This window comes from Cololabis saira, chromosome 7, assembly GCF_033807715.1.
Source record: "Cololabis saira isolate AMF1-May2022 chromosome 7, fColSai1.1, whole genome shotgun sequence".
NCBI lineage: Eukaryota > Metazoa > Chordata > Actinopteri > Beloniformes > Belonidae > Cololabis > Cololabis saira.
Window position 1 is genome coordinate 15,275,028 of NC_084593.1, and position 144,179 is coordinate 15,419,206.

General features: G+C 38.5%; 3 protein-coding genes across 10 annotated transcripts; 1 reads left to right on the forward strand and 2 right to left on the reverse strand.

Moving 5' to 3' along the window:
• Positions 1-8,614: 8,614 nt before the first annotated feature.
• On the forward strand, positions 8,615-36,713 carry klhl3 (kelch-like family member 3). Of its 3 annotated transcripts, XR_009782881.1 has the most exons (16): positions 8,672-8,723; positions 15,904-16,062; positions 17,561-17,667; positions 17,761-17,882; positions 20,626-20,788; positions 22,384-22,493; positions 25,311-25,427; positions 26,831-26,980; positions 27,071-27,188; positions 30,735-30,932; positions 31,689-31,790; positions 31,889-32,017; positions 32,793-32,933; positions 33,875-34,018; positions 34,094-35,017; positions 35,191-36,713. XR_009782881.1 is itself a non-coding variant. In XM_061724862.1 (15 exons), the coding sequence occupies exons 1-15, from the start codon at positions 8,677-8,679 to the stop codon at positions 34,120-34,122; spliced, it is 1,812 nt and encodes a 603-aa protein (XP_061580846.1). In that variant the 5' UTR covers positions 8,615-8,676; the 3' UTR covers positions 34,123-36,713. The 3 variants fall into 3 exon arrangements, 2 of the variants coding, with proteins under 2 accessions (XP_061580846.1, XP_061580845.1); XM_061724862.1 differs by having other exon boundaries at positions 8,615-8,723; positions 15,928-16,062; positions 34,094-36,713; XM_061724861.1 differs by having other exon boundaries at positions 34,094-36,713.
• A 2,366-nt stretch (positions 36,714-39,079) lies between these two features.
• Positions 39,080-115,082, reverse strand: fam13b (family with sequence similarity 13 member B). 6 transcript variants are annotated; one of them, XM_061724864.1, is made up of 24 exons: positions 114,811-115,082; positions 95,525-95,677; positions 92,151-92,369; positions 86,333-86,545; positions 84,932-85,109; positions 84,687-84,831; positions 76,410-76,537; positions 59,131-59,175; positions 57,341-57,436; positions 56,754-56,901; positions 55,276-55,373; positions 54,685-54,736; positions 54,307-54,436; positions 53,083-53,154; positions 52,215-52,488; positions 51,991-52,129; positions 50,583-50,664; positions 49,718-49,906; positions 47,543-47,751; positions 46,419-46,502; positions 46,215-46,310; positions 44,864-45,213; positions 43,860-43,961; positions 39,080-42,141 (listed from the first exon to the last, which is right to left on the reverse strand). In XM_061724864.1, exons 3-24 carry the CDS (start codon positions 92,314-92,316, stop codon positions 42,018-42,020), a joined length of 3,120 nt encoding a protein of 1,039 aa, XP_061580848.1. In that variant the 5' UTR covers positions 92,317-92,369; positions 95,525-95,677; positions 114,811-115,082; the 3' UTR covers positions 39,080-42,017. The 6 variants fall into 6 exon arrangements, with proteins under 6 accessions (XP_061580848.1, XP_061580847.1, XP_061580850.1 ...); XM_061724863.1 differs by having other exon boundaries at positions 54,286-54,436; XM_061724866.1 differs by lacking the exon at positions 53,083-53,154.
• Positions 115,083-119,905: 4,823 nt separating this feature from the next.
• On the reverse strand, positions 119,906-127,152 carry cxcl14 (chemokine (C-X-C motif) ligand 14). Its single transcript, XM_061724871.1, has 4 exons — positions 126,836-127,152; positions 125,206-125,311; positions 121,807-121,920; positions 119,906-121,085 (listed from the first exon to the last, which is right to left on the reverse strand). Exons 1-4 carry the CDS (start codon positions 126,897-126,899, stop codon positions 121,070-121,072), a joined length of 300 nt encoding a protein of 99 aa, XP_061580855.1. The 5' UTR covers positions 126,900-127,152; the 3' UTR covers positions 119,906-121,069.
• Positions 127,153-144,179: the final 17,027 nt, after the last annotated feature.

Below are 144,179 nucleotides of genomic sequence, written 5' to 3' on the forward strand. Positions count from 1 at the left end.
CAGCAGCACTGATATTCAATCTGGGTTTTATTTAAATTAAAATTTAAAATTCTGAAAAAATACGACTTGCTATGCACTTTTTTTTTTTCTTCCAAATTGTGCAACTTTAGAGCCAGTTGACTTTTGTGGTTCAATAAATCAGAAATCTTTACAGCCACACTGCAATTTCAGCAAGGGGTTTTGATCTTGTCAGGACAAAGATCCCTCACCCTGTAGTTCTGAGAACCGGAAGCCTGGAAAAAGTCTTTGCATATGTTCCAGTTCAAGAATAGGCATGTGTTCTCCACTATATCTTCATCCTGTCTGAGGTACAGGGCAAGATTAGCATGCACATGCATACATTTAGTCTTTTCAAGAACGGGAAAGCCTTTCTTTAGATTAAATACAGTTAATGCATACTAGTTTAGTTATACATACAGGCTGCACAGTATGAAAAGTGGTTTAAAAAAAAACTACAGAAGACAAGGTTGATGACACAATGTGATGAAATAGTATCATTCTATGTACCTTTCTTTTTTTTCCCAACTGTGCATACAGGACTGTCTCAGAATTAGAATTTATTTTCTGTAATGCAAAAATGTCATACATTCTGGATTCATTACAAATCAACTGAAATATTGCAAGCCTTTTATTTTAATATTGCTGATCATGGCTTACAGCTTAAGAAAACTCAAATATCCTATCTCAAAAAATTAGAATATTCTGAGAATCTTAATCTTAAAATGTAATCCATAATCAGCAATATTAAAATAATAAAAGGCTTGCAATATTTCAGTTGATTTGTAATGAATCCAGAATGTATGACATTTTTGTTTTTTTAATTGCATTGCAGAAAATAAGGACTATCACAATATTCAAATTTTCTGAGACAGTCCTGTGTATATATATTAATGGTTAGTACTGTCATTTGGTAATAATGAATGATATAGTTTTCTTAAAAAGCAGGAATGTGTGTGTGTCCTCCAGTCCTCTTTGACAGTCTGATCTGACATTTTACCAACATATGAATTCCTAATTCTGACAAAGACAACTAAAATCACTGATGTGAAACATGTCGAGACAGTGATGGATGCAGTGTTTGTGTGATACGTCTTAATGAATTGTGTTGCAGTAAAAAGGACCAGAGAGAGGGAGAGAGAGTGTGTGTGTGTGTGTGTGTGTGTGTGTGTGTGTGTGTGTGTGTGTGTGTGTGTGTGTGTGTGTGTGTGTGTGTGTGTGTGTGTGTGTGTGTGTGTGTGTGATGCATGCAGGCCTGTAATATCTATGTATTTTTGAAAGTCTGTGTTACATGCATACATCTATGAAGATACATCCAAATATAAAGATGTAACATCCTCCATATTCATCTACATGTACCCATAAACTTGTACATGCACATGGAGAGGTACACATACCTTTAAATACACTCATAATATTAGTGACAGTAAAGACATCTACAGCATCAACAACAATAAGGCCAAACATATTAACAATCTTAGTATCATAATTGCTTTTATAATAATTAGTAGTAGTCCTACAAACAATAACAAATCAATTCAATGTTATTTATGTAGTATCTATTACATCACAAGTTGTCTAGGTTTTTCCTAGAGACCCAGAACATGACCCCAGAGCAATTATTACATAAACATAACATAAACACTGGCAGGTAAAAACTCCCCTAGTGGGAGAAAAACGTTAAGCCAAACAGTGGCAAGGAAAACTCCCCTTTAGGAGAGAAGAAACCTGGACCAGGACCTGGATCATAAAGGGGGTAGAAACCTGGACCAGGACCTGGATCAATCATAAGGGGGGGGCTGGATCCTGCTGAAGACCAGCTGGGCAGAGCAGGAAAAGAGAGATCAGACTGCAGGGCAGCGTGCAGCTCCTGAGGGTCTGGCCTGCACACATATAGAAGAGAAAAGGAGGAGCAGGCCAGCACAACAAACTACAAGAACAATGGAGATCAATTAATTTGATGAAATACTTTTAATTATTAATTACTTATGAAAATGCTTTAAGATCAAAATACTCAAGCAACCGAGTCCGCGCTGCCAGACACTTGCCACCAACTTAATTTAAAACCCTGAGGACACCGTAGCAGAACCCCAACTGTTCTGAAGAAAACTCATGAACAAACTGGAATCTGTCAGATAGATTTGATTTCAACCAACCTAGAGCTGCTTTAATCCCAACAACATGCTCTAACCTGCAGAGGTGGGTAGTAACGAGTTACATTTACTCCGTTACATTTACCTGAGTAAGTTTTGGGAAATTCTGTACTTTTAGGAGTAGTTTTGAATCACCATACTTTTTACTTTTACTTGAGTAGATTTGTGAAGAAGAAACTGTTACTCTTACTCCGCTACATTAGGCTACGTTGAGCTGTTACTTTTCTTTTATCCCTTTTATCCGCATACGCGTCAATCTCATGACATCACTGAGTGATTCTTTGGGGAAAATGTTTGTTTTTGCATGTTTTGTCACATACACACAGACTCAAAAACACACACAGAGTTTCTATGAGTTCATGGGCTTGTTTTAGTTCTGCCTGGTTAAAAAAGAAAAGTACAAAGGCTTGGAATTTTGTGCTACTTGTGCTTAATTTATTTTTTTATTATAATATATTTTATTTATTTTATTATTTATTAAAGTACTTTAATTTACTTTAAGATTATTTTAATTTAAGCTATTTTTTATTTTTTATTAATTTTAATATTTTTTTTCATTTTTATTTAATTTGCCTGAAGATGATTATTTTGTACTTTTGTCTGTTTGAATGGTTGTGTTAAAAAAATTAATCAGACGTTACTCAACAGTTACTTCTACTTGAGTCATATTATTCTGAAGTAACAGTACTTTTACTTGAGTACAATTTTTGGCTACTCTACCCACCTCTGCTAACCTGTGCAGTAAAACGCTGTGATCTGCAGTGTCAAAAGCAGCACTGAGGTCCAGTAGAACCAGTATGGAAACTAATCCCTTATCTGAGGCCATAAGAAGGTCATTCGTGACTGGAACCAGTGCTGTCTCTGTGCTATGATGCATTCTGAACCCTGACTGAAAGACTTCAAACAGATCATTTCTATACAAATGGTCACATAACTGGTTTGCAACTACTTTTTCCAGAATTTTGGATACAAATGGAAGTTTGGAAATTGGTCTATAATTAGCTTAAATATCTGGGTCAAGAGAGGGTTTTTTTAAGTAAAGGTTTAATTACTGCAACTTTAAAAACCTGTGGTCCATATCCTAAGTTTAGGGATAAGTTGATATGGTCCAGTATTGTTGTACCAATAACACAAAAACATTTTTGAATAGTCGAGCTGGGATGGGGTCTAACAGACACATGGATTATTTAGCTCTATTGACGTCTGAGGTCAGTTTAGGGAGGTCTATAGGAACTAAACAGTCTACAGTCAAGTCAGAGCTTAACCCTCCTATATCTGTAATTACATTCAGGCCGCCTGGATTTATTTTGATTTTATGGCTGTAGAATTGTCAAATGTGCAAAGAATCAGTGCTCCTGTCCATTTTTTTTTCCCAAGTTAGCTTCAACTTTCAATATCTGGAAGTTATTCAATATTACTGTGTGTTCTGACTGTGTAATAACTGTTTAAGGAAGTTGCTAAATCTGAGGAAACACCCACAGCTGCTGCCGGGTGGGCCTGGTTGATTTCCTCCCTAATTCTGATGATTTTGCTACTAAAGAAGCTCATAAAGTTTTCACTACTGAGATCTGCAGGAATTCACAGAGTTATGACTCTTTGTCCGCTTGGCTACAGCGCTGAACAGGAAACGTGGGTTATTTTTATTATCCTCTATCAAAGATGAACAATAAGCTGTTCTAGCTTTGCAAAGGGCTTTTAAAAAATATACTATTGGACTATTTTTCCATGCACGATAAGAATCTACAGGCTTACAAGCGTATCACTTCCTTTACATTTTACGCACTTTTTGTCTCAGCAGGTAGATATGTGAATTATACCAGGGAGTTAAGCTTTATGGTTAGAGACCCTGTTTCTCAAAGGAGCAACTGCATCTAAAGCTGAGTGCAGCAAATCTGCAGTGTTACTGATGAGGAAATCACAACCACAAGGGTAGTTATTATCATCATCCTCGCCAACACCACCACCATCCTCCCTGGCTGCCCCAGAATGTACAAAAATATAAATTATCAGATATATTTTTCAAGAAACATTAACTGTGTGTGAAAATGAAAGCCAAAACTGTCCATAATTACATGTTTCTTGGCAGAACTCTACAGCTACCATCTCTCATATTCAGACCCTCTGGTGTAGTTAAAGGGTTCTAGGATGAGCTCATGGGCTTAGACTTGTAGTCAAGACCACCTAAACCGAGACCAAGACACTACAAGACCAGAGAGTTTCAAGACCAAGACTAGTTCAGCTCAAGACCGACACCGAGACCAAAAAAAAAACCCTAGTTATTTCCTGATCCTGCGTGATTGTAGAACATCATCCTGGTTCAGCTAGTTGCCATATGTATTCGACTGCAGCACAATAACACAGAGAAGTGGATGATGATGTTGAACTCACTATAAATGTTTTCATCCATCAGCTGAGATCAGATATGTGTGGCGACTGCACTACCGCTATTTCTACACTATTGGAGGATTGACTCCAGTGCTTTTAAGGATTGACACGACTACTAACTAGTCCCAAAGTCCTCTAACAGAATAACCAGCCTCCATCACCCCCCTCCACCTCAGAAAAGTCATCAATAGTAAATGTTACTGATTTAAATTAGACTGAATTAGGAGATGAAATGTAAATTTTAGATATTAAAGATACACACAATTATTGACTTGAACTTGCATTATTTATAATTATAGTAGCCAAATTACACTGTATATCAGCATACCTAAAATAGACCTAATGCTTAATCAATCATGATATGCAAATATTATTCAAAGGCCAATGATGCCATATATTTATTCAAACAATGTCATTATAAACACAAAACTGTAATTAAATACAGACACACATGCAGATGCACCAAAACATTAAATCAAATGCAAAATACAAATACTTTACAAAAGTGTACATTAACAAGAGGAAGAACTGGTGATCACCAGATTCTGTCACCTTGGTGAGAGCAATGGCATCTCAATTATCTGAGTCCGAGACCTGGCGAGACCAGGACAAGACCAACACCACAAAAAAGTGGTCTTGAGACCCGAGAACTACAAGTCTAGGCTTCTCCAATCATGTGTTGCAGCAAAATAAAAGTCATTAAATACGTTACAGGATGAAAAGTGACTCAAAGTTTCTTCAGTCGGCAAGTTGGAGAACGTGGCAATCTTATTATTACCTCTACGGTCCACATACTAACACTTGTTTCCCCACTTCCCTCTATTTTTTTTCTTTTTGCACCATGCAGAATTTTCAGCTGCATAATCAACTGCAATAGTAACAGACACAGGACGACCGAGTTTAATGCCATCTTCCAGAAGAGTCCAGAGACCATCAAGATGAAGATCCAGATGTAATAAATTATGTGATGCCGTTTGTTAATGTGATGCAGAGAATCGGACGCGTTTCAGCTTACAGCCGTCCTCATCGCTGAGGACGGCTGTAAGCTGAAACGCGTCCGATTCTCTGCTGCTGTGCAGTGATTTAACCATGCATTAAAAGTTTTGTACTTACAGTGAGTGCTGTTGGATTTTGATTTTTTGACATGTTTTTTGGACTGGCACCCGGAGACACACCTTTGGTCTTTTGGAGTGAGCACGCCAAGTCTGCCGATTACAAGATCCTAGAGACAACTTCTGTTGTTATAGACGCTATAGAAATAAAATTGAATTGAATGGAAGCCACTCTCACATCAGTGTGTAATAGCTATGTCGGGGCAACCTCCAGTTTGCCTTATTTGAAGCTAATGTGGAATTGCAGTTTGCTAAATGACCACTAGAAGCTCTTAAAAATTATTTTAAACCACAAATTCATATTTGACCTACATTGCAGTGTATGATGCTTAGCATATTTGTTAAAGGTATAGTCTGTGATCGTATTCAAAAACATTTATTGTTATACTGGGTGAAATGGTCCTTCAATCCTGAGAGTAGCCAGTGAATAATGTGTTCAGAAAAAGGAAAGGAAAAAATCCGACCTCTCTGACAGCTTTAATCCTGTAAAAACTCCGACCAATCTATTTTTTGCGCACCAAATGGCACGGATTGGTCGGAGGACCAGAGGATTGGCAGGGGGGAAAGAACCAAACAGATGCCTTCATTTTAAGTCCCGCCCACGCCCCCCTCCGTCCCATGCGCGCACTCTGCTTCCAGCCCCCGTGTCCACTTCCCACGGGTCCTCCTCGGCTCAGAGTGTCCCAGTGTAACCCCCCCCTGCTCCTCCAGACCGACGGCTCACCCTGCTAAAAAGGCTAAAAAAAGAAAGCCAAAGTGCGATTCTGCGGCACAGTTTGTCCGCTACTTATATAATATTAATATTATAATATTCGTATATAATAATATTATATAATGTCATCTTGTTTGAGCCAGGATAAACGGGAAAGAGCGGAGCGGCGCTGCTACTGCTGCTGTGACAGGAGTTGTTACCATGGTAACAACTCCCCCTCCCAACGGCAGGAAGTGCCGTGTGGCTCTGAGTAGTATGACCGAATTAATGCATACTACTGATATTTACTCGAAAGTGTGCCGAACTTAAGTATACTTTTTAGTATATACTGTTTAGTATGGCATTTCGGACGCACCGATACTGTTTTTGCTACTCATTAGGGTGGAAGTATGGAATTTCGGACGCAGCCCTGGCTTTAATGAAGTTTTCATAGCTACAAAGACCACCCTTTTAAGACCGCCCATAGGGCCTGATTTACTAAAGGTTTGCGTGCGTAAAAACGTGTGCAAACTTGACATCACCCGCAAACCAATGTGCAAGCTGATCTACTAACAGCGTGCAAAGAGGACTGCGCCTCTAAAATGAGCAAAATAGCATACGCTGTTCATTTAGTACTTTTGCCCTGATGAATAATCAATATGGGGCGTACCCGCCAGAAAGCGCTAAATACTGGGAGGGGAAAATGCAAATAGGTTCATTTACCACATGCAATGAGATTTACCAAGCCTGAAAGTTATTGCGGGGATTGTGATTGCGTCTGTATTTAATTCGTTCGAAAGGAAGGTGCTAATCTGCCCAGCATTACGCACCGATGGCTGCTGTTATTGTGGCAAGGAGGCGACATCGCCAAAATCAAAGAATACGCAGAGAGAGAGTCTTTATTCTGCTGCATGCTATTTTAAAAATGGTTGCACAAGTTTTATTAAAGGCCACTTTTTCTTTAGTTCTTCGCCTTATATCTTGTCACCTTCTTTTAACCTCATCTGCCGTTCTTTTTATCTTACCAACTGCATTTATTCTATCGCAGATTTTCTCCCATATTGCGTTTCTTTTGGTAATGTTTAAATTTCTTTGCTGTAGTTCATGAATGTGTTTATTTGCCTCTTCCACTAATATCTCTAACTCCAACTCGTCGAATTTAATTTTGCGCTTGCGACTATCCTGCTTCTCCTGCTTTCCATCCAGACTCTCCTTGGCGCAAACCGTAAGACACGCAACACCTCATTTAAATACTGCGGTTTGCACCTGTTATCAATTGCGCAAGCATTCTTAGTCGATCACCTGCAAAACACACAACAACAGCACGTGCAAACTTTTTCAGTGCACACGCAATTTAGTACTCTTTATTTAGGATCTTAGTAAATCAGGCCCATAGTTGTGTCAGATTGTTTTCTGCAGCAGAGTGCAGCATCTCTCTGGTCTGGTTTTCTGCAGCAGAGTGCAGCATCTCTCTGGTCTGGTTTTCTGCAGCAGAGTGCAGCATCTCTCTGGTCCGGTTTAACTCGTAGCCACGAGTTAATATCTTGTGGCCACGAGATAATCAATGCGTGGCCACGAGATATTTAATGCGTGGCCACGAGTTATTAATGCGTGGCCATGCATTATTTTATTTTTTTCAAATGTCACATGTTATTACTACACTCGCCATGACAATACTCTTGCTCTTTAATATAAATAGACTATAATTACCGTTATTAATGATGAATAACCATCCCACCAAGGAAGTTGCATCCACGAAGTCCAGACAGTAGGTTATAATGCCATCCACGAGTAAAATAATGCGTGGGCACGATATACATAATGCGTGGCCACGCATTATTTTACTTTTTTCAAATGTCACCTTTTTTCAAATCTCTCTGGTCTGGTTTTCTGCAGCAGAGTGCAGCATCTCTCTGGTCCTGTTTCCTGCAGCAGAGTGCAGCATCTCTCTCTGATCTGGTCCTGTTTTCTGCAGCAGAGTGCAGCATCTCTCTCTGATCTGGTCCTGTTTTCTGCAGCAGAGTGCAGCATCTCTCTCTGATCTGGTCCTGTTTTCTGCAGCAGAGTGCAGCATCTCTCTCTGATCTGGTCCTGTTTTCTGCAGCAGAGTGCAGCATCTCTCTGGTCCTGTTTTCTGCAGCAGAGTGCAGCATCTCTCTCTGGTCCTGTTTTCTGCAGCAGAGTGCAGTATCTCTCTGGTCTGGGTTTCTGCAGCAGAGTGCAGCATCTCTCTCTGGTCCAGTTTTCTGCAGCAGAGTGCAGCATCTCTCTGGTCCTGTTTTCTGCAGCAGAGTGCAGCATCCCTCTCCCAGATCCAGGCTCCCTGAGCTGCAGCCTCATGCCTGCTGAGCTGAGCGACTCCGGGATGGACGAAGTCTCGTTGGGGTGAGTTTTCCCAGCTCTGGGGATCATTCTCCACGGCTGTGATCCACTCTGCTTCTCCATCTGCTGGATTTAAACATTTGATCCCGCACGAACCTCAACCACATAAATCCCAAGAGCTCTTTTTGGAGCATAGAAAAAAATAAACACTAGAGTTAGCCGCGTTAGCTTCGGGAAAATTTAGCTCAGGTGATGCAGGTTTTGGTGCTAACCAAAGTTAACGTGCTGATGTGCGACAAATGTCAGCTGGGCGATGTAAATAAGACGGTGAAGGGATCCTGAGACAGGTGGGCTTTTGTCCCGGGAGCTTGTGAAGCAGCAATAGCCTTCAAAGCTGCAGTTAGCAGGGAAGTTGAATGATTAAGGAGGCTGAGAGCTCGCCATTATCTCAAAACACACTGGAAACAAACTGGAAACACTGCGAATATGTGTCAGCAAACTTGATTAAACCAGCTCTTCTGTCTATAGTTATTAATACAGCCGCCGTGAGTTAAAGGAAAGGTGCTTTTGTTTTGAATGAACGCCCTTCTTGTGGGGGAAAGTAAGTCTAAGACTAAATACCAAGATTAAACTGTAAAACAAGACACTAACAAAACCACATGTTATCTGCCCTGTTCTCAGGTAGGTCAGTCAGGACTTTACCAGCCTGCCAGTGGTTCACATTTTTTAGTTAGTTAGTTAGTTTGTTAATATTTATTTCGGTTAATCACAAACAAAAATCAACAAACAAGATAACACAGGTTTTTCCCTGGTCAACATTGTGATTATTTGACCGAAAAGGTCTGGGCTTGAAGCATAAAGCTTATCTTGCCCACCTTTTAACTGAATATAGTATACAAAAAAACAAATGAAGTATCATAAGTCTACACAAAATAATAATAATAATAACAATAATGATGATGATGATGATAATAATAATAGCAATAATATGATAATAATAATAAAGATAGCTCTGAAAACAGAAAGTGAAAAGATGCTAAGGAAACCGGCAAAACCAATTTAAGTTGTCATTTTATCTCATGCATGTGTGCATTCTTCTTTGTAGGTCAGTCAGGACTGTCTGCCAGTGTTTCACATTCCTGAGTTTTTTGGTTAGTTAGTTAATATTTATTTCTGTCAATCACAAGCATAAAAATCAACAAACAAGATAACAAAAATCCACAGGTTTTTCCCTGGTCAACATTGTGATTATTTTGACCGAAAAGGTCTGAGCTTGAAGCATAAAGCTTATCTTGCCCACCTTTTAACAGAATAGAATATACAAAAAGAACAAATTAAGTATTATGAGGTTACACAAAATAATAATAATAATAATAATAATAATAATAATAATACTTTTCTTTTATGCTTTTCTTTTAGAAGTTCTGTAAAATGAAGTAATGGTAAAAACAGAACATTAGAAGGGGTAGGACTAGAAAAGTTTTTTGAAACTTCATCCTACACCCTTTCAAACAGGAAATATTTATCTACATATAGATTTCTCTTTAATTTGCTTTGTTTTGCTTGTGTTTTTTTTTTCGGTATATACATTTTATGTATTCTGATTATTTTTTTGTTTTTGTTTCAACCTGTTTGAATAAATAATTAAACGAAACAAATAATAATAATAATAATAATAATAATGATAGCTCTGAAAACAGAAAGTGAAAAGATGCTAAATAAACCGACAAAACCAATTTGCAATTTCATCCCATGCATGTGTACATTCTTCTTTGTTTGCTAATTCTGCTTCTATATATGTGTCCATTACCTTTGCTTTGAATAATATCTTGTATGCTTTCATTGAGTTTGCTAGTTTAAGGTCGTTGTCTAATGAGTTCCACAGTTTTACTCCTAAAACGGATATACATCTGCCCTTTGTATTTGTTCTTACTGCTGTTGTCTCAAACATTGCTGTTCCCCTGAGGTCATGTTTGCCCTCTCTTGGCTTGAACAGTTCCTGCATGCAGCCCGGAAGTAAATTATTATAAGCCTTATATATTATTACAGTCAGTGTAGTACAGAGTACTCCAGTTACCTCTGGTCCTACTCTCATCTTCCCTTTACACATCTTTGCAAACTACTTCTTGATGCTGCTTTGATTTGGGATTTCTAGTCTGTCACTAATTACTAAGATTTGCGTTTGGGTGAGTGTGTTCCCTACCTTCACATCAGCTCATTCAGTAGGCCTGTTTGATGGTTTAGTCATATGCAGTAATAGTTTTGCATGTCGTCGTCAGACAGGCCATATATGATGGAAATGATGATAGTGAACATGTGGTGTTACATTGGCATTTCATTCTGATTGGAGCATCAGTGTAGTGGCGTTTGTGGACTCATGTCTATCTGTGGTGTTACTCTTAGTTGCTTGTCTTACATTTATTTGTAGTATGAGTGTTGACTACGGTATGTACTTCAGCAATACGTTCATCTAAATCTATGGTCTTTATAACCATAGTAAATTTCCCTTTTTTTTTTTTACCATAAATTGTGGGAGGAGGGGGGACCTTCAAGTGTGGTCACCCTTCCCCCAAGCTGTTGCTCTGATGAACTCTCATCACTCATAGAGTCTCAGAGTAATCAATCACTGTGCAATAATAGTAATAATTAAATCTGCAAGCAGCGATGAACGGGCCCTCGCACCCTTGTGCACGTTCAGGCGTGCTGCCGTGGAAGCGCTTGTATGACTTGCATGTAGATTCTTCAGACCTGGACATTTAGCGGATGACACCACCCACGAGTCTATATCAAACCATTCAAAAGTTATGGCAGAAAGTAGGAACGATCGGATATCGACCAATCAGATGAAGGGGGGGGACGCGCTTTTTGGCGTCTTATCGTCGCCACGGTAACTCTTTTGACTGAAAAAAGTAATGTGCGTCGTCGCCGGATGGAGACGCACATTTTGATGTATAACACACCTGGGTGCACGTTACGGTTCGGGCTGTATTAACTGCCGAAGAAATGGCATAAATTGCGCCAAAATGACACGATTAATTCAAAATGGCCGACTTCCTGTTCGGTTCCAGCCATGGCGCCAAGAGACTTTTCTTTAAGTTGTGACATGATACAGGTGTGTACTGATTTTCGTGCATGTACGTCAAACCATATTGTGGGGCTTGAGGCACAAAGTTTTCTAGGGGGCGCTGTTGAGCCATTAGGCCACGCCCATTAATGCAAACCATTAAATATCAAATCTATTGCCAGGCCTGGTGTGCGTGCAAAATTTGGTGACTTTTGGGGCACGTTTAGGGGGGCAAAAAGGCCCTCATTTTGTTGGAAGAAGGAAAAAAACAAAAACGAGAAAAAAAAAAACGAGAAAAACTCCTACAGATACAATAGGGCCTTCGCACTGTAAGTGCTCGGGCCCTAATAACCACAATCATATGTTGTAACAATGCACTTTTCAATAACCATGTCTTCCTCGTGAGCGAAACAACCAGAGTCAAATTCCCTGTCTTGTTTGACCTGACTTGGCCAAATAAACCTGATTCTGAAATACGGTAGTTGGGATGTACTTTAACTTTTCAATGCCTAATGTATCATACTTGATACATCTGCACCAACCCCTAGATAAAAAACTAAACAAAAAACATAATCAATGAAAACTAAATGAAATTACCACACATAACCACAGGCATTAACACATGTTATCTGCCCTGTTCTCAGGTAGGTCAGTCAGGACTGTACCAGTCTGGCAGTGTTTCACATTCCTGAGGACTCCAGTTACCTCTCATCTTCCCTTTCCACATCTTTGCAAACTACTTCTTGATGCTGCTTTGCTTTGGGATTTCTAGTCTTTCAGTCCTGTCTTCAATGGTTAGTTAACCCCACCTCTGGTTTTTAGTCATCACTTGCTTTTGGATTTGTCCAGAACGCTGTGGCCAGAGTCCTTACAAACACCAGGAAACTGGACCACATTACACCAGTCATGAAATCGCTACACTGGCTTCCAGTGAGTCAAAGGATAGAGTTTAAAATCTTACTGCTGGTCTACAAAGACCTGAATGGTCTTGGACCAAAATACATGCTTGATCTGTTAGTTCCTATGAAGCTCCCAGACCCCTGAGGTTCATCTGGATCTGGTTTGTTATGATTCCCAAGAACCAGAACCAAACAAGGTGAGGCAGCGTTCAGTAGGGCTGGGGATCGATTCAAATGTCAAGAATCGATTCGATTCCGATTCTTAAGATTCAGAATCGATTATCAGGATTTGATTCAATCCGGTTCGATTCGATCCGATAATGAATAATTTCACAATAATTATTGTGGCATTACCAAGAAATAAATAGCTCAAATAGGCCTTTCAATATCAATTTAAAGTGCAAAAAAGAAAGAAATTGCAACAGCTCATGCAGTAAACAAATCATTTTAGCTTGTCTAACTTATTCCGTCACCACAACACACATATTGCCATGAAGCACCTGGCATTTTGAAAATGTAATGATGAAAAAATCGATCTTTAGACATAAGAATCGAATTTTAGGAATTAATATGAGAATCGATTTAGAATTGGAAAATCGATTATTTTTTTTCAACACAGGCCTTGTGTTCAGTTATTCTGCTCCTCACCGGTAGAACAAACTTCCTGTAGACTTTGAATTACCTTTACATAAACTTGCCTTTTCCTGCCTTGTAAAATGGCTACACCTGCTTTTCACACCTTGCTCTTTTACACTGGATTGTCTTGGTGTCACAACCCGTTTTTGCTCTAGCACATCTTTACAGTTTTTCAAGTCAGACTTTTCCATTCAGGTAGGAAAAAAACTGTTTTCAGACACTACTTGAGTCCCTCAGGGATATCTGGCATGCAGGGGGGTTTACTTCCAGGATGGTTCCTCCTTTTCTGTAATCCTACCTGAGGCATTCACTTAAATGTTTCTTTACAGACAAGAAAAGTGGTTCTGACAATCACCTGTCAGGCCTCTTTCCTTCTCTTTCCACTCAGGATGTTGCACTTGGGGTGAAACCTGTCACATGTTGTGAAGAGCTTTCTTGTTGCAACATCAGTGGCATCCATCCAGAGCGAACATACTGTAGGCAAAATACAGCCCAAGATGTGGATGTTTTCCCCAGGACATGTCAGTCCTGCCCTCCATAAAATAAATTGATGCAACACAAAAATGTATTGAACTTTCTGGTAGTTGAAAACAAAGCCTGCTCTAGTAGGGAGATGAAATTCACGGTATTTTGTTGCAAGAGAACACTAAGATATTTTTCAACCAGGCTTGTTTACTATGACAAAAACCTGTCATTGATTTTCACATTAATATACATGTAGGAAATATTTACTGAAAAGTATCTTACAAGATTGTTAAATCAAGCAAGCGTTGATCTGACGAACTTTAAAAAAAAATTAAATGGATGATAAAATCAGCTGGTAAATTGGGTTTCAATTAAACTATTCCAACATGTATGGAGCCAAATCAAGGCCAAAAGTTTTGCTAATTTGAAAATAAAATTTGAACCTGAAAATTCTTTTTTACAGTTTCAATTTTATTTTTTTCAGTTTCAAATCTTTTTATTTCAGTTTCAAATCTTTTTTTCAGTTTCAAATTTTTTTTTCATAAACATGTAGCTTTTTATCTATTTTAACTGCAGGAATAAGCCCCTGTGGGATAATGTTGACCACCAACGTCCTATACCTGCCAGATGGAGATGATTTTTTTTTTTCATTTACTATGTCCTTATAATATTGATTTTACCCTTCAAGTGTAATTGCACAAGTGTTACATTTATTTTGATACCAAATATATTGAAGTACATGTAATTTTTGAGCACGGATCTTTAAAGTAGCCCTAGTTAAGAAGGAGTTAATGGTGTTTCTGTTGTGACGCCATTCACAAATCACTGTTTAGTTACTTGGGTTTTCTGTAGCAGAAATATTTCCAAACAACTGAAGCTGTTTTTCTTTTTGCAACTAAATGTAATTGTTTTGCTTTCCTCCTATTTCCACTTGCACACAGAACCTTTTATGTCACCCACAATTATCTAACTGTATTGTACAATGCTGCATTTATGCTACGTCATCCAGCTGTGATGAGAGAACAAAACACAATGTCTCTGCTGAAACAAGATATTATACGAAACAGCTGTAGATCCAAATCCTAAATGTTGTGAACTCACCAAACCGTACAATTTAAACTACCCGTGATTTAAAAAGTGATGTCACAATAACTCCATTGTACATCTCTTATAGTCTTAAGTATTGATTGAAGTAGGAACAAATGAGTTAATTGAGCAGTCTACACTTATTCTATTTTCTGTTAAAAGGTTGAGAGCTTCTAGCTGGTGTGGAGGATAGTCGGGGTATTTTTCTGTGTTCCCCAAAAATAAACGGTTCATATGTTGTGTGGAGCGGCTGCTGCTTAGTTGCCCCGTATAACGTTTGAGTTTGTAAGAGGCAGCAAATCTTCAATTCTAACCGAACAATGAAGTTCCTGTAATGTGCTGACGCCTCATATCTGATTTGCAAAAATGTGCAGAAGGCCTCTGTTGAAATTATGCTCATTAAAAAACAGTCTTTCAGTGTTATTTTTGTTAAAATGGTCAACTTAAATAAAAAATAAAAAATGCTCGATCTAAATTTTTGTCAGATACAAACCAAATATACAGGATTTAGAGACTTTTTAAGAGACACAGTAGTTTAATCAGGATAGTGGGTTAGATTAATAAACAATGGTTTTAAAGGTGGACAGTATGGACTGATTTAGACTTCATGCATGATGTTTTATCATTATCTAGTCTGAATATTGATCTTGTACTTGTGATTATATATTCATTCCTCAAATACAACATAGTTGTAGTCTTTTATGTAACATGGCAGGATGCAAAATAAATGGTTGTCTGCTTTGAATGAATGCAAACAATCATGTATTTTTTGTGGAGACCTTTGTGCAGCAGCACCGACGTGAGTTCCAAAGCAGATTACGTGGAAGAAAGATTAGTAAAATAGGATGGAGCAGTGTTGTCACACATGCATTCAAAAATAACCACCACTGGCTCTGGGCGAAGCAGACCCACAGAGAAACTGAATACAATGTGGATGAACAATGCTGTGAGCAAAGAAGATGTTTTGCCTCCCATGTCTTTTATTCAAATGTAGTTTTGAGCCTCTTTTGCTGTGTTTTGTCATTGTCCCATCATTCTTTAAAAAGTCTTAGGTGACTAACTGGTTGGTCCCCATCTATTTCCATTGATCCAGACACTGCCTCTCATGTCTCACCAGTCTGGTGGCCGCGCCGGCTTCACCGCGTCCAACCTGCACCACGGATTCAGAGGAGGACACGGCGAACGAGGGGATGCACACCTTCAACCAGACGCACATGAGGAAAGCTTTCCAGCTCATGAACGACCTCAGAAGGTTTATTGCTGACTGTAATTTGAGTTTACAGGAGGATTCAAATCTGTATACGCATGGTTGCTTTATGTTTTATAAGACTTTAAAGACACCTCTCTATGCAAATTCTCTTTTGCATGTGTCAGAAACATTTAAAGGGGACCTATTATGGCATCTAATCCCTATTTTAAACAGGCTTTGAATTTCTTAAAAACAAGCTTTTGATTGTTTTTGCTAAATAAATTAGAAATTCAGCCTCTAAACCATGTCTTTATCTTCCCATTCTCTAACCTCATTATCTATGCGGGATTCTGAGTGGGCGGGGCTATGATAATGAGGCTATGTGCTGATTGGCTGCCTGAATGACGCGATACACCGCAATGGCGGAAGCTCTGGCTGGCGGAGTTACACTGTGTCATAACTGCATGCGATGCGAGCGAGCATCAGCGACAAAATCAATTCCATTGCTTTATTTTCTATTGGACTGTCCAAACTGTCGGCAGCGACACAACGCAGCGTGACGCGCCGTTTTGAGCTGAACATTTGTCGGACGCCCTGCTTCTATTTTCTTCCTGTCGCTCGCGTTGAAAGCCGGTTGAAAGCGCTGTAGGAAATACAGAAATATCTCCGCTGTTTCTCATCATCAGTTGCTGCATCGGCAGGACTAAGAGCTCTCCCGACGGCTCTGGTTGAACAGCCCGACAAACCATCTCCGATCGCGCTGTTTTCTTTACCGGGATCACAAGAAAAGCAGAACAGTGATCTCCTCTCCATCCTGTTTATTTATCTTGTATCTCCTGTTGCTGTTTATTTCTCTTTACTCCACCAACTCGAAATATTAATCACTTTTCTAAGTGAACAGCGCTAACACAGCTCAAACAGCAGGTTTTAATCTGATTGGTTTAGAGTAAATCGTCCCCCACGTGGGGTGCGCTCTTATGATTGGCTGGAACAAAGAAAGACATCTGATTGGTTGCAGATCCTTCCGTGTTAAAAAAAACGTATTTGTGGATCGAGTCACGTCAGGGGAGTCTAGAAAGTCACATGCAAATCCAGCGCAGCTCACAGACAAAAAAACTTTTGTAAATCAGGTTATATTTGTGTGTGCATCAAAAATAAATGTGTATATCTTGGCCTACGCACGTGTGAATTGTTCTGTGCATGTGTGAAACAGTGTTTGTATATGCAAATCGGTCTGTGCATTTGTAAAACTTGTCCTGTACATTTGTCAATTATGAAACTGTTCTAGCTCCATACTCATCCGGGCGGCTGTACAGACGCTGCAGAATTTGGTTGCTTTCCTCCTCCTCTGAGTTGGCAGGCTGAGGGGAGACCACTTTATATATGTTAAAGCAAGAAAAAACCTGTTTTTCATAATAGGTCCCCTTTAAGTAAATGAAGGGCATGAAAGAGATGAAAGACTGTTTGTTGGGGAATCTCTCCAGTTTGTAGTATTTTCAGTTCCACACAAGGAATCTTGTAAATAAACACATGTATGTCTCTCTCACTCTCCGTCCTTTAGTAAAAGGGTGCTGTGTGACGTCCAGCTGGTGGCGGGGAGCGTGGAAGTGCCAGCTCACCGGGTGGTCTTGGCCTCCTGCAGCCCCTACTTCTGTGCCATGTTCACAGGTACCAACACAGGCTTTCCTGCTTGTACCTGAGGTGTGTGTGAATTTATTTCTGCTCAGTTGAACGTCTCCATCTTTGTCTGTCTGTGTGCAGGTGACATGAGCGAGAGCAAAGCCCATCAGGTGGAGATCAGAGAAGTAGATGGTCAGACTCTGAGAAAACTGGTCGATTACATTTACACAGCTGAGATAGAGGTCACAGAAGACAACGTCCAGGTAAGACTGTTTTTTTTTCTTTTATGGTTGATTTGGACATATTTTCCTGCTTGCTTTTACTTTACAATGACAATCAGTAACAGATTTATTATGAGTCTTTTAAGCTTTTTCTTGGGGTGAGGAAATAAACATGTTGCTGGCTGGGGAAGAACGTTTCAAAACATTTTGTTCTGTCAGTTTTTCACACATTCCTCCATATTTACAGTTTTGGACAGATATAAGTCAAAGCTCCTTCTCCAGCAAAAATAACACGGCATTCGTCTGAAATTCCTGGTTGTTGAGAAGGAAATTTGAAACAACTGGCTCGACCTTTGTCTTTTGTGTGAGCCTTTTGTTTGTGTTCAACAGTTAAACATGCCAGAGTAACAAAATAACAAGCTGGTTTTCAAATGCTTTCACATTTGTACGAGTAAATCAGCTGAAACACAAAATAACACAGCGTTTCTGTGTGCTTGGGGAAAAACCCACTTTGGATAAATTATTAGTCTCACAGCACAGATTTGTTAAATGTTTGCGGTAATTTACGTCATGGACTGAACCCGTAAAGGCAAAAGTTATAATAACAATAAGATTTAAAATTCTGTGACTGTCTACGGTGCCTTAAAAACTGGTTTTCTGCTCAGATGAATACTACAAAACATCTAATATTTACAAAACTAAGCAAGCAGAAAAGTAAAGTAAGCACAACAGTGGGAAGGTAGTTGCTAAAAAACAGATTTTTGTTGACTTTCACTATATTTAAAGACTTAATTTTCCTTGTTTTAGCCTGGAAATGTTTCATGGTGGTTCACGAACCTGTTGGATCTTAAGAGCCTGATCACTGGACTTCCAAGACTTAGTCCTAAATTCAGAGTGGGGCCCAGTTATCATGCTTCTGGAGCAGATGTTTACTACGGAGGGTGTAAGAGCAGGCTGTGGATGCGAGCAGTGCTCGGCTCTGAACACGCAGGCCTCGTATATCTGGGTGGCATTAACTCTGGAGCTGCACGGCTCTGCTACGGCTCAGCCTGATCCAGCTGCAGGCACCAAACTTCCTCTGATTATTAGGACAGGAAGTGTGCATGGAGAGACAGGAAATCCTCCCACTGTTTGCAGTGTGCCTGCTTGATTGCCTCCCCCGTGTTTTTTGTGAGCATTTTGACAAGTGACTAATAGTCAGTGGAAGACTGCCTTTACTTTGCCCCATCTAACCTGAACCTTCTCTGTTTTAAAACTGGGAAATGTTTATCCTGCCGTCGGTCCTTGTGTGTGCATGTGCTGCTCTACAAGAGTTTCAGCAGGTGTGATGAAACATAGGATTCACGAGTGTGCAGTTAGAGAGGTGTAGAGTCTGAAATATCGCTACAGATCAGGTTATCTAGGTTAAGGAAACTATCAAAGGAAAGCATTGTCTGTTAGCCTTATGTTGTTAAGAGTCACGAGCAAATGATTTTAAAAATATGAGAGGGGGTAGGGGGTGGTATGACATGGCAAAACATCTTAGAAGTTGCAGCGTTTTGTTAAAGATGTCCTAAAGGGTCAAGATATGACTCAGGTTAAATCAAAGAGGGAGTTTTTGACATTTGGATAAAATCAGATGTTCACCAGAAGTAGAAAGTGGATATTTTCCACTTCTTCCATCTGCTGCTGTCCTCTACTATATTGAAAAATATAAACTTTCACTGTTTGGTTGAAACTGTTAAATGACTTGTAGTATACAGGACTGTCTCAGAAAATTAGAATATTGTGATAAAGTTCTTTATTTTCTGTAATGCAATTAAAAAAACAAAAATGTCATACATTCTGGATTCATTACAAATCAACTGAAATATTGCAAGCCTTTTATTATTTTAATATTGCTGATTATGGCTTATAGTTTAAGATTAAAATTCCCAGAATATTCAAATTTTTTTAGATAGTATATTTGAGTTTTCTTAAGCTGTAAACCATGATCAGCAATATTAAAATAATAAAGGGCTTGCAATATTTCAGTTCATTTGTAATGAATCCTGAATGTATGACATTTTTGCATTACAGAAAATAAAGGACTTTATCACAATATTCTAATTTTCTGAGACAGTCCTGTATGTGACCCCCTTTGAAAATATCCAATGTCCATTTGAGTGTTTGACAAGTTTCTCCATCATTTGTATTGGCATGTCTGGGTGAAGCTGTAAGGAACGAGAGCGACTGTTGTCTGAATGTCACTTTAACCAAATGGTGAAGCCATCCATCCATGCAGTCATATTGTGTCTTTATGACTAAAAATGTATTTGGTTTTATCCAGCTGTTCAAAGGTGTACAGACAATGATGATGGAAGATGATTAGTCAGGTAAAGTAATAACAGTCAGATGATTATGCAATAACTGTGTGACATAATCATCTTGATGAGATGACCCAGTCACACAAATTAAAACATTGAAGTGGTTATTAGTAATGTTTGCTGGTGCAGTGATACTTGGCAGAGTTTGATTAAAACATCACCTGAGTACCTGAACGGTTCCATTTTGGTTGGTTGAGCATTTTAATGGAAAAAGATGGTGCCAGCAAAGCTGATGTAGTTTTCATGTTGAAGTTGTCGGCAGAGTGGCTGTGTGGATAAAATAGTGAAATTACTTCCTGCTGTCAGATTATTCCTAAATCTTTTGGGGTTAAAAGCTGTGTTTAATGTTGATTTTTAAATGGCCTTTGACACATTTTCATTTCTAAGGATGCTGATGTCATTTCCTTCAGTTTGCAATTATTATATTTTATTTCTTTTAGGTTCTGCTGCCAGCAGCTAGTCTCCTCCAGCTGATGGATGTTCGCCAGGTCTGCTGTGAATTTCTGCAATCTCAGCTTCACCCCACCAACTGTCTGGGCATCAGAGCCTTCGCTGACCTGCACACGTGCACACAGCTGCTCAACCAGTCCCATGCATATGCTGGTAAACTTTGTTCTGTTCACGCCAAAAACTTTGAGTCACGTGTGCTAGGGTTGTCCCGATCAGGATTTTTTAGCTCCCGATCCGATCCCGATCACTTGAGTTTGAGTATCTGCCGATCCCGATTTTTCCCGATCCGATCACTTTTTTTGGCTCCCGATACATTCCGATACTTTTTCCCGATCAGATACATTTTGGCAATGAATTAAAAAAAGAAAAAAAGAAAAGAGGACTAAAGCCATTAGGCCATGCCCATTAATGCAAACCATGAAATATCAAATGTATCACCTGTATGTATCACCTATGGCTTGCGTGCAAAATTTGGTGACTTTTGGAGAACTATCAAATATGGACCAATCAGATGAAGCGCTTTTTGGCATCTAGCGTCGCCACGGTAACGCTTTTGAAAGAGAAAAGTAATGCACGTCGTCGCAGGATGGAGAAGCAAATTTTGATGTATAACACACCTGGGTGCACGTTACGGTTCAGGCCGTATTAACTGCCGAAGGAGTGGCATAAATTGCGCCACGATTAATTCAAAATGGCCGACTTCCTGTTCGGTTTCGGCCATGGCGCCAAGAGACTTTTCTTTAAGTTGCGACTTGATACAGGTGTGTACCGATTTTAGTGCATGTACGTCAAACCATATTGTGGGGCTTGAGGCACAAAGTTTTTTCTGTCTGGACCAATCAGATTAAGGGTGGGCGCGCTTTTTGGCATCTAGCGTCGCCACGGTAATGCTTTTGAAAGAGAAAAGTAATGCGCGTTGTCGCAGGATGGAGAAGCAAATTTTGATGTATAACACACCTGGGTGCACGTTACGGTTCAGGCCGTATTAACTGCCGAAGGAATGGCATAAATTGCGCAAACATTACACGATTAATTCAAAATGGCCGACTTCCTGTTCGGTTTCGGCCATGGCGCCAGGAGACTTTTCTTTAAGTTGCGACATGATACAGGTGTGTACCAATTTTTGTGCATGTACGTCAAACCGTATTGTGGGGCTTGAGGCACAAAGTTTTCTAGGGGGCGCTGTTGAGCCATTTTGTCACGCCCATCAATGCAAACTATTAAATATCAAATTTTTCACCAGCCCTGGCTTGCGTGCAAAATTTGGTGACTTTTGGGGCACGTTTAGGGGGGCAAAAAGGCCCTCCTTTCGTCAGAAGGATAAAGAAAGAAGAATTCCTACAGATACAATAGAGCCTTCGCACTGTAAGTGCTTGGGCCCTAATACATTTAACTGAACATATATAAAATTTCACAATTCAAACATGTAAACCATGTTAGTTTCGCTAACGGCGGCTGGAAGTGACGTTAAATGCAACGATATATATAAAACGATTTAATATATATTAAAAACATTAATGGTATGTCCCGATACTTTTTTGGCCAATACCGATGTTTTGAAAATGCCGTGATCTGGACAACACTAACGTGTGCCTTTGCTGTGTTTGCATGATAATTACTTATGTAACAATTAGTTGTATCTGCTTTAAAAGGTGCTGCGTTGCTTGATGTATTTGTACATGCCGAAGCTGGTTAGCAGAAACATGTAGTTTGAACCTAATCACATTGTGCACGTTTGTGTTTCTCAGAGCAGCACTTCACTGAGGTGGTGCAGGGTGAGGAGTTTCTGGGCCTTTCTCTGCAGCAGGTCTGCACCCTCATCTCCAGCGATAAACTCACCGTCTCCACAGAGGAAAAGGTCAGCATGAACAGCACCCTGAACACATACTAAAATACTTTTACATAGGGCTGGGTATCGATTTAAATGGCAAGATTCGATTCCGATTCTTAAGATTCAGAATCGATTATCACGCTTTAATTCGAGCGGATTCGATTCCGATATCGATTTGGGTTAGTGTTATTAAAACTGTTTTTTCAGCTGTTGCATGAATTATATGACTGTAGTTATGCAACATATTAATACTAGTATTATATTGAGATTCAACATTCAAGTATTGGTAGCTAATGATGCTGTAAGGACCAATCAGCTCCCAGAATGCTGATATAACTGCTTTCAATTTGCTAATTGGGTCAGAATTATCAAACAGATCCAGGGCAGCAATCAGAGGCCGTATGAAATCGTTTTCACTTTTTCCCATTTATGAGAATTTGGTTTTTAGCATTTTATGCAAATGTAACCTGAAGACGGTATATAAAGCAAAGAAATATAGACAATTCATGCAATTATAACAAAAAACCTTTCATACCTTTAAACATATTTAATGGCAAAAACATGGCACTAGTTATGCTCGTGTCCAACAAAACATTCCTTTTTTGGGCATAAACAAAAAAATACCAAAAGTTGTAAGGTAATGATGAAAAAAAATTTAAAAAATCGATCTTTGGACATATGAATCGATTTTTAGGAATTAATGAGAATCGATTTAGAATTGGAAAATCGATCTTTTCTCTGCTTGTAAGTGAAAAGATATGTAACAAATACTATAAGGGATTTTCCACGAACACAGGCTGGCAGAAACTGGGTTGACAGGAAGAATAGGAGACACTATATTTAGATGGAACTCTCTGGGTTTCCTACCTGCTCTAAAAATACTTGACTGCGAATGATTAGTTGAAGCTGGCAGCTGTTGTTTTCCAGTGGAGGGCATGTCTTTCTGCAGTAAGTCAGTCAGCACGAAGGGTGTGATGAAGCAGCTATGTGTCACCCCCAGCAGTAAAGATGACGGCTGCTGCTCTGACAGAAACAGAGGGGGCCGTCACTGGCCAAGTGGCAAACACTGAAGACGCAACCAGCTGCCACTAGATTAGAAGAAGAAGAAGAAGAAGATTTTTTATTTTGAACATGCATGTTAAAAGAAAAAGAATACAAAAAAGTAAAAAAATAAAGTACAAATATATATATGTATATGTTTGTAGACAGAAGGCAAGACAACACTTGGGTAGACCTCACGGATCCACCAACATGTTTGAAACGGAGTAGGAATGAAGTAAACACTTATCGAGTCCTACCCCTGAATCTGACATACATTCTTACAAATAACAAGAGTTTCAATAAACGTACTTATAAAACACACATAACCAAACACCCCTACTTTAATAACTATTCAATATAGTGATATAATACTCAATTATATGTATAAATATAGTCAAAAACAAAAAAAATCAAAGAAAACAAAACAAACGCCCAGCATTTAGTTGTGCTACTATGTATCTATATATACTGGTTCTTATATTTACCTCCAATTATATACATAAAATTACTATAAATCTATATATCAACATATCTACATATAACTATAAATCAATATATATTAATAGAGATATAGCTATATAAATACTGTACGTATAATATAACTCAATATATCTATATACATACCTACATATAACATATCTATATCCATAATATAAATCTATATATCTACATATATTAATAAATGTACATATCTACTTATCAGCGATTGCTGACTTAATGTTTATGAAAAGTGAGAGCACTTTCACTTTGAGCCTCCATGCGTCATTAAGATACTGCTACCTTTGTATATACACAGACTCCATGAAAATAATATCTTTACCTGAGTGGCATGAAAACATCCATAATAAAATTTACGGAAGTCATATCGTTTTAGAGATAAATTAATCAGTTTCTCACTATTGATGGTGTGGAATGATGAATTTCAACAATCAAAGGCAGAAGTTCAGTGGTTGAAAAGACTGAACTCTTAATGAAAAAAAAAACTGTGAGCTAGATCGCTGATTTGACCATCCTGCAAAATGTGTGCAACAAATGCATGCCTTTTAGAAATAAACTTGACATGAATCTGTTTGTGAGGCCTGGCTAGACCTAAAGGGTTTCTAGTTTTACTGACAAAGCAAAGTCATTTGAATCCTGAAAGAGGAGAAGTCTGAACATTGATTTATCCTCTTAACCAGGAGGCCCCCTAGTGTCTCCTTCTCTTCACTGGTGACATTTATTTGATCTGTCTGTCTGTCTTGCTTGTTTTCTTTCTGTCTTGCTTGTTTTCTTTCTGTCTTGCTTGTTTTCTTTCTTTCTTTCTTTCTTTCTTTCTTTCTTTCTTTCTTTCTTTCTTTCTTTCTTTCTTTCTTTCTTTCTTTCTTTCTTTCTTTCTTTCTTTCTTTCTTTCTTTCTTTCTTTCTTTCTTTCTTGTTTTTCTTTCTTTCTTTCTTTCTTGTTGTCTTTCTTGTTGTCTTTCTTGTTGTCTTTCTTTCTTGTTGTCTGTCTTGTTGTCTTTCTTTCTTTCTTTCTTGTTGTCTTTCTTTCTTTCTTTCTTTCTTTCTTTCTTTTTCTTTCTTGTTGTCTTTCTTTCTTTCTTTCTTTCTTGTTGTCTTTCTTTCTTTCTTTCTTTCTTTCTTTCTTTCTTTCTTTCTTTCTTTCTTTCTTTCTTTCTTTCTTTCTTTCTTTCTTTCTTTCTTTCTTTCTTTCTTTCTTTCTTTCTTTCTTTCTTTCTTTCTTTCTTTCTTTCTTTCTTTCTTTCTTTCTTTCTTTCTTTCTTTCTTGTTGTCACTTCTGTCTGACTCCTCCTCCTCCCTCTCTCAGGTGTTTGAGTCGATGATATCTTGGATCAAATACGACAAACCGGCTCGTCTGGAGTTCATGCCCAAACTAATGGAGCATGTCAGACTTCCTCTGCTGTCGCGGGATTACTTGGTACAGGTAATGTGAATTTTCTCATCTTTTATTTTTCAGTCCTCTGAGTGCTGCATTGTTTGAAAACTATAAACTGTTTACATAAATATAAGAAATGTTGTGTTTTAGTCTGGTTTTATTTTCGTCTCCCATCATTCAAAACATCAGAAATCCTTTGAATCACAGTTAATGAAGACAATGAGGTCTAAATAATAATTATTTTTTAAATCCTCAGAGGGGACCTATATCAGGAATGCACCAAGGCTTTTTAAGTCTCGATGCTGATGTTTGGGTATCTCTTAATCCCTGATGAATTAAAGAGCTGTATATATCGCCATGTAGAAGACTAAAGGCAACAGACTTTAGTTTTTTTCAAACTAAACAATCCTATGAAAAAATAACAAGAAATACATGTAATCAACTATTTGTTGCAAAAACTAAATATTCTGTGACCGCATCAATATTCGTACACCAGCATTCAAATTACATGTGAAATGAAATCAGCCTTAAAGAAATGAAATAAAGTGTAACAGATGAAACTGAACATGCCTGAAAAGTAAATGCATGTATTCGTCATAAATCAGCAACAACTTTAAAGGGAACAAACTGGTGCGATAACAGAGCCATAAATGTTGTCAATAGTGGTGGAGATATCTGATCTATCAGATCGGTGCATCCCCGTCTTATAACCTGGGGCCGGATTCACCAATATGTTCTTAAGAACGATCTTAAGAAATGTCTTAAGATCTAAAATTAAAAAGTTCATAAGAAAGTTCTTAAATGCATTCCTCAATATTTTCTTAAGAACTGTAATTTCTTACGAATTTCTTATTTTTTCTACTTAAGAACTTCTTAAAATATGTCATTGCATTGCAGGCGCCAACAAACAACATTATTATGGTGGATGAGATTAATGTGCGAAAAAAATACTATTGGGGAAAATTAATAATAATTAACTACCACGCTAACTAACATGCTAACAAACAGTTAACAGGCTCTTTGTGAAATTAATTACAAAGTATATCCTCAAACTATGACCTACTAGTTTAAACTTGTCTAAAATGGGTTGAAAAAGGTGATATTAGAGGCTTACCTTTTCACAGAAGAAATCTTAAGACGGGTCAAGGTTGTCTTAAAGTTAAGAAAAAAGTCAAGAACAAATTTGAGAAATTTTATTTCAAGAATACCATTTATTATTAAGTTTTTTGTTAAGAAGAAAGTTGAGAAAATACTTAGAACTTTTTTGGAGAATATGACTTCTTCTCTTTTTTCTTCTTAAGACTGAACTTAAGAAAAAAATGACATTTAAGAAGATTTTTCTTCTTAAGAATGTTTTGTGAATCCGGCCCCTGGTTACTAAGATAAATGAAATTTCAATGTATTATGTCGCTCTTTATCTTTGCTTCTTTGTGGCCCCTGTTTGTTTACAGATTGCTGAGAAAGAAGCTTTGATAAAGAACAACAACACCTGCAAGGACTTTCTCATAGAGGCAATGAAGTATCACCTGCTTCCTGCTGACCAGCGGCACCTCATCAAGACGGACCGGACTCGGCCCCGAACTCCCGTCAGTATCCCTAAGGTAAATGAACGCAGCTCTCAGCCTGACAGAACCTGTTGTCCTCAACACGAGAGCCACATGTGTTCAACTCTGCTCTTCACGGTCCTACAGGTGATGATCGTGGTGGGCGGCCAGGCCCCTAAAGCCATCCGCAGCGTGGAGTGTTACGACTTCCAGGAAGATCGTTGGTACCAAGTAGCTGATCTGCCATCTCGACGCTGCAGGGCAGGTTAGTGTTTATGTAGTACATGTAGCAACAGGGGTAACGCCCAGAACTAGAAGTGTATGCAGGTCGACTCCATGTCAAGTCTGCATTCTGATTGGCTAAACAGTCTCCCTGCTTCTTCACTTCCTGTATTAATAGAGTGAATGCACATGACGTCACAGATGCAACTTCACAGCAGGTTTCACCCACTGAGTGGCAGAAAGACTAACCCTGCGTTCACACTGCATCACGGGCGTCATAGGCGTCTGGCTGCCATTCATTGTCTATGAAAAGGCGCGTCGAGAAGCGGCGGGGGCGGCGCATCAATTTGAATTTGAAAAATCGGAACTTTATGCAAATGAGCAGCAGCGACGCCGAGGCAGCGTCCAATCACAGACCGGGATTGCCGAAGCGAGAACCCTCAATGCAGATTGTACTTTCATGTAGACACAAACGTACACTCATTCACATGCGTACAGGAGTGCACAGTACTGTGCACTAACAAACTTATTTTATCAGTATTTAATATATTTCATCCAGCAAAATGACATTTTGCTGGTTTGACTGCCGTTTTTACCTGAACTGCTCATGTGAAAAACGTATCTGATGGGTGAGGAGCTGGATGGTCCCAACGATTTTATTTGCTGCATTGATCCAACAAAAAATAATTAAAACCCGTGCTTATTAATCACAAAACACAGTTTAATCATCATGACCAAATCCGCTCCGACCCGGTGTGTCAGTATCAGCGCAGACAGACTGCAGCTTCGCCTGAATTATGGTTCCGCGTTAAATCGACGGCGTAGGGTCGCGGTGCAGTGTGCGTCGCCGCGTACCCTACGCCGTCGGTTCTGCGTTGGTGTGACGCGGAACCATAAATCAGCCACCGGGAGCAAGGGCTCGCTGGGTTGATGTTGATCCGCGGACCTAACCTGTTAAGGAGCATCAAACTCAATCTTATCTACGCGGAAATAACGCTTAAATATAAAGAAGGCGTCCCAAAGTGTGATCTATGGTGAAATAGGAAACTGAAGATGTGTACGCTATATGTGTAGGCTGTTCCCACTGTTCCCTCCAGTTCTGCAGCGTAGCTTTAGCCCCGCCCACTGCAGGCATCAACAGTGCATGCCGCTTTCAGTGTGAACGCTCCAAACAGCGAGATGCTGGCGTCGGGAGATTTTTGACGCTTTCAGTGTGAACGCAGGGTGAGTGGCAGCGTAGACTTTCAGTTTTTTTTTTTTTTTTTTTTTAAAATATATTTTTATCCCGGTTTTTTTCCCATTTTTACCACCCCGTGCTCCTACCTACTGACAGTCCTGGGCATTGCCATCCTCTACCAACCCCGGGAGGGCCCTACACTGAGCTCAGGTCTCCTCCTTAACCTGAGGAGTGAGCAGGCCGCATCTTTTCACCAGGCAGGGTGGGGTTTCTCCGGCCGAACGTAGCGCGTGGAAGGATCACGTTATTCCGGCCGGATCCTCCCCACCCCATCTGGCGCCCCGGTTGGCCAGAGGGGGCATGTATAGCCCAGGACTGTGTGCATGTTTTTGTGAGGGTAGCTCACACTAGCTACCCAGGGGAACACGGGGAGAACATACAAACTCCACACAGAAAGATCCTTTCGCCAACCCCACCCATGGTGTGGGCACTGAAGTCATGGGGGAACTAACACGCACTTCAGCACCCACAGCGTCCCCCGGCGGGAATCGAACCCAGGACCTTCTTGCTGTGAGACCGCTGCACTACCAGCTGCGCCACCGTGCCCCCTTAGACTTTCAGTTTGAGCAACTGGAAAACATCTAAAATGGGAAAGAGCTGTTGTGGGATCGACTGTACTCATAGATTTAGCAAGAAATAGGAGTTATCGTTTTACAGACTGCCGAAAAATAAGGTTAAGAGAGACAAATGGATCGCTGAAATTCACAGAAACAACTGGATTCCAGACACCGAAACGTGGATTTGCAGTTCCCATTTTGTATCAGGTTTGGTGTCCTCATCACTTTAATTTCACCAACAAATCCTGCCTTGAAGTAGGACCAAGCGACAAGACTTTTGTATGCCTTCAAGCTTTGCTTCGTGTATTTCCCCAGCGTAGAAATTAAGTACATTTAAATATCAGGAAACTGGATTCGTGGCCAAATATTAATGTCCATGGACCACTGGTTCTTGGGGTAACTGTACGGGTCACTGTCAAGTCCAACTGCCTTTTAATTTAAGCCTTTAATCGGCTGTTATCCCGTCTTCTCCACTAGTTGCAGCCATTTTTGCCACTCAGTGCAAGTAAGGGGGCTGGTCCAGTGGGAAAGTGACGTCACTGCAGACCTTCAATAACGTTGGTTGCTTAGCAACAATGCTGAGAACGGCCAATGAACTTCAGCGAGCAGCTCAAGAACGGGACCCTTTGATGAATCGTTCCTTTCAGTTCTCATAATCGATGGTGGCATGTCGGTTTATAAGAATCTTTTTTGCCCAGAAGAAAAAAGAGCGACAACAACGACCCATAACTATGTTCTTCTCTCAAAAAAACACACCTGCACCGCGGGCTTTAGGAGAAAAAGACGCTACAGAGCGAGTCAGGATGCAGCGGCTCAGAAAAGCAGTGAATCACAATCTGTTCTAGTGTACTTATTGTATTTTTTTTTTTATAATAGTTTTTCATTTCCTCCCGTTCACATCCAGTTACTCGGGTCGCAGCGGGGCGGATCTCCGTAATTTGAAGCCTTGTATAATAATTGTAAAAAAAAAAGGTTGCTACTTCACGGATCTCACCCATCACCAGAGGTGTCAAAAGTATTCACATTCTTTCCTCAGGTAGAAGTATAGATACTAGAGTTTAAAAATACTCCTGTAGAAGTTGAAGTATCAACTCAAGTTTTTTACTCAAGTAAAAGTATAAAAGTACTGGTTTCAAAACTACTTAAAGTATAAAAGTAAAAGTAATGTAAGGGGGAAAAAAACCATTAAGGACAAAAGCCATTGATGTGAATGCATCTTAGTATAATGTAAATATATTAAAGAACCATATATGTGTACTATTGAGCATTAACATGTGTTTCAGAGAGTAGAAGATATGATGACTAGTTGCCTATAAGTATTGTAATGGTGCAAAAAGTCAAACTTCAGAGGCATGTTATCATTTATCCTAACCTTTATTGGAATGTACATCCAAGTTTAGTTGCAGGAATCTGAGGGAACGGATGTAAGAACAAAACTGGACAAGAACATCTGAAACAACCACAACCAAATTCACTCTATCCGGATGGAGCAATTTAACTGGATAGTTTTTTTTTAAAGGCCGAAATGAAATAGAGTAACAAGGCTGTTTTTAAAATGTAAGGAGTAAAAAGTACAGATAATTGCGTGAAAATGTAAGGAGTAAAAGGAAAAATTTGTGTGAAAAATAATTACTCCAGTGAAGTATAGATAACCAAAATTTCTACTTTAGTAAGGTAACAAAGTATTTGTACTTCGTTACTTGACACCTCTTCCCATTACGGGTTCTTTTTGAAACAAAACCTCCGCGAAAAACCAGGGATTACTGTACTCAGATTGTGCCTCTCTTCTCGTCAGGTGTGGTTTCCATGGCAGGACGAGTGTTTGCAGTCGGGGGGTTCAACAGCTCCCTGCGAGAGCGGACGGTGGACGTGTACGACGGAGCCAGGGACCAGTGGACGTCCGTGGCCAGCATGCAGGAGAGACGCAGCACGCTGGGAGCCGCTGTGTTGGGGGATATATTGTACGCTGTTGGAGGATTTAATGGAAGCATAGGTAAACACACCTTCACAGCTCAGCCATATCAGTTTAAGAAGTTTGTCGCTGTTAAAATCTTACAAGACCTTAATCGGGTTATGACATTTTTATTTTCTCTACTTTATATGTTTTTTTTCTTTTTTTACTTAGCCTTTTCAAGCCAAATAATTTGTGCCTCTCCGTTGTAAAAAGTTGAGCGTGTGAACTGACTGCGGAGCTGAACACAAAGCTGTATTGAGAGAGTTCAAAGAGAAAGTTCTGCACAGACGAAGCAAATTAGTTCTTTGGCAGAAATAAAATTACCTCAAACACAATTTCACTGTGTCCTGCTTGTTGAAGCGAGAGGCCGAGTGTGATGACGGCAGGGGCCGTACTTGCTAAGATGGATGTAAACTGAGCTGACTGAGATTTAAAGATAGAATCAGAATCATGTTTATTTGGCCAGGTCAGACAAGACATGGAACTTGACTCGGTTATTTTCGCTCACTGTACAGTAATTAGTTAATAGTAAATAGGTATTAGACAAATGATAGCTATTATTAACATATATACAATTTTTGTTAAAGTGAAAGGTGCAGCAGTATGAGGTAGACATGATTATTGGAAGGTGCATTGTCACAGCATATGATTGTGTTGTTATAATTATTATTATTGCACGTGGTTGATTATTCTGAGACTCTATGAGAAATAAAATGCTTGGAGGATGCAGCCAGTTAAAAATGTAACATGTCAGTTTTTCTCATCCATGTTCCCTTCTTTGTTCTTCTGTCTCAGGTTTGTCGACTGTCGAGATGTACAACTATAAAACTAACGAGTGGCTGTACGTTGCACCGATGAACACGCGGCGCAGCAGCGTGGGCGTTGGGGTGGTGGATGGTAAGAGCTCAGGGTGGGACTGGAGCCTACAGTTTTAAATGAAAATCCAAAAATATCAGTATTTATTTATTTTTTTAAATGAGCGTGTTTGTTTCCAGGTAAGCTGTATGCAGTGGGGGGTTACGACGGAGCGTCACGGCAGTGTCTTAGTACTGTGGAAGAGTATGATCCAGTCGCTGATCAATGGTGCTACGTAGCTGACATGAGCACACGGAGGAGTGGAGCAGGTACACACACACACACACACACACACACACACACACACTTTCACTCAGTATGTTCTGTCTATGACATAAATTATCCTGCAAATTTTTCTCCAGGAGAGATGTATTGTTTTTTTTTTTTTTTGGCAAGCATTGTTTTTAACCATTTAAAGTGACTCCATGCTTCATGTTTTTGCTGTTTTTTCTCTGTTATATTTGAATAATTTAAGAAAGTATATAAGACTTTCAATACAAATATAACACAATTGTTTCTGTTGATTATAGAGAACCCTTACACTATGCCATGTAACATTGTCTGATTATTTGCTGGTGCAGCGCCCTGTAGCTCCCCCTAGCGGATAACTTGAGCCACTGCACCTCAGTGTACTGGAAATACTGTATGAATTTGGTTCATTACCCTGCTTATCTCAGCAACATAGATTTATTTTGTGAGGCTTTTTTTCAGTGCTTTAGCACTAAACTAAAGTTTTTTGTTTTTTTTGTCTTAAGAACCAGATCAGAAACATTTTTTCTATTAATATTTTTGCACATTACCACATTGTGTTAATATTTCTTTTTTCCTTTCTTTTTTCTTTTTTTGCCAAAATAAATGACATTTTCTATTTAAACTCAAGGCATTATTACAGTTGTTCTTCTCTGACTTTGGTCGATTTTTTTTTTAATAGACAATTTGAGGAAATCACACCATGGAGAAATAGATGGATTTATGGAAAATATAAATATTTCCTCTTCAAAAGACAACTGTTTTTTTTCCCTCTCTGTGGTTTTGTTCGTGAAGGTGTGGGTGTGCTGGGTGGTCTTCTGTACGCGGCCGGAGGTCATGACGGTCCTCTGGTCAGGAAGAGCGTGGAGGTTTACGACCCGCAGACCAACACGTGGAGACTCGTCTGTGACATGAACATGTGTCGACGAAATGCAGGTCAGACAGTTGCCACAAACACTGAGTATCAACCAGCTCTTACAGAGCAATGTCATACTATGAATTATAATTACTTCTATTAGTACATACATGCATAGTTGCACAACTAAATGCTGGGCGTTTGTTTTGTTTTCTTTTGTTTGCCTTGATTTGTTTGATTTTGACTGTTTATATATATATATATATATGTATATATATATATATATATATATATATAATTGAGTATTGTATCACTGTATTGAACAGTTATTAAAGTAGGTATGGGTGTTTTATAAGTAAGTTTATAGAAACTCGTCTTATTATATGTAAGAATGTATGTAAAGTGTTTACTTCATTCCTACTCCTTTTCGAGCATGTTGGTGGATCCGTAAGGTCTGCCCAAGTGCTGTGTATGTATGTGTGTGTATATATATGTGTGTATATATATATATATATATATATACATATGTATATTAGGGTTGTCCCGATCAGGATTTTTTTTAGCTCCCGATCTGATCCCGATCACTTGAGTTTGCGTATTTGCCGATCCCGATTTTTTCCCAATCCGATCACTTTTTTTGGCTCCCGATACATTTCTGATACTTTTTCCCGATCAGATACATTTTGGCAATGGAAAAAAAAAAAAAAAGTTTCTTTTCTTGTCCATTGGAGAACAACATGGACATATATTTCAACAAAGCTTATCAGCTCTGGTGCCACAAAATGTAAAAACGTTCAAAAGAGGCAGTTGAATGACATCCAGTCAAACTCACAAACACAAGAAAATTACAACATGAACATTTATTTTTTTTAAATTTTTTTTTACTTTTTTGTACTCTATTTTTTTTTTATCATGCATGTTCAAAATAAAACTTTCAAATCAAATTATGCAAAAGTTTAATTTTGTTTCATGTGGAGAATATTTGTCTTAATCACCAAAATGCACCGTTTGAATCTTCCAGGTGTCTGTGCCATTAACGGGCTGCTGTACGTGATCGGGGGAGACGATGGGTCCTGCAACCTTTCCTCCGTAGAGTTTTATAACCCGGCCACAGACAAGTGGAGCCTCATTCCCACCAACATGAGCAACGGCCGCAGCTACGCAGGTGAGTCTCAGCTAAATTGGTGAACTAATTTGACCTCTTTATGCCTCCGTGTTGATCATGTTTCCGCTCCTGCAGGGGTGGCAGTGATTGACAAGCCGTTATGACCCAGGCCATCACACAGCATCCCTTCTGTGTCAACACCCTGCTCCAGAGCCGACGTCTGAAGCAAAGTCGTGGAGAAATAATGCCTGAAATAAGCACTGTTCAAAAAAACAAAAAACAAAAAAAGACATGCTCTCAGCCTTCAGCTAACACAGACGCAGATTAATCTTGACTTTTGGTCTGCTGTGTTACCAACAACCTGATTTCATGCTGTCTCCAGACCCTTTCCACAGCACTGTGACTTTAAGGACATCGTTGCACTGCAGAAGAAGAGACTGCCACAGGACAGTGGGTTTATACGAACTTTGAGTAGAAGGTTTTCAAATGCCAAGCACATAGCAAGCAGCCGCATCAGCTGCCACCATGTGGACTCAGTTGTGAATGTCAGGAAAGAGTTTTTGTCAAGAAAGGACTGACATTAATGGACCAAATGGAGTTTTTCTGAACTGAATCGAATCTGGACAGCTGAATACTTAAAAAAAAATAAAATAAAAACACCAGCTGACAAGAACGTTGATCTACTGACCACACAAAACTCGCTGTCTCAGGAATACTGGCTGCCAACAACAATCAGGATGTTGATGCAATAATCCACGTGTTGCAACGCAGGCCTGAGACTGGATGTTGCAGGAACAATATTCAAAATCCTGGAAACCTGAGTCTGTATTTCAGTTTTTGTTTTTTTTAATTTGTTCATATAACACTCTGTTTTCCTGAAATTAGTTGCTTAACTTTATCCTGAACACAAAGAATTAAGCATTTTGATTGCCTGCTTACTGTCTGCAGCTGCTGGACCAAACAAAGACCAGAGCTCCTGTTTGGGATGAGATTCGCCTCTATTGCCAGCAGTATTAATTCTCAACCCAAACGCCTGCGCCTCAAGGGCTGCAGGATAATGTAAAGAATGTAGAAAATGTCTTATATGCAAACCAAGTTATCTATTTAATATTTTTGAGATTGTTTTCAAAGACGTCTGGAAGCACGGCTCCGGCTGCGGACCAGCTGCTGGGGCTTTGATTCTGATATGGAAACACTACTGATGCTCTGATCTCTTTTGCACTGACCTACAGACCAGCAGGACTTGCTGACGAACCAGTGAAGCTCTAACCGTCTTTCCGACTGACCAACACGCTGCATCTCTGACCTGCTGTCAGAAAGACGGCTGCTCGTCTGTCTCCCTCACTGAACTCATTCGCGGGAGCTTTTACACTCGCTCTTAAAGGCCAATACTTTCATCAGAAATTGTAAAAAATGTGACCAAAATATGCCAGTTATGATGTTAGAAAGATGCTGGAGGTGTTTTTGTTTTTCTTTTAAACTAAGTAAGAAATTGATATGTTTAAATATTCCTTCTCGTTGTCTGTGTCAAAATTCAGCTGTAAGATTATCATGTCAAAGATGCAGATTTAAGATTTCTATTTATTCAACTAATTACATACCGTTTATTCACGTAAAGTGAAAATCTCCTTTTTTTTTTTTTTTTTCTTCCTCAGCCTAATTATGTCACAGTTGTGAGCTTTTCACATCTATTTAGATGAGGGGGACTGTGGGTAACTTAATGGTGCCATGACCTTGAAGAAAAACACTATTGAAACTATTTTATAGTTGTTTTTTTTGTTTGTTTAATAGTAACCTTTTAATTACACATTAAAAATAATGGGGTTTCTCAATTTTTGTGGTCATTAGAAAACTTATTTAGCAAGAAACTTGAAGATCTTTACATTTTGCGTACTTCATTCCTCCAAATTTATGGATTAATGGTTTGTTTTTCCAATTAATCCATATTGGTTTCAGTTCTCATGATTTAAGACTTGGACTTTAAGCAAAATGCTCCTCACATTCTGGTTTTGAGGAGGCTCTTCAGATGGGACATGGTCACGAGTTGTTTGGAGAATTTACAGAAGGTAATACTTGGTAATGCTTCATTAAGAAATATTATAAAGTTTATAGGCCAGAGTCACTTAAGATTTTATTAAAATTCTTTAACAGTCAGTTGAGGTTGATTTATGTCACCATTTTATAAATTAATTTGCTTCATAAATATGTTTTCACTGTTTTAACATGTTGAAATATTAAGTTACTGACGCATCACTACTATCAACTAGATTGTTCTTATATCAAAGTGGTCGAGCATTTGAACTTTGATGTCAATGTTTCTATGTTTGGGACCAGTAGTTCTGGAAATAAAAAATCACTGCAGCCTAATCGGTTACAACTGCAGTTTAAGTTTGATGTTAATCGGCCAAAACATGAACACTACGTATGAATAGCAGCTTCTGCTGCTAATTGGACTTTGAGATGAGACTTTTGAAACTGATTTATTGGATGTTTTCTGAATAATCACAGTGTGCCGTTTTATATATTTTTATATAATTCCTGGATATTGTGAATTCAACAGTGAGGCATCTTCTCTGCTGAGAATTGCACAATAGCGTTGAGCCGCTGTTGTCACCGCGCGTGTTTTTCCACCGAGTGAGACATCACGCTGCTCCTCCCAGCTCTGCTGAGCTGCACATGCGCAGTAGAGTACAGCGCCAGGTAAACATGGCAGCGGCCGACGCAACAGCAGGCGACTGGTAGCAAAGATCATTAAAAAGTGTATTTTTCAATCAAGTGTCCATCTTTCTTGTCTTTTATTTTTAATTAGCACATCATTTAAATGACCTGATGTCAAAGTTGGCGGCTAAATAAGTGCCATTTAATAATTATGGGATTATTAATCGGTTCAGTCTAATGGAACGCGGCATTATGCCGCGTTCCATTTACCTCGGAAATCGGAACTGGGAACTGGGAATGGCAGCCATCTTGGAATGGTAACTCGGGGGTGGTGAAGCTTCTCCCACTTTACCAGTAGGAAATCCCACTTCGAGGGGCGTTTCAGTTGAAAATTCCTACTGGGAAAGTGATAAGTGAAAATTCACTTTTAAACTTGATTCATGAAAGAAAAAAACCGACAGAGGAGGAGAATCAGGAGTAGTACTGATTTACAGTTTAATGTTAACAGATACTCTGTGTATAAAGTTTAGGCTATGTAGAAGCAGGTATTTACCCTCCATAAATGCTAATAATTAAATTAATAATTCCTTGGTTCATAGAAGAAGAAAAAAGCCCAAATAACCGACGAACATGAAGCCAACAGGTGGAGCCTAATTAGTCCAATTAACAGCTGTCCGGCACTGAAAGCAGCTGTTGATGTAATACACGTGATTAAGAAAGGAGAAGTTTCTTAAAAGATTTATTAAAACCTTCATAGAGGTAAGTTTTTATAAATGTATTTTTTATATTTCACATATTTGTTGTTAATTTAAGTTGGACCCCCAAAATGAAGCTGCATATTGTTGTTCGTTCATATTAACTAACGTGACTCGAGTCATTTTACATAAAATTAGAATATTGTGATAAAGTCCTTTTATTTTCTGCAATGCAAAAATGTCATACATTCTGGATTCATTACAAATCAACTGAAATATTAAAAACCTTTTATTATTTTAATATTGCTGATCATGGTTTACAGTTTAAGAAAACTCAAATATCCTATCTCAAAAAATTCTGGGAATCTTAAGCTGTAAACCATAATCAGCAATATTAAAATAGTAAAAGGCTTGCAGTATATCAGTTGATTTGTAATGAATCTGAGACAGTCCTGTAGACTGGTATGAGCTTAAACGCAAATTTACTTACAGAAGTTTGTTAGTTTGTCAAAGCAGCTAAAAGTAAAGTGTATTTAATTTTATTACTCGGACTTTGATCAGGTCTTCAAATGTAGGTTTTATTAAGGACCTAGCCTTTTAACTGTTGGTAAAACCTGGGAAATGCTTTAATTTGTCCGTACGTGAACTTTAATTTTGCTCACACTTTTTTAATTTGATGTGAAAACGGGCTTTATTAAACAAAATAAAGGGGAAAAGTACGCCGATGCTGGTGGTGCGTTCAAGTTAAGCCGGACAAAAGAATGCCAAGCAACTTGGGCTATGGGTACGGGATTTTCTTAGGGGACATCTTGACTCCATCAGGATGTTTCAATCTTGGTATGATACAGGATTTATATCTCTTATGTTTTTCTGGTCTTGAAAGATCAATTTTCCAGTTTCTGAAACATGAGGAACGGGGTGGTTTAAATACACCAAGCTGTTCCCACGTTTCCTGAAGGTACCATGATAAAGTTCCTTGAGCCTCCTTTACGCATGCGCGCGTTTGTATGTGTATATATATATATATATATATATATATATATATATATATATATATATATATATATATATATATATATATACATATAAAAATGTTCATTCCTAAAATTTATTTATTTATTTTATTTTACTTAATAAAAAAATTGGGAAATCACTCACTCATGAGTGATGAGTGAGTGAGTGAGTGATTTCTTTTTAAATTTGATTTAAAATGTTTCTGCTTAATCGCGTGATTTAATAAAATAATAAACTTATTATATATTAAACATATAATAAACGTATTCAGTTTAGTCACGATACGGCAAATGTGGCTTTACAAATCTTTAAAACATTGAAGCAGCTTAAAAAGTAGTTTTACCGCTGTTGTCCACAAGGGGGCAGCAATTATTAAAAATTCTGAAATACTTGTGATTTTTAGGGAGTGACCATTTACGTGAAACTTTTTCATGTTTAATGTATGTTTGTGCTGAATTAATCCGTTTTCATACAAGAATATCTGATCATTTCTGCAAAATTATAATTAAAGCCAGGCAGTGTTTGACAGTGGTGCAGTATAAAGTTAAGTCTTTACTCCTCCAAGTTTATTGGCCTCAATTTAAACAATTAATTAAGTTTTGGTTAAACTGTGCTGTCAAATTCAGAAATATTAAAAAACATCCTCCCTCTGATTTGTTAAAAATAAGAGTGACCAAGAAAGTTATCTCAAACTATTGTTTTTGATTTTTTTTTTAAAGTATCAGAAGGATGGAGCTTGCAAGATTTGTGTGTAAATGTTTGTATTTTTCCATCCTTTTTTTTTTGTTAATGAAGAAACAGAGCATTAACAAAGTAAGAAAACATTTATAGATACATATGATATAGTGACATGATTAAACAGATCGACTGTGAGGAACTTGAAGCAAAATCCAGGGTCAGAGATGTCCTAATACGTTTGTTTGTCAGCAGACTATTAACAACATTCTGGCTTTTTTTCTTCTTCCATTTTTAATGCAACAATCTTAAAACTGATTTGGTTTTTCTTTACTGTCACTGATCAAAAAAACTGATCGACTTTACATTTCCAGAAGGATCCGACTCTCCGACATCTGTGATGACGACTTGTGCTTCAAGTTCCTGTCGTGTGGAACAAACGAGCGTGACGGATGTTAGTGAGCCGAACTGAAGGATCAGGAGACGCCAAAACACCTGACAGCATGTGACTTTCACCGCTCCGCTGCTGGACACCAATTAAAACAAACAAACAAAACATTGTTTTTATACTTTAGAGCCTTGACGCACCTTTAAAAAGTAAATCCTTCTTTGTTCCACTTCTTAAGTGAAGGTAAAAGTTATATTTCTTTAATATTTCGGCTTTCAGCAGAGGTTTTAAAACAAACACTGAGAGTGATGTGAAGGGAAAAATAAAAGAATACACAACATTATAACTCACATCACACTATCGACGATCCAATACGTTACCAATGACCTGAAACTTGGTAAAACATCAAATGCAAACTTTTATTATTGCTGCTTCTTCATGGCACAGATAATGAAAACAATACATCGTGTTTTTCATACTGTTATGTTCTCCGTTGCCATGCAAGCTCACTACAGTACTGCTTCTAGTTTAGCTTATTTTACACAGAGCGACAAAATGTTTGCGAGAACAGAGCAGGTTGAGACTAACGTCTACAGCTGGTTTTGCAGGTAGTGAGTAGAAAGAGTTGTTAGTATCACACCATAATGTTTGTGATAGCATCAGCAATATTTATAATAATAAAAAAAAATCTCTGGGCATCACAAATGTAATAAACCAAAGGGGAGGGGAGGGGGGGCAAACATAATGTTTGAAATAATTTAAACATTTCTAACATTCATTCTTTTTGGGGTTTTGTTTTTTCTTTTATATACAGTATATATTTATATAGAAGTAGTGCTTATTTTTCTAGAAATACAAATGGGGAGAGAAACAAGGGCTGCATTCGGTGAATGCTGTGCAAATAACATCTTTTTACATCAAACCTCAATCTTCAATGTCCCAACAAACACACGCCCCCCACCCCCTTTAGTCCCCAAATCTTTTCATTACAAACAAACACAAGTTCAACTTTTTTTGTCTTTTTTCATTCATAGCTTACATTTGAAATCATCACATCAGCCGTCCACCGACGGATCAGAGACTGCGAGGCGACTTTGAAGCCGCTTCGTCTCGTCTTCCTCCACTAAAACGCCAGCGAGCAGCCGGTGGAGGGTCGGCTCGGTTCGGTTCGATGCGCCGGCCGAAGCCACGGATCAGCAACTCGTGCAGATGTTTTATCATATTTGTTACAATCGCGCCCCATGAGGCCGTCGACTCTCCTCTCTGATATGAGATATAATGCGGCCACACAGTAGCGGAAATAAGGGAGACGAGCTCATCCGTATGCACCGAACCTTCGCCTTCAGACTTCCTCCACGGTACCTGTTCTCATTTGACCTGCCTGCAGGAAATCAAACGTCACTGACTGCAACACTGACCTGCTGCTGCCTCGCAGCGTAATGTCCCTGTTTCAGTACTGTGTATTTGGCGTGTTTAAAACTAGTGCTTGCAGTGTTGGCACCTCGCAGATCTGATCAATGGCCTCTGCTTTCTGCACAGATGGCAGCCAACATGTTTCTGGTTTCAGAAATTATGAAGCACATTGAATGGAAAACGAGGAGGAAAATAAAAAAAAAAAAAGTCCCTTGTTGCACAGTTTTCCACAGTCCCTTGCTCTGATTTCTGAGAAATGAAAAACTATGCGTTCCATGAGCATCTGGTCTGTTCTGCCTTTAAGTGTCATCAAAATCACCAGTATGTGACTTAAACTCTACGTTTAACTCAACTTTAAAGCTGTTCTTTTTCCTCGCTGCTCACTGGAAAAACAAAGACCTAAACGATTATTTTGACAAGGAAAAATACAGGTAACGCCATGTACGCACAAAGAAAATGATAAAGTCTTTCGTTCAGAAAAATGTTAGGTTGCAGAAAACATAGTTTTTTAAAAACAAGACTTTCTTTAAACGTTGAGGTAAAGCAGGTGAGTCTGTTAAATGACTGAAAGAACCACATAATAAAGACAGAGTCTGAAACAAAAGCAGGACGTGAAACGTCCCGAGTAAAGAGTCAAACGTCTGAAATGCCAGTCCATGAACCGTCCGTTAAAATTCCTTCAACACAAAGGGGGACAAATGTTCCTCAAATGGTAAAATGTCTTTTTTTTTCCTTCCCTCTGAGAAAACGAGGGAATCAACATGTGACACAAGTGCAAAGTCTTGATGATAAAGAGGATGACGAAGACGGTGGTGATGAACTGCTGCTGTTCCAGACGTTATCGGCCGGATGGCGGTGATGCGGTTCTGCTGTCGCGTAATGGAACATATCAGCTTCTTTAACTACCACTGATGAGATAACTGGGAGATATTTATGCAATCTTTAGTTTGCAGTAAATGGTTAGGATATTTATCGTTGTGGAAGATTTGTACCAGACGTTTGGGATATCATTTTCATGGTTAAAAGACACCGCTAACGTGTTTACGAAGTGAACCTCGTCTCCTGGACGTGACGTGACGGCAGCGAACGGAGGGAAGATGGCGAGACTCGACGTGTTCGTTGCTGCTGACTGAAGCGTTTCTGCCGCCTGGAAGTGGCGGCGCTGCAGACATGACGGCTGATGGTGTGTGCGATGATAGCGGTTTATCTGAGCGGTTCAGATGGATTTGGAGGAATCCTGTTTGCTGATGAGCACTTCCAGGAGGCGCAGCTTGGCCTTGATCCTCTTGTACTCCCGGTATTCCTCCAGCATCGGTACCCGGTCTTCCTTCTGGACGTTCCTGCAGGAGACGGGAAAACACGAGTTACACAGGTTTTCCAAACGTTGGAGTTGCTCAATGATTGTTGTTTCTTTTGGCTCTCGCTGGTGTGGGCTAGATATTCCTTCCTTTGCTCGTATTTGTTTCAGATTTTAGACTTTTTATGGATTTTTGATTTCAGCTGCAGGTGGTAGGCATGCATGTATTTGACTCTCCGGCCTGTGGATCATAGGGCTGGGGATCCATTCAAATGTCAAGAATCGATTAGATTCCGATTCTTAAGATTCAGAATCAATTATCAGGATTTGATTCGAACCGATATTGATTTGGATTAGTGTTATTAAAAATGTTTTTTGAGCTGTTGCCTGAATTATATGACTGTAAAATAATAATTTCACAATAATTATTGTGAAATAACTAAGTAGGCCTTTCAATATCCATTTGAAGTGATAAAAAAAAAGAAATTGCAAGAGCTCATGCAGTAAACTAATCATTTTTAGCTGGCCATGAAGCACCCGGCATTTTTCAGGAGTGTCATGAGAAACCGTGTGTCCGATAGCAGAAGAAACCAAACAAGCTATAATAAATATAGATAATATGAACTTATTGAACAAATATAACATTTTGAAATGTAAGCTGAGCATGTTAATTGTTTGATAGTTTCACACCACGCGCATGTGTTTGAGTTCACCGGGCGAAAATTTAATGATGAAAAAAAAAAGAAAATCGATCTTTAGACATAAGAATCGATTTTTAGGAATTAATATGAGAATCGATTTAGAATCGGAAAATCGATTTTTTTCAACATAAGCCTGGTGGATCAGTTTCAAATATTGCACGGAAGGACGATACCGCGATAGTTTACAGTTTGTGACCAAATGTCATGATGATGGATGAACCTTGATTTCTGCAGCTCCAGCTCAGCTGCTGCTGATCAGCTCAGCACGATCAATTACCGGCACAGACTGGGATTAAGGTGCTGGATTTGGTTCCCACAATGTGAACCAGGCCAGGGGGAAGGTTCAAGTCATCTCATATGTAACTGCAAGTTGTGAAATACCAAACGCTGTTTTAACTTTAAACATGTATTCTGCTGGTTTTTACGTCACTTAATTAGTTGGAGTCTGTTTTAAAAAGCTGGTACTTTTCTGGACATTTCAGCAGTTTATCAGGTGATTTGGTCTAAAGTTCACGTAACACATATATTTAAGCTGAATATCGATATATGTTTATAAATTTGTATTATATATAGAAACTGGATAAAATGATACACTTAAACTTGGTGCCATACAAGTGGTGTAACAAGCATATAAACAGCATTTATTAACGTAGCTGAACTTGTAACCCCGGACGTAAATTGGCCCATATGAAAGCAGCAACAAGTGCATATCAATATCACAATTTATGTCATTTACATGTTACAATTTATGTTCACACCGGTGTAACGCTCAGCCCTAATCAATACCTTCTACTTCAGTTTGCTGTGCAGTTTTCATAGTGTTCCCTTTATATCTGACAGCTATTGGTCTTCTAACATTTCAAGTTTTGCTCTACTGGGTTCACCTTTTAAGAAAAACATGGGATAAGAAATTATTTAAATTGTACTTCATGCGTTTTATATTCAAATAAACATATTTATTTGTCTTGAAGCGTCAGTGAAAACCTCCTAATGAATGTGTTGAAGTGCCCCGATGTGTCATGAGGGGAGAAATAATTTCCCTCAGTTAAAATTCTCCTACCTTCCATTATGTTGATAGAAATCTTCCTCAAACTCTCGAATGGTCTTCCTCAGCTTCTTCTTCTCCGCTCTCGCCTTCCACAGCTGTTCCAGCAGCTCTGGCCTGGAGGATGATGGGAAATGCCTATTTGAGACTCAGCCTTATTTTAAGAATTTTATTTAACTGTATTTGTATTGCATTTTTGAATAATGCACGTGGCCTAATTGGTTTGCTGATGTGCTTGGGCGTTTTCTTTTGAATTTCATTCATGAAACAGACTTCACCAATAAAAATGTGGATTTCAAATCTTCTCTTCTCATTGTATTCAATTGATTAGTCATGACAGCATTTTTGCAATGTCCTAGAATTCTAATTCTTTATTTGGGGACCTTTAGCAGATATGAGATTAAAATGCGATTAATTAGATTAATTAATTATAAATCCTGTAATTAATTAGATACATTTTTGTAATCGCCTGACAGCACTAGTCCTAATAGTAAAAACCTAAGATGTACAGGACTGTCTCAGAAAATTTGAATATTGTGATTTTCTGTAATGCAATTACAAAAACAAAAATGTCATACATTCTGGATTCATTACAAATCAACTGAAATATTGCAAGCCTTTTATTATTTTAATATTGCTGATCATGGCTTACAGCTTAAGAAAACTCAAATATCCTATCTCAAAAAAATAGAATATTCTGGGAATCTTAATCTTAAACTGTAAGCCATAATCAGCAATATTAAAATAATAAAAGGCTTGCAATATTTCAGTTGATTTGTAATGAATCTAGAATGTATGACATTTTAGTTTTTTTTAAATTGCATTACAGAAAATAAATAACTTCATCACAATATTCTAATTTTCTGAGACAGTCCTGTAGAAGAGGCTGACACAGTGAAAGCAAAAAGATTCAAGTATTTCTTGGTGTGTGTTGGTTCACTTCCTCACAGACGACGGAGGTCAGTGTTTTCCACAGCGTGAGGCATGTCATGTGAGCGTGAAAGTGCTGGTGTTCTTACATGGAAGAGGCGTTGGAGCTGGACAGCCGCAGATCCAGCGCCAGCCGCCCCGAACCCTCCTCCATCTTGTCCGTCATTGGACAGTTGCTCTGCCCGTCGTGCTGGTTCTGGCTCCGCTCAGACCCGTCCATTGAGGTATTGAAGGCCAGGATGACCTCGGAGCTCTGCATCTCGCCGCCGCTGCTTTCTGCCTCCTCCTCCTCCTCCTCGTCATCCTCCTCCCTCTCCTCTTCCTCTCCACCTTTCTGCTCCTCCTCCTCCTCCTCTTTGATTTCCTCCCAGAAGTGAGCAGTTTCCCCCTCAATGATTGGCTGGAGGGTTTGGCTCCGCCTCTTACTGGAGGGGGAGACCTGGCCAGAGGAAAGGCAGAAACGAAGTGACTACGTTAACAAGCATCAATAACCCCTTTCTAACCGGAATATTAGAATACCCGATTTTTGCACGGCCATGTAAACACCAATAACCCCTTTGAATAACCCGAATTTGCTCATATTCCGGTTTTTAAAAACCCCAATATGATCCCTGGGTTACTCCTTTTCTAACCTGAATATACGGTCATGTATGTATAGTCTAACGGGATATCACCATTAAAAGGAACAGGAATTTGTTTTCTGCGCATGTTCTTTTCGCAAGGAATCTTGGTCTTTTGAGTCAAGTTCAAGTTCAAGTTAACTTTATTAATACCGTAGGTAGATTTGTTTTGCAAATGAGTCCAGGAATTTCTTATAAACACGGCGAAACGCAAGACCAGGAGGAGACTAATCACTCCATAAATGTAATGAAAGATATGAACATTTCTGCATTTGTAGACGGTAGAAAGTACCGGGATAGCCAGATTTACAAAAAGGTGAGAGAAAAGTTGCGCAAAGCAGGATTTGTACGAACGCCAGACCAGATCAAGCTCCGCCGGAAGACGCTGAAAAAGGCGAACTACAGGGCTGAGAAACAAAACGGTACCAGCGGGTCCGATTATCCACCGTGCTGCTGTTATTGTTGTTGATTTGGATTTGGATACAGGAAGAAGAAGCGGAAATGACGGTAAGTGCATAATGACGTTCTCCGTGCGTCGCTGGTTTGATCCAGATTTCCCAAATGATTAATCACCATGTATACAGGGATAACCCTGTTTGCTCACGCATGGAAACAGATTTTTCCCAATGTTTCAGTAACCGGAATATTGACCGTAACCAGAATTTGACTGCATGTAAACGCAGTCATTGAATAAACCGCTATTCGCTTATTCTGGACATGTCTTGTGATTTCCACATGATGCGAGCTCGTGTGTTCAGCTCCGTCGTACTTAACCGGACATTTATACAGTTTAAGCAGGTTATCTTGGTTGTGATCTTACTGTTGTGGGCGTGATGCTGACTCTGGTGAGCATCTGTTTGACCAGTCTGTAGCGGTCGTAGAGAGGCTTCACCACCAGACGCTCCTCTCTGGTCACCTGAAAGAAAAAATGATTGGAGAGAAGGACGGCGTTTAAAAGTGTCCGTCCAGGCGGGTTCGCCCAGCAAATGAAAGGCCAGCGGAGGTGAGCGTGCTGGGAACTCACTGGTCGACCGTGCAGGCCTTCGTAATGGAGCAGGTTCTTCTGCAGCACCATTTTCTCACAGGACAACTGTTCTTTGGTCATCTTCTACAGGGACACATGGGCATTTTCAACGTTACATTGATGCCAAGTCAAAGCAGTGTCTTCTACTATGAGCAGCAGCGAGTGATTTAAGGAATATGAACATTTATTAATATATGTAGATATATATTATTATGGATATAGATATGTTAGATGTAGGTATGTATTGAGTTGTATTATACATACAGTATTTGTGTATCTATATCTCTATTAATATATACTGATTTATGTATGTAGATATGTCGATATATAGATTTATAGTAATTTTTTATGTATATAATTGGAGGTAAATATATGAACCAGTGTATATATAGCATATCTACTCTTATATAGTTATTCAACTATATTGTTATACCATTGCTGTCTATTGTTCTCTATATTGTAGTATTATAGTAAAGTAATGATAATGTAATACTATGCATTATAATTACTTCTATTAGTACATACATACATAGTAGCACAACTTAATGCTGGGCATTTGTTTTGTTTCCTTTAGTTTGCCTTGATTTGCTTTGATTTTTACTACATTTGTATTCTGTTTTTTCACTTTTTTGTACGTATTTTATCATGCATGTTCGAAATAAAATCTTCAAATCAAATCAAGGATATGAGGAAAAATATTGAGCTCTTTCTGTTTCCTCTACCATGACTAGTGGTAAACCTTTGTGTCTGGAAAACTTTAAGAACCCCAAATTTGTGCTTTTCGTAGTTTCAAACACATTTCTAGTGTTGGGTAGGAACCTTTACGAGGGCCATCTTCAGCCAACATGTACAGTACTTATTTTTATTTTCTAATGAAGCACCAAAAATCTCAGATTATTGTTGTAATATATAAAAGTATTTGCCAAAGTCAAAATACCTTCTTCTGGTATCTGAAAAATGCTGTATAAAAACATCCTACTGAGGAATTGTTCAGTGCTGTTCAGTGTTGCAGATGAGGTGGATCTTCTTTCTTCTTATAAATTTCACTAAGAAATATGTCATGCTGCAGTAAATAAATGCAGGCCCTCCTATCGTCTCCCCGCTGGCAGATGTTTGCCCCTCACCTTGATGTCGTCCGGCCAGCCGTCCTCCTGCCTCTTCCCTTTGACCCGATGCTCGATGAGCTCCAGTGTTTCCTCCCGGGTGGGTCTGGGACCCCGGACCTCTGAGTCGCTCAGGCCGTGGTCCAGCGTGGAGCCGAAGCTCTTGGGCAGCGTGTTGCTACGGGGGCGGGTTTGTGGGCCGAGGTCGCTCTCCGCACAGTGTTTGGCATCTGGGGAAGGACGTACATACAGTGATGAGAGGTGAAGAATGTGAAACGTTTAAAATGATGGTAAAAATGAGAAGAGAGACATCTTTCACTGGACAATCAGAGCATGCAGCAGTTTTTCAAAGACAGATGTCATATTGAGGTGAGCTAATCACATATGAGAGAATAATGAGCAACGACAGAACTAAAGAGAAATGCAACACCACACTGAGCAGAAACCTCTTAGCAGTTTCAGAAAAGGAGAAATCACTGAAAAACAGACCCTGGAATAATCTGATGTTTGCAGGTTAAAGCACAAAACTGCTCACTAAAGACTAAACAGTTTGGTCCAGAGGCCCCTGGACAATCACAGACTTTCCATGATTTATCTTTATACAACTCAGAGATTACTTTCAAATAAAACAAGAAAAAATAGGACATTTACCATCTAAAAACCATTTTAAGAAAACTACTTCCCTTTTCAGGGGCTCAAAGTCCCTTGGATAATAAACTTAAAGAGGTAAATTGGCCAGGAGAAAATAAATAAATAAAGCAGATAAAAAGGGCTGAGTTGGTGTTTGACAGCAGTTTCAGACCCCAGCTTGAAGGCGAGGAGATTTCAGCGTGAGTGAACAACAAAGCTATAAAAATAAGGCAAAAACCTTAGCTGAGGTCAAATCAATAGTCTGGAGTTTACTTAAAACAGAGCGCTCAACAACATCAAAAGCTGCAGACTGACACAGAAGACAACTTGCTGAATGAAAAACCTTCAACATCAAACGATCCTCTGGGAAAGGTGGAGATATGACCACAATCTGCTAAATCTACAATTCATGACAGACATGAACGTAAATAGTGCGTTTGCAACAAAGTGCAAACCACATTCAAGAGTAGCAGAGCCAGATTAGACGGATGAAATCAGAACTTGATGCATCGACTTTCTGAACGTGGAAATGTTCAAGGCAGTCACTGACTACGAAGGATTTTCTTTAATACGTTTTAAAAGTATTACTATTTGAGCCCCGAAAATGAAAATAAAAATTGCTGAAAATGGCTGATTTGTAAGTGGTAAATGTCTTATTTTTGTAAAACTTCTGAAATGAAAGCTGAAACTCTCCACTTTGATCTGATCTTGTTTTATTTTAAATCCATCCCGGTTCTGTATTAATGCAAAATAATAAAAAAAAAAAAAAAAACTTGGTCATTGTCCAAATGGTTTAGGACCTGAATGTAGTTTTTAAAAGGTTTGCATCTCATAAAGGATTTGCTAAAAAAGAAGAATGCAGATTTACAAAACCATCGCAGTCATAGTTACAGTTTGACAAGTTGACGTGAAGCGGGGTGAATATTTCTGCGAGATGATGTCAAAATAGGGCTGTGCGATTAATCGATTTTAAATCTAAATCGGATTTATTAATCAAGACGATGTTAAAAAAAGGAAAAATTTTTTAAAAAGATTTTCCTTTTTTGCAGCTGGCTGCATTACAGACAGAGCTCGTCTAGTCATCTTTGTTTGGTCAAGAAAATTGTAAATGTTGTCACTTTACTACTCAAGGAGGATTTACAGTATCTTTCAATTGCACTTCATTCCCAAAAGGGAAATTTGTTTGCTATTTTTCTTTAAAAATAAAGATAAAATATTTGAAACAATTTATTCCATTGTCTTTTGTAGTTTTACCAAAGGAATCGAAATCGAAAATCGGGTTTTCAGAGAAAAAAAAAATCGGTATTTTATTTTTGTCCAAAATCGCCCAGCCCTATGTCAAAATAAAACCTTTGACAACAGAGTCCCTGACAAAGATAAACACCTCAATATGTTGACATTAAAATCCAGTTCCCCCCTCACATCACATCTCTCCATAACACTTCATGCCAACATGCTATTTCAACAATAATTTCACCAAAACAAGATGCTCCCTCTCACAAGGCCACCCCACTGTAACAGTGTTTGTGATGTCTACTTACGGGGGGGGGAGGGGGTAGTACTTACTGAGGTGCAACGGTCTAGAGCTGTGGCCTGAGCAGGGGTGGAGCGGGGGGGTGAGAGTGTGATGAGGGGGTGAGCAGATAGAGGAGGAGGAGGAGGAGGAAGGGGAGGAGGGAGCATGGTGGCGTCTTTGTGAATGGAGCAAAGCCTGGTGCCTCAGCGCGCTTCTGGGTAAAAGGTGGTGCTGGCGTCCTGGTGGGGCCAATCAATCAATCAATCAGGTCGTTGGGCGATAGAGGGAGGAAGGAGGAAAGTGGAGATGGGGTGCTCATGTTATTGGTTTTTTTCAGTTTTGATTTGAAACAAGAAAGAAATGTTTCAGTCGCTGCGTCTTCCAAAAAGGAGAGCAGTCACCTCAGAGAGGTGGAGGACGAGCGTCCCGGGTTGATTCAGTACGGTGAAACCATGAATAAAAGGGTTTGTATGAAATGAATATGTCAGATTTCACACTTTATCCCCACTGTGCGGACTTTTTTAGTGGAAATGAATGACGGTTTTGTGTAAAAAAAAAAAAGGAAAAAAGAAGCCTTTCATTGAGATTCCTCCTGGTCTCGGCCGTATCCTGTCTTATGTGACTAAGTGTTTGAATTTGCTTCACCTTACTGAATTCACCCTGGAGATAATCGAAGTGGGTTCACAAGGACGCACCAGCACATTTGAGGGTGGGAGCCACGCATGTGAGAGCCACGCCAACCTTGAACATGTGCATGTCTGCTCAGATTCATGAGATCAGCAAACATGCAGTTTTGTTGTTAAGGCCAGAGTTGGGAGTGGGAGGTGAGTCAGACTGTCCCAGACAGGCTGGCACACACTCTCACCCCCAACACACACAGATGCACATTCACCGGAGAGATGGGGGGGGAGCTACCTTTAATCTGTCTGCGAATCTTGGTCAGGTCGGTCATCCATTTGAGGACTTTGGGGTTAGCTGCCTTGTCTCCATGAGAGGGCTGCGGAGGAACCAAGAAGACTCGTTATTTTACACAAACAATCGAATTATAGAGTTCACAACACTAAAAATACTCAGCTCCTGCTGTGAACCTAATGTCATAAGCCATTTATAAAGTTTGGTAACACTTTATAATAACTATCCGTTATAACTAGGTAATAGATCATTAGTAAACAGTTAAATAATAAGCTATTACTGACTTATAGGTCATTAATAAACTGATAGTTAATGAGTTATAAATGACTTGCTAAATAACAGTTAACAGTTTGTTAAGGACTTATAACTGTGCCTTATAGATAGTCAATAGATAACTTACAAGCTGTTAGTTAACGAGTTGTGAATGACTTGTTAACTGTATGCTAATGATTTATACCTATATCTTATAAATTAGTAATAGATCATGAGTAAATCACTTACTAATGACTTGTTAAGAATCAGTTAATAGTTTATATACGTTATTGGGACGTTATTCTAAAGTTGCAACTATTCCTCATTTATTAATTGTTAGTAAATTGTTAGTGAATGAGGAATAGTTGCAACTTTAGAATAACGTCCCAATAACACACATAACCTAATAACTAATACTTAACTAATATATTAACACACACTTTACAGATCAGTTGTTAATAGTTTGTTAACCATCTACTAATACCAGTGAAACTTTGTAGAACAGCAAGTGGATGGAACCATAATTTGATGAGTAACTAAAAAACATCCTGGACACACCTTTGTGTATTAACATGAGCCAAAAGGCAGCGCTCTGTTTCCCAGTCGATCTATATTATGGTTCTCACCTAACGTTGGACGATTTTTATTCATTCAAATGTATAATTTATGGCAATGTTTGAAAAATAAAGTTGTTTTTTCACTTTATAATATGGCACCGGCGCTGCTCCCGGGTACTTCTGTACTTCTGTAACGCCTCTATCTCGATCAAGACAAATCCAAAAACTTCCCAAAACAGGGATATTTTCTTCAGTTGCCTAGAAGTGGTTCCGGTTTGTGACATTTGACATAATTCAAACCACAATCCTTCTTAAATCAGAAGTTAGGGTTAAACTTTATTAATTCTAATATCTTAAATCATCTTTAGTTGACAATTTTTTTCCAGGAAGAGAAAAAAACAGGTGTGGTGTTAAAAACTAAATTCAAGGATTACGTCTCCTGTATTCTCCTTAAAGAGCTGGAGGAGGTGGGGGGGGCGTCTGGGCGTCCCTAGTGAGGCTGCTGCCCCCCAAGACCTGAACTAGTGTGAGTGATGGATTGGTTTAAAAGAAAGAAAGGGAGGCAGGAATATCCTACAGTCAGTTCAACTGTATGTTGTTACCTTGTAGTTCCTCTCCTTCTCAAACTGCTCTTCAAACTGCTTGATTTTCTTCTTCAGATGCTGAAGCTTCTTGGTGAGTTGGTGGGTCACCGAGTCTCCTCTCATCACCTCTCTGGAGCCCATCGATCCTCGCCTCGGCCTGCGCAAACACAAGCACCAAATCAGCTGCCCTGCCCTGCCCTGGGGAGATTCGGCTGCACATGAATGCAGTGTATTTCTTGTACCTGGGTGCTTTTGTAGGGGAGGAGGCGTCCGAGTCCTGCTGGAGGAAACGTTGGGTGCTGTGAGCTCCGAAGTCGAGAAAGCGGCGTGCCAGGATGTGAGGGTGGGTGCGTGAGGATGACGGGGAGTCGTCGTGGCCTCCCTCCCCCTCCTCCTCCTCGCCAGCGTCCCCCAGGGGCAGCAGGGGCAGAGGAACTATGCGACCAGCCAGAGGGGAAAGTTGCGCTTCTCCGTTCTCGTTGTCGTCCTGCCAGGATTTGTAGGCTGGAACGGGGTCTGCGGAGACGGGGGGAGAGAAATCACGACGGGAGTCAGAGCCGGCCGACGCAGGTCGTGAAAGGAGAGTCACGAAGCAGGTTTAATAACGAGTTAACTGCATGCGAGACCGATGTTTCAAGAGGCACCACTACGGTCATTTCCTCCTCCTGTGCCCTGCTGAGTTACGCTGAGCATGAGTTGACCGCCAGCGCTAGGCTAAAAAGATGAGACAAAGGTTTCTTTTTAATAGAAAAAAAGAGGAGGGGGCATTAAGAAAGGGTAATGAAAACAATGAGCCGAGGGTGAGGCAGACAGGTGGAGCAGACATTAGTTGTAGTCAGAGTCTGACCAATCTTCCCAGTGACCCTGGAGCAGGAACAAAAGGAACAATGAAGACTCCAGGTACCTTATTAAAACCTACGCAAGGAAGAGCCGCTTCACATGCAGGGATTAATTATGATAGTTACCACACACACGTTTTAAAATGTGAAAACATTTTAATAGAGCTTTCTGCCCACAGCAGCAAGCAACTGTCATGAAAAAACCCGGAGACGGGGTGAAAGGAGGGATGGGAAGAGCGGTGGAGGGGTGCGCAGATGTGAAACTACTTACCGTGGCCCTCCTTTTGCAGATGCATACATGAAAAGTCGATGGGAGGGAGGTGGAGATGGGAAGGGGGTGATGCTGTTTGGACGGGAGGAGGAGGGGGAGAAGAGAAAAAAGGGGGTGGGGGGAAGGGAGAGAGAGAGATAGCACAGAGGAGCCGTGAGGTCAGTCATTCATGTCACTCACCAGCATTCATCCAGTACCTTCCCTTCTACACAAATATGAACCTAAACACGGTCGCATTACAAACCCAGACCGAAAAGTACATGAAAAGAAACCAGCTCAAAGACCGAGAGGAAAAAAATACAATTAGTCATTTATTTATTGAGGAAAATTATTCAAAATAACAGATCTGTGAGAGTGTATGAGCCACTTTTGCAGTTGTTTTTTTTTTTTCAAAACTAACAAGATTGAAAGTCATCAGGCTCTGATTTATATGGCAGAGATGCATGAACGCTTAATCAGTTAGATCAAGTTAGAAAGTCATTTTTCTAATGTGTTTAACTCTGCCAGTCAACAGTTGAAAAGGTTTGTTTGATATGTCGCGGCATTAAAGGAATTAAAATACTGCAAGATGGCCTGCAGGAGTGCATGTCTCTCTAGGATAATACAGAAGTGTGTGTGTGACAAAATTATAACCCCATTATCTTATTATAACAAGTCTTATGATATTTGTTTATATACAGGACTGTCTCAGAAAATTAGAATATTGTGATAAAGTCCTTTATTTTCTGTAATGCAAAAATGTCATACATTCTGGATTCATTACAAATCAACTGAAATATTGCAAGCCTTTTATTATTTTAATATTGCTGATCATGGCTTACAGCTTAAGAAAACTAAAATATCCTATCTCAAAAAATTAGAATATTCTGGGAATCTTAATCTTAAACTGTAAACCATAATCAGCAATATTAAAATAATAAAAGGCTTGCAATATTTCAGTTGATTTGTAATGAATCCAGAATGTAGGACATTTAGTTTTTTTAATTGCATTACAGAAAATAAAGAACTTTATCATAATATTCTAATTTTCTAAGACAGTCCTGTATATGTATATATATATATATATATATATATATATATATATATATATATATATATATATATATATATATATATATATATCACATAAAGGGATGAAGGTGAAAAAAATTGCTCTTGACACACGGGACACATATTTATGCTGTGAAGAGATTGTGGGGTTACCTGACAAAAGGTGGTGCTTACCCTCCCACTGGTTGTCAGGGAAAAGCTGGAGGTGAGGGCTGTGGCCAGAGTTGGGTTGGCATGGCGACAGGTGGTTCCTGTTGGTCTCACTGGTGTTGGCATTCTGGTCACAGCAGAATAAATCTGAGTCCTGGAAGAAGAGAGAATATAAACCAGTTGGTAGAGGGAAGGAGGGAAGCTGATCAAATTAACTGAAGATAAACGTGGAAAAGTGGTGAAAAGATCCAGATGAAGGACAAAAATCAATAATCCTAAACTAAACAAATAGAGCAGAAAACGGAAAGCTGTTGCACATGAAAAAGCTTTCAATAAAATTAATTTATAAAAGAAAAGACATTTTTGTGCAACCATTTATTCTGCTGCAGTCCAGGTACTTACACAGTTTGTGGTGACAGTTTGCTCCATGCTCTCGAGAGGCTGATGGTCCTGCCTAAATGAAGAAAAACAAAACAAAACAACAGTTGAAAAGCAAGATACAGACATGGGTTGAATAAATATACTCTTCTGGGAAGTATTTTAGTTGTTTCTATGCAAATTCAGATTTGGAAAGTGTGTTTTCCCCTCCCTCCCTCCCATGTGATGACCAGTCACGGCAGGGCAACCAAACTAAGTCTTGTTGAAACTGACTGGAAACGGCTGAGGAAGAGTCACACCACTAAACTTCCCGCACTATGAATAAACAGCATTTCATCTTCCTTCCTTATTTTTAAACACTTGAACGCAGCATGATCTAATATGTGCTAGAAAAGCAACAATCAGACGTGTTTTTTGACATGAGTTCTGGCTGAGAGAGTATGTTCAAACTAATGAGTGAAATAACGTGATAGTAGGTGGGGAACGTCATCACTGCCTCTTGTTTTCTCGTGTTTAAGAAAAATACTCCTGTAACTGCGTGAAAATGAAAACTGGATGAAGGGAAGCGGTATGAGCTGATGGAGAAAGGAAGAGTTTGTGACTTAAACTGGTCACCTGGCAGTGTTGAAGTTGTTTGCAGCATCTCTGACAGCATCTGCATCCAAGTCCATTCCTGAGCTCTCCTCCAGGGCGGCAACAGCGTCCAGTGGATTCTGGGAGAGGGAAAAACAGTTATCTAAGATTAATTGTGTGATAAAGGCATAAAATAAGTGAAAGCTTTCAAGAACAGATGTCGACTTAACATGAAGTCAAAGACAGGTGCATCCCAGTTCAACAAGCGCTGCGGTGTTTCACTTCCTCCGACTAACACGGGACGCAGTTTGAGTAGGTTTTTTTAAACAGCTAAAGTCCGGCATAAAAAAGGTTCCCAACAGATCACATTGTATGAACTCTGTGTTTCCAAGGGGAGGAGTTTGACTGTGTGGTTGTGTGTCTTCTCTCTCTGCGAGTACAACATTAATAAAAGAAGCTGCAGGTCAGTACGAGATGCGAGTTGTCATGTGTCTCTTTTCGGTGAGTGAGTTCTCACGAAGAGCAGGGTGATGAGTCGATATTTATTTGCAACGCAGAGATAAATATTATGAGGAAGCAACCAACATCATCTTTCTGTTGATGGCAGGTTAAAACATTAATTTCCCACCCAGTTCTACATTTGTATGTATAAAAAACTTCGCGCTTACGTTGCACTGGCCTTATATGACGGAACTAAACGGTGTCATTTGTTGACTCAAGAATGATCTGTTTGTATCCAACAATTAAGTGTCTCTTCATTGCAGGTATATTGTTGACCGTCAGCCATGTTGACCCCCCACCGACCCATCTGGGTCCTAAAATGGTTGTTGGGACCGGAGCCACAGAGGCTCTAGGAGGGTAGTAACACGGAGAAGTTCTGCATTCCTCTGTGATCAGTCTGGCTAAAACTGTATGTGATGCGCACAGAGAAAATATGTACAGAGCATCTGTTCCTCTCAGAAAGACGAGATGTACAAGCGCCAAAGCCGAGACACACTTCACACTTGTTTTCAATACACAATGTCTCACTGTCATTTAAAATTGTGATCAAATGTATGTACCAAAGCTCCCACAATGGAGCTAGAAATGTGAGGAAAAGTAGCTTTTTATACTTGTGTGCAATGCTCTGACTCGACCTCAGAAAGGAGCCTTTATGTGAGTGTTTGTAAAACAAGACTGTTGCTCTCGCTCTCTCGTCTGGTAAAATTCCAGCTATTGTTGCAAACCGTGCAGAACAAGGATGGACTGTGCTGATCGTATCAAACATTCAGCCTTGGAATAAACCGACACACTGAGACAGGAAAGAGGTTCGCTCCGGGAAATATTTTGTCAGCCCACACAGAAACTGGCCTGTGAGTTTATTTGTGGGGGGAAATCTCCATTGTGCTCTGTGCGTCATCGTTGGATCTCACTTTAGTTTCAGGAGTCCCAGTTTTGTCTTCTGTCGCATGTATGATGGTAGTCAACGAGTGAGAAGCTGGTTTAATGACTGTGTGGACGTGTGCGTGTCCCGCACTGACCTGTGTGTCGGTCGGACTCTGTTGTATGTGCTGCTTGGTCTGTATGAGTGGGGTCTCCCCCTCCGTCGCGTAGGGACTCTCCTCAGGCTCAGTTTGTTGTTCTTCATCTCCATGGCAACGCTCGTCCCCTGGCTCAGCGGGACTCACCCTGCAATGTAAGAATGAACAATGAAAGTAGTTACATTTTGTACAGAAATTAAATAATCTCAAAAGGCAAAATGATGCTGTAACAGCCGCGCTGATCTGTGGAGTAACACCAAACTGGTTACTTAAACTTTGCTTTGTCTTAAGAACGGAGCAGCCGAACAGCTGTGTCCTTCAGCATGTAGTTCGCTTTTAGGTATCACTTCTTCTAACATGTTTATTTTTAACCTAAACCATTTTGTTTGGCCCTGTGCCTTCGTACACGATGTTCACTAAGGAAAAATTCTTAAAAGTCTTCAGATGCCGGTCTGGACCACGGTGTAATATATGTCTCTATCAGTATGTGCGAGCGCTAAGTGCAGAGGATATTTGGTTCAGCATGCATACTGATACATTTCTGCACAGGTGCACGTCTTCACGCATGTGTCTGGGTGCTCTCTCACCCCTGACTGTCATAGTTGCTGAGGTCTTGGTCGATGGTGGTTTTCAGCTCAAAGAAGTGCTGCTCCACTGCTGCCCTGATGGTTCTCTGGAAAATCCTGTAAGACACACAAAACACAGCAACGGATATATTTAACTAGGAGTTAAAGAAAACTAACTCTGGACTGACCTCAGTGGAGATCAAGACCTTAAATCATTGTTTCATACACCATTCAGTTAATGTCATGTTTTTTATTAAGCATATACAGGACTGTCTCAGAAAATTAGAATATTGTGATAAAGTTCTTTATTTTCTGTAATGCAATTAAAAAAACAAAAATGTCATACATTCTGGATTCATTACAAATCAACTGAAATATTGCAAGCCTTTTATTATTTTAATATTGCTGATTATGGCTTACAGTTTAAGATTAAGATTCCCAGAATATTCTAATTTTTTGAGATAGGATATTTGAGTTTTCTTAAGCTGTAAGCCATGATCAGCAATATTAAAATAATAAAAGGCTTGCAATATTTCAATCGATTTGTAATGAATCCAGAATGTGTGACATTTTGGCATTACAGAAAATAAAGGACTTTAACACAATATTCTAATTTTCTGAGACAGTCCTGTACACTAAGAATGCAACACAAGTCAATCTTTATTTGCAGCAGGAATTCTGTCTTTCCTGGAGGAAAAACTGCCAATAACAAGTAAATATCACACGTACAAACATCCACCTCCAGAAAACAACACATAAGACATGTTTACAGTCGTGTTCACACAGGGTGAGAAGAAGGGCTTCCTAGGTCTGTGGATTCCCAGGTTCTAACAATGACATACTTTTGAACACACCTTGTTAACCAGAGGAAGGTGATATCATTGATGATAGACAGACACGATGCTGCCATGGCAACCAAAGCTGACGCATTCCTAAAGTACCACCAGAAATGACACTATGTCACTCAACTAAAGTAATGCGAATGAAACTGCAAGTGTCATTTCGCCAACAAGCTACTAAGAAACAGAGCAGCTCTGGGGACTTTGCTGTGCAACAAGGTGTTTCAACGAGGTGTTGAAAAGCTACACAGCCTTAGAACCTCCTTCTTCTGCGTCTGTCTGTCTGTCAACGTGACTGAAGACGTCCAGACTTGTTCCTACTGTAACTGATAGGTGCATAATGGAAAGCTGTGCGTGTCTGAAAGGACGCTCATGTCATGCTGGGAAGAAGCGGGAGCCTGACAGTCATGTGATTGCTGAGTTCACATCCCTAAGGCTCCAAAAGCAACAAGCCATGCAAACTATTTTATTTTAGCTTCTTTTTAGCTTTGTCATCCAAACACAAGACCAGCTCTCCTCTCCTCCTATTTATCTTTTCTTCTTAAACTCACACCTTCTTTCCGCAATCCCATTATTTCAGCCTGGATGTCTCTGTTTTCCCCAAATATGTGTTTTTGCAAAAGACACTATTTGAAAATCAAAAAGAACATCGTTCCATTATGTCTTTTAAAAAATCTAAATAATACTGGGATATAAAAAGAGTACAGGTTTATATTGAAATGACAATCTATTTAAAGAAATAGTGATCGAGTTATTTTGAAAATAGCTTCATATTTATCTTGTACTACACACTGTTTGCAGGTTTTATAAAATTATACTGTTTTTGTTTGTTTTTTCAGCTAAACCAGTTCACCACAGCCTTATTTATACAAATCCTTTCTTTTATTTAGAGTATTTAATTGTGGCCTGCACATGTTCATTTGTGAAGACGTTGTGTATATAGATGTGCACGAACAGAAGGAATGAACTTACTCAGCAGAGTCGGCAGGCAGGATGGAGATGGAGGAGAGGTGGGAGCTGTGGAGGGAAAGAGAGAGGGAGGGAGGGAGAGGACGACATCGTTAAAACATCACGTACGCCGCGCCACCCCTCCCATCATAACATCAAATAACCTTGGACAGCATGAGTCAAAACAGGGAGGAAGAAAGACAATCAGCCCGTTAATCACTGATACACATGCGTGTTTGGGACGGTGAAAATCAAGAGCTCAGGAGGCTTTTAGAGCAGATGCATGAAACTCTGTTGGGTCAGTTTATGTTCTCACTTCCTACTAATTAAAGGACTTTGAGTCAAATGACAATCCTAAGAAATTCATAACATATATCAATACACACCCACAAACAAACACACACACACACACACACACACACACACACACTCAGAGATGTACAAAGTTCTCCACAGTGGCGCCACTCTGGGTGGGCAGATTGTTATTTAGGCTACGGAGGTTTGTAGATCCTGCTGATCAGATAGAAGGGTGTGTGTCAAGTTGCATTTGTTCTTGTACGTTCCTCAAGGAGCAAGAGCGTGTGTGTGTGTGTGTGTGTGTGTGTGTGTGTGTGTGTGTGTGTGTGTGTGTGTGTGTGTGTGTGTGTGTGTGTGTGTGTGTGTGTGTGTGTGTGCTGACATGTGTTCTGACACTTGATTTACAAAAGACACTCCCAGGCAGGATTCATTTATATAACACTCCTGAAAGACACAAAGTCATTCATGTCGTGCCCAAGTGCATGGATACGAGTCATTGTGTGTGTGGTGTGGTGTGTGTGTGTGTGTGTGTGTGTGTGTGTGTGTGTGTGTGTGTGTGTGTGTGTGTGTGTGTGTGCGTGTGCTGAAGGCGGTCAAACTCGGCTGAGAAAAACGACCGACATTATGCAACCATTTGGTGTGCATGTGTGTGAGGCTCCAGGACACATTCACACTCTTCCGGTGCAATAAGAAGTGCTCGGGTCGATCAATAACTAACTAAATTATTAATGGTGAATAGGAAACTATAATGGCCTTTTAACTCTTTATCACCTCATTTTCTTCTTGTTACTGTTTTACTTGTGCTGTATTTCTGACTATTCTTATAAGTAGCTTGTTTTAAGTCATTTTGTATATTTGTATGTTTATTCACCTGCTCCTCTTCTCTTGTTACCTGCAACATTTTTTTCTATCACTGCTTTGGTGTTTCCTGTACTTCCTATTTCTCTTTTTGATCGCATCTTTTTCCAAAAGCTGCCAAAATGCAGCAAAAAACAGTGGATACTGTTAACCGGGAGTTTGTGAAAAAAAGTGAGAGATGAAATATACAAATCAGGAAAAGAACAAATAGTTTATTTGCCCTAAATATTTGATGAAGCACTTCAATGGTTGGATGGAAAGGATATCAGATCTTGTGTCACGTGAATCTCTTTTCTTTTTTTTCTTTTTCTTTCTGGTATTCAACATGTGGAAGTGGCGTTTGCCACAGCTGGGAGGCTGATAACATCTGACAGAAGGCTCTGAAGCCGACTCACCCTGAGGGGCCGCGCTGTGCGAGAACACCTCTAACAATAGCTCCTTGAAAAGGCCCTTTAGGATGTTACATAATTGCCATGAGCCTTTAATAGCAGAGATATTACCTAAACTTACACCATCATGCCCCTGAGATCTTGAATGAAATCTTGTTGGAGGATGTTCCTGCCCTTTTCAAAGTCCCCGAGCTGCAAATGTAACGTCATCTGCACCTTTAACAAAGGATCCTTTTCAGAGCATTTCTTTCCTGGCTAGGACACTATGGAGGATAAATAAAAACCTAGCTATGTAGTAAAGGATAAGTAATAGCAACAGTCTCCCCACACTAGGCGTAGGTGTTATAATCTTCATTTATGCTCTTGCATCACACACTAATGACAAAAAGTTACTTACTACATATTTTACCTTTTGATTAAAAGCATAAACTCAAAATTCCTCCATTTCTCTTCCAACTTTAACTGGTAAAACTGGAACTTTAACTGGAACTTAACTGGAAATTAACTAGTTTTACTCAGTTGCAATTGGAAAAATTAGAAGATGCACAGGCCAAATGGCACACAAAGTACACCGGGAAACCTTTATATGGACTGCAACTGAACAACATTTGATGATGACTGGTATTTCCAATATAGATGTAAAAAACTACTAAGTCTGAGTGCTCCAAATGATTGAATTAGCCTGGACTATAGACATTTGTAACTTTTTTAAAACTTTTAAATAAGTGTTGACAAATTAAGGTTATCACTTTTTGGCTGTCCGCATTTGAATCATCTTTCTACAATTACCTTCAGATTTAACAATTAAAATTCATCAGTTATTATAAAGTTTAAAATGTTTAACTTTTGCATCTTTTTTTCTTTAAATCTCATAACTCAATTTACTTCTATGCTTGTAGAAAAAATTAAACATGAGTCATGTGTTTCAGTTTCAGTAGTAGAGATATTGTAAATCACTGTACATGCAGAAAATGTATAGCTCAATTATATTAGGTAATGAAATGAAGAACATGGTTAAAGCTTGGTGGATGAGGATACACTGCAGAAAAAAATAGTTTGCTCCTTCTTTCCATCTTGGCCAAGACCAGCTTTCTAATTCTGTCCTGTACTTTGATGTGTGGGCCAGCGAAGCAGGTCATGTTATGCTCGTGTGGTCTTAAGACCCAAACATATCGCAATCATTTATGCATTAATGACACATGTAGGGCAGGAGTATCACTTTCTTGCAGGCGTGACCTGCAGAGAGTATCATCGAATCAGCAGATAAAATAACAAAACATTTTGTTATTAGTGGTTTCTCCATAAAATAAGAGTGTAAAGGAACTTTGTTTTTTGGGCTGACATGGAGGAAAGACAGAACAGAGTGGTCTCGTACCTAACAACTGTTCTGATGACTCCACAGAAATGGTGTGTGTGTGTGTGTGTGTGTGTGTGTGTGTGTGTGTGTGTGTGTGTGTGTGTGTGTGTGTGTGTCTGTAGGGTAAACTTAGGTCAGTTGTGAGACCAGAGATGCTGTAGTCAGCAACCTGCTCTCGCTGGAAGACAACACAGACTGCAGCAGGCTACCCAGAATGCACAAGGAGATGCAGCAGACTGCTCTGACTCCAAGCCCCACTTCAGATTTAGATACATTTAGTCTCCTTAACCCTTTCCTTCCCTCACACAACCTCCTTTAGTTACCGTAAACACTCACTCACATCCAGACATCATCAGTGTCATCTTACGTCTCATAAACGGCTCTCCTCATTCCTCTGAAACTGTAAACTTTTACATCCCTGGAAGCCAGAGCCAAGGAACGGTTACAGAGGCCTGCGTTAGTCCACAGCTCCAACACAAAACAGCTCAACTATTAAAACAAGATGCTTTTATGTAAAGCTGCTCATCTGTTTGCTTCCATCAGTTGCTTTTTCAGGAGATAAGAAAAGTGGCCGATAAACTCGGCTTCACTTATTATCATTTATCTGACCGCGTGACATCAATCCGCTTTCGCCGAGTTGACAATAGATCTTACACCGTCGTCGTCGACATTCCCACCCATATTTTTGTCATCAAACTTTCTTGCAGAGTCATAAGGAACTATTGCAAGATTGCATACAGTAGTTACTAAGTACATGTGGTTGAGGGGACCAGCTCATATTTTAGTGCTTGGTCATATTTTTTGAGTCTCTGTCCTACCAACTAATAAACTCCAATATAATATAACCCCATCACTTTGTTGAGGGCAGTCTACGTCTGAAAAATGCCTTATTCAGTGAGACATTCAGATTATCAGGGTACTGCGACATCACAGACCCACATCGGAGCAGAATGATCCAGTCTCCTCATTTTTCATTTCTTATTTTGCTGCATCTGCTGCATCTCAGAAGTTGGCAGCACAAAACTACAATGCCATTTTCAAAAGCAGGAAACTGCGTAGGAGAGAGGTCTGCGTGGACTCGAGTGGTCATCTTTACTTCCTGAAACCAGCTGCTATGAACAGTGCTGTAATTACATGTTTGGAGAGCAAGCGGTTGTGCTATATTTTCAACAAGGCATGTCAGAGCTACTTCTTTGTAAAGCAAAAGTCATAATATATATCCTTTAAGGCCAGAAACTTTTAATTTTTAACCAAAAAAGTCAATATTGGTCATTAAAAATTTTCCAAAACGCAACTTTAAAATATTACATCTTTAAGATAACGACTGTTCTAATCCGATAACTGTTTCATGACAAATCAATTTGCAGATAAAATGTCAGAATGAAGTTGTTAAAAGGCCACGTTTGTAAAGCTAAAGAGGAGACATTCAGATGCTTCCTTTTCAAAGCATCAATTAAAAATATTCTCTCTCTGGTCTTTACCTTGCTGTCATACTTACAAAGATGAGTCATTTTGTGCTAAATAAAGACAATGCCACCCTCTGACGTTGATGATCAGAGATGAGCAGGTGAGTAAGTCAAGAGGTAAATGAATTTGACCTTCCAATCTCCCATTTCTCAAATTAAATCAATAGCCAGGAGCTTCTAAAAGCACTTCAGTCCTCAATGACAAACACATTTACAGAAAAAAAAAGTGACTCAGCAGCTGATTTCTTTCAATTATGAGTTCCTGCCTCAAAGGTGATGAAAAGGTTAATTTGATCAATAAAGCTTATATAAAAAAGGTAACACCTATTGAACAGGACAACTGCTATCGTCATCCCCGCTATGTGGCAAAATGCTGACGTGTTCTCAGACGGTCGCCCTGCTCCATGCTTCTCTCCTAAATACTTCCTCTCATCTGTCCTCATCTGTCCTCCTCGTCAGTAAACAGTCAGCACGCCTCATTTGCCTTCTTTCTTCCAGGTAAAATATCATTTTCAAATCTTCCACATGAATTCCAGTTTCCCCCTCATTCACACCCTCCTCAAGTGTTAATCAACACTTCCAGATTTACATCTATTAAACAAACCGCCACTAGTCACCGCATTCCCCCATCCTTCCGTCATGTTTGCTTTCACCTTCAAGCATTCATTCATTCAACCATAAAAGAAAATAAAAATCATTCATTTTCCTCAGACTTCAGGAGTTACATAACCCTGATGTTTACCTCTGCAGCAGAATGTCACAGGCTATTCTCATGTTTCCTTCTTTGTTTTCTCTCACTGTGACATGTGCTCTTTATGCCAGTAGGTCCAGACTGCTGGTATGTTGCTCTCCGACTCGTCTCGTGTATCTGTAGGCTCTTTCTTTTTCGGTGTTGTCTTTTTCCTGTCTCATGCAGTCAGATGGGTAATATGTAGCACAATGAAGTCCAGTCCATTTTATTTTTTGTGTTTTTTTTTTTTTTCTTTTTTAAGCCCAGCAGAGTCTTGAGCTTTACTTTTCCCAAACGCCGACACAATTTCTTTTCTTCTTCTGTTGCCTGATAACCTTTTGACACAATTCCTGCCGGAGCAGAGTCTCGCTGTGCAGCTCGCCGGGTCTCCAGCGGTCAGTTTTCCTTCTCGGCGGTTCTTCTTTCAGTTTCTGGGAGGTCTGCAAGTCTGCTTCACATCAGACGGTTTGATTATCCCAGTTGAGCACTCTGAGGTGTCAGCGTCAGCACCAGCAGGTCTAGCGGCAGAACAAGAATCTCGCCAGGGTGCATCCTATGGCGTCTCCTTCAGCTGTACGTGAATGTGTGTGTGTGTGTGTGCGTGCGTGAGGTCGTCTCACTCTGCACTCTGCCTCTAGAAGTGCTGCAGTAAAAATCCAGAGCTCTGCTCAAATATATGTGCCTCTGATGTAACTAAGCAACAACCTCAGCACGGCCAATAGGATGGGAGGGGCTGGCGTTGGAGGCCAATTGCAAAATGGGAAGGAGTCGAGTGGGCCAGTCCTGAGGCAGAAAGTGGGAGGGGGTGGGTCAGTTTTTTTTGTCCTGTCTGTGATGATTATAAACTCAGCAGTTATTGCAGCGGCCCAGTAGGTTGTGTAATGTCTTGTGCACAAAAGCAATCCACATTAGCACAGAAACACACAAACACACACCTCGATCTTTTATAACAGCCTGCTCGCGGATTTCGGAACGACAGACTGTCAAACATATTAATACATTAAGCAAATTACAGAACGGCGAAGGACAGAAGCAGCACCGTTAGGAGCTTATGACTGACGAGGGGGAGAGGGGAGAGAGACGCCTCAGCACATAATAACTCAAACAACGAGAGGGAGGAGAAGAAACGGGGAAAAAGCAAGACAGAAATGGAGTAGAAGAGGAAAGTCCAGCTTGTTATTGGACTATGAATGACTCCAATAAGTTTAAAAATACTTTCAATTTAACTCAAAATAGGTTAGTTACTTCCATGTGTTAGTCAGCCTTTTTAATCCAGGAAGAGATTTTGACAAAACTCATTTAAAATTAAAGTCAGAAACAGTATTATGAAAATGTTCCATGACCACATGGCTAAAGACGGACATGTAGTTTGGATCCATAATTTAAAAGTTGCTTTATCATGCACATGCAACAACAGTGAGACCAGACGAGCACCTCAAGGTCTTATAATATGCCTCTTTATATAACCCTCAACTGATTTCACATGTTCTTTTGGATAGGCATCCAAAAGAATCTACCTTTAGTCTCCAAAGCTCCTCAAAAGAGGTTTCAATCGTCAATATTTTCTGGTCGGCTGAGGATGACTGTGCTGTTAGGATGCCTTTGTTATAGAAATGAGTCAGCAAAAAAATGTCTGCCAGAGAAAAGTCCGATGTAGCTCAAGTTGTACGAGCACGCTGCGGTTTTCATTTTCATCGGTCAGAAAGTAGTCTGTAGCCAATGTAAGCTGAAAAAAAGCTAAGAATGCATACAGAAATGCACAGTGCCGTCTCAATCTACAAGGAATGGCTCCAGAAGACTTTGTCCTTAGACAAGTAAAAAATACCTTTGCACCACATTTGTCTGCAACCACATTGTGATTCATCCAAGATACAGTAAGGCTTTTTCTTAAACACAGCTATACCATACAAAGAAGAAAAGAAAATGACTAAAATCCCAAAATTAAGAATCTGAGACAATCCTAAATAAAGAGTTGAACAGCAATAACACATCAGAAAATTTACGACAGATAGGATAAAATTCAGTCAAATGAAAAGTAAGGGTTCATTGGTATTTACCAAAAAAATAACACCATGTACAAAACTACTAGTCAATTTTGGAGCTTTTGCCTGATAAAAAACAAAGAGCATGCAGAATACTGTAAGATAAAGGATCATTCAGTTAATATTATTACATATTACAGTTGACTATCCCAGATGGGGCTCTGATATTGCTGTGACTTTCCATTTCAAAAATAAATAAGGAACATATTTTCCAGACGAATTTGGAAATGTATTATTCACATCCAAAATATCTAAGAAAAAAAAAAAACAAAAAGAAAAGGAAAAGAAAAAATGTTGTTTGTGTTGCTGCTTGATTGCCAGCGAGCAGACGAGCAAAGAAAACACTGGGGCCTATTTCAGAAAACTGGTTTTGGTGCAAATTCTGAGTTTGAACGTTGAGCACGTTGAACCTGAAATGTGGGAAACTGCTTTTTCCTTCTCGCATAAACACGAGAAAAAGAGATAACCCAAGCCTGTTTCAGAAATTTGGGTAATTTATACTTAAAGTCTGTTACCACGGTAACTCTGTGAACACAACCTGGTCGAGAGCAGGTGACGTTCCACAAACCCTCTCTATTTCCTCGCCTTCATAAAGCTTCAGACAAGATCTTATTCATCCGTAAATTCTTAATGAGAGTTCGGTTTATAATCTACTGGATGCTGAATAGGCAAGTAGACCTATGAGAAAACTGGTCCTGGTGCATCGACTACTGTGAGTAAAGGACTCCCAGATCCTACAAAACTGACAGTTTCCAAAATACCAACCATTAAATGCAATTATGATTGATGCACAGACAGTGAGTCAGCATCTGGATTCATGAGATAATCTATCAGATCTCTTCTGAAAAGAGCCTATCACAATTGCTAAAATGTTATAAATCTGAAGGAAATGCAACAAAGAAGCCAAATACAATAGAATGCAAATCAAATACTACTTTTAATAATAATAAAGCACGGTAAAGTTTAAAGGTTGCTTGAAACATCCTAGTAATCCCTGATATTTCTGATGGAAGGCTCGAAAAAAATCAAAGTTTCACAGATTTGTTTATGAATCATAAACTTGCAGAGCACATCATTCTGGGCTCTGCTACATATCAACAAAAAAATGAAACCTCATCTTATCTCCCAACACTTTGACAACAGCAGTGTTGACACAGACAGCAAGCAGAATATATCATTCAATTGTGGTTTTTCCGGCGGTGATTTATGAATGCGTATGTTTTCTTAGAAAGATAGATAGAATAGCTGTATCAGTATGAACTTATGGCCCATGTTGACAAGTAGTGGTATTTAGTTAAAGGGAAAGTTCGTTTTTTTACAACCTGGACCTTATTTCTGGCATTTTTTTATGGTCGTATACTCACCCAGGCAAGTTTGGTGTCATTTGGAGTCCTTCGGAAGATATTAGGGTTTTTTTTGCGAGCCGCTTCTCCATATAACGGTAGTGAATGGGGGCACCGCGGGACACAGACGATGCAGCGTCTAAATAACACATGATTGCCGCGAAACTCTTCATTTCTTTTATGAATCACTAGATCTGCTTCCAGGACCTGTTGTCTACATCCGGGGCGCTGTGTATAACAAATAAATCAGTTTGTAAACAAGACCTCTGAACTCATGACGTCATCTCTGTGCGCGCACTCTGTCCTCCGTTCAGTGAGCTCTTCAGCCGTATACTCCGGCTCAAAACGGTAAGGACGTCCATCATATTCAAAGTCGTCGTCCACAACCTCAGAATTCGACAAATATTCAGACATGTTTCAAATAACTATCAGTAAACTAACAGTAGCAAACTCCAGCTGTACACGGAGCTGTGTCTGGGATGCGCGCACAGAGATGACGTCATGAGTTCAGAGGTCTTGTTTACAAACTGATTTATTTGTTACACACACAGCCCCGGATGTAGACAACAGGTCCTGGAAGCAGATGTAGTGATTCATAAAAGAAATGAAGAGTTTTGCGGCAATCATGTGTTATTTAGACGCTGCATCGTCTGTGTCCCGCGGTGCCCCCATCCGCTACTGTTATATGGAGAAGCGGCTCGCAAAAAACTCCTAATATCTTCCGAAGGACTCCAAAATGACACCAAACTTGCCTGGGTGAGTATACGACCATAAAAAATGCCAGAAATAAGGTCCAGGTAGGGCTGTGCGATTAATCGATTTTAAATCTAAATCGGATTTATTAATCATAATCGATGTTAAAAAAGGAAAATCGGAAAATCGATTTTCCTTTTTTGCAGCTGGCTGCATTACAGACAGAACTCGTCTAGTCATCTTTGTTTGGTCAAGAAAATTGTAAATGTTGTCACTTTACTAAACTCAAGGAGGATTTACAGTATCTTTCAATTGCACTTCATTCCCAATAGGGACATTTGTTTGCTATTTTTCTTTAAAAATAAAGATAAAATATTTGAAACAATTTATTCCATTGTCTTTTGTAGTTTTACCAAAAAAATCGAAATCGAAATCGAAAATCGGGTTTTCAGAGAAAAAAATCTGGATTTTATTTTTGTCCAAAATCGCCCAGCCCTAGGTCCAGGTTGTAAAAAACCGAACTTTCCCTTTAAGCTGGCGTATCATATTACACACTATACTGGAGCTCGAGCCTCAACATAATCAAGAGGAGAATAGCATCACATCAGGCATCTCTTGAGATGGTTAGATGGTAAAAATATTTAATCCATTCATTGATTGAATATCTTACTTTCACAAAATACTGTATATTTCTATGTGACGTTAACAGACAGTATGTGTTTTAAAGTCCAGAGTGATTTCAGAAGGTTCAGTGACGGCTGGCAGGGAAAATATAACTATATTGGGATGATGTTACTTAAACTATAGAAGAATATAAAAAGCTCAGTTTAGTTATTTAGGTCAAATAACATAAATTCACATGTTTTGTCTTAAGACATAACTGTTAAAAAGATGTTAAAAGACTGTAAGTGATGATGAACCAGTTTGTGGAGTTGAAACAAGTGGAACAAGATTGTTCTGGGCAGGTCAGAAATACCAGTTTCATAATGCAGGAGGTTGATCCCAGCTCTAACCACATAATCTCATAAAGAGTTTGAACTTGCCGACCATTTCATGTAGCCATGAATCCGACGCCCGGCAGGCTCACCGCTTTGCTTTATTCATGGAAACGCATGATCACCGGATGCCATTTGCAGAACTTGTGTAAAACTACTTGAGTTGGAGAAAATAATGAGATTAGAATAGAAATGAATAAATGTTATGAGTAGTGAAGTTGAAACACACCATGAGCTCAGAGAATCAGATTTATGCTTGCTGGGTTTACGTTACTGGTGTTGTACTGTGGTCGTTAGGGTGATGTACAGTATGTTTACGTACTCTCGAGTTATGATTGATTCATGAAGTGACGATATTGGACGGTAGAGGTTAGAGGGCTGTGCACCAAGAGAACCAAAGTGAGAGGAGTAACTGCTGTCTGTGACATGGAGCTGACTGATTTTGTCCACAGTGACAGAGAGTTAAGTTTCAACTGGTAGTTTAACAAAGTTTCACCAGAGACAGCTGGGATTAAGAGGTGCAACTGCACCTGATGTGTACAGTCTGGGATGTCATATCAAAGCAGTTTGGATCTGGTACAGCGGCTGATCTTAAAGGGGACCTATTGTGGCATCTAATGTCTATTTTAAACAGGCTTTGAATGTCTTAAAAACAAGCTTTTGATTGTTTTTGCTAAATAAATTAGAAATTCAGCCTCTGAGCCATGTCTTTATCATCCCATTCTCTAACCTCATTATCTATGCGGGATTCTGAGTGGGCGGGACTATGATAATGAGACACTGTGCTGATTGGCTGCCTGAATGACGCAATACACCGCTACGAAAAAATGGCGGAAGATCCAGCCGGCGGAGTTATTTACACCGTGTCCAAATAACTGCATGCGATGCGAGCGAGCGTCACCGACAAAATCAATTCCATTGCTTTATTTTCTATTGGACTGTCCTAACTGTCCGCAGCGCTGCGCGATGCGCCGTTTTGAGCTGAACATTTGTCGGACGCCCTGCTTCTATTCTCTTCCTGTCGATCGCGTTGAAAGCCGGTTGAAAGCGCTGTAGGAAACGGTCACGGATGAGGAACGGCTGATCCAGTTAGTTGAAATGAGAAGTTATCTCTATGATTACTTTATTCGTTATTAATATTTATAAGAAATGTATCCATATCCAAAACCCTGCAAGTTCTACACAGAAAACTATGTTAGAGTTCAGAAAATCCCAGCTATAGCACGAGATGCTGCCAGAGGTCATTTTTCACTGCCAAAAACCAAGACAAACTATAGTAAGAGAACGGTGATGTACGAATGTATGAATGAATGTATGAATGTATGAATTCTATGTATGAATGGAACTTACTTCCCAATCACTTAGAGTGAACTACTAGCATAAAAGAATTAAAATTATGGTATTAGTAAAGAAACATCTCTTAAATAAATACATATAAAACTTATTTAATTATTATTAAATGGCTATTGGTTTACTAAAAATGGCAATGGGTTCAAGTTACGATAAGTGATTATAACTTAAACGCATTGTCGATGACTATACATTGTTTGAATTGGTTGATGCTATTTAAAGAAGGTATGACTTTTTATTGTAAATGCATTACATCTAAATGTTTTGGAATGACTGTAACCTTAATGTGAGTGTCACAAGGAGCACTGGTCTTATTTGACAGAAATCTAGAATATATTTTGTAGTAGAATTTCCTTTTTTTTTATTACTTTTTTTCTTTTCTATTTTTCTTTTCTTTTTCTTCTACTACCTCTTTAGGTTTGCTTTTAATTTTTGTCTTGTATTGTATATTATGTGTCGGACCCCAGTAAGAATAGCTGCAGTTTTGCTGCAGCTAATGGGGATCCAAATAAAACTATAAACTATAAACCTCCTCATTTCACTACAAAAACCTCAATAAAGTGGCAGCCGGCTGGAGGGAGATGGACAGAGAGCGTCCGATGTCGCTTGCATGCAGTTACATGGTTTTATAGTTGTGGGCGTGGTTTGCATTTTGGTTACATAACGAAAATGCGCAGAATCTGAACGGCTCGTAGATCCACATCACACTGGACGGCTCATCCGGGCGGCTGTACAGACACTGCAGAATTTGGTTGCTTTCCTCCTTCTCTGAGTTGGCAGGCTGAGGGGAGACCACTTTATATATGTTAAAGCAAGAGAAAACCTGTTTTTCATAATAGGTCCCCTTTAAAATTGCAAAGCATCATACAGCAGAGAACACAAAACGCAACTTAGTTTCGGATAATTTTGGACACTTTTTTTTTTTTTTTATAGATTTTTTGTGGCTCTAGTGGCCCTTTATTCAAGTTGCAGACAGGAAGGGGGTAGAGAGAGAGAATGACATGCAGCAAAGGTGCACAGGCCGGGATTTGAACCTGCAACCGCTGCAGGAGGACTGTAGCCTCAGTATATGAGCTTGCTTAACCCACTGCACCACCGAGCAGCTCAATTTTGGACACTTTGTATATGTTTTTATATGTTTGCCTGAAAAATCAACACGAATGTAAGCCAAATATTGGCATTTAGTTATTTTTTATGTCACCCAAAAAAAAAAAAAAAAAGCGATATTCAACAATCTTATAAACATAAAAACGGTTAAAAAGGCTTACAGTGTTGATCTGGCAGGGTATTAGTCTTACTTTCTCTGGGTTTGGCAACGGAAGAAAACAAAATATGATCTACCCATGAACTAGGTCATACCACGAAAAGCACACAGCTGTTCCTGCTGTACTGACCTATATCCTTAACTCGTTTCCATGCATAAGGTCATGCAGACACATTTCATCTAATATGTACCTGTCTGCTTAAACAGCATTCTGCCAAAGTGATAACATGTAAGCAGACTAAAAAAAGAAAAGGGTCAACGTGTAAGTATCTATGGTGTAACCAGCAATACGAACAGATACTGTATTAAGGGGTCACATTTCGAAAGAAGTTCAATGAAAGAAAATTTGTTTTGAATGTATCTGAAATAAAGCAAAATACATCGGCACTATTTAAATGCTATTTGTGCATTATTTTCAGGAAGTACCGGTATATCAAAAAGATGCAGACGTGATAGGACTTTGTAAACTTGCTCGTCTATTCCTTGGAGTTTCTAGCAAGAGCAGATGAAACATGACCAATTAACCTAACATTCTGACTACTCATATCAAGCAGATTGCACTTACGTTTTTAAAAGTGCCTCTTCATAAGATTTTGCATGAACTAAGTTGAAACAAGAGGTGCTTCACTTAAAAACAACTCCCAAAACATTGGTGTGTACCAGTGCAGTAACTGTGAGCTGCTCCCCGTGAAAAACAGAGCCGAAGGTGACCCAGAAGACCCAAGTGCACGTGCTTGTCTTTATTTTGGGGGACGCACGTGTAAATTGTTGGCACAAAGAGCACAATCCTCCAGTGTGGTGTGTTGCGATGCCAGTCAGGGTCATAAATATTGTTATGGCGAAATAAAACGTGCGCTGCACAGTCTTGCATGAAGAGCCTTTAAACTCTATACAACAGGTGATTGGCAGTATTTTTTTAAAAATGTATTTATGTTAATATGCACCCAATTTTGCATTTCAGATCTAGTTGGAAAGGCAGCATTAGTTGTTTTAATATTTTAATATAGCCATTACTTAAGTGAAAATGACCGTTGCCAAGTGCACTCATCCATGTCATGCATATCATGTCATGGCTTTTGGACTCGATGATAATGGCCTGAATGATCCATTCTGTTTGTTTGGTCTGGAGCACATGGTGCACATTTCAACCGCAAAAAAAGATTTTGACTACTTCATCTTACCATAATACACTGTCTGGAGGACAAGAGATTAGAGGCTTAGGCTTACGGCCCTGCCCTTTACACACTGAAATTCCTCCAACTTCTTGAAGTGTTTAATGATATTACCTACTGTAGAATAAGAAATATGATTTTCTCTGGCAAAGAAAATGGAGATCATCTGTTTGTCTTTACTATTCAAAGACAATGCATGAATATAATTTTTGTACCAAATCACCATTACAACCACCTGCTGATACAACAGTACAGTATATTTCTTCCTTTCACCTACTTAGCATTGGAAAACCACTGAAAAACTTTTATGAATGTATATTAACAAATGAAATTAAGTTTTCTGATTAAAACAAGGAACATCTTAGGATCATGCAGTTTTCTTTTCTTTTTAAAATGAGCATTTTGCATGTGTTTCTGATCTGGTTTGTGCACCCATCAGTTCTGCAGGAATGACGACTGTACTGGTGAAAACAAGCAAACAAGAGTGGAAAAGAGGGAGGGGAAGGAAGGGGCTCTCTTCCAAGAATAAAACTGAAGACAAGTGTTCAGTAATGTGCTTAAATTCTACTGTCAGGGTTGACCTTTTGCCACCTCTACTCGAGTATTGCATTTTCACTCATCTCAGACTGCAAATCAATAAATCGTTCACAAGTAGGTCAGCCTAATTCTCTTGCTCCCGCGTGGTATTCGCTACACGGTCTGTTCCCTCCATTAATCCAGCCGGGCCGCCCCCACCTCCACCTCCACCCCCACCGTCTCCTCACAGATGCCAAAAGTGCTTCCCTATAACCCTGTTCTTGACGCTGGCAGGATATTTAAATGTCCTCATGAAAAATACTTTCCACTGGGAGCGAGAATTTAAGCAGGTGTAGAGAGAGATGGGAGCACAAATTGGGGTAAGAAGATCAGAGGAGAAATACCAGGGATTACTGATACATATATGTGTATATTTGCTGTCAAAGTCTATTAGGGGCCCCTGCGACAGGAACAGAAGACACGCTACGCTGTCAATCACGTCCCAGACAAACAACATGCCGAGTCACAGGTCGAGAACTTGGACTCCATGTCAAAGCTTTCACAAGCAGTTACGCTGCGTGTCAGAGAATATGAAAAACACTCAAAGTAGTGAGCTCACTTCAAAACGCTCAAGCAGTCTGGAGAAAAAAGAAAAAAGAAGAGACCCAGAGCTGACTGGTGATTACACACTCTCCACACAGCTTTGGGGAAATATGCAAAAAATGCAAAGAATGATATGTTTTCTTCACGCAAACAGAGCACACAACGTCAACTATATATTTCTTTAACATGGCCAGAACTTTATTAGTCACATAAAAATTTGGATTAAAGCCCAACTAATGTGAGAGTTGCTCGTCTCTCACAGACATTTAAATATATACAAGAGACAAGATATTAAAAATAAAAACTCGCTTCCCTTCGGAAACGGTATCTTTGCACAGTTTGTCCTGCAGGATCTGAACAGTTAAGAAATCCTCTCAGCTGCGTCTGCGTGACGCTGACTGCAGGGTGTTAAAGTGTGTAGACGGGTGCATGGTAATGTGATAGTTTCACACGCCACTGCTGACTAGTTTATTAACTACATTGCTACAAAGTTACGAAACCATGACTCCACCAGTTCATGCTTTAAAGAAAAAAAATATTTAATGGTAAAAAAAAAAAAAAAAAAAAGAATTGATGAATGAAGAATTGAATGGTATATTTTCACCTTAAAAATCTGTCTAGGTGCAAACGATCAAAAATCATTTGGTCTCATGAATAAAGTTCCTTATCAACCAACAATTTCAAATACCTACAGGTTCCTGCCCCTAAAATGTTTTTCAACTTTACTTTACTGTAAAACTGCCACTTTTCCTGGGTAATGCTCCCGTTTTTTTTTTTCAATTTATAACAGACATAGTCGTTGAGGCTCTACATTTTTTCCGTATGTATTTTTTGTCGGTGACTCCAGACTCCATAAAAATAGCAGTAATCCCCCAGACTAGAAAGGGGGTTAGACAAGGCCAGACGGATGATGGCTGCAGGGCTGTTACAGCTAAGAGAGAGTTAATACCAGCTGACATAAAATCCTTTGAGACACAAAGATTAAAACAATCTGACCAGCTTTGTTTAACGTAAATAATTTTCCATCCTCCCCAGCAGTGAAATGTACCGTTCTACAGAAGCTGCCTTGTCCTCTAGTCATCAGATATACAGTACGTCCTCCAGAAGCTCACCCAGGGCAGAGCAAAAAACTGCAACAACATGCCAAGTCATCCAAAGTCTTCCTCGTGAAATGCACAAAATTACAAACACACAGTTACCATATTTTGTTGACCCACAGCTGGGATGTTTAACGTGTCTGTGCCGGATTAAGTGACTGTGATCATCTTTAAGGCCAGTAGCACATGGCTGACACCATGATCCTCACCTTTCTAAAACTTAAGACTTATCTGAATCAATAAAAACAACAATGAGTAGGTTGAATAAAAATAAAATCACCTGTCAGGATTACAAATCATTTTTTGTTTTACTTTAGAAATGCTCGTCTTTTCACTTATTGTTTACGCACAAGTACACTTCATCTGTTCACTTTAGTTCCCTGCTGGTAATTAAAAGGACGTGGTCTCTATTTACAGAAGCATGGCTGTACTTTATGTACTATATTTTAAAGCAAAAACTGGCCATCTACCTGGTTGCAGACTAAAACCTTTTAGAGATCCAAGTCCAACATGCAAATGTTGTAATGTTAGAACAATAATATTTCAAACAAGTTATGTACAAGCAAGTTATTGCAAGTCTATGGTCATATCAAACAAAAATGTCAACATGTGATGTCATACCTAATTTGTGTTTTTACATTTCAAATCAATACTGATCGCAGATCAACATAGATAATGTTAAACTACTGGATACTACTCAAGAGCTGATATACTGCTACAGTAGATCAATATTTCACAAAACACTGAAACTTAGCACTACACAGACTGGAGTTTTACTCATTTTCCTCACGGACGTGTGCAACTGAGAACTGTACATCGCATATACCTTGAGGACAAGTGGATACGGCTAATCAATTCAGCTTAAAAGACACTGGGATGTTGGTTACTTACTTTAGAGCATTTATGTTCCATGTGGTCAAAAAACTTGACCTTGCGTTTGTTTTTTACCATAACAGTAATTGGTGGCTTGGTGGGTAGCACTATTGCCTCACAGCTAGAAGGTTACTGGTTCAAATCCCAGCAGGGGCCTTTCTGTGTGAGGTTTGCATGCATCACTGCAGCCTGCAGCCCAACATCCTTGTCAGATCTGGCCTCTTCTCCTCTCTCTTGGATTGTGGGAGCGTTGCTCACCTGACTGTAGGGCTGTCGTCGGTGTCGGTGTGTTGTGGTGAGTCGGAGGCTGCGGGTCCTTCTTCTCCGTCCTGAGGCAACTCTTCACATTCTGTCTCGCATTTGTCATCATCCAGAAGCTCGGTGATCTGAAGGCAATAACACAGAGGAAAAATAACTGGTAAATAAATGGTGAATGATGATAAAATATCAAGAAACAAAGAAAAATACATTATTCATTACAAAAAAAAAAAAAGAAAGCTTCAAGCAGCGATGAACGGGCCCTTGCGCCTGCAATTTTCACTAATAAAAGGTCAAGGACTCAAAACCGAGTCCGATGACACCACCCATGACTCTCTATGTCAAACCATTCAAAAGTTATGGGAGAAAGTAGGAACTATCAAATATGGACCAATCAGATGAAGGGGGGGTCTGCTTTTTGGCATCTACCGTCACCAGGGTAATGCTTTTGACTGACAAAAGTAATGCCCATCGTCGCAGGATCGAGACGCACATTTTGATGTCTAACACACCTGGGTGCACGTTACAGTTCGGGCTCTGAAACGGCCGAAGAAATTGTGCCAAAATTACAGGATTTATTCAAAATGGCCGACTTCCTGTTCGGTTTCAGCCATGGCGCCAAGAGACTTTTCTTTAAGTTGTGACATGATACAGGTGTGTACCGATTTTCATGCATGTACGTCAAACCGTATTGTGGGGTTGAAGCACAAAGTTTTCTAGGGGGCGCTGTTGAGCCATTAGGCCACGCCCATTAAATATCAAATTTTTCGCCAGGCTTGGCTTGCGTGCAAAATTTGGTGACTTTTGGAGCACGTTTAGGGGGGCAAAAAGGCCCTCATTTCGTCGAAAGAAAAATAAAAACAATTCCTACAGATACAATAGGGCCTTCGCACTGTCAGTGCTCGGGCCCTAATTACATAAAGTTGCAACTGAGAAACAACAGTTGGTCCTCATGGATTTGGTGTTTAAATGGCAAAGTAATTCATCAAAAACATTTTCTGAAGCAAATCAAAAAAAGCAATATGAAGCAATACGAATAAAAATATCAACACTGACATTTAACTAACTGAAACACAGAACAGCCAAAACCGTTGTATTTGATTATTGAAATGAAGTCGCTTCAGCCAAGAGTATATTTAACATCTTTGAAAATTGTATTTGGTGGTATTAGTTCATGTGGCTCAATATTAATGGTTCACCCTCCTCTCTCTCCCTCAGACACTCACTCGCCCACTTCTGTCCCCCTTATCTGATCTTGACATTTAATATGCACTGGTAATACGCCAGTTTAGAGAGATTTAAACAAAGAGCATGAATACAGCTTATTTTTACATGAACCAAGCCAAGTTGATGTGGTTTATTGTGACATGCCTTTTCACATTATCAGGCCAATAAAACATACACCACTAAGAAGGGAGAGAGAAAGACTTCTCCAGGATTTATCGTTGTCATTTACTTAGCAATGTACGCAAGCATTGTGATCACATTACTAATTGCTTCTTGAAGCAAAGCAGATCCACCATAACCCACAAATCATTAAAAGGTACATAACATGCAATGGCAGCTTGACAGAATACTGAATATATCTTTTCATGACTAATATTTTGCTTAATTTAAATACATTGTAAAGTGTTTAAAACTACATCAGTATGTTTAGTAAGAGGCTTCTTCAGGTCTGCTCTAGTCCAGACCTCTACAGGAGATCCCTCTGCCCACAGCAGTAACACATTACAGTGACTCTTTAAAATGACTTTATTTGGCAACTACAACATGCCGCTGTAGTTGCAATAAGAACATTTCCAGTACAGGATTACTAAAGTGATGTTGGATGGAATCACAAGTCACTGTATTAAAATAACAAATGATTCTCTTTAGTGACTGGATTTGCACGCATCAAGTTCAATCAAGCAACTTCCACCAGATATTTGCCTTAGCAGTGTATTTATTGGGAGATCCAATTTTGAGGCAGAAGTTGGAGCAATAAAATGAGGTGAGCAAAGGTTGAGAGAGGCAAAGGAAGTGAAAATGAAAAGGGTAGGTGCTGGAGGGAGTTAATATGTTGATCAAAATGACTCATCACACTAATAGCTGACTGCGTAAAAACAAGACACTAACAGAAACCTATGAGCTACATTTTAATCCAGGCTCAAGGATTTCTTTTCCGTGCAATCGATGATCAACTGAACGCGTAAATCGATATCACATTCCTCTGTGATGTTGTCAGCGGATCTAAGGCACCGATGACCTTAGATCGTCTTTTAACAGTCTTTAAATAAATGTTTTCAGAACTGAGCGACGTCTCAATCCGTGTAAAACCCTGGATGAAATAACGGCTGAAGGTTAATACAGATACATCCGTCTGTTCGTCCTCTACTATCGTTCTCCTCTCTCCTTCACAGCAGCAACCACATGCAGCTGTCACCGTGCCATCGCTATGGAAACACATCTATTCCTGAAGGTCTGATTGGCTGCTGGGGAATTCTTGCATCGTCACATGTCCTAAGCTGAGAGGATGACTCACAAGTGTGTGTGTGTGTGTGTGTGTGTGTGTGTGTGTGTGTGTGTGTGTGTGTGTGATTGAGCAAGAGAGAGACAGAGTGGACAGAGACTTTTAGGTAGCTTTAGTTTACTTTTTAATGTCAAGAACTATGAAAGTACTTAACCACACTTATAAAAACTGGTGTGTAAAACTATAAAGAATAACAATGTGTATTTCAAAGTTCCAGATCCTGAAGTTCTTCACTGCTGGAAAGATCCAACCTGAAACACTTAATGATGTTAAGAGCACTTTGCATTTCATGCCTTTATTCAATGCCTCATGCCTCAGGTGTCTATTGAGAGATGGTTTTGATCTTTTACCTGAACGAGGTCTGAAAACACTATTTCAAGACCGCTTTGCCGTCCATCAAGTGCATTTGATTAACTGATGATCAGCAGCAGTGGGCATCTCTTTCAAAGCTAACGTTTTTTTTGCAGTTTGCTGGTTTAGAGCCTTCAGGTGTCCCACAATACCGAGAAGGAAAGAAAACAGCAATGATCTTTGAAAAGCAAGTGATGCATTCATGAGTCTGAGACAGGTTACAGGGCGATCCTTTAATCATTTCTGCCATTCATCAGTGACACAAATTAATTTTGGAAAATATTCAAGACAATCTTCCTTAGGAGCGGATGTTCTAGCAACTTCACCTCCGGGTCAGACACCACAGTCTCAGAGAGATTACACAAAAACCCCACGAGCTACATCTTAGAGCTTACAGGCCTCAGTTAGCATGTCAAATGTTAAACTTTGTGACAGCTCAAGTATGACTTATTTGGAACGGTCGCCAAGACAAAGCCTCTTCTTTCTAAAAAGCCAATGAAATGGTAGCATTGTTTATGTTTTCAAAATTGCTTCTAAAAAAGGCTTCTGGAACCATGTCCTCTGGACAGACACGACCAAGGATGTTGGTTCCTCATCCACAGTATTTTTGGTAAAAAGCCTAAGAGCATAAAAAAGAGGACCATAAATCCTGCAAAAGCCCAGATAAACAACAACTTGACTGAAAAGCTGCAGTGGGGCCTTAAGAGAGATGTGTGTAAAGAAATACCTTCAATACTCAATCAATTGAAGCCAGGTTTTAAATATAAATGAGGCAAACAACCCCCACAATGAGGCTGCCGACCTCACACAGAAAACAATTACTTGAAGTTATTGCTGCTAAAGGTGGTGACGCAAGCTACTGAATCATGGGGCTGCACTTCGTTTGAAATGCACTGCATCTGAATTCGAATAAACAATGACATGGTGTCATTTGTTTTTGTCTGATTTTAAGAACTGGTACGATCCAGGTGATTTATTTCATTATGTCTTTATATGTTAAACCTGAGAATTGAAAGAAAACAAATTGTCTTTGCCACAACTGTATGCTGTACATGAATTTAATGGGCAGAAAAAGCTGGAGGCCCTGAGGGCCTTTACTGAAAGGTGGAACTGCATTAGCATCATGCTAAATTAATTCGGTTATTCATCGGTAATATAAATGAGGAATGACTGACTATAACCTTGGATTATACACCACTGACCAAGAGCTTATTCTATCAAGCCTCCAAGTCAGTGACATGGAAAAATTACTCCAGAAACCACTTTAAATAGAAAGTCCCCCTTGTGTATAACCATTAGCATTCAAGAGTTGACGTAATGAACAATGAAGCCGATTGTGTAACCGTTCCCGCAGCTATAGGTGTCCACTGAAATGGCAAAAACGGACATGTGGCTGATGACGCTTGTGCTGAGTAAGTTAGGAGAAAGTGTTTGAGGTGACGTAACAATATTAGGGGATAAGAGCAGTTAAATCCCGTCACACTGACCTTGTATGTTCATTCATGGGGCAAAAATATTATCCCCTTACTTAAGAATGGAACATTTTTAATCACATTCACTCAAAAGTCACAGGCTTAAAACTGAAGCTGAAATCTGGTAAATGTAGCCTCGTTGGAGATAAATGATCAGTGTTGTCACACATGTTTGATACACAAGTGTGTCTCTGTTCGGTGTGTGGGTAAAAGGACAAGGCGGGGAACACTCTGGAACAAAGGGTCACGATCTTGGCCCTGATTTAGCGACCTGGTCCAAAGTTTGGGGATGGAAAACGGAGGAAACGACGAGCTGAGCTGACATCACTAGCTTGGCTGTGGAACTGATGTGGACCGAGAAAACAGCACAATCACAGCGGACCGGGGACTTGCATTACAAGCCCCGATCTGCAGCTCGCAGGGATTTTCTTTTATGTCTTTTATATCTATCTGAATCTCTTTAAATCCAAACAGCTAATTCAATTACATCTTTAGAGATCTACATGGTCCTAAACAAAGTGACAGGGTCATGTTAAATTTTTGATTTGGTAGTCACTTCAAGTGCTCTTAAGAAAAGAGGATTTCCTTTAAGATATAAAAACCCCTTATCAAAGTGTAAACAACACTTTTCTCTATGCCTTCTGTCTCATCCCTGCCTGTATGACTAGACTGTTTACTTCCAGAAACACATGTACCACAGGAGGTGAACCCTCAGGCATCACATCCCTGCACTGAGTGGGCAGCGTAATCCAAAACTCATCTCTACCGCTGCATATGTCAGCGACTGATCTATTCACATTTTCCCCAGCCACTCAGAGAACTCAAAGTACATAAATGAGTGGTGGGGTTGTATGATTCCAGTCGGTCTGTTTACACCGAGAGTTGCTTTACATCCTCTTTACTGCCTATCTCTGCCTTCCCCTCGTCTTTAAATAACTTCATTTTCCAACATAACCGAGTGTTACTTCAATTTAAGAACAACAGTAAGGTAAAAAGTAACATTCAGGAGTAGATCATTTCCCCAGTTTTCTCATACGTTGCGCAACTGATGTATTTTAAAACTCGTAATTGCCATTGAAGCTTTAATGAATGTCAACTGAGGCCACAGGGCATGCTTAAAAAGTCATCTGCGGTCTGATTCAGTCACCTAAGAGCTAACTGCCACCAACGTTTGTTCAACATGCACAGCGCTGAGATTAAGTGGCCAAAGATAATTAAGCTGATGACTTCTGTTTTCTCAAGAGAATAGCCAACAGTGGCTCCAGAAAACACAAAAAAACACAACCTAATTAAAACGAGGGTATGCTTTATAAGCTCTCCATGTTTTCTTCACAGAGAGCATCCAAAGAACTTTGTGCCGAGAAGCCAACGCTGACTCTGAAACAGCCCCGTCTTTGTGCTGAGTTATGCTAAAAATGCCATGGCCTATGCAAGTACACAAAGGATGAAATTCCATACTCTTATCTGGGAATGAGAACAGATCTTTGTTAATTTATCGTACTTTTTGGGGAAATCAGACCAGTATGAAGTTTCTACAAACAAAGAAGCAAAAACAACAACCATGTGGAATAATTGTAGCATCAACAAGCCACGGCACAGCCTTGCTCACATATAAACAATAATTCAATTCCATTTAGTCAATAAACATCTCAAATCCTGCTTAGTTTTCCTCCCTGTCAGAATCCTGCCAGTTTCAATGTGTTTCAGAGTCAACCCAAGTGAAACATGAGATCAATCTTTTTGGCACCTCTGTTAAAAACTGCTCTTTCAACTATTACAAAGCATCAGGTTTTTTTTTTGTTACTCTTTATTCTGTAACCCAGTTTAACGCCATGTACGTGTGTGTCTCCTATGAAAAGCAGGTGTGTGTGTGGGAGATAATCCTCTTCATGAGGGTTTGCTCACACAGAGCCTTGCAGGGACTGGAGGAGTGAGTTGCACGGTTACATCATCAGCCGTTTCTTTTCTTGTCCTCATCCCCAGCCTCACCGCCTCTACCTCCTTCTCATCATTTTGTTCTTCCTCTTTTCTCCCAGGAATTTTTCTCATTTCTCCTCCTCACCTTTCTTTCTGACTGCTCTCCCTCTCTTTATTCCCTCCTCCTTCTCCAAACCAACCACTTTTTTCACCCTCTCTTTTCCAAAAGAACCAAGGATCGACACACACATGTCCTTATAGAGAATGTGACAGGTAGGTGAATCCTGAAAACAGAGACTTTCAATACAAAAATTAAAAAAGGAAAAGTATGAGTTGTACAAGCCAGAGCTCCAAGAAAGTTTTGTTGGTTCTTAGATAAAGTAAAGATTCAGATAGTGATCATTTCAAGGCCTATGATTATAAAAGTACCACGGTTGGAACAAAGGTTCCTACAGTAGTGCACGAAAATAGAAACTATCTTGTGGGTGAACAAAAGATAAGAACTGAAAATAAACAAAGTAATAAAATGGTTAAATGCTTAGAATAGGTGTCCTACTGGCCACCTGGCCAGATTTCTAGTGGCTGCACTTTACTTCTTCATTTAACCGTTATCTTTACAGCCTCCCTGAAGTGTTTAACAATGTACCCTGAAATGTGACAGGAATTAATAACATAGCGTGCAAGACACAGATCAAGGGTTGTCTCGTAGTCATTTTGTTTCTGTATGTATTATCATGATAATGAAACAATGTAATCACGCCACAGTAACAATCAACGTTAACTGTGACTTTCTTGTGTTTTTTTCAGGTTTTTTCAGGACACTAAAAACAATCTTAATGGATCAGAGTTTATGTAATGCACATGTATAACACGTCTGAGTGTTTGGGTGGTTTTAATTCAAGGAAACCCTAACTATTCTAAGTTAGTGTCTGATGTAAAGTGGCTAATTCGTCCCTCTGATGGGAATCTGTTTGATTGTTGGTAAAGGATGAAAGTTTTGCTCTTAGGTAGAAGATGAAGTCATGTGATCCCTGTAAATGTGTAACTTAAATATCCTTCACAGGAGCCAAAACAAAAGAGTGTGTAAATAATAAACGAGAGTTTTTATTGTTTGATTACTTCGACTAATGATTTATGAAATAAAAAAAATGTGAAGTACCTCATTGAATGCTCTTACTCGCCCCAAACAAATTCTTTACAAAGGGGAAACATGAAATTTTCATTGTTGGGATATTTTTTAAATATTAGAGAGGTGTAAATGTTTTAGATTTTACAGAACCATGCTGTTGTTAAATGATGTGTGGAGTAATAACACAAGCTGTTACAATGTGTTTGTCAACATGTTTAGCCTCAGGTAAATCTTCCACACGCATTGCTCTTTTACCAAAAGCAATTTGCTGGGATTTTAAAAATGTTAACTTTCACTTTTCCTTAAGCGTTGTGTCTGTAGCCTCAGTGTGAGAAGCCAGAAACAGCATTCCACAGTGAATTATGACAGATCTTCTGATTTTACTTTAGGAATGCTGGCCATTAATTCCTCCATGTTTTTATTTTCTATCCAAAGGACTTTACTAAATGTGCTCATTGTTTTAAGTTGTGCCGTTGTATTCCTCGTGTGTGTTCTATGTTTTCATTGTTGAGCTTTCAGCAAGAAAGATGAAGTTAAAAGACACCAAAGTCAAACAGAAATGTCATAGACAGTGATTATGTCGATATGTGTGGAAAATCAAAGGAGAGGACGGTAGCCATGGTGGAGTGGACTGAGTGGAAAGTGAAATATCGGTGTATTATAGGACATGTGTGGACTAGAGACCAAACATTGGAATAAGACAAAATATTGCACCACATCTGTGAAATATGACCTTTCTATGGCAGCCTAAAGATATTTCCCCAAAAATAGGCAAAAGAATAATTCAATAATGAAATTGTTTGTGTAACAACTGGTATGGATTTATGTTATTCATGTCAAAACCAGAGTCAGCTCAAGAAGATAAAAAAGTTAAGAAAGGAAAAAGAAACGCAGTGAACCTGTTCATTGAGGGAGCTGTAGTCGTTGGTGGTGGAGACGTCGTCGTCCTCTGAGTCAAACAGGCCGTCCTGATTGTCCAACAGCTCCGCCAGGACTCTGCTGACTGACTCTTGGTCCCGAAAGTCTTCTCCTTCAGTCGACAGACTGCGGATGGGAGACGACAAAAAATGTCACATCTTGGTTACACACTGTTCTCCATTAGTTAGCAAAACTTAATATGGCAACTTGTCGTTGTTAATCTTACTGGAAGATGTCTGGTCCAAAGACGGCGGCTAGCGTCCCAACATTCCAGCTCTCCTGCTGAAATGATGCCACACTGGCCAGGAAGCGACACAGGAAACGCAGGAGGCCGTAGTTCAACTGGGGAAGCTGCTGCAGCAGGTACTTCAAATTTCTATTTAGCTCTTCTTCATTGCTGTAATCTGTTTATAGAAGCAGTAAACAGGACAATTGTAGATTATTTGTGAGGGAAAAGAGTGTGGGCTTATAATTATCAGCATCCAGGGGAGTAACTGGACAGTGTCAGTGACTTAGATACATTATAAACTCAACAGTTTATCAGCTGGAAACTCCCGGCCAATCCGTTTGAACTCAGGAAGGATTCTGCATGAAATGTGAAACATATTTAAGAACAAAGAAAAGGAGACCCACTTTCCTTGGACCCAAACTTTCAATAAATTTATAATGGTCCCATTCACCACTTGCACCCTTGACTGCACTGAATGCTGCTGCAAACCCATTTTCATTTATGAACAGATACTTTGGAGCAAATAATGAATTACAAAGTTCTCTCTGTTCCTTCACAGATGACCTTAAGACTCTTATCAGGAGAAGATATACAAACTTATACAATATGCAAAATCCTCTGAGACTGAAAAGGTGAAATGACGTAAAAGAAGGGAAAGGAATAAGAAACAGATCCTTTAAATAGTAGTGTTGTGTAATTATACATAGAATATAATAACATTCAAAACAAAAAGGAAGTCATGGGGTTTCCACAAGCCCCTCGGCTGGAAATGGAAACGTTATCATTACAGGAGGATCAGAACAGAATGTCTAAGGCACAAAGTGGAGCAAAAGAGGACGAGAACAAAACAAAACAGACATGGAATCAAAACAAATGCGGAAATAAGAGTTTCGTGAAAATTAGACACTGTCCATAAAAACATCTCTAATTCAAACTCTTAATTTAATAGAGGGTGAAGAATGTGACTGTGTTTCATATTACTTTAGCCAGGAATAATAATGGATTAAATTCACACGATCATATTCTATGGGGTTTGTTTAATCTAAAATGTCCCCCTCAAAATAGTCTCAGCTGAAAGAATAAGTACCGACAGATAACAGTTAAGAGAAACAAATGTAACGCAATCAACATTGTGAATGAAAAAATAATGCTGATAGAAATACATTATGAATGAAAGAATCAGATGTTTGAATAACAATGTGTCCAGTAGATTTCAGAGGGGAGTAGAAAAGTGTGTTTACATATTCAGTTTTTGTACATGTAAATGTAACCACCGGAATCTTCCTCGAAGCAAAAGAAAAACAAATGCTGCAAGTTTATCGTTTAAGGGCGGGATAAGTACGTATATGAAGAAGAAATGCATGAAGCCATGGAAGAGAGTAGCGGTTCGTTACACACCTTGGTGCAGCTGCAGGATGTGTCCTTGTATGGCTGTTGGGATGACGGGCTCAGGAAGCTCCTGCAAAAAGAGCCGGAGCAAACTGACCGCTGATGCCAAATCCGCCTCCTTCTCTAACTCCACCTCCTCGCCGCTGTCGTACCGCTGACGCAGCCAATCCACACGCTCGGCGTTGCCATTTACCAGGAAGAGTCCCTCCAAATCCAGATGACCTAACATCAGAGACACCAGCAGTTATTTCCATGTGGACTTCTGAATCAACTAGGGGTGGGACGATACGGGTGACTCACGATTCAATACTGTATGCGGCCCACGATAACGATAATATCACGATACACGATATCTACGATATATTGTAAGAAATTTCATCAACGATATATCACGATATATGTGACTGAAAAAGAAAAAAATACCCATAAAAAGGAAAACGTCTGTAGTTATGCATTTATTCAATGCCAAAACTTCATACAATGTACAAAGAAAGTGCATTTGTTTAGAGCCTCACTGCCTCCTAGGCTTGTAAATGTAAACTCTGTACAGCTGGAGAAATTAAAGTGCATGAGCATTAATAGCATGTTTTACATAAACCAGGACAGTGAACAGCTTTGTTTCTAATACCGAAAAGTCAGTAAGCAACTTCATTTTGCACAGTACCTCACTGCCACCTAGTCTTGTAAATGTAAACACTGTACAGCTGGACAAATTGAATTTCATGAACAATAGTGCGGTGACAACCGCGTAAATCCATTATGTGTGTTGTAATAAAATATTGATATTTGCCGTCACTTTATCGATTTTTTTATTGCGACAGAGAGCGCAACAATATATTGCAATATAGATTTTTTTCCCCACCACTAGAATCAACTACCTTAAACGCATTCTGTCTGTCCAACATGATTACAAATGTTATTTCTGCAGTGAATATTTTTGGTTTGTTTACCAGCAGAGAATTAGCTTGAAATAAACTGGTAAGGGAAGAAGGAACCAACTCAATTCTGCAACTCTGCTGCTGTCACTGCTGCTCTTATATAAGCAGTATCAGTCCTGAATCTCGATCATCCTGTTCCCATATTCGAAGAAAATATTTGCAGAAGTACCAAGATAAACGTAGTGGCATCTGAACAGACATGCATTTTCAGATGGAAACACTGCGCTCATCTTTATAAAGGTGAAAAAAACCAACAGAAGCAGCATCACACAGTTACCAGTAAAGCAATTATCACCCCTGTGTTTGACAACTTCACTGAGTGATACTAGTGAAAGCATCTGCCAGTCCCATCATCTCAAATATGATCATGTTTCTCTTTCTTACATAACATGCTATCCACCCATCTCTAGTGTTTAGTGTTGGTGTTTTGTTCGGCATTTTTTTGCACGACTACTTGGATGTGGTCCAGACGAAGATTGACATCTAGATCATGTCTCAAAGCCCTGATCTTCTTTCAACATCTGCTTTAAATAGATTAGTGTCCAAACGCCTTGAACAGACTTGATCGTCCACCATTTTATTTAGTTTTTTTTTCCCCACTAACATGAGGTAAAACCCTGTGTCAGCCACATCATACAATTTACCAAAACAGTAGGTTCCTTTCAAAGCTTTGGTCTGATATGTATTAACATTTTTTCAGTTTTTGATCATTGTCAGTGTTAATAAAACCTTTTTTTCCAATATTCATAACATTAATGGAAATATCCAATTTGTTGAATTAAAAGAAAACACCAGAATGCTGCATGAATGCCATGATGACATTGAATGCAACACAGTCAACATAACTACAACTCTGGAACTGTATTTTAAGTTATCCATTCAGACACAATACAGACTTGATGACATGACGTCTGATTATTGGAAAGCCCTGCACGCCTGAAAGGACTTCAATATTTTTAACACGACAGGGAAAAAAAATAAATTCAGGCACCAGCCTGAAAACAAGAGCATTTAAGGCCTTGTCACTGGCTGAATAACTTCCTGACAGCCAGCAGCGCTCTAATTAATGCTCCAGCAGAGACCCGGGAGGATTACAGGCTCATTACATAACTTCACACAGTCGGACTGGGTCACTCAAAATACCAATCTGCTCTAGACCTTACAAGTGTGGATTTAAGACACATTTGCTTCCTATAGATTGAAAATATGTCCACTAATTTGTAAGGTTTATAAGAAACTGCCTTTATGTTTTAACTGACAGAACAGACGAGACGACAAAAGACTGAGAAAACAACCGCTTTCTATTGTTTAACCTATAAATTAAATGTACACAGAGCCGCAGAGCTGTCTGGATGTGGTGTGTGTGTGTGTGTGTGTGTGTGTGTGTGTGTGTGTGTGTGTGTGTGTGGGCTGGGCGTGGCTCAGGAGCTGGCTGCTGCACACCTGTTCCTGATCATGATTAGCAGCACATAAACCCTAGACCTTGCTGTGCTGCTTCCAGATTCTAACCACTTTTTAAACAATCGGCCCCTGGCCTTTTGTTTTGTTTTGTTTTTGAGAACTGAAATGCTCTAGTTTCATCTCTCCAAGCTCACCAGTGTTTTCTCTTTTCATCCCTAGCTCTCGTGCCGTGGTTTCTCCAGCCTCACTGCCCCCCAGCGCTGCCACGTGTCTGCTCCCTGCTCCATCAGAGCCTCGGCTCGCTGCCCCGCCAGCCCAGAGTCACTAACTGCCCTCCTCACCAGCCCACCAGTGCTGATTGGCTCCCCCAGTCCCCCTGCCTGGATCGTCAAAATAAATCAATCTTCACCTCCCGACTTCTGCCTCAGCCTCTAGGCCCAAATCTAAGCCCACACATCACACTAGAACAACCATCCAACACTTTTGTCCTTTTATAGAGGGAATGTGCATGACGTCACAGATGCGACTTCACAGCGGGTTTCGCCCACTGAGTGGCAGAAAGACTGAGTGGCAGAAAGACTGAGTGGCAGCGTAAACTTTCAGTTTGAGCAACTCGAAAACATCTCAAATGGGAAAGAGCTGTTGTGCGATCAACTGTACTCAAAAATTTAGCAAGAAATCGGAGTTATCGTTTTACAGACTGCCGAAAAATAAGCTTAAGAGAGACAAATGGATCGCTGCAATTTGCAGAAACAACTGGATTTCAGGCACCGAAACGTGGATTTGCGGTTCCCATTTTGTATCAGGTAATGTTGGATTTTTGGGTAGCTAACGTTAAACGGTCAAATCATAAAGTTCGGTGTCCTCATTTTTCTTTACTTTCATTTCGCCAACAAATCCTGCCTTGAAGTCGGACCAAGTGTCAAGACTTTTGTATGCCTTCAAGCTTTGCTTCGTGTATTTCCCCGGCGTAGAAATTAAGTACATATAAATATCAGGAAACTCGATTCTTGGCCAAATATTAATGTCCATGGACCACTGGTTCTTGGGGTAACTGTACGGGTCACTGTCAAGTCCAACTGCCTTTAATTTAAGCCCATAATCGGCTGTTATCCCGTCTTCTCCACTAGTTGCAGCCATTTTTGCCACTCAGTGCGAGTAAGGGTCCAGTGGGAAAGTGACGTCATTATATACCCTCTATATGAAGATATACATGTTCTCTGTGTACATGATGTTTGTTTGAAAGCTAAAAATCTGATTATCCTTCAAATGGATGAGTATCAGCATGGTCAGTTTCTTGAAATTGTACAAAAAAATACTAGTAACAGCCTTTAATGGTCAGGTGTTTAGTTGTCAATGATTCTTCCTTTAACACTTTGGCAAATCACAATTGTTTTGTTAACTTTTCATGAATGCTGTCTGATGTATGAAGCAATTTTATGACCATTAAAGAAAGTGCCTTAAAGGCATTTGTTTTCCCCAACCTCTTTCAGACGGTAAGAAACACTGAACAGAAGAAAATGTAAGCGAAAGCCAAAATTAGTTAATTATAGGATCCCGGACTGGCCAGACAGTTTCAGATTTGGTACATTCTTTCCACATGCAATTATGAGCGAGGATTGTGCAATCAAAAACCTTGCACAAACTTTCTACCAGCATGCCAGTAGAAAGTAACCCTAATATGATGAAAATTGGCAGGAATTGGTAGGTTTAATTCATGAGTTTGAAAGGAATTAAGAGTTTTTGATCCACACTGTACGGTTCTTGAGGCTTGAGCCAAAACACAAATCTTATTCTATCGCCACCCAGACGTCTGCCAAGGTTTCAGGGATCGTCAAAGGGTCCTGAATCTATGCACCAGAATTGGCGTTGGTACATTGTCACACTTCCGCTGCCCTGACACTTTTAGTACAGAAAAAAGGACATGGGTATTATTATTATTATTATTATTATTATTATTATTATTAATTAATGCATCATATTAATCCTAAAATAACAAGATGGTTTCCAGAAGCTTTGCTGCTTGGACTCCTTAATAAATCACATTTATTTAATGGATTTGGACTTGCACAAACAGTAGATTAGCAATCCTAGGATTGTCTGGTTAGGTGTTTGGCAGAATGTTTGTGAGTTTCATAAGTGAAAGGTACTGATGGTGTTTTCAAACATCCTTCAACAGATGCTCTGAGAGGCTTGGGGGGAAATAACCTGGGGGGATACGGGATTGACCCTCACCGTTATGTCAGAGGAGCTGCTGTTGGCAGCTGTTAACAGTTATGTACTTAAGAAGAAAGCTGACGGCAGAGCTTCTCTGCTGATGTCAAATTTCATCTTCCAAACTGGATCTGTGCTATCGACATATTTCGGTCTATCGTGACGCAGAACTGGGCACCTTAGGTCAACAGCTATTAGTACAGTACATGTATACCGCCGGGACTTATCGGCCTGGTATGCGCCTTCTTCCCCTCTGAGGTCCGGAGCCGGAGCCCTGGTTACTCCAGTTCACAGCTTATTGCAACGGGTCACTGACCTCTTACTGCTAGAGTGCCAGGCAACGTAACTGTGGGACTTACCGAACTGAGATGCAATATTTCTAATTCCTGTGGAATTACATTCATCACACACACTCACGAGTTAAAATACAATGGTACTAAAGCCCTACAACAGGAATCAGATGGTGATAATACGGGGGTCAAAGAAAAATGGGAATTGGAAGTAAACATTACAATAACCGATGACCAATGGGAGGAAACATTTAAAGCAGGACATAGATTGACTAATAGCCCTTATGGAGGGAATTTGACTGGAAGGTGAAGATGTGGTACTTTGTCATCACATCAAAATACAGCAACATGTCTGAGCTGTGGTGGAGAGGATGTGGTCTGATTGGGGACTTTACACATATATTTTGGGAACTGCCCAAAGCTCACTGGTTTCTGGAAGTAAGTTGAGTTAGAGATTAAACAGATTCTGCATGTTGATTTTACTATGGAGGCCTAGTCATACTAGCTATACTTCCGGATGATGTGATGGAGAGAGATCTGGCTTCTCTACTGAGAATTCTGCTTTTTGTGGGCAAAAAGGATAAAGGATAAGACATGTGTATGTGATGGAGAAAATTACAGCAAGATTGAGGCTAAAACCTTACCAGTTCATTGATCGCTGGTCGCTAGTAACAGAAGCATTAACAAAGCTATGAACACCTCCTGTTAACCTTTTTATTTTATATTTCTTTTTCTCTCTTGTCTTTAATTTTTGGTTTATTATTATTTATTTGTTTTCATGTCTTTCATTTCATTGTACACGATTGCACCTGTTCTGTTAGTATCTGTTAATATGGATAAAGAGTGTATTAATCTGTTTGTGTTCAATAAAAAATAAGTAAAAAAAATAAAAATAGAACAACACACACGTGTGGATGAACATATTTTAAATGAAGAGTTAATCGGTTAAACTGCTGCAAAAGCTAGTGAAGTGCACGTGCTCACCGTGCTCCTCGATGTAGTCCACGATTTGTTTCACCAGTGCTGGAACCTCATGGCCGCTGACTGGGTGAGTCCGTGTCACCTCCTCCAGAGGAACGCCAAAAACTCGTGTTGTGTTGGCTGAGCTCCCGCCCTCGTTGCCTGGCAACAGAGACACGCTCTTCCTCATTGCCTCCGCCTCCGCCTCCTTCTCCTCCTCACCACAACGCCGCCAAGACCTCACTTATTACGAGAGGGGGGGGAAAAAGGGAGAGAGACTTATTCATCACAAGAGAGGTGAAACGCTTCCTAAAATTACAGTCTCAGTGACAAATGAAGCTGACATTTTAACCCAATGAGTGGAGGAAAACACAATCATGTGTGAAGGATGTAGACGAAGATTTAATCTTCATGAATGTTCTGAATCCTGTGAGTGACTGAAGATGATGCAGGGAGATGAATCCTCTTCATAAAAGTAGTTACACCAGCTCAAAGAAGACAAAATCATTTTACCCCCACCGCTCCATTTCAAATGTTTATAAAACTAGTGAAAGGCTCCACATAGGTCACATAGACCCTGTTCACACCTCGCACTAAAATGCATCCTGGGAAAACTGATCACAAGTGACCGACGTTAATGAAAGGTCTGAACACATTCCAAGAACGGTTCAGATCTAATCACTCAGGAGGAACTTCAAGGTGGTCTGGGATGCTCATGTCCGCCGTGTCTGAGCATGAACGCCCCCAGGATGGATTCAGTGACCACCCAATCATTTAAAAGTCACAGATTTGATTCCTCTTCATGTTTGTGGATTCATGAATCTTTCCTTGTACAGTAGGTCTATACACACTGTACTAACTAGGGGTGGGGATCAATTCAAATGTCAAGAATTGATTCAGAATCGATTATAGAGATTTGATTCGATTCGATTCCGATATTGATTTGGGTTAGTGTTATCAAAACTGTTTTTTTGAGCTGTTGCATGAATTATATGACTGTAGTTATGTAACATATTAATGCTAGTATTATATTGAGATTCAACAGCAAGTATTGTCAGCTAATGATGCTGTAAGGACCAATCAGCTCCCAGAATGCTGATATAACTGCTTTCAGAAACATTGTGTGGGTCAGAATTACCAAACAGATCCAGGGCAGCAAACAGAGGCTGCATGAAATTGGTTTTATTTTTTCCCCACATTCCGTTTAAATTTTTTTCCATTTTCGGTCTATTTCGGTTTTTAATTTTTGAGAATTTGGTTTTTAGCATTTTATGCAAATGTAACCCCAAGACAGTATATAAAGTAATGAAATATAGACAATTTATAACTAAGTTCTAACTGAAAAATGTAATGTTTTCATACCTTTAAACATATTTAAAGGTAAAAAAATGGTACCAGTTATTCTCGTGTCCAACAAAACATTCCTTTTTTGGGCAAAAACCAAAAAAATAACAAAAGTTGTAATGATGAAAAAAAAAAAAAAAAAAAAAATATCTCTGGACATACGAATCGATTTTTAGGAATTAATATGAGAATCGGAAAATCGATTTTTTCAACACAGGCCTAGTACTAACCCTGTTTGTGGTAGATCTTCTTTGTCTTGTTACCTTTTTGGTTATTTTTTCCCCCTACAAGTTAAGTTTGATATACCTAGATGCTACTTTTGGCAAATGAAAACAACCAGATTCAAAATGAATGTGACATTTTTTAAATCCAATATAATCCATGTCTGTACATAGTGTTGATGTTATATAACAAATGCAAAATATTTATTTGCATATAGGGCGGGAAAGTAAGATCTGATCACTCGTGACGCATTTAGGGACCTGGTGTGTCTTACTGCCACGTGTGAACACATGTGCTCAGCACTGACCGTCCCCGAGACAAATGGGACGGCCACAGACTGACTCCCATGGACGATCACATTAACAGGCATGTTTTTGTTTTATAAGAGGAAAACAAAATACCCAGAGAAAACCCACGCAAGAACAAGGAGGACATGCAAACTCGGTTATTATAACCGTTGCATGTTGCGCTACAGAAATGTGGTATGTTTGCAGTAATTGTAAATAATTGTTTCATAGGGACCAGTAAAAGTGCCATAAAACAATATAAAACAGAAGCCACAGCTAATTGTGAATGTGGACCAAAAATCTAAAAACAATGTTTTAATAAAGTGACACATTGACAATTGGAAGTTTGTTTTTTTCAAAAACACAAATATATGAATGATCTTGAAGAAAGAGGCTTATATAACAAGTATCATGTCAATGGAATCATGGCAAATGGATCTGCAGCAGGTATTTGTTGCCCATGACTTCAATGATAAGTGCTTGGTGACTAATCTGAACGCAGTGTCAGAAAGTATAGAGTCCAGTCATCGGAGAGGGGACAAAATGTTTATCTGTTATATCGTCTTTTTTTCCTCTAATAATACAAATCTTTAATCTTTCTACAAATTACAAGCACATACATACATATATTATTTTAGTGTCAAAGATAAAATGCTCAGATGCTTCATAGATGTGCAGGTTCGATAAGTAATCCGTTTGTCTTATCTTGTGCAAGTTACATCATTTTACAGAGAATACACAAAGCGTGAGGGTGATGCTCACAAAAAGACAAACATAGACATGCGCTTAATACGAGGCTGTCAAATCTGGGGGTTTTCCTGATGAGAAAGAAGCCGTTCCTGTTTGCAGAACCCAGCTGCTCACTCCTAAACCTACTTCCATCTTTCTAAAACCAGTTTGTGCCTGCTCTCATTATTGGCTGGTCCTTAACTTGGCATGCCCAGACATGTCAGCTAATGACCAAACTGAGGGAGTTTGTTTTCTTTACTCCTTCACTTTACACACTGTAGATAACTTGTGAGTCGCAACTTATTTATGCTTTAACCGAGTGTGAAGATGTGTAAAACAACAGTTGTTTGACTATTTTCAGTATCGAGAACTGATATTCTGAAGCTTGTTACTAAAGATTTGGGTATATTTTGGCTTTAGTGAGCCAATATGTCATTTACCATATCCATTATTACTGATTTTACTGTCTTTTGTGATCTTTGAAAAGGTGCAACAGTCTAAAATATATCCAACAGAATGATTCTCCACTGCCAGAGTGAAGTTTTATTTACGTGCCTTTTAGGAAACCCAACAACAGTGTGGTGGATCCGACCGCAAATAAACAGGCTAGTTGATTGCATGAGGAGCATGCGTCAACAAAACAAGTGAGCCAACAAAAACAAAACTTCATGGATGCAGGTCTATATGTAAATAACTGTGTGTGTGTGTGTGTGTGTGTGTGTGTGTGTGTGTGTGTGTGTGTGTGTGTGTGTGTGTGTGTGTGTGTGTGTGTGTGTGTGTGTGTGTGTGTGTGTGTGTGTGTGTGTGTGTACTCACCGTGTAGCAGTGAAAGTGTGTCCGGTCCTCTCCTCCCCTAGCCAGTTAACCGCTGAACCATCTACGGTTGCTTCAGGTTGTGGCAGAAGATCAGCCGGTAGTTCCTCATTGACAGACCGCTAATCCTTCTTGCAGGATTCCTTGCTAGCTTCACTGAGGAGCGACGAAGAAAGGCGATGAAGAAAGACATAGTAGGGGAAAAAAAGAAAACAGGGTGAGGACTGATATGATGGCAAGTAGAGAGACTGCTAAAGAAATTAACAAAAATAAAGTAATAATCTCAGATATGTCAATAAAACACATCTCTTTAACTTCAATGAATCAGTATTTTAAAATGGTACCTTATACTGTGTTTACATGCACTTAGACACGGACTTGTTTCCATTTCAATCCACTTCTGTAACAAACTAAAAACTATTTCTCTAACTGGCAAAGGGGAGAATTCTTTAAATATAATTCATTTACGACTAATTGTTTCCAAAATCAGATATTTATTTAATTTTTAATGGCCCTCTGGTTCCCTTTTGGGGACCAGTGTGAACAAAAAGTGCATGAGCATGAGGGTGTGTGTTGTATTTGTGCATAAACAAATCAGTTGTTACACTCCCTAGTGCTCTCTTTTTCTCGTTCTGTGATGATGTGCATCATCGAGTTTGGAACCTGTTGAGCTGCACGTTTAGGTCACTGCACTTATTCTATTGACTTGAAAAAGCAACGATCAATTCAATATTTATTTAATTGCTTTAACTGCACATTCAGGAGGCGTTTATGACCAATCCAAGTCTTCCTCTGCAACTCCTGCTGTTGTATTCGTTGGTCACATTAAACTTCATTCTAAGGCTCTTCGATTTGTTCATGACCAAAGTTTTGTTTCTTGTAAAGCTGCAGTTTTGTTTTGTAGACAGTTGTAAGTTACAGTTCTGTAATATGCCAATTTATGGCGTTGTTGGTTCTGAGGGTGAGGAGCTGGATGCCATCCAGTGTCATTCTGTTACATCAGACCTGATGGGACCGTATGACGACGTACCCTTGGAGTCGGGTTATTGTGGGGTAGGGGTGTAACGATACACTAATCTCACGATACGGTACGATACACGATATTGAGGTCACGATAACGATACGATACGATATTATAGCAGTATTTTTTAACAACCTTGAATGAGGAATATATAACTGGAAAAAAATGTCTTTTATTTGAAAGACACATAATACAAAACAATGCTGTGCGTTTGCCCTATTGTTACAGTTTGTAATGCTTTATAACTGTTTAAGTTTTAAAGAGAAAGCCAGGCCAACCATTTTCCACAAACTGAACTAAAAGTAAATGTCAGGTTTGCATTATGCATCTTCAGTTTCATATAATAAAAATATTTTGCCACAAACTGAATAGTTTCTCTCATGTATGATTTGACTTTTTTCTTTTCCAGAAATTTAACAACTAAAATTGAATAAATAAATACAAGTAAATAAATGCATACAATTTTACATCATAAAAAGATTTATTCCTGCTCACCTTATAAGTGTAAGAGGAGATTAATTTTTGTTAAGAAGGTTATTTTGGTAATTCAGGGTTCAGTATTTTGTAAATATATTCTTTATATTCTGTAAATCAGGGACTATAATTACACTAGTCAGTATATCAGTTGTTAGTATGTTTTAGATTGGGCGGAGTGATACAGCACTAGGTGCTGTATTGATGTTCTGAAATCCTACGCTGTTGAGCGGACATTGAAGTACACGCAAACTCACGCAGAAGTTGTCTCCGTGTTTATCCTACTCACGACCCCAAAAAGGTTTAATTTAATAAGGTAAGGCTTAACTCTACACCAGACTTACATCAGTAAAGGTTCAGAGCTCAAAACAGGACCGCAAAACGGGACTACTTTCTCCTGAGCGGAGGAAGATTTTGGTCCGCGCAGCCGCGGCCGCGGTCGGATGCGCGTTTCTAGTCAACACAATAGATTAATATTAATAACATAATATCGCGATACACTTTGTCACCTCCACGACACGTATCGTGACGTTTTTGTATCGCGAAATTTCGTGGCACGATATATTGTTACACCCCTATTGTGGGGGCAGCTAAACATCCCACCCCATGTTAGTTAATGTAAAAAGGATAGGCGACACGCCAAATTAGAGTAATAAATACAAGGTATCTGGCAAAGAAAAAGGGGCTAAGGTAATACATGCTTTAAAACATTTCTACGCTGCCAAGAACACATTTTGTTCAGGTTTTTGAGGAGTGAACCTGTGATATTTTTGCAAAAAGTTATCATACCATCTCATTTCATACAAACCCTCTGTGTTTCCTATTCTCAACACCCGTTAAGTGTTTGCTAGCCAAAAAAAGAGACAAAAAGCATTAAAAAAAATCTAATTTTATAGTTAACTTTATTTCAATAAGCAAAAGACAACAAAATTGTCTCTGTGGCTTGCTTAAGCTGCTGAATGCTGCGGGTAACAGATAATCACACACTAGCATCTGGACACAGGTAAGAGCACTTCTTCTTTACAACAGTCAAGCACAAACCCTTCTGCATCTTGGACAACAGAAAAGCACCTGTGTTTGAACAGGTAAAGCTGATAAATGCCTACCCATAGTATACTGCTCCCATCAGGACATGTGCAAACAAGAGCGTTTTAATGACATTACTGTTGCATGGACAGATGTGCAAAGATAAAAACAATAAAAATGGAGAATAGCAATTCAACATTCCTTTATAATTACATTATATGGGGTCAACAAAACATGCTATTATCCAGCATGTCAGGAAACACTTAAGTCTTTTTAAATAAAATTAAATGATTCTGTAATCCACTTCTGTACTTCTATTTTCTTCGTCGTGTTTTGGTTTCTTCCCGTCTCTCTTATCCTTGCGTCTCCTCTTTGAGGGTTGAAATTTGTGGTTGCACAGCAGTCTGCTTAAGCCCTGAATACAGTAATCAACCTCGGCTGCAAAGCCTGGTCAGTGTGTCTCACAGGTCTGCACATTCCCGTGCAACTACTGGCACTTCAAGGTGCGATTGTGACTTCTCACATGCTGTAACTTTGTTTTGCATGTGACCATGTTTATTTAAGCAGGCCAGTCATCTGAGACAAAAACAAGATGAGCTACAGTACAACAATCCAGGCGTGCATGTGACTGTTTTTGTTGTGGGTGAAGAGTAAAACTATTATTCGGGACATCCTTTGGCTTAGCTGGATGACATGGAAACACTGCCTTTTTCTTTTTTTATGCGTAAAAGCTTAACAGTGTCTGAGTATATTTAGGCCCATTTATTTGATTTGTCAATAAAGACAATGATCTTTTTACTAGAACATTTCTAAAAGCTTTATTGCCTTTATTTGCCATAAAAAATTATGACAGCAAGTTGGATAAGATCAATAATGTTCCATGTGGTTACAAACACTTTATTTTGAGGACAACTGGAATATATATGTATTATTACTCCCTCTTTTTTCTTCCATCCTATTTATATTTCACAAGGCATTTAAGCTACTTAGATTGCATCACTTCAAAGTCAGGAGGAGAAGTGACAGAAATCGCCATTACAGGTTAATACTAAGATAAGAAGCTTGCGGTAAATATTTTTTGGCCCTCTGCACTTCTTGCATTAAAACATTTACAACTTTGCACTTTTTTTTGTAATCTCTTAAAAGCATCTATTTTTATGTGTAGAGTTAGATAACTTTATGAGCAATATCCAAGGTTCTCTACAAATATTATTTCATGTCACAAAGGCACAGTTTTGAAAAATGGCCAGAAAAAAATAACATCCTATGCCTTTGAGTGTTTTGTTTAATGTAGTTTTGCAGAAAAACGCTTCTTTGGATTTTATGCAGGCAGACAGAGAAGGTATCAGATGGACGGACTAAGCCTTAATAATAAATTAACTGTTTAAACTTTTGGTATATACAAATCCAAAATCCCTGTCAAAACTTTTCCTAGTACATTAAATGTTTTATCAGGTTTTGTGGGTCAGTGAAGATCCAGACTTTTCATTTTTAGATTAGCCATGTTTATTTTTAACCAGCTTGGCATAACATCTTAATCTATGCCAATTGTGTATATGAGAAGTAATGTCTATGGGGCTTCTACACACAACTGCATTAACAGTTTTTAATAGATTTATGTAACATTGGATTTATTCAGATGGATTATTTTTGCGCTTGTCTTTATGACATACTGCACATTCTGGAATTTAAGTCTTATTTACGAGCCTTTTTATTTGATATGCGCACCAAACACCGATCAGAAGAAGAAAAAAAACCCAAACAAGCTTAATAAAGGTGGGCTTTAGGTGTCTAATGTCTGCCAAGGATAATATATGAGATAGACATTCTTCAGCCTCTACCCTTTTAACAACTAACTCAACTGCCACTTTTAGCGCGTAAGCCTCTTCAAAAGCTAAAGAAAATCCCACCATTTCTGATGAAATTCTTGTTCTGGGTTAAAGCCATGACTAGTGAAACTCAAAGCGGTTCCACAATCCAGATGCTTTTGTTCTCAGCAAACTAAGCGGATATAAAAACCTTTCCGACAATATATTGTTGAATAATAATGATTATTACCCTGGCAGAGCGAGGATCTAAATAGTACCGTTCCAGTGGGTGGCAGTAACAGGCTCAACACCCTGAAGCATTATCAGGTTCAGGGACAGACAGGGATTAGACAACTTAGTATTCCTGAAACAGGGCCTAGTCTGCCATGAACACTTCAACTAAAAAGGCCTGTGCAGCAAAGAAGCAGTCAAAAAAGTTCACCTACATGTCTTTTATCCCAGATATACATTTGAAAAACTCCTGCTCAACAATGAGGGACATTGTTAGGAGTAAAACTGTGGCAAAGTGCTCAAGGAGAGAAAAAGGAATGATGAATACAACAGTGAAGGCCGGGAGGGAAACTGGCCAGTCACCAACATAAAAACCACAGCTTTACAAAGAGAGACAAAGCTAAACAATAAGATGCTAAAAAAAAAGCCTTGAGGACACTTGTTACAATGAAGATGTATTATGTTTCCAGATAAAGCACATCCATTCCAAAAGCAGTATATTGAATTAACTTTAGGCACTTGGTTTTACCTTTATTGATCACATTTGGCCATCTGAGCTAAACTTTAATATAAGAAGCAGTGCTCCTATCTGAACATAGATTTTAGCTCTGATCCTACTAATGTTGTCAAACCTTAACATTTCTACTTTCAAATAGTATTTATTACAGCATAAAAGTCTAACCTGAACCAATTTCCATCCTGTAGAAATCAAGCACAAGAACTGTAAAGACTAAGCATCCTGATGTGATGTCTGAGTTTGAAGATGCGAGGGGGATGAAGAGACAACTGGAATCTGTCAAAATCAGTTTTTCCATTTACAGCTCTACTCACAGAAAAGCTGGCAGCTCATGTAAATAAGCCAACGCTGTATCAGATTTCCGTTTGTTTCTAATAGCGGCACCTGCCCACACTCAGGAATGGAAACCTGAACAGCACACAGCTTTTAACGGAAAGGTCAAAGGTTCAACGCTTACAAAACAACAAACAAGAACAGTTGAAAAGCTCAAATTTCAATTGTCGTCAGTAAATTTAGCTTAGATCATCCAATACACTACGATTTGGTAATGAGCCTCATTCCACCTAAATGAATTAATACCCAAGAGAAAATATTCACATAGCATACTTAATAAGTCAGCAAATTACTTGGAACTTGCATCATGCAAGTAAGGAATCAAACTTCTTAAATGTTGTACTTTTCTTTCTTTTCTTTTTTTTATAAACCATGAATGATTTAATTACCATGATCAAATTATCATGATCAGCCAAAACCAAGAAATACCGCAACCCGGTTCTGGATAAGCGGTGGAAAATGGATGAGGAGTCTACAAAGCCCTAAGGATAATATTATATAACAATGTTCTCAAAGCAAAGCTGTCAGGATGGCAACATTTCAATCTCTATACATATACCCAGAAAATATTCAGAACATGACTCATTTTTAATACTATGGAGGGTTGGTGGATGAATTCAGATAAGTAATACGTTTAGAAGATCTTTACTTTTTCCTCTTTTCCAATAGTATATTTCCATTATATATGGCCTTCAGGCCTTGTGAAAAGGTTTCTTGTCTCTTTCAAACCTGGATCACCTGTTGATTGCATATCTAATCATTTGAAAATGGCCACTATCACAAAAGGGAGTCTTTAAAATCGAGGTTCTTTTGAAAAACTGATATAATTCAAAGGAATAAGTACAGTAAGACTGACAGTAATCTGTTTATTGAGCAGGTAGATGACAGCCTACATGGTTTTAACAGCCCCCCCCGCCCAAGGCAAACCATCTCTCATCATAACACACATGTTCATGAAAGCAAAGTATGGGAGCATTTTGCATGAACGTAATTAAGGCTCCTCAATATATAGAAACTTCATCATTATCACGTTATCGAGTCATAATACAAAAATAACGTACACACACACGCAAACCGTCGCACACCATATATGTATATATATTATATGTATATATATATATATATATATATATATATATATATATATATATATATATATATATTAGCGCAATGCATTCACATCTGAATATCAGTAATATTCATGGCCAATAAGATGAACATTCACTGCATGAAGATGTTTTATGAAAATGCAATGTAACCAGGTTGGTTCATTGCTATTATAGCCATTATTTTCTTAAAAAAAAAAAAAAAAAAAACATGTTTCAGAATTAGAAGTAATGCATTCAATTTCTTTCTTTTTTCTTTTATTCTTTCCGGTGCCTAAAGAGGCTATTCACCATCTGGGGTCTATTTAATCAGCCAAGCAGAAAGAACATTAACACCATATCTTTAGATCTTATATATCTATTGCGAGCAATGCAATTTTCAACAAAGATAACGCATTTTTCTAATAATTATAAACAATTTTTGAAAAACCAACTAATTGAAAACAATAGTCTACTATTGATTTCAATAGATTAGTCAACTACCAAAATAATAAGTATCAAAGTTTCTGAAACTTGGATGATTTGCACAAATTCAAACAAACAAAACAAAAAGAATTTAAAGAATGCCTGCAAAAGGAAGTCAGTGGATTAAAGGTCTAACAATGACAAATTACAAATAAGGACAGACAGGAACGAGCAGAACTTTACCCTGTGGCTTGTAGTTCCATAAAAACACCGGGATGAAAATGCATGCCTGGTATTTTCCCTGTGTGTACACTGTTGTGACCTTTACACAGCACATAACTTCCTTGTACTCTGCAGTGTGAGCATAGAATTTAGGCGCAAACAGCCACCCAAACGCTCTTGTGACAAACACACCGTACGGAGAGATATAAAATCTCGTCCATCAATCACTGGCCATGTGACTAAGATCCTCATCTGAAATGTCACAAGAGTAATGAGCAACATGTCACTGTCAGCTACTGTAATAGATTCACAAGCATCCCATTAGATGTCACGCTATTCTGGTTCACCTTATAAACAAGCAATAAAATAAAAACAAATACAAAGCTGCCACAAGAAGCAAGTAGCTGATAATGTAGACAACAATTTGTCACATCACAGAAGAGTAACATTTCCACTACTATCTGGCCAGTTAGCTACTCAGGATGTTTACATTGCTTTGCAAGACCCTGCATAACAGGACAACTATCAATAACAAAGGACAACTATCAATAACTGGCCTAAACCGATGTTAGAGTATTGTGTTGATCTCAGAGGCTCCAGTGTTTTTAGCTCTTCTCCACTATAGACAGTTGTTTCAGTCTGCTGTAAACGAAACATTAATACATGGTAGCATATGAAGGCGTGAGTCTGCAGCGCCGCAGCAAAGAGGAAATGTAACATCTATTAATATCCACCGTACACAAATATACACACCCATGCAGTGGAGAAGTTGACCTAAAGCCTACTTGAACACATTTTAAATTGTCTGCCATTCGCAACAATGCCTCTTGTTTGATCTGTAGCAGTTAGTCAGAGTTGAGGAGGAATAACAATCCTGCGTCTACGGCCATGAGAAAGTAAAACTAAATGGACACTGTACTTAAAATCAAATTAAACTGAGTCTCTAATGTAGTCTTTGCATTTAATTGTGGAAACACCACATAAAAGGGAAATACATTTCCAAAATGTTCCCTTTATGACGTCTGCGGATATCAACAGCAGAAACGAACAAATGTACATTACTTACATTTTCCCTTATAAATTACTACATAAAATGTGATTTCATATTTTTATATTTAAAAAATGTCCTCCCCAAAATATAATAAAAAATAAAGTCAAATAAAAACAGAGCAGCTCTGTGCTCAAAGCCTAACGTATTTACAAGTCATATAATGTCGTCTTGCCAAACAGAAAGCTTGATAGACATAAGCATAATGAGAAGAAAAGGAACAAATACATGGTCTCATAGACAAATTGCAACCCAGTTAGAGCAACTACTTCTCCATTTTAATTCCAGAAAATAATTAGGCGATAAATAGGCACTATTGGTATGAATTCAGTTAATTATTAATAGAAGACAAGGTCACTAAAAATCTAAACTTTTAATATGACCTCCAGTAAAAACAATTTCAGTTTCGATCAGCACTGCTGTGCAGATATGAAATGGTGGTTTTATTTCTTAGAGCCAGAAAGCACCAGGTTAAATCTGACAAAAACCACATGGATGCACAAAAACAGTCCAATGAAAAAGTGGTAACAGAAAGAATAATAGAAAATTGTAAATAAAACACAAAAAAAATAAAAGATTAGAAGAGAAAAAAGCATTAAGCAGTAAAGCAGTAAAAAAAATAAAAGTGAGGTAAGAAAAAGGAGAGAAAAAGGGGCAGCCTGTGCAGCCGGCGCTTGCCCTTGAATCGACAGCAGCTCGCTGGTGTAGCCTAGTTTAGCTGCTCCTCCCAGACCGGCCCTTTCACTGATAAATTAATAATCACATGTCTTCGGGGGATAGCTGCTTTTTCCAGGGCTTTCTCATATCTTAGTCACCAAACTTGCATTATCTTACTTCACTTATTTCGAAGATGAAAGAAAAAGCTAATGAAAATCAACCCTTTTTAATTATTTGAATCCTACTCTGCATACATTTTGTGTCGTCCTGACTTGTCTTCAGATGGATTTACTTTGAACCTTGAAAATCTGATGGATATTCCTGCCCAAGGGATAAACAGAGCTTAACCTTCTTTCATGCACTCCGACAAACCCAGCCTTCAGCACTGGTTGCAGAGCTGTAATGAATAGAGGAGCTGCAGAAACAAATAAGTTGCCATATTGACTGTTGCTTAATTGCAAAAGATTGCATTATTAATCCAGAAATCCCTTGCAAGCAAGGCTTTTAAAGCTAGAAGTTGATTTCCACAATGTTATTGCATGAATATGTTAATAGCCCCTGAGCGGGGCATTTACAGAGGCTACTGCCCTCGTGCAGGCAGCACAGGTTCGAGTCCCAGCCCATTGCTCTTTGCTGCTTGTCTTCCCCCTTCTCTCCACCTGTTTCCTGCCTATTTTCCCCATTAAGGACACAAAGATCTTAAAAAAATAAACAGCATTTGTTGAGAAATGAACAGGCTGCCCTGAATTGTTTATACTCAGTTATCAAGCCCAACAATCCACATTTGTTCAAATATTTCAGTGCATTTGCCAGTCCTTTTCACAGAAAGGCTGTTGTGCTTGAAAAACAACAAAATAACAAACATACTTTGTTTCCTTGAGGAACTGACACTGAAAAAAACATGAACACCCACAGTGGAAATAAAAAAGCAGCGCAAAGGTGGACTCTGTGGGGGTGGAAGGAAAATTAACATTTTGTATAGTATCTGCATCAAGTCAGATTGACACCCAACTCTAGAGCGCATACTGATTTCACTTTTAATGCGAAAGCAATGGTTTGAACAGAGTGTGGCAGATGAATGATGCATATATCAGGTGGACAAAATAAATAAATCCCTCCGGATAAATCAAATTCTACAGCCAAATACATGACGATACTGACATCTATTTTGATTAAGCCCTTCTTTTATAACTAAAGCTGAAATGATCAACCTGACAGAAATAATCAAATAAAACTGTCTGCTCACGGATAATGCAGGAAATCTAATATCAGAAAAACCAAAGTACTTCTGCTGGGACATCAACGTACAGTAATCATTTATCACTCATAAATGGAAGGCAAAAGAAAGAATACAAAGCTAGCAGGAAGAAAAAAGATGCACAAATCATTAATGTAAACATAGATATTGTTTTTGTTCATAAATACTTGGACCCAAGCACCTAATACCACCTTAAACAAAGATGTTAAACTTAAATGATTTAAAATTGATCTGAATTACCTCTCCCTAACCATTTCATACTGATGCAAATTTCCAAACTACTGAATTATACAGCACACGGTATCCTGTCTAGTGCATCTTCTTCCCGTTTTTTAAATTCTGTGTGCCTGACACAAAGAGGAAACTATAGTGAGAAAGCCATACTTGTAAATCAATGAGAAAAGCCAAGCCTTTAGTTTAGCAACACAGAATAATAAGCTTTTGCACTACTATATCAACACTGAATGAGGTCTGATCACAAAACTAATAGCTTAAACAGGATCGCACAAGGCTTGTTACTCCCGTCAGTATGAGTGTAAACAATAGATCTAAACGCCAGCGGTACGGGTAAGCTGTGAAACGAGCAGACAGAAGTGCGTGCAAAAAAATGACAAAGCAAAATTACAATGCAGTTCCAAGTATTTTCTCAGACAGAATACAGGGAGCTTTTGGTTACAGCGAGCCACTAGCTCTCAAGTCAATGCTTCCATGCATCACTGTAAATACCCCTGGATTTGTATCCTATCGGTCAGCTGCAGGGAAGTGGCTGATGCAAGGAAGAAAACAAAGGTATCATTCCAAACAGTGGAAGAGAAAAACCTACTTCGAATTGAACCAAAGCCAAAAAGTAGAGAACCATGAGTAGGGAGATAGTTAGGACTTGGGACTTTCCAATCACATGGACACACATGCAAAACTAAATCTATTAATTACAGTCTCTTAATGAAAGACAAAGGTCCTCATATTAATGTGGAAAATGGTGGCAGCTATAACAGATAGGCTTTGACAGTTTATCATCTTGTATTTGAAGTCACGTGACTCTTATTACGGTACAATCTCTCTAGTTGCCCGACACATCGAGCAGATGCTGAACAGCTCGAGTACTGCGCTTAAACCTACTCAGAACATGTTCACACCCCAGATTACTTCAGCCCAAGCAGCTGCTCAGAACAGGATTTCTCCATCTGCCTACTCATGTACTCGAGCTGAGGCTCTTCTCAAAAGACATGCACAGTAACACTGACTCAACAGCTAACTACCTAGCAGGCTCATAATGACATGCTACAGCAAAAGAACACATTATCTCAAAATTTGAAAAAGGAACAATGTCAAATTTATCCACTGATAGACTGAAAAGTTTTTGGTTCAATCTATCAGCACATTCAATTAAAGCAGTTTTCAAGTAAAATATGAATGCTACAATGTTTTAAAGTGTACTGTGGCACCAAGACATTAGCAAACAAATTCTTTAAGGCAGGGCCCTGCATCACACTTACTAATAGTTTACAAATCTATTGTTGGTTCATGGTTTGTCTCGGCTTTCCATCATCCACAGCTAATTGTTGTAAAATATGTCCGGAAGATGATCCTAGGAGATAAATACAAACCTCAAAACACGTACACAATAGCTGCAATCAGCAAAGTACGAGTTATTAACATTCTGTTCATGATGCTGCAATTTGTGTTCTGCCGTCATCACAAATTTCTGATTAGATAAAATCAAGGAAGGGGTAGGAAGAGATACGCTGTTGCCATTTTTTAGACCAAAGTTTTAATCTGCAGATTTTTTTTTTCCTGAGAAATGTAATGAAAGCGAACAAATATATTTTTCTAATTTTGTTTTTATCTAATACTGTCTTTGAGGACAACTGTGGCAGGTTACGGCATCTTCTCTTGGTCACTGGAAATCCAAAAATAAAGTGTTCCTCACTACTACATGGGGGACTTCATACATACTCAACTGAAACTGAATTACAGTGTGCTGGCATTTATGTGCCAGGATACAAATCCGTACCCTTTTTCACTCTTTTTTTGTTTTTCCTTCCAGTGAAAGCCTGTAATATTTCAACAATCTGATAGAGCATCTCAATTTACTAAACCTCTGGTTTGGGTCACAGCCACCCTGCATGAAACTGCCTGTGGCAAGTCCTGACTGGAGTCTGGATTTCCACTGCTTCTTTCACAACATCAGAATATCTCCAGGCTGCAGTCCAGTTCATTTTATTCCCATCCTTTATTACTAATTAATTAATCAATTAATTCATTAATTAATAACTGTTTGCCATTTAATTCACTCATCTTTACTCTGCAATTATAAACTAAATTTTGTTTACACTAACTAAAAGGCGGTCACAAAATATCGTTAAATCGAAGCTGTTACATGAGCAGACTGGGATAAAATCTGGTGAATTTGTGATGGTGTGGGTCCAGCTTTTTGGTTTAGCTTGGCCTCCATCCACAGAGGCTAAAACAACCCACTAAATGACCTGGCAACAAAGGTCTCACGCAGCAGGCAGCTGTGTTGTTATGATACCGCTGCGACTGCTGTGTGTACGCGCACACTTTCCCTCTATATAAAATCTATGGCTCGTCTTACATGCAAGTCTTATCTCACACGGCAGGAAGCTGAAGAGTTTTGACACTGTTGGTATGTGCTTACGTGAGATCCTTCACATAAAGACCTACAGGTTCAGCGGCGGCAGGCTGGTCGTTTCAATGCCTCGAATGTGCCATCGAATTTTCATTGTATGCCTACCATCAAACAGTTATCTCCACACTGACAGACTCGCTTCATGGCAATGTCATGTCTTTAAAACTGGTTAAAGAGAAAGGGAGGTTGTCTCTAACAGGTGTAAATTTTATTTTTGTGCTTATTTGCATTTTAAAAAACAACAACATTGTTACATGTGAAATGTATCACTTTCAATATTTGCGATGCCTAGTTAATAAGTTGGATGAAATTACTAATCAATCCTATGATTTTAATAATTTTTAAAACATTTATACTTTGTTTAGAATTATGTTTTACAAAATGTCAGCCCTTTTTGTTATGCACGTTTTATTTTTAAGGAAAATAACTGCTGGATTAGAACAAAACATGCAAACCTGTTTTGCAACAAATTTGCCCTCAAACTGATTGTCAGCAGTTAAGCACCAGTAGATAAGGCGCTAGCAGCACTCTGACCTCCAGTCAGATGCTTTTACACCACAGCAGAAGATGGAGCCAGAACAAGATGCACACCAGTCAAACTTGAACAACTATTGTCAAATACTAGACTGTCTCAGCTGTTTACATTTACAAAAAATAATGAAGAATAGCACATGTGAATACAACAAAACACTATTCTTACAAATCTTGCTTTAGTCCAGAATCCATTTAAAACTAAACTATAGGTAACAGTCTCACCGTAGCAAGTTTGTTTCATTTAATTTCATGAAAATTTAATAATAATGTTGTTTTAAAGCCTGCAGTTTTTGGTACCATCATCTACCTCTATAAAATATTAAAAATGCCTGAAAGCATAGCAAACAGAATGCACCAAAACCTCCAGCCTTCAGGATGACCATGACCTTGAAGTAACACTTCAGAATTAAAACAAATCACTCTTCACAGAGGGTTGATATATTATAGGACTGCTATGCTGAACTGTTTTACTTTTATCAACATATTCATGTGCTAGCAGATTTGTGTATTACAATCTAAAGACTGACTAAACAGACGGTTTTTAACAGTTTTTCAACATCAGCGCAAAGTTGACCTTTACTCCAGGTTCTATACCAACATATCTCTGTTTTCTCTTACACAATAACTGAGCTGTTTTTATTAACTGCTTAAATAACTAGATTATATAATAAAGATTTTGCACAAACAAGATTCAATTTAAGGTTTACATCCAGAATTTAAAACACAAATATAGACAAAAAGAAGCTATACTTGGAAAAAAAAAAAAAAATAAATAAGTGTACTGCTGGTCTATGGAGGGCGATTTCGTAAAGCTACAGTGCAATATTTCAACACGTTTATGTCATACATTAGCTTAACACCACATTCATTGTCAGTTTATCCATTCCATCCATCCATCCATCCATCCATCCATATCCCTATTCAGGGTCATGTGGGGTCTACTGACGCCTATTCTTGCTGTATTTAAGAAAAATAGCAGGTTTACTCCTTGAACTAGCAGAGTATATCGCTGGGACAGAGCGAGAAACAAACACACCCTTACAAATGTATGATATGAAAATCTAAATATTGTACAGAAGTTGCTTAAGATGATAATTAAACAAATACAGCCACATCAGTTCCTTTTAGTTTTGTTTTTAAAAAAACAGAAGTGACTTCTAAAGTTCAGTCAGTTTTGAAAATGACTCTCTCAGGCTTATTTTAACCTAAGCAATGACCCGTTGTAGATTGTGCAAATTACGTAAAAATGATAATAATTATAATGACCACGATGATAATAAAAGACAAGATACGGTTATCAGAAACCACTAATTGCCTGCAACTATTTCAGAGGTGAAAAAACACATTATCAATGTATTAGCTGTCACTTATATAATAATTTGAAGTGATTCTCTAGAAACTTTTGAAGGATGGTACATTTATCAAAATTAACATGAAAATAATGACATAATCATGATAAACTTGAATTTTGTTGTAGATTGTGCAAATTACGTAAAAATGATAATAATGATAATGACCATGATAATAAAAGACAAGATACGGTTATCAAGAAACCACTAATTGCCTGCAACTATTTCAGAGGTGAAAAAACACATTATCAATGTATTAGCCGACACTTATATAATAATTTGAAGTGATTCTCTAGAAACTTTTGAAGGATGGTACATTTATCAAAATTAACATGAAAATAATGACATTATCATGATAAACTTGAATTTTGGACGAAATAAAATTGTTTCAGGACAAAATACTAAATGCAGGTTTAGCATTTATCTAAACTGTTAATCTACATTTATCTATACTTTTAAATAAACTAAAAAACCCTGAACCATTTCTGGCCAGGGACACCAGCATGACTTTTATATACCTTCAATAAAATCGCTATTACAATTCAGTATGTTGCACACAAAAAAAGCAGAAAGAATCACATTCAGATCGCAAGAAAGAAAAAGCTATATATCTATATAGACTATATATTTACTCGATTACATTGTTTTATGATCATGAAGAGCCAGAATTGTATCCATGATTAAAATGTGATTAATTGAACAGCCCTAACACTATCAATTTGAACAGTAATCAAAGTTATTTATATTCATCTTCACAAAAACAACTGGGTTAAACTAACATAAACATTTGCCATTTAATTTCCTGCCATTTGTGCCCTTTTTTTATGGTTTAATGGCACCAAAGTGTTGGAGAGACTGAGAAGGCATTTCAATCACCATCAATTGACAGTAACAATATGAACTTAGTTTGACAGCCACACAGCTTAAATCTAGCCATTTCAAAGTTAATATAGGCAAAAAAAATAAGTATAAAGTACTTATAGTCAATTGCACTTATTTGTATGACTGTATTTACTTTGACATCACCATATTAATGTCTTGGAACAGAAAATATGTTTGTTTGCATTCATTTAGAATGAAAATGATAGTTATTTTTCTTATTTAATACCTTCAAAAGCAATAAAAATGTGTTTTATGTACTGTCATGCTGTTCATTGAATCTGCTTTATCTTATCGCTATAAAAACAACATAATTATTTATTATGTTGCCAAGTTAATATGTAACCCGCCGAGAACTGATGCTTTATATTTTTGGGAGTTTTTGGGAATCAAAATGAAAGTGATGGTAATATTAAATATATCTGTATAAATCCAGAAATGTAATGAATTCCAAGGCTTTGCATTTGATCTGCTGATGACTCATTGATTGTTCCCTATTTATCTTACTGTGTGGACTTGTGGGGATCCACCTTTAAAACCACCTTAAATTCAATAATAAAACTGCAAAAACGAGCCATAAGTATCAACAATAAGGCTGATTACTATACGCTCACACAAAGCCACTTTTTCTAAATTCTCATGTTATGAAGTTTTATGATTTGTTTTATTATAAAATCATGCAAATTATGTTGAGAGCAAAATCAAAAATGCTCCCTGACTCAATACAGAGGTTCTTTTCAATTCAGGAGACTCCGTATAATCTTAGGAGGTGTCAATTTTACTGTACAAAAAGCTAAAAAAGCTAAAAAAAAAAAAAAAGGTATGAAAAGGAGATGTGTCTCCATTATTGGAGTTATATTCTGGAATGATGCCAACGTAAATTTAAAAACATGTCATTCTCTTTTGGTTTTGGTTCTTTTTTACGGTTTGTAAAGCTATTTTTGAATCTTATAAGTGCAATTGACTATCTGTTAATGTTTCTTTGCTTTTCTGTTGTTTCTTTGCCTTTTGTTGTTTTTTTGCTTTTCTGTTTTTTCTTTGCTTTTCTATTGTCTCTTTGCTTTTCTGGAGGTTTGTAGCCAAAAAAGAAAGTTAATAATATAGGATAGGCTTTTATAAGCAGTTTGCTTCTGCCTATGCCTTTTCAGTCATTGTTCAAACACATGATTATTGGTTTTTTATGTGAAATGTCAATGCTGTGCACAATGTTTTTTTGGTATTGTGTTGTTTTTGTGTTGTCATGATTGAATAAACTTCATTCATTCATTCATATTTAACCCAAACTAAAGTATACGCCTCAGTATCCTTTGTATTTCTGTAATGCATAGTGGAACCACATTAATTATTCCACTTCTGGACATCTTCCAATGTCCAGAAGATGATCCTAGGAGATATATACAAATCTCAAAACACGTACACATTAGCTGCAATCAGCAAAGTATGAGTTATTAACATTCTGTTCATGAAGCTGCAATTTGTGTTCTGCCGTCATCGCAAATTTCTGATTAGATAAAATCAAGGAAGGGGTAGGAAGAGATACGCTGTTGCCATTTTTTAGACCAAAGTTTTAATCTGCAGATTCATTTTTTTCCTGAGAAATATAATGAAAGGGAACAAATATATTTTTCTAATTTTGTTTTTATCTAATACTGTCTTTGAGGACAACTGCAGCAGGTTACGGCGTCTTCTCTTGGTCACTGGAAATCCAAAAATAAAGAGTTCCTCACTACTACATGGGGGACTTCATACATACTCAACTGAAACTGAATTACAGTGTGCTGGCATTTATGTGCCAGGATACAAATCCGTACCCTTTTTTCCTAAGATCATTAAAGACAGCTCCCACCCCGGCTCTGACCTGTTTGACCAGCTGCCTTCAGGAAGACGCTACTGAGTCATCAAGTCAAAAACTAACAGACTTAAAAACAGCTTTTTCCCCAAAGCCATAATCGCCCTGAACAATATGTGAATGTCTTCGCTACTGTTTTTACCATGCAATACTTCTCCCGAACTATCTGTGCAATATTCCACTACATGTGTATATACTATCATCTGTAAATAGAATCTCAGGTCTTCACTATTCAAATGCACCTTGACCTTTTTTATATTTTTTTACATTATTTATATTTCTTATATTTCTTATTGTTTGCACTAGGGCTGGGCGAATTTGGACAAAAATAAAATCCCGATTTTTTTCTCTGAAAACCCAATTTTCGATTTCGATTTTTTTGGTAAAACTACAAAAGACAATGGAATAAATTGTTTCAAATATTTTATCTTTATTTTTAAAGAAAAATAGCAAACAAATTTACCTATTGGGAATGAAGTGCAATTGAAAGATACTGTAAATCCTCCTTGAGTTTAGTAAAGTGACAACATTTACAATTTTCTTGACCAAACAAAGATGACTAGACGAGCTCTGTCTGTAATGCAGCCAGCTGCAAAAAATCGATTTTCCGATTTTCCTTTTTTTAACATCGATTGTGATTAATAAATCCGATTTAGATTTAAAATCGATTAATCGCACAGCCCTAGTTTGCACTATTGTTTCTTATTTGTCTTGCACTGGAGAGGTGATGCTGCTTTCAATCTCACTGTACCCAGGTACATTGACAATAAAGTATTCTATTCTATTCCATTCTTTTTCACTCTTTTTTTGTTTAATAAACTTCATTCATTCATTCATATTTAACCCAAACTAAAGTATACGCCTCAGTATCCTTTGTATGTCTGTAATGCATAGAGGTTATTTGATCCCTGCCGTACACCATGTGCACAGAGAGACCAATCCTTTCTATTTCTGAGCAATGGCCGGAAACGATTATGCAATCTGAAAGATTTCAAAGAGAGCCCAGATATATAATAAAAAAGGTCCCTCCTCAACGAAAGCTGTTCAAAAGTAGCAAAATAAATAAACAAAATGTATTACAATGCACACTTGGACAGGCCTGTAAAACATGTAAAAGCTGTTTCCATGTTTAAACAATGTTACAGAAAAACAGCAGAACATTCCAGCACAGGCAGGAAGCATCTCTGTCACTGATGAAGTTCTGCAGGACAAAAAGAAGACACGAAAACGAAACTAAAACAAAAAACAGCAACTATAAAACACACAAAAACACAACATACAAGTCTTTTTTCTTTTTTTTTTAATGAATAAGCGTCAGGTGACTCCGACTTATTCCTGCATCTTCTTCCTCCTAATGCAGTTAAGACACCTAACTCCTGTCTGACTGAATCACACAACAAATAGCTGTGGAACTAGACATTGCAGGCACTGAGCCGGTTTGCATATGGCATCAAAACCCTTGCAGGTATTTTAATCTGACAGTTTCTGTTTCTGTGCAGATGATGATGGGACTTCTTCTGCTGCTAGTCGTTAGCCATTAGCTCCCAGTGAACACAAACGGTGCCAGGAGCCGTTTAAACGCACCTCACGCTCAAATATCAGCTTCAAAGTGAACACACCACCACGGAGGATTGATTAATAAAGTGCATTTGAGGTTTTGTTAAACTGGTCAATAACACAGGACGTCAGACGGAGGTAGCATAGCGGGCTAACACTAGTTAGCGTCTAAAAGGATGATTTATGGTTCCGCGTTAAATCGACGCAGAGGTTACGGCGTACGGTGCGCGTCGCCGCGTAATTTACGCCGTCACCTACAGCGTAAGCTCTGCGTCGATTTAACGCAGGACCATAATTCAGGTTTAAGATGCTGCTGAGAGGAAGCAGATTGAAGAAGCGTTAATATTATAATTATTAAATCTTACCAGGTCAAAGCAAAACAGCAATTAATGCAAGATGCATTAATTTCTGCTCGGGTTTCTTGTAGCGAGACGTCGGCAACTTCGACGGGGATCAAAGCAGACGATGCGCGAATATCGTCGGGAACATTTCAAAGATAAAATAATGTGGTTCCTCTTTTTCTTCTTTTTTCTTCTTTTTTTCTCCTTTTTTTTAAGCTCGGACGGGCTCCAGTGGTGCCAGTTTGTACTTCGTTCGTTGCTCCGAGAGACTCTCGCACACACACACTCGTGCAACACACACACCCCCAAGGGACGAACCTGCCAAATACTGACCCCGCCCCTTTGTGACTGTGAACACAGCGGGAGGCAGCTGCCAAATACTGACCCCGCCTTGCAGGCTTCATGCCAGCAAAACACTAGTAACTAAATAACTAACTAGTAACAAGCAGGGGCGTCAATCGGGTATGGCAAGGTATGGCAGCCGCCACACCTTGGCTTCAAGGGAAAATGTAAATGTTTTTTTTTTTTTTTAATACATTTATGGAATTACTCTGTCTATTTGTATTGATTATTCTATTACTTAATACATATAGAATAACTACAAATGCAAATCAGAACAACATGATCGATTTCACTAGTGCACACACTGTAAAAACTAAAAATCTTAACAAGAATATTTATCTTATTTCGAGTTAAAATGTCAAATTTTTAGTAAAAAAAAATCTCATTACATTTAAGACAAGACTCAAAAACAACAGTTTTCACCTGTTTCAAGTAGATTTTCACTTGAAATAAGTGGAAAAATCTGCCAGTGGAAGATGTTTTTGCTTGTAATGAGAAGATAAATCTTGTCCCACTGGCAGATTTTTCTACTTATTTCAAGTGAAAATTTACTTGAAACAGGTGAACATGGTCAAATAACAAGTTATTTTTCTGGTAATGACTCTTGTTTTAAGTGTAATGAGATTTTTTGACTAAAAATGAGACATTTTAACTAGAAATAAGACAAATATTTCTTTTTTTTGAGTTTTTGCAGTGAGTGAGACTGCATTTGAAAAAGTTCAAATTTTCTTGACCACACAGATAAGCTACATAGACTTCTGTGATGAGTATTTGCTGGACGTGTTGATTGATACTCTAGTTAAGTTCTGTGACTCGTAACCTTGCCATACCTTAGCTTCGACTGAATTGACGCAACTGGTTACAAGTCTGACTTGTAATAGTTGGTCATTTATTCATAGAATGGTACAATACCTTTCTTTTAATTATACATTCATACATTTTAATTAAAGGTGAATAACAAAGGAATAACTATGTTACACCTGTTTCAACAGAGGTGTATAATCCAGGTGACATAAAATAAAAATCCAGTCCAGCAGTTGTTCCAACCAATCACTAAACCAGCTCCTCTGCAGGTAAATGGTAGGTCGTTAGTGAAAACCCCTGTTCTAAATGTACAGGCTGATCCAGAAATATGGCAGCTTTTTTACTGGATTATACACCTCTTGAATGTGCTTTAAGGTTTTTTTTTACAAAATCAAAAATAGTTTTGAATCAATCTTAAAGATAAGATAAGATAATCCTTTATTACTCCCTCAATGGAGAAACTCACATGTTAGCAGCAGTACACATAACACACACATGCAGGGAAGGGGGTAAAAAAGTAAAAAGTAAAAAATATATATAATTACAAGATATAGACAGTATATACATTGCGATGGAAATAAAAGTAGTGCGAAGGAAAAAAAAATGTGTGAGGTAGACAGACAGATATTGCATAGATATTGCACATATGGTTATTGCACATTTTGTTATTGCACATGTTATTATATAAATTATTAAATAAATTATATATAAATTAAGACCAATTTTGAAATGGGGTCAGTCTCAAAGCACCATTAGTCAAATAATTTTCTTTACATTAAGCTGATATTTGCTCATTAAAACATATACCTGTGGATCAGCCAGTACATTTAAAACAGGTGTTTTCACTAACAACCTACCATCTACCTGCAGAGGAGCTGGTTTAGTGATGGTTGGAACAAATGCTGGACAAGATTTTTACTTTATGGCACCTGGATTATACACTGCTTTTCAAATTATACTAACATCTCTAGGCCGGATTATCCATAATATGGATGGATGGATGGCTGGTTCAGTGTATTATTAGTTATATATGTATAATATAATAATATATTAATAACACTATAATTGTACTAATACACTATAATAGCACTAATAATACCTAATAATACCATACATTAGTAATATATTTTCAGTCACTGCTATCATTATAATAATGCTACTAATTTTGATATCAATAATAAATTCCCAGTCCTATGGTCTGCAGCATTAGGTGAGCCTTAAGTCGTTTTTTAAAAGTTAATTCCCTGTTCCCCACCTTCACATCAGCTCATTCAGTAGGCCTGTTTGATTGTTTAGTCATATGCTGTAATAGTTTTGCATGTAGTCCTCAGACAGGCCATATATGATGGAAATGATGATAGTTAACATGTGGTGTTACATTGGCAAGTGAGTTACATTCTGATTGGAGCATGATGGCGTTTGTAGACTCATGTCTATCTGTGGTGTTACTCTTAGTTGGTTGCTTGTCTTACATTTATTTGTAGTATGAGTGTTGACTATGTACTTCAGCAATATGTTCATGTAAATCTATGGTCTTTATAACCATAGTAAATTTCCCTTTTCTTTACCGTAATGATGGGTGGAGGGGGGACCTTCAAGTGTGGTCACCCTGGGGAACCAAACTGAGTTAATCCGGGTCTGCATACCATGATACAGTCTAAACACATTTCAGATTCAGATTCAGATTCAGATTCAGACAACTTTATTAATCATCATCATCATCATCATCATCATCATCATCATCATCATCATTATCATCATCATCATTATCATTTATTTAACTCACGACCATGATCACATGCTATGGAGCATAAGTATACAAACGATTGTACATTTATAGCAAGTGGCGAGCTGTACATGTTCAATTCAAATACTCAATCTAGCAAAATAAATATAATTTGAACAGAGGAAGGACCTTCTTCAAAAAGGCGCCTAATTTATAAATAAAATTTAACTTGTACCATGATACAGTCTAAACACATTTCAGATTCAGATTCAGATTCAGATTCAGATTCAGGCGACTTTATCAATCCCTTTGGGAGGTTCCCTCAGGGAAACTGACATCTCCATCTCACTCACACAGCACTGTCATTTACAAATCAAACACCCAAAAGCCAAAACCCCATATAAAGATAAAAAGATAATACATTTAAAGATAAATATAAAAATAAAAGTAAAAGGTAAAAACACAAATACAAATAGTAAGTTTGTTTTGTGTCTGTGAAGCATCTTTGAGATCTTTTAAAAGCGCTATATAAATAAAATTGATGATGATTATTATTATTATTAAAGTGCAGTGCCATAAAAATAATTATAAGGATAGAAAAAGTGTTGTGTAATATTGCACAAAGTTATTGCGTCCTGGTTATTGCACAGTCCAGTTTGTTGTTGGTCAGATCCCAAGACACTGCTAAGCTATTACTCCAAAGTAAAATACTCAAAAGTGTGCAGCCTTTCATATCTAGATCACTATCTTCATCTGTGGTTTCCATGGAGATACTGAATATTTGATTTCCTGACAGTGACAGTTCATACCAGCGAGCGCAAAAGGATTGGGGGCATGTTCTACTTAAGACATAGTAATGTAATAAATGTCTAAAGCATCCGTCTAGATGGTGTAATGCAAGTATAGTGAATACTATCTTTAGAAACATATTTTGTCAGTTAAAAAGAATAAAATCCTGAGGTTTGCATGTTGTAAACCAATTTTCCTTATGGCGTGGCCTGGAGTAGTTGTCTGCATTTTATTTCCTTCCAGTGTATCACTTCTCAAATAGCTTCCTATATCCGTCTATATGAGCTCTTTATTGTATCTATAAAACATAAACTGTGTGTCTGCACTGGTATAGCAAACTTTAAACAATAAGTGATTAAATTCCCTTTCTTTTTTGTACTTCCAAGATAATTTAGTGCCACCTAATGGGCCTTTTGTTGTACAGCACTGTGCTGTAAACACAGTTAGTATATAGTGCCGCCTGGTGGTAATCTTTATTATTGCACTGAACAGTGAACGGCTTTAATCCTGATCCTCTTCTAATTTTACTTTTGCAACTTTTTCATTTCTATGTTGTTTCAAATACACTATTAATTAATTCAAACAAAATCAAACACAAACACGAGCTGCACTATATATACTTTATTGCTGTTTTCATTGTTTTACACTTGATGGAATATCTAGCTGTGTGTTTGGTGGGCCAGTCCGAACACACACCCTCAAAAATATATAAAATATCTGTTACTGAACAAAGGTTTAAATAACGCAAAAGAAAAAAAAACAACCTATAATGCAGTAATACAATATGCATGATATTACAAAGTCATAATTCATTCTCACTAACATACAGTACCAGCCACTTCAACATGATAACAATGTCTCTATATATGGGTTTTCATATACAAAACATGAATAACACATTCTTCAAGACGATGTGATCATTTTGTATATATGTAGATACATATTTGTGTGTGTGATTTGTTTGCAACAAACACCCAAGAGTCATTAAAGTACATTAACAGCATACAAATTAATGAGACAAAAGAGAATGTTGTTCAGGAGAATGACTGGAGGAGAGATCTTCAGAGAGCAGAATAACCTAACATTTATATATATATATATATATATATATATATATATATATATATATATATATATATACATACATATATATATATATATACACACATACATACACATACATATATATATATATATATATATATATATATATATATATATATATATATATATATATATATATATATATATATATATATATATATATATATATATATATATATATATATATCAACAAATCATATCAAACAAACCAACTAAAACATATAAAGGTGTCATCTGTGTTGCCAAAATGTAATATGGCTCTTTCCTCTGTACTGTTCGCTCAACATTTGTCCAAAAAACATTAAAAACAGAGTCACATTATTGCACTATCAAGTGATTTACTTTTTCTTCTTGTCTTTTTTTAAATGACCAATCACTATAGTTTGTGTTACTGTCGTGTCTTTCTAAAGCTCTCCTCTTCATTCACAACAGAAAATATTCCTCATGAAAGGTACAATGTCTGAGTGAAACTTTTTAAAACTCAAATGGCCCTTTAGACCCATTAAAATATCAAAGTACTTATTTCAGACTTTAAATCTTCAAGGGTAAAAACTGATTCTTGATGCTATAAACAGACAGATTTTGAAAACTGCAAAGAGATACCAAATTGCATTACACATTGCTTCAATACACTATTTTATGTGAAAAAAAATTTAACGTTTGACTACTGGAAGCATAAAACAGAGGGCCGTCTTCTTTGTAAATTGAATAATCAAGCTTTTGCATTAACTCACTTAAGTACACCGTGATGTGTGTAGCAATGGCACAAATGATTTATTTTTATAGTTTAATGTCTGTTAAATCGATGCCCTGCAGGTTAAAAGAGGTAATATTTTCCAAAGAGGTTGTTGTAAGGTATTGTGCTTATTTGACACATATATGTAGCATGGTCTTGCTAAATACACACACATACACACTCAGGTGCACACACAGACAGACAAACACCCAGTGATAAATCTCTTCAGTCTGTATGATTGACAGCAATACCTGTATGAAATTTAACTGCATGCTGACTTTCGTCTACCAATCTCATCGCATTTCAGCGATGAGCTCTATGGTATGAACCAGATTGTACAAATATACGTTTCCTGGTGAATGCAGAGCTTTGTCTTTTTCATCATGATCTCTTATGCAGTCTTTATTTTTTGCAGAATTTTAGGAGGCAAAGAAAAAAATAAGTCCCTTTTAAATAACACCCAAATAAGTCTGCAACAGTTTGAAGACAGATGGTCGAGTCTCCTCCTCTACTTGTCAGATATAACTACAGATGTGAAGACTGGAAATGTGAGTGATGAAACTAGATCGATGGCCGACTAAAAAAAAGAAAAAAGCCCACCAGATTATGTACAAACTACATATAATTTGACAGAATTCAGGCAGAAAAGAAGGGAGAAGTACAGCTTCCCATTTGATTACATCTTGCACTTCGAAAAGCAGTCCTGGTGATGTTGTCATCCTTTCTTTTTCTTTTTTTCTTCTTTTGTCTGACTCACTCGATCCCTTTGTTGTGGACAGATTCTAGGCTTCGTAGACCCTGTGGATAAAATCAAAGACAAAGTTAATTCCTCTATGATCTGAGACATTTTTTTTCCTTCAAAGTAAACTCTGATTTATTAGGAGGAAGTCAGGTTCTTTGTTGTGTAAATGATCTTTGTACAAATTACTAATCTTGAACATTTTATGCATTACTTCTGACATCAGATAAGACGTTCTCATTGTGAAGGGAAGGTCAAAGGAGCAATTAAAGAAAAGAATGTGAAATGTCCCTTGACACGAAGAAAGAAAAAAGGTTGGTTCATGTGTGTGTGCTTTGAAAGGTTAATGAGTATTATGCAATCGTCAAGTTGAAGTTTTATTTCTTTGTAGATAGCAAACAAGAAATGAAAAATGTCATTGTACTGCCTTTCAACATAGCCTGCTATTTACACCTGTCTCCAAGTCTTTATGCCGAGCTAAAACTGTTAAGCTGTTTAATGTTAAGCTATTTTTGCATCCTCCAAAAAATTTTGAACTACTCCTTTACCACAATAAAAGAAAATCTTCATTTGTTTTTTTACCTTTTGTTGAATACTAACTGTTATGGGATAAACTCACTATTTTATGCTTAAATAGCCATTAATTTGTAAACAAATACCTGTAAATGTCCTTTTTAGACTCATATTAGCTCAAATTTCTTGCTCCCCACAATTAAATAACACAACCCTGTAAAATTCAGTTTGACTGCAGAACTGTTGTCTATTGTGTAACATCATTACCTGTGCTTGTCCTTCCAGATGCGAAACCACTTGACCAGATTCTTGGTGCTCTGAAGTTTGGGATGAAGACAGTACTCCTGCCCCTTGAACCGGGACACATTCTCCATCGTCACGCTAAGAGGAGGAGAAGAGACGAGACTGGTGAGGACAGAACAACTGCAAACATCTGGCGAGTGGAATACAGCGGTCAGGAGTTGTGTGTTTAGCCTTTGCCTGGCTTGGACACCACAGTGAGTGGGGTCTCATGGTCAGAGCACATTATTATTCTAATGAAGTGTTAAAACGGATCGTTTTTTTAGCGCAGGTTGCAGGGCTTCATCCTTTTAGCTTCCTACCTGCCCTCATGGCACAGATATATCTACTGAAACTCTACTAAAATCAGAAAAGCGGGTCAAGAAGTCAAGCATTTCCCACTCAAAACCCGTGAAGCGAATGTCGTAAAATGGTCACTCAGAAAAATATGAGAACAGCACTGTTAGATTTCAGCTCCCGCAGTGAAACCATGTGGCAGTTAAACTGTTTTATAGGTATGAGCAAAAGGAGACTGGGATCAGCTGCAGGAGCCAGCACTTCAGTGGAGCTGAATAGAGATAAAGACACTATTTCAAACCGTATGAGAGCCGGTCAAAGTGCTCCGAAGGGGGAACTGATCAAACTGCACCACGGTTGACGGGACAGCTGACAAGTTTTTGCCCCGAATTTGAGCTTCAATTCTTTCGCCACAGCCAATATGAATCACAAAGTTGAACGCTCTCGCGATTGAAAAGATCAGCCTGGACAGCTGTGTCAACGTCTTGGCAAGAAGGCAATATTGTTGAGCTGCCACTTAAAAATGTAGCATCCAGGCTCACTGAATCGCGCCTGTCTGTGACCCCTCTGCTTGAGGTAACAGCAGAGACAATCAGTCTGCATGTGGCATATTCATTTCCAACAAGAAAATGAAGGAGGGTATAAAAAGGAGGGGTGGAGGGGCCTCTCCATCCACTGACACACTCAAAGCCTCGGCAGGCTATGAATGCAAAATGACTGAAAGACAAAATGGCTCGACTCTTGCAGTCGGTCCCTATAATGATTCGATTAAAGGGTTCTGCATCTATTTTCCTCGCCATTCAGTTGTCACTTTCTTTGACTATTAATTAGAAGACTATGTTTTTTACTTTTTCTTTCTTTTGATTAGGAGTACCTGGGGTTTCGTTTTGTGTATGCATGCGCGCCAATGGACTCGCGTCTGAAAGCTGCTCAGCAGGGGTGAAATTTAACCTCATTACTCTGTTCATTTGGTTCCTGCTCATTGTCATTCACCTGAGCAGCTCGAGCCACTGCCGATGAAAAAAAAATAAAAAAATCCAGAATGATAAGAACAAGAGGAGGGGGAAGAAGATGAAGCGTAAAAAAAAAATGAAGTAGAAAAAGCTAGAAGAAGAAGAAGGAAAATAAGAGCAAACGGGAGAAAGGAGAAGAAACAAGGTGGAACTGGGGAAATTGTGGCTCCTTGCTTGTGTGCATTTGTGCTTTGGAGTCGCCGCTCAGAATGCCAAACTGAGAGCCATGAGCCAAACATCCAGAGAGGCGACTCTCATAGTCATTTCTCTCCCGCTCTCATTCTTTTCGGGGCTTTCCAGAGCCTGCTGAGGCTCATTTTTCACTGGGCTCCAATGGCTGGTGGCCCCCATCTCATGCTAACAGAGCGGCATTGAATGATGACTGTGTGGCAGGTAGCACACACGCACAAATGACCTGAGAGCTGACGACCGCTTCTGACTCGGTTTGTTTGTTTTTTGAAAGCACACTTGATTTCCCAACACTGCTCAGTCAAAAAAAAAGGAAAAGAAAAGTGAAGGACAGTTTTATAACTTCAGACATTAAAACATGTTTTGTCTTTATTTTCTATTTAATTTCCTAACATTGAACTATTTATGTCTTCATTACACTCAACAGGCAATGTGACGCTTTAAAACAATTGAATATGGTGTTAGGTGACAGTCATGAGCCCTTTAAGCCCTGCCTGGTCTCAGGCTTATGTTCTTATATGGCATTTGCCCCCCTGTACCGGGGGCTCCATGGTTTAAACTAAACAGAATCATTTTTATCCCCAGATGAAAAGTCATCATACATTAAATAATGAATAATTCTACATTAAATGCTTGCTTTGCATACTCAGATATTCAAACACAGCCCATTTTTTTCATTAGAGTTCCAGCTTTTCTCTTGAAAACTGATCTATACAACCTTACAACAATAAGTAAATTCATTTATCTCTCTCCTTTTTGTTTATACTCCAAAATAAAGCTTTTAAAGGGATTTAAATAGGGTTTAGGTTCAGTTTGCTCGTGCTGAACACATGCAGATCCTCATGCAGTGCTCCATGCTGATCACACGCTGTGATCAGTGTGTGACTATGACTTGGCAGCAGGTGGCAGCAGAGTTTGTGCCTCCAACACTAAACCGACTCCCCACGGGATGATGTAACATGCCCATCTGTTGTAAATATATGCTATACAGAAATATATGTGATACCTGAAAAGGACCACACATGCCTAAAGTTGAGGTTACATCTCAAAGGTAGAGTGCGTCTCTGTCGGCACAGGACGCGGGTTTATTACAAGCCTGTGTAGAAATCTGCAGAATTGGAGAACCTGCTATCAACAGGGAGGACCCTGCTGTGCTCCGTGAAGGTCCAAATTGCACATAATAGCTGTCTGTGTGCCTGAGCTGTGATTTCACATGTTAAAGGATACATGGCAGAGAGCCCATGGGCAGATGGATCAAACAGACAGCCCAGAATTCAAGGTAAGACCTGTGAATGCAGCCATGAGCAGCGGAGCAGCAGCTCTGCAACAAGTGACAATTAGCTTCTGTAATGCACACAAGTTTTATACTTAAGCTTTATACTTATACATTAAGTGGCAATGCTTCCATCGATCACCAGTAACATGATGCTGAAAGCACGTGAACGTTCTGGAAAATTTCCCTTCTCTCCTCCCCCATCTTTCCAATTTAAAAAGCCACACCTTCTGGGGATGGGGTGTAATTAAATCCTTGTCACACTTTTCCGCTGCCTTAAGGGGTTTCAGCACAGATGATGGTGTGTTTTCACCTTTTTTTTCTTTTTCTCATTTTGAGAACGGCTAAGGCACCACTACAGGTAGACGTGTACAGATCACCTGCGGATTGTGTGACTTGTATTCACACCGGGAGAGGCACAAGATAAATAAGAAGATTCAATAAAGCAGATGACAGGCGTACAGGGAGGGGACTCAAGGCAAAGAAAACTGAAAAAAGGTGGACACCAATATATAAAAGGCAAAAAAAAAGAAGGCAGAAACAAATACTGTATGAGGAAGCAGAATACATGACAAATGAAGTGGCAGAATGACAAGGAATGGAAGTGTGACTCACAATATCATCTTCTCTTGGCAGTAGGGGTGTTTGGGTTTGATCTCCACCTTCTGTACATCCTTGTATCTGATCTTTGGTCCTTTTCTAGTGCACCTGCACTTGTACCCTGTTAACAAATGATTCACTCATGTTAATCTTCTATTCTTGTTAGTCCAAAGCAGTGATGTCATGACCCTGTTGTGTAGGGGATTAGAAAATAATCACAATGATACTCAGAATTACTTCAAAGACACTGACAACAAAGTCGATTCTTTGTGATTTGACAGCTAACAGGCAGGCGGCTAAGTTACCAGTTAAGTTTTTTAAAATATATATCAGCAACGCTTGGCTGATACATCAGTTCAGCTTGAGTCAGAAAAAAATTCTAAATATATTCTTCTCAGTAATACAATAGAACCCAGCTAGTAATGCTAAAATGGACATTTTTGAGTTCTCGCTGTGTGCAAAACAGTTTAAGGAAATGATTCACTGTGTTATTCATTAAGTTTGGGTGATTTCATATTGAAAGGCTTCAATTGTGCTTAACTACTGTACGAAACCCACTTTTCATGCCTGTTTTTGTTTCTAAAAGACACACTGAACAGATTATGCACCGGCATATGTTGTATCTATATACATTCATCAGTGTCCACACACCATCATTTACAGGTTTCAGCTCTAAGCAGGGCAAATTAGATCGGCTGGGGCATATATCTGTCATGCCATACAGAGTCCAAGGTTTCCTCCATCCATCTCCTGCTATCTGTGCTGACCTCTGGTCACTAAATCTGTCGCTAGCCCCCCAGTGGGGCAGTTACTGAGCACAGACACGCTGGTCAACAAAGGCCAATAAAACAGGAAACTCTACTGTGCAATCATATTATAATATTGAACAAAGAGAAACAGCTTCAACACTTAGATGAGCAGACAGAAGCACATGTTTACATTTCTCTGAAAATAAAGGCTTCTCTACATCTACTGTTCTTCTGACCCCTAGAAAAAGATAACTATCAACCACCTCAGAAAACTATCAAGGAACAGGTTTAAAAAAAAGCATAAAAAGACGACCTCCTGAGTAAACATCAACAAGAGTTTATAAAACATTAATGACAACAAATATTCCAGAAAATCCTTCCCTAAAATAATTCTATAATTGTAATTATGCAGCAGTCATATCAGTATGATAATGTCTTTGGTCAATAGAGATAAACACCCCCCCCTCCCTCTTTTTTTCCCAAAAAAAAATGCAGAGAAAAGGCTCCCCTCTTAAAAAAAGTATAATCTTAATAATTTACTGGACTTTACTTATTTTGACTTGCTAATAAATAAGTCAGTGTTTTGAAATCAGGTTTTGCTGATGCCAGTGTGAAGTTGGGAAGTCTGCGGGGACACGAGCTTGTGCTGAGGATTTGGATGATCTTTCACTGTTCCCATTTACTTCAAGCAAACTATTGAGAAGAAGACTGGGATTTTGCATTTAATTCCTCTGCCATTCCCAACACAGTAAACCCAACCTGCGATTAGACAACCCTTACAGCCTCCATTTATGGTTTGTTACATAATCAATCATCATCATCACCAAAACCTCGGCGAAACAACTTAAATGAATAAACAAAAACTACAAAAAAACAATGAGCAAATACAACTTTACCTTCTGTGTTCAGGAAGTATAAGGACACCACTAACAAAAGCAGTACCGCCGTGCACCGACCCATGTCTTCACACAAAAGATGTGTTGTTTTTCTTTTTTTTTCTGTCTTTCTTTATTAAGTTTCAAAAGAAAAAAAAAATCCTATCCCTCAATGGTCTTTGAGAAAAAAATCACACAAAGAGTATCTCTTGTGGATGAAATCCTCCTGCAGTGGCTGCTGGATGTCCAAAGTGCGTCCCCGGCTCTGAAGCGCTGAACTCCGTGTGCGCGTCCCTGCGCTTTAACGAGACTCCAGTCAGTCCAGGTCCCTGTCGCTCTGCAAAGAGGCAGCAGCTTTAAAACGCTGCCCGCGGCTCCAGCTCATTAATATGCAGGACCAGGCAGCGAATCACACACTTGTGGCCCGCGAGGGAGAAGTGGAGAACCCGGGAGAAGGAGGGAGAGAAGGAAAAACACTAAATACATACATTGTTCCCTGGAACGGAGGGAGAACGCATGCTCAGGACACTTTATGTCAGTCCAAACAAAGTTTAAAGTGTGATTGTATTACAGACACAGTTTACAAAGCTTTTAGCATGGAATATAGATTATGTACCACTTTTTTTTTTTTTTTTAGTTTAGTTTATTGGTCCTTACGGAAGCGTAATGCTGCCACCACAAAAAAAAATATCAGTATATAGTGATAATTTATTGTTCTAACAATAAACTTTTCACGTTATAACATGATAAATAGTATATTGTTCTAACAATAAAATATCACGTTATAACGTGATAAATAGTATATGTTCTAAAAATAAATTATCACGTTATAACGTGATAAGTTTGTATATTGTAATAACGTGAAAAAAATCACGTTATAACGTGAAATGTTTATTGTTCTAACAATAAACTTTTTACGTTATAATGTGATAATATATTGTTCTAACAATAAACTTTTTATGTTATAATGTGATAATATATTGTTCTAACAATAAACGTTTCACGTTATAACGTGATACTGATATTTTTTTATTTTTCTGGGGTGGCAGCATTACGCTTCCGTAGGTCCTTTCAATTTCCACAACACAAATAACCCAGAGTACAAGTGTAAATCGTCAGTGTAATACAAAAAAATATATAATTTTTGGTGTATATATATATATATATATGTATATAAAATGTTAACTAAAAACCAAGGACTAAAAGGTGTAGACTGAAGCCTAAGCTTATGACACCTACCCTTTTCACAAAAAAAGTTAGCTTTTATAAACTAGTGCATTTAGGATTTAGTGAATGAAACAAAATACATAAATAAATCCATGTGAGAAGTTGCCCGAGTATAAACAAAATAACAACACAAACATACAGAATATTCCACATGTCATTACTAAATATCATTCCATACAGTATACTGTATATATATATATATATATATATATATATATATATATATATATATATATATATATATATTTATATATATATATATATATATATATATATAAGCACATACATACACATACACATACCTACAGATATACTGTACATACATACACACAGTAGTAGAGTCACAGTTTGTTAAATAAATGGTCTAAATAGACTTTATTGAACAAATAAGAACACTCTGAGAGGCTTATTGCAAACTCCGTATGAATGCAGGGAAAACAAATACACTGCTGTCAAAAAGAAAGAAAGAAAAAGCACAAATCACTTTTCAGTGAGCCTTTTAACTGAAATGTTTCAGTTATAATTTGAAAATGAGCATAGCATTAAAACTTCACAGGTGACATTCGCAGGTAATACAGTACAATTTTTCAGTTTCTCATGTTCATCAGATGAGTTTGTGGCTGGTCTGACTACTTTGCATGGTTATTTTTAGAAAACTTTTAAACAAAACACTAAGCAAAAGATGGAAGCAGTTGGTTAATGCACTGAACTATTAGAACCTAGTAAAACCTATAACCTTCAGCATGTGCTTTCTTCTTTTTCGTTTTGTTTGGCAGCTGGAAATGAAGTGAAAGCGTAGCTGAGAATTAAACTTGAAATTTCGACTTACAAAAGTCTGCATATTCAATTCAATTCAAAATATTTTATTTATATACAGTACACTCTGTATATACTGATATGTATATAATTGTTTTATCTTATTGATTTAAATATATTCATTAAAAAAAGAAGATCAACAAATCATAACATTACAAGGTAAAACAACCTTAATGACACATTATGGCAATTTCAGTACTAAGAACAGTTGAAAAGGTTGTTTGTATTTTCCCCATTTTTTTCTTTCTTTCTTTAAAAAAGGACCCAAAAGAAAGAAAGACATTCAAACACAAGAAATTATTATTTTTTTTAAATCACAAGGAACACCAATGTAATCATTTCTAACCTCTTCTTTTTGCTGATATAATATTAGCTCTGCATAATCAACATGGTGTGCTACATGTGTGAGTTTATGTTGTACATTTTGTATCCACTGTTATCATCATAAAACACTAGTTTTAATGCCAGTTGCTTTCAAGTCATTTACATTTTATGAAATATTTACATCACTGGATTTCAATCTCCTTTCTGTTCTCTGGACATGAATAATTGCAGTCATTGTATCTGGGCTTGCCATTAGCCTGAACCTTTGGCCTGTAAAAGATAGCCCTGAGAAGGAGGGCTGAATACTCCCACCTGGGACGCCCATAACCACGGGATCATGGAGTGCCCACCCCACGTCATCAGGGATTTGTCTGTGTGTGATTTTGCTCTGCTGTCTTGCAGTGGTGTTCACCTTATGGCCCAGAACACTGATGCAATCAGCTCCTGTAATCACTCAAACCAGCGGCCCTGACATGTCTGCCTGTCTGCACCGCCGAGCTTTGTGTGCATGTGCATCCTCACGTTCACATATCCATGTTTGTAGTTTTTTGTTCAAATTAAATGTATATCTGTAATGGCACTGAAATCAGCTTTTTGACAGTTCTTTGTTCCTGGGCAACATTAGGATGAGATGCAAGCATCAGCTGCAGTAAACCGTGACAGATCAAGATGCACAAGAACCCTGCAGGACGTGAGACCATCTCAAGTGTTTTTGATGTGAGAATGAAAGTCATCGGTGAACTATGTTCCATCTTCTGCTAAATTGACTGATAATGAGTTGGACATCCGTTGTCTTCACCCATTAGATCACTTTGGCTTCGCTCAGAACAAATGATAGGAATTGAAGGCAGTTGTTCAATACAAAGGAACGCAGCCAAAATGAATCTGTCTTGAATAGTTAATGAAGTTTATATCATTTGTCGCTCTCAGTTAGTTAAAGACAGCAGAGATCTTTAGAGTTTATTTTATGTTCACTAACCAGAGTGGCTTTATGGACTCTAAGCATATCTTGGCAGTTTATCTATTTCTTAACGCACACAAAAATGAATACAAACAGTTTTGTGCCAGAAAATCCAGTTGGTAGACTTGGACCAAGATTTTTAGCATATGCTACTCAGACGTTGCTGCCTATTTTGTGAGTAAATAATTAGTTGTGACAGCTGGAAACCCTTAAGACAGTTTTTGCTAACTCTTTCTTCTGTCAGATCTAAGTCCACAGCTCATCAGCAAAACTCAAGAGTTACACAAAGAACATCCATGCCGGTCAACATACTCAGAATATATTTTACATAAAATCTGGTGTTCCTGTGTTAACTTTCTTAAACAAATAAATATATTTGACCGACCAAATAAGTTTAAATCTTGGAAGACAGCAATATTTTGGCCCTAACTGATGCAGCAAGGGACTTTTCCTTCCCCTTCCTGTGGTTGTGGAAAAATTGTTGCCATGTTTGGTCTGCATGAAGCAGTCAAAACAACTAGGGAGATTGCTGAAACTACTACTAAAACTGGGTTAAGAACTCACACCATCATTAAAAACAGGAAGGATAGAGGTGATATATATATATATATATATATATATATATATATATATATATATATATATATATATATATATATATATATATATATATATATAAATATGTATGTACACAGTGCAGATTAATAAATAACTATTGCTACAAGGTGCAGGTCAGATATGAATGAATGACAATATATATCATGGACAGATGAGATGTGATTATATGGTTTACACAGATTTGAATGACAGTATATACATGGGTGATTGCAGCATTCACATGAGTGTGGAAGTATTTACAGCAGTGGAGGAGGTAGTAATAATAATAATATTATTAATAATAATATTCAGAACAAAATGGTTAAATTTGTTGGCAACCATAAAGGATTGGTTCTGGAGCAATGGTAGAAGAGCCCAGATGTGCCAAGTGTGAGAGTTATAGATGCATCAGGGTATGAAGCTGAATAAAGTAATGCAGCCATAATGCATAGTTCCTACTCTGCCGAGGTGTGGAGGCAGTATCAGGATCTGGAGCGGCTTCAAGTGATCAGATCTAGATCCCAAAAATTAAGTCAGCTGACATCCTGAACAAACTGAATATTTTTTTTTCCTTCCAAGATGACAATTGTCATAAACGACTACAGAAAAAACAAAATTGATTTACTGCATTAGTCCAAGTACATTATTCCAACTGAAATTGTAGGTTTAAAATGCCTGTAAAATCCAACTGAAGCAGAGCTACACAAAAACGTCTCACAGTCAGACTAAAACAATGAGTTAATGTGGCTGAAGCTGAGCCTTTCTCTGGCCTACATGCTCAGCACATGCTTCATGGGTCCAACGCCGGGTTTTGACCAAGATGTGCTGGAAGAAAAACCAATAAAAACCAATTCAGAGAAAAAATAAATGAACAAAAGTGTACAGGATGTAAAAAACACACAGAGCTGTAGATCTGTCCAATTAACCATTTGCCATTTTCCCATTTTCAGAATGCTATTTATTTGAACAATTTGTTGAACTCTGGCTGAGACTTCTTTCTTGGTCTCAAATCATTATTTACGGAAAACAATTTAAATGATATATTCGTTGTTGCATAATGCTTTGAAAAGGTGGTTGAAGATGTAAAGCGTAAACCTTTATATATATATATATATATATATATATATATATATATATATATATATATATATATATATATATATATATATATATATATATATATAAAGGTTTACAGGGAAAGTGTAATGTTTCCTTAAAAGGCTGATAAGGCAGTGGGTGAAATGCAGTGGGGATGTTTAGTTTGGTGTATCGTAAAACTGTGAAAAAAGGCAATGAGGGACAAGTGAACAGAGAGAGAACTTGTTTGTGTGATGGTTGCCAGACTGAGCGTCTCGTTTAAATATGGGCTGCAGTCTGCAGGTAAAATATACAAAAACATTTTGCGCCGATTATGTCCAACAGTGTTGCAGCAGACAGTGGTTTAAAACATGAGCATATGCTTCTGAAATTACACTTTGTTAGTGTTAAAATGTCACAATTTTAGACACAGGCCTAAACACGCTAGAGGTGGGGACTCTATACTCACAAGCACTATTTTACATCAGTGAGTCCTGGGCTGAAAACAGTCCAGCAGATCTCTTTTTCTTCAAGAAATCTGGACCTCCTAGTCCCCCAAAACTTTAATCCATCATTTGAAAACTGTGAAAAGTTGGTGTGATGTTAGGAAAACTAAATCCTGTGAAAACAGATATTGATGCTATTCAAGTTGTTTGAGTCCAACGGTTGACTATCTCAGAGAAAATGGGGAAATGAATGTGAAAAACTAACAACAACCAAGAAGTAAGAGTTAAAACTTTGATTGTTTTTTCTAAATGTTCAGTCTTGATATCATATAAACGTTTTACATGGTTAGTTTAAGCAAACAAAGTCAATTCTCCTGCTGGCGATTCCTCTTTAAGTGGGAATACCAGCTCTCAGTGTTCTCATAAAAGTCAGATTTCCTGTGTCTGAGGGCAGAGATAGCCAAAGTACATGAGGTTAACAAGTTTTTAGTGTTTTAACTCACTGTTCAACATAACCCCCCCTTTTTAAAAAAAAACAAACACCCATGAACTTCTATGATTGTGGTTTTTATTTGAAAAAGAAATGCAATAATTGTGTGGAAATGGTTACATCTAATTACAAAATTGAAATGACTTGAAAAGACCAGCTGGGTTAGCAGCTACATTTAAAACCGTTTTCTGTTTTTGCTGGAGCTCAACCTGTTTTACACAGATATTTGTCTGAACCATAAAAAATCTGGCATTTATACTTTGCTTACTCAGTTTTAAATCAAATAATCTTTATTCGTGGGATTTCATACCCTTGAAGAGATGGTAACAGAAAATGTAATTCAGCAAGATTATCTCTATTGAAAACAAGCAGGATAATGGCATCCATGCAAGTCAGTGGGTAAACAGATAGACAAACAGATAGACAGGAAATAATATTACCGCCTATGTATTTAGGAGATGCAGGCATGTCGGGACACTGCAGACAGTCACAGAATAAGTTAGTTATCTTAGGTAATACTGTTATGTAAAGCACTTGCTGTGTTCTGCAACTCCATGAATAAATCACTGAGGCCAAAATATTTCAATATTGTTGACTCTTTGGGTGTGTGTGCAGTCCTCTGTTAGTATCACTCCTTTTTATTGGATTGCTGACAGACGAAAGGTATGCAAAACGTTTTATTTGGGTGCTGCAGCTCGGCAGGCAGGTGTGTGGGGATGATTTCCAGCAGCTGACGGAGGCGAGGTGGAGGGTGGGGCCAGCTGCCCCGGGCAGAAATGCAATTGCTTTCAAAGCCGGCATGTTCATGTCACGTTTTCATAACTTTACAGCCAAAGGGCTTAACAATTATGGGAGGGTGGGTCTGAAGGGAAAAGATGTCTTGAATTCACCCTCCTGGCTCTGAAGTTTACCTTTATGTATCTTACGGTAGCATTTATTTTACCGTAGACTTTTAAAAGACTGTTATTGAGAACAACCTTTAAGATAAAGTTCAGATCTGTATTCTGTGAGGTTGGCCATAAAAAAAGCCTTGAATGATCTTTCTACCACACAGCTTTTTAGAAGCCAACAGTGCTTCAAAAATGTTGACATAATGCTCATGTGGACTGTCCTTCCTTCTGCAGACCTGACTTGGAGTCAATATTTTGCACAGTTTATTCTTCAGTGCCATAAAATGATTTGCTGGCAAAAAAAAAAAAAGAAACATCCAAACCCCCACCCCCCCCCCACAAAAAAAAAACCCACACACTTCTCCTTTGCTTGTTTGGATTTGCTTGGCTCTGACAAGTTAAATATTTTCCATGATTTTAATGCATTTTCCGAACAGTGTGTATGTGCAGGAAAAGACACCGACTTGTAATCCTGTATATCCATGTCACATCGCACATAAACAGACAGGCCATTAGTGCTTAAGAGAGAGACGCACAGCTGATCTGTTTAGACATCTCTCTGAAGAATGAGAGTGCGCTTATGCAGCCTTAACCCAAAGGGTTGAAAACACATGAGAGCTCACTGGTGAGAAGACAGCAGCAGAAGAGTTTTAACGTTAATAGAGAAGTGACTCAGGACAGTTAGAGGCTTTGAAAAATGAAATGAACGGCGGAACTAAAAGAGTAAGCCATCAGTCAGCAGTCAAGTACGAATTGAGTCTACAAAGGATGAAAAGGTCCCTGGTGACAGTGTTGTTTAGTCAGTGAGAAAAACAAAGCCATCATGCAGTTACCCTGAATGCAATCAAATTCAGCATGAAAGCAGCATATGCTCATTCCCGGGATGTGTCCTATTTTGAGGTATTTCATGACACTGATCCTGGCTTATCTTGATGTTATGTAATTTTTTCACATCACATTAAGGCCAATTCTAAAAACCCATCGCTCATTTCACTTTCATCTAGGTTACATGGGCCACAGATGACAAATGAAAAACATTAAATTAAAGAGAGAGAAAAAAAAGAGTGCAATGTTAAGAGGAGAAAAATAAAATGAAAACAAGCGTACTGTACGTGTGCCGTTCAAATATTTAAGGCAGCTTGCTTTGAATTGGTTTTCATCCTGCAGAGGTGTCAGAGTGCTAAATGATCAGTAGCAATAAAACCCAACAAATTAAAGGTGTCATCAGATAGAAGAAAAATATATCCAGAGTACATGACTCCGAAAACTATTAGACTGCCTAAAAATCTACAGAGAAACTTTGGAAAGTTGTCAAAATGTTTTAAAAATCTACAACCGGGTTTAGCTTTTGTACAGGTAAATACAATATCTACACAGTATAGCCCTCCAGTTGCTGGAAAATATTCATGACATAAAACGTAAACAAAGAACTGGACAAACCGGTCTTTTTTTATTTTTATAGACCTATGGAGGACGCTGTATGGGCAGGAGCTGCTTCCAGCTCCGGTTAAATCAAAAACTGGGTAAACGGGTGAAACGAACATGCCTGGCAGCCAGTTTGAACGTGCCCCTCTTGCTTCATGAACCACTTTAAAGAAACTTTAGTTTACTTTACCTCATGCTAACCTGTGATGCTTACTAGGCAAGGCAAGTTTATTTATATAACACATTTCAACAACAAGGGAATTCAAGGTGCTTTACAGAAAACTTAAATTATGGTTTAGTACTGAAATAAACTTTGTTTAAAATTCAAAATGGTAATAATAATTTTAGTCAAAGGCAGCTTTAAACAAATGAGTCTTAACTTAGATTTAAAGGAACCGAAGGTCTCAGCGTTCCTGCAGTTTTCCAGAAGTTTGTTCCAGATCTGTGGAGCATAAAAGCTGAATGCTGCTTCTCCATGTTTGGTTCTGATTCTTGGGACACGGAGCAGACCTGGACCAGAAGATCCGAGAGGTAAAGTATTTTAAAGTTTATTCTCCAAGATACAGGGAGCCAGCGTCCGCAGAGCTGGAGTACTAATGTTACATTGGCTCCTTGGCTCCATGTCATTGACAGCTACGAATCAAGCCAGAAATCTTGGTGTAATTATTGACTCAGACCTGAACTTCAACAGCCATCTAAAGTTTATCACTAAATCTGCCTATTACCACCTGAAAAACATTGCTAGAATTAAGGGGATTCTGTCTAAACAAGACATGGAAAAACTTATTCATGCATTCATTTTCAGTAGGTTGGATTATTGCAATGGCATCTTTACAGGCCTTAACAAGAAATCTATCAGGCAGCTGCAGCTGATCCAGAACGCTGCTGCCAGAGTCCTTACAAACACCAGGAAACTGGACCACATTACACCGGTCATGAAATCACTACACTGGCTTCCAGTGAGTCAAAGGATAGAGTTTAAAATCTTACTGCTGGTCTACAAAGACCTGAATGGTCTTGGACCAAAATACATGGTTGATCTGTTAGTTCCTATGAAGCTCCCAGACCCCTGAGCTTCATCTGGATCTGGTTTGTTGTGGTTCCCAAGAACCAGAACCAAGCAAGGTGAGGCAGCGTTCAGTTATTCTGATCCTCACCGGTGGAACAAACTTCCTGTAGACCTGAGGTCTGCTCCAACTGTCAGCTCCTTTAAATCAGGGTTAAAAACATTACTGTTTACTCAAGCGTACCCCTAAATTAAACTTACCTGCTGTATTCTACTACCCTTATTTTTAACAGCTTGTGCTTTTTATTATTTTATTTCTTTTCTTATCATCTTATTCAATCATATTTGTTATTTACTGTCTAATTATGTCGAATTATTTACTGTCTAATTATGCCTTGCCGCTTTTAATGTCAATGTAAAGCACTTTGAATTACCTTGTGTTGAATTGTGCTATATAAATAAATTTGCCTTGCCTTGCCTACATTTCATGCATTCTGATCAAAATTGTTCATCCATCCTTATTTGAGATCTTGTTTAGGTTACTAAAGTCAAAAAGACGACTAGTAGAGCTCCGACTATCCATCCCTTGCTGCTCAGGTAGTCAATGATTGCCACGGTCTAGGAGTTGGTGGCTCGGACGAACCACTGTTGAAAGACAATAGTTCTGCAGTCGGTAGGTGAACCATAGACCCTTCCAGGCCAAGCCAGAGCCAGTTATGCCAGTCTGTTTCTACAATTAAGAGCACAACAAGCCATATTATCTTGATAATAAGAGTGACTGTGCTAAGTGCTGAAAGTAAAGAAAGCTTTTTTTTATGGTTTTATAGTCATAAAAAACATGTCTGTAACTATGGATACATTTTCCTGGTGAGGTAAACGAACATGTACCCATGTACAATTCCCACAGATATGAACTCTATGGTTACGCCCTAAACTATTTTAATTTCTCCTGTAAATGTGAACGTTTTAACATGGGGATCAATGAAGATTAATGTACTTTTGGATCCAGTCCCTTGGGGTTATTTAAGGAAGTGCACACATTGGCATTTCTGACAGACGCAGCCTCTTGGACAAAACTTCCCAGTAGAAATGGTGCTTAATGTAATCAAAACTATGCGTGGCTGTGCAAATGAGTGGGATGAGCCGTGAGACAGATGTCTGGAAATAGTTGAACTTGTTATGGGCAGCCCAAAACTTCGGAGCGTGTTGTCTGGGATGGTGCCAGAAAAACAGATAATGAGGAAACATTAAGATTCCTTATCTGGTCCCCATAAATCCACTCAAGGCTTTTAAGGGAGTGCAACAACTATACTTCCTCCAAACTTTGCACCGACTAAAGCATCACTTTTTTCTACGGGACTTGCAGTTCAGACATATTTTAAAAAGCACGTCGTTGCCTCCTGTTTGTTCAGTGCGACATGCGGAACAGAGTTCATGTGAAGGTGATTATTTGCAGTAGCACAAACCCACTCACAATCTGCCATAAACACAGTCATGACATCTGCAGGAGTGTGCTTTTTGGTATTTCGCTCTTCCCCAGTCTCCTCTTTGCTTGCAGCTGCCCTGGAATTTGCTCAGGCTTGATGTTTTCCAATTATCTGTCAGAAACTGCAGACTTCCAGGGGGAAAAATATTTATATGAAGAGTAATATTTAGTGAACTTAAGGGAGCTACACAATAGTAAACTCTACTGACTTGCATCCTTAAGGCCTGCAATGTAAAAGATATACAATAATTGTGAAACTTTACTTTGATGAAGAAATTATCTTTTCTCTTACAAATACCAGAGCTTGAAATTAGTGACCATCATGATGGTACTTTACAGCTATTGCAATCTGTGCCACCAAGTATGTGTCAGGCTTTGTGTGACGTTTACATCAGTTTGGTTGGAATGGTCAGAATGTCTTCCTGCTGATAACAAGATTAAGTTACTTTAACAACAAATTTTACCCTCTTTTGGTCTTTGGCTCAGTCGCTTTGGTTTTCTCCTCCATTACTTTCTGGAGTGGCTTCGTTGCATCTGCCTTTAAGGCCGATGTAGTGATCAGATATTACTTCAAGTAAAATTGAAACATCCATTTTGACATGAATAAGCACCTTTGTCCTGCTTTAAATATTTGATTGGTTTACAAAATGACCAGTCTTAAAAAATAAGAGACAAATTATGCAATCTTCCATAATAAGGAAGTAAGAACAGAAGACATTGTTGTTCTGTTATCATGAAAAAAATGACGTAGCATTTTCAAGAGAGACATGATTTCCCCTGAAAACCAAAATAGTTTTTATGTGAATGCTTGGTCCTTGGTTTACACGGTGCTTATCTAAACTACTGATACGCTTATATCTTCAGTATCTTCAGACATAACGAACAAACTAATTCTATGTCATCTGTTCTGTTAAAATGGGCAACGGTATTAAAAAAAGAAAGGTTTCATTACAGTGTTTGTGAGCAAAACAAACATAAAAAAAATCCCTTAGGATATAATTGTTCTAACCCTTATGTTTGAATTAAATCCAAAAGAAAAAAAAAAATCTGGCCATGATACATTTTTCAGATGAGGTAAGTTACCCAATAGATGAGAATTGTGATGCATACAAAAGAACAGTTGAGGTAAAAAGAAAAGAAGACGGCCGTATTTGTTGTCTTGCTCCTGGAAGATATTTCACTTTTAATCCAAAAGCTTTCTTTAGACTTGAAACAATGTTATTTTCAATCTCATTTTAAATTAATTTCTAGTCTGAATTTATGTTAACAAGCTCAGAGTACAGAAAAGTACAGAAAACAAAGTTTTAGAGTCAGACCGTCGTCAAAAGGGTTGCTTTACACTGTATACAACCTTTGCTGCAGCTGAAGCCCATCAGTCCAAGCCCCCGTCGACGACCCGCTTTGGAGCTTCAGCAAATCAAATGAGGCGGTGTCAAAAAGTTGCTCAATTATTTGGCTTGAGCAAACCAGTCTGTTGCTCCAGAACAAAACATCATACTGAAAGGCCACTGAAAGAATTTGTGTTAAAAAGTGTCCTCGAAGCAAAAGTTGAACATTTAAAAATCTGAAATTTTTGTGATTCATCAAAAAAGTACATATTTAAAAGTTTGTGGAGCTGCACTCCTTGCCCTCTTTATTCACTGTATTCATCACTTGAAATCCCCATTATTTTGCAAAGCAAACATTTTGCTCGGTATTTTGCACCGCTTTTACAGATAAAAATGACAATCAAAACAACTGCTTCAGTTAAATCCTTCTGTCAAGTTATCCTCCTTCTTTCAAACTCTATGTACCCGCGGTTTCCGTGAGATAATGTGTTGTCTCAGAGTTCATATTATCATAACCTGTAGTTTATCCAGGGTGAAGTTCTCCTCTGTTGCTAAACCGTTGTAAAACTTTACTGCAGCGCATTTGGCCTCAGTATTAGAAGGAAATAAAAAATATGAAATCATTATTTTGAAAACATAAAACAAGTTCAAGCAAATCGTCAAGCATTGGCACAGCTATATGATATGACATTTGAAAGTGATCAAAAGGCAGCCGGAGGTGAAAAATCAAGTAATATCTGTGGGAACGGTCATCCCATAAAAACCATCAGGACTTTAAAGTTGTAATTAAACTCAGCTGCAGATGCAACATCACCTGAAATCATTTGCTTGTGTTGTGTAATATACTTAAGAGTTACAAAAATAACATATTATAAAATATTAACCCTTCTGTTTAAAATGAAGAGAAAATCCAAACCTTTGGTCTCACATTATCTGTCATGTCTGCCATGTTTGGTTTTCATTGATAAACTGCCCCGTCGTCTGCTTTGGATGAGAAACACATATGAGTCTTGAGAAAGAAATGCAAACATGTACGTGGTAAATACTTTTTCTGTTGAATTTATGTATCAGATGCCGCCAGAAATATGGAGCAAAGCTTAAAACACCATCTACAATGTCTCAAGGCATGACATATATGGACATTTTTCTATATACCAAAAAAAACAACACTCAAGTCATCCAGTTTATTTGGGGAATTAAAAAATGAAGGGGTTGACTCTCAGTCTAATGGTGTTTGCACACACCCCATGTGTACCAGGGCATAACGTTTAAATGTAGTGGTTAGAAAGTGTTTAAAATGCATTTCCCCTCTCACTTGTTCTGGACTTGCTGTTCCTTCCTGCAGTCTGCCACTCCTCACTGCCAAAAGAGCTGGAATGTTTGAGCGAACAGATGCGGTGAGATGTTATCCACATGTCCTCTGAGGGCAAAAAGCTCAGTTGGGTTCACAGACCTGTGCTGTTCCAACATGAACCACGCCGAACATCCCGAACAAGATATTTCATGTTAAAAAATGTAAGAAAGTATGTTTTGCACAAAGAACATCATCATACACTATTTTGCTCTTCGAAACATAAAAGAGAACATGTTTGGATTTGATCCGATTGGTCTTTGCAAGGCGTGTGTGGAGCGCGTGGTTTAGGAGAAGAAAAGCTGAATCAGAAAGAAAGCATCAGAAAAGGAAGATAGATAGCGTTGTTTGAATAGAGAGAAGTCTCAGGCTGTTTTTCAAGAAATACATACAAAGTGTTACACCTGGCATGTGAGTTGCACCCCCGCACCGCCCGGTCCTGACAAAAGCGGATTTTTCCATTCAGCCTGACGCAGATGCAGGGTGGCATCAAGTTTCAGTTTATCCGTTTCCGTTAAAGCGTATAATTCACTCAGATGATGTTACCTACGCAGAATATGAGAACTTTAATCACAACATCAACTTGTCGCGCACCAAAGCACCGTGACCCACGGAGATGAAGGAGGGAACGGAGTTGCCGTCTGTTGTTCCTGACACTGTTACATGAAGGTTGTTGTTTCTTTGAATGGCAAGTCCCATCAAACAAAAGAGCTTTCTGAGGTTATTCTGTTATCTCGAAAATATATGGATCGTGTCACAACTAACTTGTAATTCATCCCTAAAATGTGAGCTTAACAACAGCAAAGACTTAGAGGGGTCATAACTGGGTTCATATAACAACCATCAACACGTCACGTAACACGGCCTTTGGCCATGAATGAATCATAATGAATCATTTTCACATTATACAGCACAACATTCCGCATTTCTCTTTGTATTTTGTAGACCTTAATCTTGTTGGAGAGTAGGCGTTACAAAGAAACAAGCCTTGTTTTTCTGGCTCTTTCTGCTACGATTTAGAAACACTGTAACATTTACCGGTAATGGTTGAGGGAGAATATCATAAGTACTTTTCAAATGGTTAGACTACTGAAATTGAGAATTGTTTTATTTTTAAAATATCCTTTAGATTTCTACATATTGACAGAGGAACAAGGAAACTGGGAACATTTGGAAAAGAAATACATGTTGGCGGAAACTAAACAAATGAGCTAAAGATGTAAATGAGTGACATCTGAGAGGAGGCAGCGGTAATGTCATGAGAATAATAACGCTTTTTCCAGACACATGTGGACACACACAATCCTCGCCGGACTATTAGACTGGGACCAGTTGCTTCTTGAATAAACAGTAATCAAAATCTGATGTAAATGAGGAAGAGCTGCAACGTTTCTAAATGTTCTCTCGAAAGACAAAATCCAAACACTTTTTTTTCCAGACATCTTTTAAAACCATCAGAACTTTTTAGAACCTTCTCTGTTTTCAACCAAGTTTTAAAGTTACAGAAAGGCTTTAAACAATAAGTTAACTTGAAAAAACGTAAACTTAAAAAACTGAAGCTTTACTGTTGTTTTGCTTTTTATCATGTTTATGATAAAAAAAAACTACTTCAACAAATACACAAAATTCTTTTTTTTTTTTATCTTAAATTCTTTTTTTTTTTAATCCAACGACTCTCCCCAGTTTCATGATAATGGGGATGTTTTGGTTCAAACTAAAACTGTCAAAGAGAAAATTTATCATTATTACCGTCTCAAATTTCCAATCTGCTTATTACATCAATTGTGACTGACACATTCGAGTAGTTCACCTTTCCAATAACAACAAATGTATGTGTCTGATTTTGGCTCCAATGTGGTATTTCTTCTGCAAGAGAAAACACTACGATTGTGTCTGATTAGAAAGTAATAGCGGTGAGGTCATTCCGACCATGTGAAAACAGACAAAATCATGTCATAATTTCTCTGAAGGGTTGAGAGTAATGACATCCAGGAGGTGCTTGTAACTCATAAATTTGGGAAAACAGCAGCTGTGTCGGCTTACTTGGACAGAGTTGGTAAGATGGTCCCATTTTTGTCTTCAACATTTTGTGTTGAGCTCTGCAAGAACGAAACATTGATCACACGTTAAAATCACTCTTTTTGGTGTTATTTTAACACCGTTTAGTGGAAAAGTAAAACTTTCAGAGTAGTATTCATTAAGTTTGAGTTTATATTTTGAGTATAACAGGCTTTCCTAACACCTGCAGTGTTAAATTTACCATGGTAAATGAATTTTACTCTGAAAGTTGTTAAAATAACACTATAAAGAGTGGGCACATATAGGTACTGTTTAGTGTTCATTTAAAATCGTTGATTCTCTACAAAGCATGTGAGGTATTTTGGCATGTCAGGTGTTTGTCATGTAAAAATATGTCTTTAGAAAGATTGGTCAACATTTGAAAGAAAATATAAATACCGGTATTATAAAATATATAAACATCATAAAAATGAAAAACAAACAAAAAAAGGTGCCAGGAAATTCAGCTTAACAAAATAGCGTAGATCTCGGATATGTGTCATCCTTTAACTTTACCAAAAAATCTTGATAATCTGACTGGTTCAACACATTTTCCCCAAGGAGATTGCACACGTCTGTGTTTGTGTTTTGCCATCTGAGAGTATATACAATGGTGGACCAGAAGGGGAACAGCAACGACAGATTTATGGTCCAGGTTGAAAACATGATATGCCACCAAACCAATACTCTCACGAGACACGGTACACGCCCTAAGGTCCCGACGTGACCAGACTCTTCAATAATTCACAGGTCTTGTAAAGTGATACCGAAAAAAATCACCCAGAGAAAAGCTGCTCGGTGTAAAATTAGAGGATCAAGTTGTCTTTGAAAGTTTGTGAACCCTTTTGAATTTTCAACATTGCAGTAAACTTGTTGGAAAATAGAAATCAATTTTTGGACGTCTACCAGAAATAAATTAAGGCCCAATCTCAATACTCCCCCTACTTTTCTTCACTCGCCCTTCTTTTCTCCACTCGCACTTCTTTTCTTCCCTAACCCCTAAAAAAGAAGGGGGAGATTTTAGGGCACTTGAAATCTAGGGCACTTGGCCCAGGTGCCTGTCCCATTTCTCCTACTCCCCCTCGTTTTCATCCCTACCCTGATCAGGAAGCTGAGAGCCAAAAGCTGTTTTAATTTCAGCTGTAGCGCTGTTAATATGGCACTTTATTAAGTTTTTTGTTTTCGGAGATGAGAATACCCGCCGCCCCCGGGGAGCAGCAGCAGCTCACAGCCCGAAAACAGACGTGTCCGCCGGGTCAAGCTGCTCCGTCGTCCTGGGAGAGAAACTCTCTCCTGGGACGCAGCTCTGTTGAGAATTACGCTGGCTGAAATAAATCATTTAGGAAGATGTTGGTTTAATAGATGAAATCTAACAGTTGTAGCTACGCCTGTTAAGAAATTTGCTCCGAAATTTAGAGATTTCTGTCTGCCGGCTCCGGAGTTTAGGTCCGCGTTAAATCGACGCAGCCTACGGCGTAGGGTACGGCGCGCGTCGCCGCGTACATCGACGCAGACCTTACGGCGTAGGTTACGTAGGCTCTGTGTTGGTGTAACGCGGAACCATAAATCCCTTTATTCTGGCGTGATCTTCCGCAACTTTATCTGAAAGTGTGTAAATTACCCAGATAACAGCTGGATTACTTTGTGGTTTCTGAAGACTATTATATCAGAAACATCCAAAACAAATCTGACGAGTTACAGGATTATTTCTCTCTATTTCTCTGAGACGAGTCTGCCTGTTTGCCTTCGGTCGGCGAGTCAAATCGACGCAGAGCCTACGGCAAAAGCATTCTGGGAAATTTTCATACCCCCTCGCTCGCCAAGTGAGCAATCTGAAATCCCTCGATTTGAAGGGGCTATTCTCAGCCCCTAGCCCTCGTTAT

Bases quoted from the DNA above. Each gene is read 5' to 3' on its own strand.
- klhl3 (XM_061724861.1), top strand. From the start codon at position 8,677: ATGCCTGCTGAGCTGAGCGACTCCGGGATGGACGAAGTCTCGTTGGG. The intron at 17,668-17,760 runs GTACCAACACAG...GTCTGTGTGCAG, and splicing joins CTTCTGTGCCATGTTCACAG to GTGACATGAGCGAGAGCAAA. The intron at 30,933-31,688 runs GTAAACACACCT...CTTCTGTCTCAG, and splicing joins AGGATTTAATGGAAGCATAG to GTTTGTCGACTGTCGAGATG.
- fam13b (XM_061724863.1), bottom strand. From the start codon at position 92,316: ATGAGGAAGAGCGTGTCTCTGTTGCCAGGCAACGAGGGCGGGAGCTCA. The intron at 85,110-86,332 runs GTGTGTAACGAA...TTCTATAAACAG, and splicing joins CATCCTGCAGCTGCACCAAG to ATTACAGCAATGAAGAAGAG. The intron at 76,538-84,686 runs GTTCACTGCGTT...TATTGCCTTCAG, and splicing joins ACAGCTCCCTCAATGAACAG to ATCACCGAGCTTCTGGATGA.
- cxcl14 (XM_061724871.1), bottom strand. From the start codon at position 126,899: ATGGGTCGGTGCACGGCGGTACTGCTTTTGTTAGTGGTGTCCTTATAC. The intron at 125,312-126,835 runs GTAAAGTTGTAT...ATTTGTTAACAG, and splicing joins ATACTTCCTGAACACAGAAG to GGTACAAGTGCAGGTGCACT. The intron at 121,921-125,205 runs GTGAGTCACACT...TCCTCCTCTTAG, and splicing joins TGCCAAGAGAAGATGATATT to CGTGACGATGGAGAATGTGT.